We start from the raw sequence: 144,179 nt of genomic DNA, 5'->3' as shown, positions 1-144,179 counted from the left end.
AGACGTCTAAAGCAAGATGAGAAGAAGACACAGAAGAGGAAAGGACTGATGGAGGAGATAACACAGATACAAGCCAAAAAGGAGAGAATGGAGGAAGACATAAGGGTCCTCATGAAGTCTGCTGATCATAACGCAGCAAAAGCTGAGTCACAAGGAAAACTAAGCTTCATCTCCAAGTCCAATGGCCTTCGTAGAGCTGCTGAGGAAAAGGAAAGACATCTGGAGACTTTAGAGAGACAGCTAACTGATAAACTCAAGGAACTGAAAGACATTCCCTAATAGGCCGTATGCTGTTTAGCCTTACCTTGAATGATTCAGTGCAGGTTTTCTTTTGTTTGCTTTTTCAACTCAAGGAGCTAAAAGACTGATTGAAAGTTGATTTGATTTGCACAATTTCTGATTGCTGATTCAATGTGAAGGAAAATTCACATTTGAGTTGATACAGTATATGTGTGCATATAATGCACCCTTTGGCCTAACCTGGGAGAGCCTTATGTTTACTGCCAACCTAAAAGTACCTAAAAAATGTTAATAAAGAATTTATTGAAAAGTTGTAGAATGCTATCACGAAACACACATGTGGTTGATTATAGCATAAAGAGCATCTGATTGAATGTGAGGTAGGGAAATAATCATTTGAGTTTAAGTATGTGTATATAAATATTTAATTTACAACAGTTGTAAGATACTTGAAAAGCTTGAAAATGCACCTTGAAAATGCTTGAAAAGTGCTTAAAATGTGACTTTGGAAAAGGTGTAAGAACCCTGACAAGCACCGTCAGTGCTAGCTGGGTCCAAGCACTGTTGGCAATAGCCGCGTTCACACCGGAGTACTTTTCACCGTACTTTTCGCGTTTAGTTCCGTTAGTACCCCTTATGTCGCGTTCACACCAAAAAGAGAACTTAATCTCTGGAATTTTTACCCCCATTTTTAGTGCCTGCTGAGAGATGGTACTTTCCTGGGGGAAAAAAGTGCCCCAGTTCTGGTTGGCTGGGCGAATTGCAAACCACGCCCCGTACAACTCTGAAATGTTTTGTAGAGCTGCCATTTTATTATCCTGACATTAGCATTATTAGCATTAGCATTAGCCCCGTGCACCAACGGAGAGAGACTAACTTATGGCAACACAAAAGAAAACATGGGAGCGGTGGAGATGAGGAGGTGTCGGCGTTCTGGAGATTTACTCGGAAGGCTTCAGTAGAAGCTGCTGGGAGTCCCAGCAGCTTCTACTGAAGCCTGTCCCAACTCCGGGGACTTCCAGCCGGGGACTCCGGGTGGCAGTATACGCCTGGGGATGTGAGAGGAGAAGCACTAATGTGTCCTGTGATGCTCTTGTTGTGATGAGCATGTTGTGTTTGTGTGAAGGTGGAGGCTCTGCTATGGATCAGTGAGGACAGAGAGGAGGGAGCCCCCCCCCCCCCCCCTGGAGTAGTTTTATTTTAAATAAACAAGTAGTAGTGTTGCTGAAAAACTAACAAAGTCGTTTTTTGCATGAACCCAAGAAGAGCTCTCTTTAAATAATTGTTTTACATTTAAATTGTAAAAATACACAATTTGAATTCACGATTATATAATATTTTCTGTTGGTATCTTTTGGATCTCTGCAGGGAGAAAATATGGCGTCACTGAAAAAGATCCTCTTCAGAACTTTAGAACAATTGGGGAAAGAGGACTTTGAAGAATTCAAGTGGCACCTGCAGGGGGAGGTCCTAGGATTTGAAGGAATCCCAAAGAGTCGACTAGAGGGTGCAGATCGGACCCAAACTGTGGACCAGATGTTTCTGAACTACGGCATTAACAGTATTAAAGTGACCAGAAACGTTTTGAAGGAGATGAATCAGAATCTTCTGGAGGAGAACTTATCTAAAATCCCATCAGAACCGACAGGTAGGTCATTAGTTAAAAAATAGTGTTACAAACAGGGAACCTGAGGTCAGGTGAATCACAATGATAACATGGATTGGATGTGTCCTCCTGATATACCACACAGAGAAACACCACCTGTACATGGTGTCAGGGTTTAGGTACCCCCATGGCCCTGAAAGCTCAGTGGTCAGGGTCAATAGTTTCAGGCAGGGTCACTTTTTAGATCAGCTACTTAGAAAAAAAGCAACCCTATTAGGCAGACCAGGTCCTCATCCTGCAGCCAGGCACCGGGGTCTACACACCACTGGGTCTAAGGGTCCAATCAATGCCAGTTGGGTTGTAGGTGAAGGAGAGGGACATGGTATACAAACTTCAAACAACCGTCACCTCTCTGCTGGGGATGGATCCGGTGTTGGTGTCTCTGCTTTTCCAGAGTTACCCAGGTCACCTTTGAGGTTCATTGCAACACACTCTCACTCCCTAAGCGTCCAGGAGCGACGCTTGGTCAGGGTCCCGTGGCGTCCAGTTGTGACGCGCCACGGCTCCTTCAGCTTCATAAACAGACGCAAAGAGCTTTCAACTGATTGCAATGTATTCCCATCGGTGGCGGGATTTGACGCTCATGGAAGCACGGCATTCGTTTGTGTCAGAGGCTGTTAAAGGCAATGTGAGCGTCCATTCCCATTGGATAACGGAGAATTGTACACCCGGAAGTAAGTATTCTCCTTACTGTCGATTGATTTGACAGAGATATCTCCACTACTCATCAACTCAAAAACACCAGATTATCCTTGTTAATTAAACGACATTGATAGGTTTTAGTGTGTGTTCAATGCTTTTGTCACGTTTTCCCCTTCAATTCTGAGAAACAAGTCATTTTCTATGAGTTTTGGATGGCCGAAGACATTACATTACCCACAATCCTCTGTAGCAACCATAGACTGTATAAAACAATTAAATAATACATTATTCCGAGTGTGCTTGCTTTTCTCTTTGAAAGTCATCACATAACGGCATTGTAATACACGTTTCGGCTGCATTAAATATGACATATCTGCCGTAGTTAACTCTATGTATAGAGCCCTGATGAGAACACTTCTAGACAAACAGGAACTGCCGCCAAAACTGAAAACTTGACGTGGATCTTAAATATATAAGCAATTAAACAACATCTTACATTTCTTTTCACACAATACGTCTCCTTGCAGTATCAATACTAATTCGACTGACTTTTATATTTGATCCAATTGGTAGATAGGCTGTATTTACGCCATAACGGTGCACAGCTGATAGAAAGGGACACCTACTGGTTAAAGCACATTATTGCATTTTATAATTTTATTATTAGAGATTAATAGGATCCCTTTCAAGATTTCAAGATTTTTGAAGGTTTATTGACATATCATATTATACACAACTACGGTGTAGTTATGCAATGAATGAAAAACTTGGGTCGCAGGTTCCTCAACAGTGCATTACAAGACATCTATCAATATGTGTGTACCTCCACCATTACATTGTCATATTCTGCACATTTCTTATACTATCTACATACATCTTATGAGAGTATAATACATATGTATAATATAAGTTAAAATAAGTGCTTAAACATAGTTAACATTGCAGGAAAGCAATATATTAGACGTTAAGTACTTTGTCAGGCTTAATATTTATCTGTAGATACAAATGTCACTGTGTGTGCTTGTGTGCTCTGCATGTGTGACCATCAAAGAGGGTTTCATCCCTCCATATTCATCTTCTATACCCCCAAAGCTTTTTTCTTATTCAAAAGAAGACCTTAACCTAAAGTATTCTTTAATGTTTAAATAAAGCCTTATTAGTTTGTCTGTTTTGCACATCCTCCTATTAATATCTAATAATAAAATTATAAAATGCAATAACGTGCTTTAACCAGTAGGTGTCCCTTTCTATCAGCTGTGCACCGTTATGGCGTAAATACAGCCTATCTACCAATTGGATCAAATATAGAAGTCAGCCGAATTAGTGTTGATACTGCAAGGAGACGTATTGTGTGAAAAGAAATGTAAGATGTTGTTTAATTGCTGATATATTTAAGATCCACGTCACGTTTTCAGTTTTGGCGGCAGTTCCTGTTTGTCTAGAAGTCTTGTCATCAGGGCTCTATAAATACAGAACTACGGCAGATATGTCATATTTAATGCAGCCGAAACGTGTATTACAATGCCGTTATGTGATGACTTTCAAAGAGAAAAGCAAGCACACTCGGAATAATGTATTATTTAATTGTTTTATACAGTCTATGGTTGCTACAGAGGATTGTGGGTAATGTAATGTCTTCAGCCATCCAAAACTCATAGAAAACGACTTGTTTCTCAGAATTGAAGGGGAAAACGTGACAAAAGCATTGAACACACACTCATACCTATCAATGTCGTTTAATTAACAAGGATAATCTGGTGTTTTTGAGTTGATGAGTAGTGGAGATATCTCTGTCAAATCAATCGACAGTAAGGGGAATACTTACTTCCGGGTGTACAATTCTCCGTTATCCAATGGGAATGGACGCTCACATTGCCTTTAACAGCCTCCGACACAAACGAATGCGGTGCTTCCCTAAGCGTCAAATAGCGCCGCGGTTGGGAATACATTGCAATCAGTTGAAAGCTCTTTGCGTCCGTTTATGAAGCTGAAGGAGCCTCGGCGCGTCACAACTGGACGCCACGGGACCCTGACCAAGCGTCGCTCCTGGACGCTTAGGGAGTGAGAGTGTGTTGTTCATTGAGATGAAAGCTGTCCCTGTTCTCTCTGCTGACGCACCGACCAACAGTTCAGAGTAACTTGTCTCTGGGTCAGGGCACCAGCTGGGGATACGTTCAGTAGTTAGGCTGGGGCTCCACATTTGCAAGGAGGGGTCAATAGAGTTTTCCATCCACCCTGTCTTATGGACGAAGGGAAAGATCATTACTGTGACCCCCAGGGCGTCTTGTTGATAGTAGGCTATTTCAGGACTACGCAGTATTGGGACAATTACTAAGAGCAATCCACTTCCTGTATAAGTGGAGTGAGAGCTGTGTCCACATCCTCAGAGGTCGATCTGCCAGGGTCGAGCCTCGTCTTCCAGCAGCAGGAATAAGAGTCAGTCAGGTTTAAGGTCATGGTTCTCTGGGGACCACAGATTGTTCACCAGAGTGGGAAATAATAGAAAGAAAGAACAATATTTTTAGATAGCTACAGATGATTGAGATACAGCTTCGATCCAACCTAAATATCCTACTATCCTTTCAGAAATGTGTAAAGTTAGGAACCAAACTTGTGATGGATCTTTTATGTTAATTGTAGTATATACAGAGAGAGTGTTTTTGAAGGTCAAGGACCAAGGTGGAAACGTAGTCTGGAATTGTCCCTTGTCACTGGAAGGTAAAGACTCCATCTGAGCTCAGACCCAGTGATAGACTGATAACTCTAAAGCTCCATCTCATAGCATTCTCTATTAAGGCTCCATGGCAGAGCATCATTACGACATTAAACACACAACCTGTTATATTCTAAAACTATAGTAAAAACTAGTATGGTGGTGGTGTCCGGCAGTGGCTCAGTCAGTAGGGGCTTGGACTGGGAGCCGTAGGGTCGCTGGTTCAAGTCCCCGACCAGACCTAAATATGGAGTGTGGACTTCTACTTGGAGAGGTCCCAGTTCACCTCCTGCCCTGCCGTGGTGCCCTTGAGCAAGGCACCGGACACCCCCCTTCCCCCCCCACTCCCATTGCTCCTCGGGCGCTGTACAATAGCTGCCCACTGCTCCTAGTACTAGCCTCCTTGTACTAGGATGGGTTAAAAGCAGAGGCCAAATTTCACTGTGTGTGCTGTGTGCTGTGTGCTCTGCATGTGTGACCATTAAAGAGGGTTTCATCCCTCCCTATTCTATTCTATTCTTCTATAAACAGCGTGGCATCATGGGAGTTATAGTCTTCAGCTTCTCATGGTTAAGTGGATACGCCGCCATTACAGGAGACCTTGGTGAACGTACTGTTACCTTGATTAAAATGACACGTCTCTTTGAACCATTTGAGATAATGTTTGTACACAACTCAACAGAACATGAATAACATCGGTGTAGGAGTTTTTATACATTTTAATGAGGAAATGTTACAAATTATAACTTCAAGTGAACAGAAATCCACCTCTGGGAATGCTGAGTTACTTACATTTTTAAGAGATCTGATTAATGTGATTGTTGGTTATTCAACAAAAGTATTTTCCCTGTTTATCTACCAGGTCCAAGACATGCATTGTCCCAGAGAAATGTACCAGCAGAGAGCAGAGTCCCAGCAGAGAACAGAGTCCCAGCAGAGAGCAGAGTCCCAGCAGACCAGTGGCTGTTCTCAGTTCGGGCAGAGTTCGTTCAACGAGTGACTCCACCTGTGCTGAATGTCCTTCTGGATAAACTCTTTCAGTCTAAAGTGATCATAAAATCTGAAATGGATTCAGCCAGAAACAAACCCAAAGATGACGGAGCCCGAGAGGTGGTGGACGCGGTGCAAAATAAAGGAGCTGCAGCCAGCAGGGTTCTGATCAATGCTCTCCGTGAGCTGGACCCGTATCTTTATGAAGAGCTCGAGCTTAAGCTGAAGCAAAACCTTGAGGAGTGTGTGTGACAGTTGAAGAACACAGATTCTGAGCGAAGGCTACTTTCCTTCTCCCCTTTCTCCTGGACTCCCTCCTGAGAGCAGCTACCAGGGCTTGTTATTATTTTACCAGTTGGTGCTGACTTCTGGGTCAGATTTGCAGTGGCGTTTTTATATGTACAAAAGTGGTGGGGCACAAACAACTTAGATGTCTATATATAAGCTTCTGCAGTGACGTGCAGTGAGGTTCATGGCTGGTGAGGCACTGGCACTGACTCTTCAGGTTTACAAATATTATATTTTGACCTAAACCAAAATATAATATTATTTTCAAAAGCTTTTTTTTGTCTGATGCTTCGATTAATTTTAAACAGACAGTTCAACAAAAGGATACCCAAAAAATGTAATTTTATCATTTAAATATTGAATTGTTCTCTCTTAGTAAGATCCCATTTTCAATAAAATGGCGGTCTTACCTTGACTTGAAGATGAAGTCCATTTGCCTATCCTTCTGGACAAACATTTCTATTACTTTTTTGTAAAAGTCCTCCTTATCTTCTTGTAGTTTCAAAAGTCTATCATAAATCTAATCGATAGATTTATGATTCAAAAATTATATAAGTAGGGTAGACATGTGGATGTTATCCGGCTAATCAAAACGTGCATTTATCTAACAGGTACGTTTCCCACAGATCTTATTTCCAGCTATTTTCTAAAATCCTCTGGAGAAACCTCATTGCTTTTTTGTCGAGGGAAGCCATGCGCAGCTTACTTCCTGGTTTTAGGACGCGTCACTGCAGCTCTCTCGTCTCCTCTTCACACACCACACTTTTCGCGGCACACGTACTTACAGCCAATCGGCTCTGAATGATTTGAGATGACGTATGGTGGGGATGGCAGCTCCGTGCCCCTATGGTCTTTTTTTTTTTTGCCACACACATTACATTACAAAATACTCTGAGCATGCGCAGTGTAGTTTTTACAGTCACCGTTCACTTTGACAGTGAGAGGGTGGGGCATGATCAGGTTTTGTCCCACATGGCTCAAAACGGCACTGTAGACACTAATTAGAAGAACACAGACTAAAACAGCAATGCACAGACGAATCAGATGATTAAACATGACCTTAAAATATATTTTATATATTTTTGTATTTCTTTTTTTGCATCTCTTTGCATTTTTTGTAATCATTATGTGTAATACTTTCTGCTGACACTAGGTGGGGCTACTACACTGTAGCTGCTGTGCACATGATAATATAACCCTTGAATCTTGAATGATTGCATTGAGTCTGAATGGGGACATCTGCTGGTCTACTCTTGGTATTGCATACACGTAGACGGCATAAAAGAAACGTACAAAGTGAACTTTTCTGTTAACATTTAATCTTCTTGAAATTTAACTTGAGAAGCGGCATTGGATATTTTAGTGCTAACAGTGAGTGGTGCAGGAATATCGTATTTCTGTGTTGGTCCCTGAAGGCAGCATCTCCCTGCTCCAACGTTGACGTAAAACATCTTTCTCAGCTCATGAATCAAATCAATCTTTGTCCTATAAACGTCCCAGGTCCCCTACAGTCTGCACTGCTTCTTCCAATGTAATAATAAATCAATAAACTTCATGTAATTGTATTATTTTATTAAAAAACTAAAAAGGAAACCCTTACAGAGAGACACTACATACTGATATACACCTGAACATCAGCAGGAGAGGACTCTTTAAAGTAGAGACACTACATACTGATATACACCTGAACATCAGCAGGAGAGGACTCTTTAAAGTAGAGACACTACATACTGATATACACCTGAACATCAGCAGGAGAGGACTCTTTAAAGTAGAGACACTACATACTGATATACACCTGAACATCAGCAGGAGAGGACTCTTTAAAGTAGAGACACTACATACTGATATACACCTGAACATCAGCAGGAGAGGACTCTTTAAAGTAGAGACACTACATACTGATATACACCTGAACATCAGCAGGAGAGGACTCTTTAAAGTAGAGACACTACATACTGATATACACCTGAACATCAGCAGGAGAGGACTCTTTAAAGTAGAGACACTACATACTGATATACACCTGAACATCAGCAGGAGAGGACTCTTTAAAGTAGAGACACTACATACTGATATACACCTGAACATCAGCAGGAGAGGACTCTTTAAAGTAGAGACACTACATACTGATATACACCTGAACATCAGCAGGAGAGGACTCTTTAAAGTAGAGACACTACATACTGATATACACCTGAACATCAGCAGGAGAGGACTCTTTAAAGTAGAGACACTACATACTGATATACACCTGAACATCAGCAGGAGAGGACTCTTTAAAGTAGAGACACTACATACTGATATACACCTGAACAGCAGCAGGAGAGGACTCTTTAAAGTAGAGACACTACATACTGATATACACCTGAACATCAGCAGGAGAGGACTCTTTAAAGTAGAGACACTACATACTGATATACACCTGAACATCAGCAGGAGAGGACTCTTTAAAGTAGAGACACTACATACTGATATACACCTGAACATCAGCAGGAGAGGACTCTTTAAAGTAGAGACACTACATACTGATATACACCTGAACAGCAGCAGGAGAGGACTCTTTAAAGTAGAGACACTACATACTGATATACACCTGAACATCAGCAGGAGAGGACTCTTTAAAGTAGAGACACTACATACTGATATACACCTGAACATCAGCAGGAGAGGACTCTTTAAAGTAGAGACACTACATACTGATATACACCTGAACATCAGCAGGAGAGAACTCTTTAAAGTAGAGACACTACATACTGATATACACCTGAACATCAGCAGGAGAGGACTCTTTAAAGTAGAGATACTACATACTGATATACACCTGAACATCAGCAGGAGAGGACTCTTTAAAGTAGAGACACTACATACTGATATACACCTGAACATCAGCAGGAGAGGACTCTTTAAAGTAGAGACACTACATACTGATATACACCTGAACATCAGCAGGAGAGGACTCTTTAAAGTAGAGATACTACATACTGATATACACCTGAACATCAGCAGGAGAGGACTCTTTAAAGTAGAGACTCTACATACTGATATACACCTGAACATCAGCAGGAGAGGACTCTTTAAAGTAGAGACACTACATACTGATATACACCTGAACATCAGCAGGAGAGGACTCTTTAAAGTAGAGATACTACATACTGATATACACCTGAACATCAGCAGGAGAGGACTCTTTAAAGTAGAGACACTACATACTGATATACACCTGAACATCAGCAGGAGAGGACTCTTTAAAGTAGAGACACTACATACTGATATACACCTGAACATCAGCAGGAGAGGACTCTTTAAAGTAGAGACACTACATACTGATATACACCTGAACATCAGCAGGAGAGGACTCTTTAAAGTAGAGACACTACATACTGATATACACCTGAACATCAGCAGGAGAGGACTCTTTAAAGTAGAGACACTACATACTGATATACACCTGAACATCAGCAGGAGAGGACTCTTTAAAGTAGAGACACTACATACTGATATACACCTGAACATCAGCAGGAGAGGACTCTTTAAAGTAGAGACACTACATACTGATATACACCTGAACATCAGCAGGAGAGGACTCTTTAAAGTAGAGACACTACATACTGATATACACTGTAAAAAAACAACACTAGGAACAGAACTTTAGAATAAAACAAAACTTATTTTATCTTTTTTTTTACTCATTTCAAAAACACATACAACAAAATAATAATTAGTGTGTTTCGAACGAGAGAATTTAAACACAGGAATACAAATAAAATACAAAAATAAAAACCTGATGAAATTTGATTTAATTCCCAAACCTAAAAAGTTGTCTTGAGACTTTTTTAACGATAAACTAAAAGATACTGTTCATAATAAATGATCAAATGTCAGAAGATCTTGAACCGTATCCATGTCGTGTTTCAGAGTCCAAAGTGTCTCAGAGTCCAAAGTGTCTCAGAGTCCAGAGTGTCTCAGAGTCCAAAGTGTCTCAGAGTCCAAAGTGTCTCAGAGTCCAGAGTGTCTCAGAGTCCAGAGTGTCTCAGAGTCCAAAGTGTCTCAGAGTCCAGAGTGTCTCAGAGTCCAAAGTGTCTCAGAGTCCAAAGTGTCTCAGAGTCCAGAGTGTCTCAGAGTCCAAAGTGTCTCAGAGTCCAGAGTGTCTCAGAGTCCAAAGTGTCTCAGAGTCCAAAGTGTCTCAGAGTCCAGAGTGTCTCAGAGTCCAGAGTGTCTCAGAGTCCAGAGTGTCTCAGAGTGTCTCAGAGTCCAAAGTGTCTCAGAGTCCAAAGTGTCTCAGAGTCCAAAGTGTCTCAGAGTCCAAGTGTCTCAGAGTCCAAGAGTGTCTCAGAGTCCCAAAGTGTCTCAAGGTCCAGAGTGTCTCAGAGTCCAGAGTGTCTCAGAGTCCAAGTGTCTCAGAGTCCAGAGTGTCTCAGAGTCCAGAGTGTCTCAGAGTCCAGAGTGTCTCAGAGTCCAAAGTGTCTCAGAGTCCAAGTGTCTCAGAGTCCAAGTGTCTCAGAGTCCAAGAGTGTCTCAGAGTCCAGAGTGTCTCAGAGTCCAAAGTGTCTCAGAGTCCAAAGTGTCTCAGAGTCCAAAGTGTCTCAGAGTCCAAAGTGTCTCAGAGTCCAAAGTGTCTCAGAGTCCAAAGTGTCTCAGAGTCCAAGAGTGTCTCAGAGTCCAGAGTGTCTCAGAGTCCAGAAGTGTCTCAGAGTCCAGAAGTGTCTCAGAGTCCAAGAGTGTCTCAGAGTCCAAAGTGTCTCAGAGTCCAAAGTGTCTCAGAGTCCAAAGTGTCTCAGAGTCCAAAGTGTCTCAGAGTCCAAAGTGTCTCAGAGTCCAAAGTGTCTCAGAGTCCAGAGTGTCTCAGAGTCCAGAGTGTCTCAGAGTCCAGAGTGTCTCAGAGTCCAAAGTGTCTCAGAGTCCAAAGTGTCTCAGAGTCCAGAGTGTCTCAGAGTCCAAAGTGTCTCAGAGTCCAAAGTGTCTCAGAGTCCAGAGTGTCTCAGAGTCCAAAGTGTCTCAGAGTCCAGAGTGTCTCAGAGTGTCTCAGAGTCCAGAGTGTCTCAGAGTCCAAAGTGTCTCAGAGTCCAGAGTGTCTCAGAGTCCAAAGTGTCTCAGAGTCCAGAGTGTCTCAGAGTGTCTCAGAGTCCAAAGTGTCTGAGAGTCCAGAGTGTCTCAGAGTCCAGAATGTCTCAGAGTCCAAAGTGTCTCAGAGTCCAAAGTGTCTCAGAGTCCAGAGTGTCTCAGAGTCCAAAGTGTCTCAGAGTCCAGAGTGTCTCAGAGTCCAAAGTGTCTCAGAGTCCAGAGTGTCTCAGAGTCCAGAGTGTCTCAGAGTCCAGAGTGTCTCAGAGTCCAGAGTGTCTCAGAGTCCAGAGTGTCTCAGAGTCCAAAGTGTCTCAGAGTCCAAAGATCTTCACTTATTATGATAGAAAGCGGAGGAAGCAGCAAAGAGAGGCTGGAAGTGAATATAATAATCTGCACGTTTGCACCCGTCGGCCACCTCAGTATTGATTTTTCAAAATAGACTATATATATATATGGAACACAAATCAACACTGATAGGCTTTGGAAACGAACTCCATATTTATCATTTTCTGTCCACCAGTCTGTTAAAGATGAACTCGATCCTTCAGATTCCTCTACGAGCGTCCAGTCTGACGGCCCCTCCCTCCTCCTCCTCTCTCTCCTCCTCCTCTTCCTCCTCCTCCTCCTCTTACCCCTCCTCCTCTCTCTCCTCCTCTCTCTCCCTTCTTCCTCTTGTGTCCCTGCTTCTGTCCGTCCCCCCCCTGGCCCTCAGGAGCCCACAGGGCGTCGTAGCGTCCGGGCGCCTGGTACCCGGGCAGGCTGTGGTCCAGCGGCTCCCTGGAGAGCAGGATCCAGAGGCTGGGCTGCTTCCTGCTGACGGTGAGGGGCTCCAGGCCGGCTGCGGGCTCCAGAGGCTCCCAGACCTCCTCCAGCGAGCCGAACTGCAGCCGGGTCAGCTGGTGCAGCCGGCCCACGCGCCGCTTCAGGATCTCTGCGCATGAGATGGCTTTGGACACGCCCTTTCCACTCGCCGTGAACACGATGTGAGTGCAGAGCGGCTGTCCCGAAGCTTCCTGTCGTCCCGAAGCTTCCTGTTGTACTTCTTTACGTCCTTGAGCTTCCTGTCGTCCTTCCTGACGTCCCGGAGCTTCCTCTCCTCCTTCCTCAGGTCCGGGTCGCTTCTCCTTCTCCGCCGCTCGGGGTCTGGCCTCCATGCGGCTCTGGCAGAAGCGCAGCAGGTTTCGGATCTTGCTGCCGTCTTTGACTCGGACCTCCGGCGTGTCGGGGGGCAGATCGAGGAACGGACAGACGGACGGATGCTCCAGCGTCCGAGCTTTAGCGTAGTTCTCCATCTGCAGAAACACAGGCATTATTAGACTCAACTAAATAAGAGACAGAGAGCTGCTCCCCTTACATACTGGGAGTCTGCTTTGAAATGAAGTAGTAAATATTAAACGTTGTACAATTTACGCTTTTTCTGTGAAATCATTTACAATCTGTTAACAGTACTAGCTTCTTCTATAACTTGATGTGGTCACTTTTTGTGGTCTTTGGTTAATTATCTAATTCAGAGTACTCACATCTTGTACTTTAGTAAAAGTAGAAGTACTCAGATCTTGTACTTTAGTAAAAGTAGAAGTACTCACATCTTGTACTTTAGTAAAAGTAGAAGTACTCAGATCTTGTGCTTTAGTAAAAGTAGAAGTACTCAGATCTTGTGCTTTAGTAAAAGTAGAAGTACTCAGATCTTGTTCTTGAGTAAAAGTAGAAGTACTCAGATCTTGTACTTGAGTAAAAGTAGAAGTACTCAGATCTTGTGCTTTAGTAAAAGTAGAAGTACTCAGATCTTGTGCTTTAGTAAAAGTAGAAGTACTCAGATCTTGTTCTTGAGTAAAAGTAGAAGTACTCAGATCTTGTACTTGAGTAAAAGTAGAAGTACTCAGATCTTGTACTTGAGTAAAAGTAGAAGTACTCAGATCTTGTACTTGAGTAAAAGTAGAAGTACTCAGATCTTGTGCTTTAGTAAAAGTAGACGTACTCAGATCTTGTGCTTTAGTAAAAGTAGAAGTACTCAGATCTTGTGCTTTAGTAAAAGTAGAAGTACTCAGATCTTGTGCTTTAGTAAAAGTAGAAGTACTCAGATCTTGTACTTGAGTAAAAGTAGAAGTACTCAGATCTTGTGCTTTAGTAAAAGTAGAAGTACTCAGATCTTGTGCTTTAGTAAAAGTAGAAGTACTCAGATCTTGTACTTGAGTAAAAGTAGAAGTACTCAGATCTTGTGCTTTAGTAAAAGTAGAAGTACTCAGATCTTGTGCTTTAGTAAAAGTAGAAGTACTCAGATCTTGTTCTTGAGTAAAAGTAGAAGTACTCAGATCTTGTACTTGAGTAAAAGTAGAAGTACTCAGATCTTGTACTTGAGTAAAAGTAGAAGTACTCAGATCTTGTGCTTGAGTGAAAGTAGAAGTACTCAGATATTGTACTTGAGTAAAGTAGAAGTACTCAGATCTTGTGCTTGAGTAAAGTAGAAGTACTCAGATCTTGTACTTGAGTAAAAGTAGAAGTACTCAGATCGTGTACTTGAGTAAAAGTAGAAGTACTCAGATCTTGTACTTGAGTAAAAGTAGAAGTACTCAGATCTTGTTCTTGAGTAAAAGTAGAAGTACTCAGATCTTGTGCTTGAGTAAAAGTAGAAGTACTCAGATCTTGTGCTTGAGTAAAAGTAGAAGTACTCACATCTTGTACTTTAGTAAAAGTAGAAGTACTCAGATCTTGTGCTTTAGTAAAAGTAGAAGTACTCAGATCTTGTGCTTTAGTAAAAGTAGAAGTACTCAGATCTTGTTCTTGAGTAAAAGTAGAAGTACTCAGATCTTGTACTTGAGTAAAAGTAGAAGTACTCAGATCTTGTACTTGAGTAAAAGTAGAAGTACTCAGATATTGTACTTGAGTAAAAGTAGAAGTACTCAGATCTTGTGCTTTAGTAAAAGTAGAAGTACTCAGATCTTGTGCTTTAGTAAAAGTAGAAGTACTCAGATCTTGTGCTTTAGTAAAAGTAGAAGTACTCAGATCTTGTACTTGAGTAAAAGTAGAAGTACTCAGATCTTGTGCTTTAGTAAAAGTAGAAGTACTCAGATCTTGTGCTTTAGTAAAAGTAGAAGTACTCAGATCTTGTACTTGAGTAAAAGTAGAAGTACTCAGATCTTGTGCTTTAGTAAAAGTAGAAGTACTCAGATCTTGTGCTTTAGTAAAAGTAGAAGTACTCAGATCTTGTTCTTGAGTAAAAGTAGAAGTACTCAGATCTTGTACTTGAGTAAAAGTAGAAGTACTCAGATCTTGTACTTGAGTAAAAGTAGAAGTACTCAGATCTTGTGCTTGAGTGAAAGTAGAAGTACTCAGATATTGTACTTGAGTAAAAGTAGAAGTACTCAGATCTTGTGCTTGAGTAAAGTAGAAGTACTCAGATCTTGTACTTGAGTAAAAGTAGAAGTACTCAGATCGTGTACTTGAGTAAAAGTAGAAGTACTCAGATCTTGTACTTGAGTAAAAGTAGAAGTACTCAGATCTTGTTCTTGAGTAAAAGTAGAAGTACTCAGATCTTGTGCTTGAGTAAAAGTAGAAGTACTCAGATCTTGTGCTTGAGTAAAAGTAGAAGTACTCAGATCTTGTGCTTGAGTAAAAGTAGAAGTACTCAGATCTTGTGCTTGAGTAAAAGTAGAAGTACTCAGATCTTGTGCTTGAGTAAAAGTAGAAGTACTCAGATCTTGTGCTTGAGTAAAAGTAGAAGTACCAGAGTGTAGGAATACTCTGTTACAGTGAAAGTACTGCATTCAAAATGTTCCTCAAGTGAAAGTAGAAAAGTATTATCATCAAAATATAGTGAAAGTAGCGACAGTAAAAGTAGTCATTGTGCAGATTGGTCCATTTCAGAATAATATATATGATATGTTTTATAATGATTGATCATGAAAGTGTTCTCAAAGCTGGTAAAGGTGCAGCTAGTTTGAATGACTTTGTATACTGCAGGGTAGCTTGTGGATTTACTCCAGGTGGAACTAAAGTCTGATTTAACACTTGATTTGATTTCACATCATTCATCCACATCTGTAAAGTTACTAAAGGTATTAAATACATGTAGTGGAGTTAGTAGAAGTACCGAGTAGCATAACATGGAAATACTAAAGTAAAGTACAAGTATCCCAGAATAATTAAGTACAGTACTTGAGTAAATGTACTTAGTTACTTTACACCACTGATTACAGGCGTTAGTGTTGAAGCTCTGCACGCGTTACTCTAATAAAGTATCGTATTCTGACACGAGTTGTAATGAAGAACAAACAGCAAACAGCAAACGTGTTATTAGCTTTGTTAGCTGATGCCGCTAAGCTACATGCTAACAGACTCAGTTTCACGGAAATGTGCAGACTGCAAGAACACCAGAGATAAACGGTCTGTTCTCTGATATAAGATCACATTGAATGTATGAGTTATACGTTGATAATATCACCTGGTTGTTGTTGTTTGTCCGCTAAACTTTACCCATGTTTACTGAAACACTTCACCCTGCCGTATGGAAGGATGAGTGTCGTAAAATCACATGCTGTCGTGAAGGCATGGTTGTGGGTTTTTTTTCTTCCCAAAACTTTATTATACAAGAGTCATTTCACAACGCTGTCTTTTCTGTATTTCTTGTTTCCTTTGTGAGGTTTCTAATTTACTTCATAGTATCTTTGTTTGTGGTGTGAATTGTATTTTTGTAAAGCAACTTTGAGTACTTAGAAAAGCGCTAGGGTGAGTTGCCCTAATGTGGGACACTTGTTTGAAGGTTGCTCCACCACACTCGTCATCTGTGATTGGACATTTGAGAAGTCATGTGATTTTGATTAAATGACATAACAGCTTGTGTTAACCCATAGTTTAATGTCATCAGAAATACAAGTTACAGGACCATGCCTCTCCAGATGTGTTGAATTTAGATTTGTCTTCACAATTCTCCTCTCTTTCCAAAATCCATAGCGTTAGGCCAGCACCTTCGTGGTCTGAAAGAAGCGGACAACGAAGGAATCATTTCATTTTTCTCGGCATATTGGCATTGTTCAAACAGCCCTCCCTTTCTCATCTATTTTGCTGATATCTATATGTGGAGTCAATCAAGACATAATGTGTTTCCGCCCGGTCTCGAACCGGGGACCCTTCGCGCGCGCGCGCGTATAGTAAGGTCTAACTCTCTTAACTTTACCATTCATTCTCTATGGTAGTTCTTACACTGTGACTGCAATATATTTCTGGCCACAAGCGAGAAATTGGGGGCGCTGTTGCGCCCTTTTGGTAGAAGTAAGGAGACCCAGTTTCCAGTGACAGAGAGTGAGAAACGGAGCAGCAGCAGCAGCATCTTACAGATAGAGAGACGACATTAGCGACACAATTCGACTTCTAACATCACGTCAAACTTATCAAACGTAAGTGGGGCTTATTTTTCTATGACTGAATTAACACTTATCATATTGTTACACTGTTTTTGCAATAGTTGTTAGTTGTTTGTTTGTTTGTCTTTACTAAGGTACTGTAACTTTTGTTAGCTAACGTTACACTAACGTCATGTATTTACAGTAAATGTCAGCGTTAACAGCAGCTGATTTATTACTCATTACACATGGCAAAAGAGCTGTCAAATGTGTTTTACAGGTGTATCCTGATCCAAAAAACTGCATTATTTGACTCTTTTCATTGCTGCAGTTCTACTTACTACAGTACATTTTAATCGGGTAAATACTACAGTATTCAGTCTTAAAACTCTTTTTTTGCTATCTTCTATTATACTTTTGTTATTATTTTACCCATCTGCTTTTCAGTCTGTCTGTTCATGTAATAGAGAAGTTGTTACCTAGTCATTACAAATCCCAATGAATGTAAACATGAAATAAAGTGAGTTCACTCACATTGACAGGGCAATACATAACACATCTTCCTGCCCACCTGCCCCTCTGTTTGTTTGTTTGTCTGCCTGTCTGATCATGTAATATAAAATGTGTTACCTATACAAATCCTGATTAACTTGAATGAATGAAATGAATAACTCTGCTAATATAACAGTATGATGATTTTTGCACTTCTTAATATATATACTTTGCATTGTGTGTTTCTGTGTGCAGGAGATAATGAAGAAAACCATATTCTTCCCAGGAAAGATGAGAGTGTCTTTCAGGAAGGGTCCATCTGGCCACCTGAGACAGGACCCTTCAGAGGAGGGTATGAGAATACAAAAACATCCTTCCCTTCAGGACAAGTCTGCTGCTCAGAAGCATGAGCATGTGAGGACAAATGCTCTCACTGAGGTCCTTCAGAGGGGAGGGGATGTATCCGACCGACTCGAGGTGATGGGGGAGTACGTGCTACAGTTTGGAAAGTATAAGGGGAAACTGTACTCCATCACCTGTGCTTTATAGGGCCACCAGCAGCAGTCTCCAGAGCCCCGGCTGTGTCTACACCAACAGGTTTCTCTCCAGCAGTGTGGAGGGATAACTTGGCCGTGTTCCGGTCTGTTCTGATGCTTGTGTTATTCTGTTCTCCAACTAACTGAAGGAATTAACATGTCAGCAATGATGGTAAGTGTTTTTCCTTTTTTGCATGCTTTTTTTAGACTGTCATACAAGGATTTGGCATTTTAAATATTGGCTTAGGGAACCTAGCTTCTTACCCTCTAAGATATCATGCCACACCTTTGAATGAAAGATGTGCTTGCTATATATGTATACTGTTTCTCTGCTTTACCTGTTTCCAAACACATAGAGACATTATGTTTTTCTATTTCAAATCATTGGGATTCACAAGTGAATACAACGGGGTATTTTCATTCTGTTAAAGAGACAACAGGTAAAGACAGATTGTGAAGCTTGAAACAACTTAACACTTGAGGAACATGACACAGGATTGTTTCTACAGCCCACAGGACTTATCCAACTGCCACTGTGTCCAGACCCGATGGACCTGCTCCTCTGAAAGGTTATTGGGTTTTTATACTCCTCACTTGGATCCATCATGAATCTTTTTCATACATATTATGTATATATACCCTCATGTTTGCCTTTCATCCTTCAGCCACAGTGAAGGCCCCGCTGCCGGTCCCTCCTCAGCTGCTCGCCATTTAGGTAAAGTTAAGTAATGATATCATCGTCTCTGTTTTCATTTTTCACAACTTCTTAAATGCTGCTTCTTAATTTCGATGTATAATGTGTATACATCACTTGCCTGTTTGTATCTCATCATCCCAGATTCATCACCACATAATATGGCCCCTGTGGAAGCGCAGGGAGACACTGTCCTCGATGAAGGTATGGATATCTGTGACACTGTATTATAGCAGTCATTTATATAGAGCTTTAATCAATTGTATCTGATGTAACTGGTGTTTTGCTGTGTCTTACAGCTCTGACTTGCCCAGGGAAGTATATCTACTGCCCCTCCAGTCTTCTCCTTATATAATGCACAGGGCATGGAGAAGGAGATGACGTGGCCGGAGTTCCAGCAGTCGGACTTCTATGATGCTGAAAGGGACAGATGGATTGCAGACAAAAGGAAGCCCTAACCTACCCTCACATACACACAGGCACGCCACTTCCTGGGTCTACTATGTTGCATACTAACTTAACATACAAACTAAGACGTTTTGCCTGCAAGAAAAGCGAGACCCCTAAACTATCAGCCTTTTCACCAGTCCTGACAATCCTGCCGATAACAAAACAGTTTTGGTTAATGCCCTCAAAAAACTCTATTCATAATAAAGAATAATAATCATTTCAGGGATTTCTATAGGCCCTCCACTCCAATCTTGTCGGTGCTGGGGCCTGCACTAGAATATTATATACTATACTAGAATAAATATAATTATTGCACTAGAATACATTTAAAAAAAAGAGCAAGTAAGAGGGTATAAATCACTAAAATGAGAATAGAATGCAGAATAGAAACCATACAAGAACATGAGGTGAAAAACATTTCAGATAATGGATGGTGGTGAGATCAAATACATCTATAATAACAATACACTATCTTCTGCTAAATTATAATATTATAATAAATATTAAGGTGCAATACAACATATCATTTAGTCCAAAAATACAAAGAATATAATATAGTTCAATCCTTTTTTCAGGATCTGATTGTTCTCTCTGTATTGTGTTTTCAGTGTTTTTTATATATTTGTAGTTCTATTTGTATTATTTCCTATATTTGATGTTTCAGCTGTTTTTGAATAAATGATCTTGAATGCATCACTGTGACTGTCTTTACTTGATAGAGGAAGTAATAGTGATAGAAAGAAGAATGAAGCACACTCATATGCTCAATGTAAACATCTGTACAATAAACATATTTAAAAAATATTAATTATAAGTAAAAATACAAAATAAATATATAAAACATTATTATTACTAATATTAAGATATCATTATTTGTGGTATTATTGTTATGATTGCTATATATTAAGGTTAAAATAACTATTATAGAAGCAGCAAGGAAAGAACAATTAATTTCTAACTCCAAATATCAGTTTCAACTTTAACTTTAAACGATTGAAAAGATAAATGTAGTGTTTGTGTATAATGAGCAACATTTTGAAACTGAATGTGGGGATTTTGTTTGGGTCAGGTGGGATTCGAACCGTCGTTCTTTTGAAAAGGCTTCTGGCCAATAGAAAGTCTTCTATGGGTATACACGGCTTACCCGCGCGTGTTAGGCGAACGTGATAACCACTACACTACGGAAACTGATGAAAGGGATTTCGCCGCCTGTCAAACCGGAGAGCCGGGTTCGATTCCCCGTTGGAGCGAGTTTTTCACCACTTCTTTGAAATATACAATGACACACAAAAGGCCCACCTTTAAAAAAAAATCACACCCTTTCAGTCCTAAAACTGACTTTTAAAGACACTTCCAACGTGTCAGGCCCTGCATTGAGGATGAAACTGATGCTTAAAATCAATGTGTCTATATATTTCTTCCCTAAGGATCTTGCACGGCAATAGTAAGGCTTAAGTCCCTTAACTTTTACCATTCATTCTCTATGGTAGTTCTTATCACTAAGGATGTCATATATTTCTGGCCACAAGCTGTATTTCAGGGGCGCTCTTTCCTTTGTAATGTGACCCAAAGTGATTGATGAGCATGTGTGGGTGAGGGGAAACTGACATTATGCTTAACAAAAGTTTGTTTAGCAAAAATCAGCAATAATAACATTCACAATATTAAACTGGCAGCGCTGCATTTCACAAGCCATAAAATCAACTAAACCATTTTTACTCAACATGCTTTTCATGTGGAAATGAACACCTGGGCTCTAATTAGACAAGTTAGAAAGTGTGGCAGTGGACTGTATACAAATCTTTACAGTTGAAGTTAAGAGGGAGGCATGTATAGGCTATCTTACTTTTATTCTAGAAGAACAAAAACACTACAAATACTCACCATTGTGGAATTAATTGACTCTCATTTGTTTGAGGAAGACCTACACCGTCTGGAGCTTAAAGGTGGGGTAGGTAAGTTTGAGAAACCGGCTCGAGATACACTTTTTGTTATATTCCATGGAATGCTCTTAACATCCCGATAGCAATGAATATCTGAAGTGCTTTGACAAAAAATCCATAAAGAAATGTAATCTGTGGAAGCTGTAGTACTGTAAAAAGCACGACCAATCATCTGAGCCGGCCCGGCTAAAATAACTGGATGGCCTACCTGCCTGTCAGCCTTCCATCTGTGCACAAACTTATCTCGTGCCCTCATTGGTCATGTGCGCGTTCGTGTGTGTTGGAGGAGGGGCTCTGTGAGGAAGTGGCAGATTTCTTCCGGCTGTGTATTTTCAAATGCTAGCGCACTCGAGCTGGTTTCTCCAAAATGACCTACCCCACCTTTAAGTGTCCCACATTAGAGAGTGTCCCAGACTGTCCCACATTAGAGAGTGTCCCAGACTGTCCCACATTAGAGAGTGTCCCAGACTGTCCCACATGCGGTGTGAACAGGAAAACCCGGTGCTTTTCAAGCTCCAGCTCCGAACCGGCCCTGAAACACCGTTGGTGTGAAAAGTGGGAGGTGCTGCTACCTGTCTGTCTGAAGGGACAGTAAGGTGGGAGGTGCTGCTACCTGTCTGTCTGAAGTGACTGTAAGGTGGGAGGTGCTGCTACCTGTCTGTCTGAAGGGACAGTAAGGTGGGAGGTGCTGCTACCTGTCTGTCTGAAGGGACAGTAAGGTGGGAGGTGCTGCTACCTGTCTGTCTGAAGTGACTGTAAGGTGGGAGGTGCTGCTACCTGTCTGTCTGAAGGGACAGTAAAGTGGGAGGTGCTGCTACCTGTCTGTCTGAAGTGACTGTAAGGTGGGAGGTGCTGCTACCTGTCTGTCTGAAGTGACTGTAAGGTGGGAGGTGCTGCTACCTGTCTGTCTGAAGTGACTGTAAAGTGGGAGGTGCTGCTACCTGTCTGTCTGAAGGGACAGTAAAGTGGGAGGTGCTGCTACCTGTCTGTCTGAAGGGACAGTAAAGTGGGAGGTGCTGCTACCTGTCTGTCTGAAGTGACTGTAAGGTGGGAGGTGCTGCTACCTGTCTGTCTGAAGTGACTGTAAGGTGGGAGGTGCTGCTACCTGTCTGTCTGAAGGGACAGTAAGGTGGGAGGTGCTGCTACCTGTCTGTCTGAAGGGACAGTAAGGTGGGAGGTGCTGCTACCTGTCTGTCTGAAGGGACAGTAAAGTGGGAGGTGCTGCTACCTGTCTGTCTGAAGTGACTGTAAAGTGGGAGGTGCTGCTACCTGTCTGTCTGAAGGGACTGTAAAGTGGGAGGTGTTGCTACCTGTCTGTCTGAAGGGACAGTAAAGTGGGAGGTGTTGCTACCTGTCTGTCTGAAGTGACTGTAAAGTGGGAGGTGCTGCTACCTGTCTGTCTGAAGGGACAGTAAGGTGGGAGGTGTTGCTACCTGTCTGTCTGAAGTGACTGTAAAGTGGGAGGTGCTGCTACCTGTCTGTCTGAAGGGACAGTAAGGTGGGAGGTGCTGCTACCTGTCTGTCTGAAGGGACAGTAAAGTGGGAGGTGCTGCTACCTGTCTGTCTGAAGGGACAGTAAGGTGGGAGGTGCTGCTACCTGTCTGTCTGAAGGGACAGTAAAGTGGGAGGTGCTGCTACCTGTCTGTCTGAAGGGACAGTAAAGTGGGAGGTGCTGCTACCTGTCTGTCTGAAGGGACTGCCGATGTCCGCACAGCTGTGCGCGAGACGTGGAGGGAGGGTAGAGAGAGCTATGGAACTTCAGTCTAATCTCCCGACCTGATATTTTTATTTTTGTATTCAATCAATATATTTTTGGAAAGGGAAACTGTGCGCAAACAGCAGTAGATATATATTCATTTATTTAAAAAGAAAAAAAGGGCACTTTCTCTGGAGGAAGAAAAAGGGCAGGGGCTCAAGCCCACAATGATGTCTATGTGTGCACGTGCCTGGGTCTCCAGCACATAGAAACTGCCGGATGCTAACCTGCAGATTTTGGGCAATTTGCACATTTAGCATAAATTGCATAATTAAAATGAATTGCATTATAACCATGTAAACAATAGTGTAAAATGTCTTGGCTGATTTGGACAGTTGATGAGTGGTTTTGGGGGTTATTGAGGACGCTGAATCCATTTCTGACATTTTCAGGATAAAAAGATGTTTAAACCAGAAAGTGGACATAACTGTACTCTGTGGGCTGATTTTGACTAACATGAGTAGTGTTGCGACCATTGGATATAGAGAGCACAAGATGATCATTATTATATCTACTAAGGACAATTATTTTTCAAATAAATAGGTAAATCTGTCCAATCCAAAGGATCCAGAGTCCCCTAAACCTTCACAATCTATCAAAATCAGTCCAAAGAGAGTACACATATAGACAATTTCTGTTTAAAACTGCAATTTTTTATCCTAAAAATGTCAGAAATGAACTCAGCATTCCCTAAACTCACTCCGAAATGGTCCAAATCAGTCAGGCCATTTTTAAACTATTGTCCCCATAGGCTATAATTATATTTAATGCAACATGTGCTCATTGTGCAAATTGCCCAACACATGCAGGTTAGCATCCGGCAGCTTCTATGAGCTGGAGACCCTACTCTACATTTCTATCATAACACTTTGGGATATTCAACATTTCCAGGTTCACTAAGCTGGACTATTAGCCAGAATTGAGATCTGTACAGTTGTTAACAATCAGTTTATATTTTAAACCCAGACTCAGATTGTAATAAAAAAGATATGAGATCATTACTCATGCATTCGTTTTGAAGCAGATGATTGGTGTTGGTTAACGTGAAGCTCATCTGAAACTATAATAAATGAGTATTTTAGTTGTGTAATTAATAAATGATGTTTATGATAGTGTATTTATATTAAGGATTGTATATAGGTGCTAGTGCAAGTAAATGGTCTGCAGAGGCTAAAATCCCTGTGTTAGTTTCCAGGTTTTTAAAACACTCGATGACAGAGTTGAGTGTTTCAGTCACTTTATTGAAGTCGTTGAGGATTCTTCTGTAATGAAATCAGAGCTGGAGATAATATTCTCTAGACTTCGTAAGAAATCTTTATTTGGTGCAGATCCTTATGATAAATAACAAATGAACCACCATGATCATCTTTATACATTGTTTAATGATAAATGAAATAATGTTTCCCTCTAATATTGTGAATCATAGCGCATTGCATCATCAGATCAATTAAACAAATGTTTTCTAAAGCGTTTGAGCATCTTCTGATTTCACAGCGTAGCTCCTTCTCACGGGGAGTTGGTCGACTCGTGCTTCTTCACGTGTTAGCGGAAGATGCGCGCTCCAGGATACTTCGAGAATGAAATTGAACTTTGGTCCGATGGTATGTCGTGTGTCGTTTGACGAGGAGACGCTTGATTTAATCCCCTGAATGATTAATGATCACATGTCAGATGTTTAAGCTGCTCTACGTTCTGATTTGCCAACAGTTCTGCTCTGGATGGATTAAATATCACAGCTGCAACATCTGCATTATACTTTCTGTCTGCCGCTACTTACACTGGCGAGTTTGTCCCCTCGTCTTTATTCATCTTCAGATTGAGTTATGATCAAACGTGCGGACACGGTGCAGAGTTAGCCCCAGAATACTTTGGACATCAAGCTGAATTTCTTTTGTTGCAGTTAGAGATGGAGGCTCTTGAAGAATCAATGAGTGCAGCTCAGATGTGAATATATTCTGGATGTAATGTCACTGTCACATTATCGTCTTTGTCCGTCGCTCCTTATCGAGGCTAGTTTGTCGCCTCGTATTTGTGGAAGAAGCGCGCTCCGCTCAGGTCCTTCTCGCAGATCTGGCAGAAGAGGCTTCGGAGTGCATCTTCATGTGGTAGGTGAGGTCCGGGGTGCGGCTGAAGCTCTTGCTGCAGAACTTACACTGGAATCGAACCCCCGAGTGCTGCCGCTCATGGCGGCGCATCGCGCTGGAGAAGGTGAAGCTCTTGCTGCAGGTGCTGCATGTGTAGGGTCTCTCCCCGCTGTGGGTCCTCTGGTGCTCCTTCATGTGCACCTGCAACAAAACACTTCAGGTTCAATCCTGACAAATGAGAAAGCTTTAAGTCCTAAAACTACCCGTCCCCTGGTCTGGAGGTCAACGGTGTTCTGGATGTGTTTTTGGTTGTTATCCTGAAATAAGTCTGTGGTTAAGGCGAGACACCCCAGGTGAATATGGTAATTTCTTTAACTTAAAGATATCAGCTAGAAATTTCTCCAGTTAATTACTTACAATAAGGCAATTGTTTTTTGTATTACAAGTTTTCTGAAATAGCATGTTTAAATATGCAAATGAGCCATTATCTCATTAAATATGGGCATATTTAACACATTTCAGGAACCGAAATCTGAACTTTGGATAAAGCCAGGATCAAAATTCTTGTTTCATTTTGTAGTCATATTAGAAACTAAGGCTTTTACAGAAGGGATTTTGGATATCTCTTTGTATCACTCCATAAATCAGAAAATACTGTCAACAGCCCTAAAATATCAATTTTCACCATGTTTTTAGGTATAAAATGTTATATAATTCAGGCTATGAATGATATGTGAACAAACCCTTCTGTAAAAGCCTTCATAATATTGATAGGAATATAACTGGAAGGTTTGGTGTATGTAACTGCTACTGAAGTGGACATTTCGAACTCAGAGTAGGAGAAAAAACTCATTTTGAGAAAACGACCTTTAAAGATTTCAGTGTGACGCTAGCTAAACCCTCCTGTTATCTGGATGATAGCTTGCGCATCGACGCACTCCCTGAAGGTATTTCATGTTCGGGGTCATTTGTTTTTTGTATAACCTTGCTTTGTGCAAGTGACAATTGTTGTCGTCTTCTCTGTGAACGTTTTTTTCTCCGTTATTTTGCCATTTTCAGATTTAAGTTTCTAGCGGGAAGCTAACCAGGAAGTGCTTTAGCACACCACGTGACGCATCTGAACGAATCACGTTGTCAGAAATTGACACCAGCCAATGAGATTTCGTTTCTTGGTTTAAGACCCCTTTGCACTTTCACGATTGGTTGCTGATACAAAGGAAATGACCATATTTGGATCCGATGAGATTGTGCAGGAGAGACGGAGCTTTCCAACGATACCTCTGATGACATGGTGCAAACAGCGGTCGCGGTACTTTATGTTACGTTAGAATGCTAACTTTTGGTGAATGTAGGAGAAATCTACAGACGCAAATAGACAAACTATAGTAAAATAAACACTTAAATGTGTATTTTGTACGTTTTCCTTCCAAAAGCCTGAAAGAAAACATGTTATGGAATCAAAATAGCACAAAATCTCAAAATTGACCAGTGCAGGAAAAACGATGTTTTTGCCTGCCGTGTCTCGCCTTAAAACAAGCTGAAGAGATTTTAACGTTTTGTCCGACCACATAAACTACGTCAGTAAATACCCCACTGGTGGATTTAAAAATGGCGGTTGCTAACAAGTGTCTAAATGAGACGACAAAACGTCATCACGCCCAACATTAGCCACCTTTAGCTTAGCGGTGGTGACGTGAAGTCATGTGACCGTGCTGTAGTTCCCTTATAGCCCAACATTAGCCACCTTTAGCTTAGCGGTGGTGACATGAAGTCATGTGACCGTGCTGTAGTTCCTTTATAGCCCAACATTAGCCACCTTTAGCTTAGCGGTGGTGACGTGAAGTCATGTGACCGTGCTGTAGTTCCTTTATAGCCCAACATTAGCCACCTTTAGCTTAGCGGTGGTGAAATGAAGTCATGTGACCGTGCTGTAGTTCCTTTATAGCCCAACATTAGCCACCTTTAGCTTAGCGGTGGTGACGTGAAGTCATGTGACCGTGCTGTAGTTCCTTTATAGCCCAACATTAGCCACCTTTAGCTTAGCGGTGATGACGTGAAGTCATGTGACCGTGCTGTAGTTCCTTTATAGCCCAACATTAGCCGCCTTTAGCTTAGCGGTGGTGACGTGAAGTCATGTGACCGTGCTGTAGTTCCTTTATAGCCCAACATTAGCCACCTTTAGCTTAGCGGTGATGACGTGAAGTCATGTGACCGTGCTGTAGTTCCTCTATTGCCCAACATTAGCTTTTTACCCCAGAAATCACAAAGTGGTGTTAATATGTGGAGATCATCTGCTGAACTAAACGTGTAAGAATCATAAACGAGATTATTTGCTGACATAATCCGAAATCACATGGAGACATCCCATTGGACCAGGGAGATGCTGCCTTCAGGGACCAACACAGAAATACGTCATCACTGTACCACTTCATGGAGTCGTAAAAACAAAGGATTATGGGTATTCCTCAGAGCCACAGTGGATTCTCCATAGGGCAACATGTCTGTGGAATAGACCGTGCACAGATGACCATTCTTCTCTGTTGACGCACCTGCTGTGTGAAGCTCTTCTTGCAGGTGGGGCACTGGAAGGGTTTCTCCCCGGAGTGGATCCTCAGGTGTTTCTGCAGCGCCGACGTCTTGAAGCAGTCCCGACCGCAGACCCGACATCGGTACTTACTCTTCCCGTCTGCCTCCGTCTCTGAGCCGCCATCTTGTTCTGTCAGTGACACATTCAGGGATTATCAGAGAGAGGCGTTGTTTACTTAAAGAGGCCCTATTCTGCTGTCTGTGGTGTTCCCTCTCCTGAAGTCAGTCTACTTTAATGTCAAGAGAGATCGAAATACAGTTTCCCACAATCTCGAATACAAAAACAAATATATATAAAAATATGTATATACCTAAATACACTTCAATTCATAATTTTGAGGAAAGTCATAATTTTGAGAAAGTCATAATTGTAAGATTTTGAGAAAAAGTGCGAATATTAAGATTTTGATAAGTCATAATATTAAGATTTTGAGGAAGAAAATCATAATTTTGAGAAGAAAAAAAAATCATAATGAGGAAAGTCAGAATTTTGAGAAAAAAGTCCGAATTGTAAGATTTTCAGAGAAAGTCAAACATTAATGTTTTGAAAAAAAGTCATAATTCTGAGATCTTGATAAAAAGTCATTTTAAAGGTGGGGTAGGTACATTTGAGAAACCGGCTCGAGATCGCTAGCATTTGAAAATACACAGCGGGAAAGAATCTGCCACTTCCTCACAGAGCCCCTCCTCCAACACACACGAACGCGCACATGACCAATGAGGGCACGAGATAAGTTTGTGCACAGATGGAAGGCTGACAGGCAGGTAGGCCATCCAGTTATTTTAGCCGGGCCGGCTCAGATGATTGGTCGTGCTTTTTACAGTACCACGGCTTCCACAGATGATATTTCTTTATGGATTTTTTGTCAAAGCACTTCAGATATTCATTGCTATCGGGATGTTAAGAGCATTCCATGGAATATAACAACAAGTGTATCTCGAGCCGGTTTCTCAAACTTACCTACCCTACCTTTAAGATTTTGAGGAAGAAAATAATAATTTTGAGAAGAAAAAAAATCATAATTTTGAAGAAAAAGTCAGAATTGTAAGTGAGAAAAATGTGAATATTAAGATTTTGAGAAAAAGTAATAATTCTGACTGAGCGTCTGAGCGTCTGAGCGTCTGAGCGTCTGAGCGACTGAGCGTCTGAGCGTCTGAGCGACTGAGCGTCTGAGCGACTGAGCGTCTGAGCGACTGAGCGTCTGAGCGACTGAGCGTCTGAGCGACTGAGCGTCTGAGCGTCTGAGCGTCTGAGCGTCTGAGCGTCTGAGCGACTGAGCGTCTGAGCGTCTGAGCGTCTGAGCGTCTGAGCGTCTGAGCGTCTGAGCGTCTGAGCGTCTGAGCGTCTGAGCGACTGAGCGTCTGAGCGACTGAGCGTCTGAGGCGACTGAGCGTCTGAGCGACTGAGCGCTGAGCGCTGAGCGTCTGAGCCGAGCGTCTGAGCGTCTGAGCGGACTGAGCGTCTGAGCGACTGAGCGTACTGAGCGACTGAGCGACTGAGCGTCTGAGCGACTGAGCGACTGAGCGACTGAGCGTCTGAGCGACTGAGCGTCTGAGCGTCTGAGCGTCTGAGCGACTGAGCGTCTGAGCGTCTGAGCGTCTGAGCGACTGAGCGACTGAGCGTCTGAGCGTCTGAGCGTCTGAGCGTCTGAGCGTCTGAGCGTCTGAGCGTCTGAGCGACTGAGCGTCTGAGCGTCTGAGCGACTGAGCGTCTGAGCGTCTGAGCGACTGAGCGACTGAGCGTCTGAGCGTCTGAGCGACTGAGCGTCTGAGCGTCTGAGCGACTGAGCGACTGAGCGACTGAGCGACTGAGCGACTGAGCGTCTGAGCGACTGAGCGACTGAGCGACTGAGCGACTGAGCGTCTGAGCGACTGAGCGTCTGAGCGACTGAGCGACTGAGCGTCTGAGCGTCTGAGCGTCTGAGCGTCTGAGCGTCTGAGCGTCTGAGCGACTGAGCGTCTGAGCGTCTGAGCGTCTGAGCGTCTGAGCGACTGAGCGTCTGAGCGACTGAGCGTCTGAGCGTCTGAGCGACTGAGCGTCTGAGCGTCTGAGCGACTGAGCGACTGAGCGTCTGAGCGACTGAGCGACTGACTGAGCGTCTGAGCGTCTGAGCGACTGAGCGTCTGAGGCGTCTGAGCGACTGAGCGATCTGAACTGAGCGACTGAGCGACTGAGCGTCTGAGCGACTGAAGCGACCTGAGCGACTGAGCGACTGAGCGTCTGAGCGACTGAGCGTCTGAGCGACTGAGCGTCTGAGCGTCTGAGCGTCTGAGCGTCTGAGCGTCTGAGCGACTGAGCGACTGAGCGTCTGAGCGTCTGAGCGTCTGAGCGTCTGAGCGACTGAGCGTCTGAGCGACTGAGCGTCTGAGCGTACTGAGCGACTGAGCGCTGAGCGTCTGAGCGACTGAGCGGACTGAGCTCTGACGACTGAGCGTCTGAGCGACTGAGCGTCTGAGCGTCTGAGCGACTGAGCGTCTGAGCGTCTGAGCGACTGAGCGACTGAGCGTCTGAGCGTCTGAGCGACTGAGCGACTGAGCGTCTGAGCGACTGAGCGTCTGAGCGTCTGAGCGACTGAGCGTCTGAGCGACTGAGCGACTGAGCGTCTGAGCGTCTGAGTGTAGTGTTCTATGGGTGTTTCTGAATGTTAACGGTCTGCAAAGGCTCAAATCCCTGAGAGTCAAAATCCAGCAGAATATGCCCTCTTTAATATCTGCAGACGTACCGATTTGAGACGGTCCCAAGGACTCTTCCTCCCCGTCAGAGTTGATTAAACTGCTGATGACTCCTCCCTCCTCTCCCTCCTCTCCCTCCTCTCCCTCCTCTCCCTCCTCTCCCTCCTCCGGTTGCGAGGCGTCTTCATGGACACGCGGTCTGGACTCTGCGGGGGGAGAAAGCTCCTCCGAGTCCTGGGAACAAACAGAAAACAATGTCTTAATAACATAAAACAACAATTTAGTCTAATTTCAGGCAACAAAAAGACACATAAAGAGTGTGTGTGTGTGTGTGTGTGTGTGTGTGTGTGTGTGTGTGTGTGTGTGTGTGTTCTAACGTCTAAAGTATTCCAAGTATTTCTTTACACAGGATGATTGAAAAGGACTCCGTCGTCGAAGCTGAATTCGTTACCTGCTCCTTCAGACCCTCCTCCTCCTCGATCTTCATCATCTGAACTTCCTCCTCCTCTTCCTCTTCAGTCTTTACGTTTAACCAGAACTCCTGAAACGAACCACAGCACCTCATCTTTTATTATTAAATCTGACGTTTGCTGCACAACCACTTGTTTTGTTGCAGCTCAGTTTAAATCCCGTTATACTCGACTATGACTTCACCTGGGTTTAAGAGTGACAAACCAGAGCACGTATAAACGGACATGTTATGTAGCCCCGCCCCCTTCCCCGATTACTGCTCAACCCTCTGTGTGTTAGTTCTGTGAGTGACTGCAGGAAGTCAAGATGCTGAGAAAAGCTCAGAAGTAAAAAATGTTAGGTCTGAATTTTGAGAATTTTGAGAAAAAAATCAGAATTTTGAGAAAAAAGTCAGAATTTTGAGGAAAGAAGCAGGATTGTAAAATGTTGAGAAACAATTCTGATTATTTTGAAAAAAAGTCAGATCTTTTTTTTTTAAAGTCATAATTCTGAGATTTTGATAAAAAGTCAGATTTTTTTGAAAATAAGTCAGAAATTTCAGAAAAAAGTAAAGAATTTGAAAAGAGCTCAAATAAAAAAAATAATCCAAATCTCTAGAAAAAGTCAACATTTTCAGAATTTCAAAAATAAAGTCAGTTGTTAGAATTCGGCAACTTTAAGAATATTTTTTCATTTTACACAAGATTTATAAAACATAAAAAAAAGGAAAATGTTATATAAAATAAAAGATAAGGAATTCACTCATTTTGTGTCAAAAGTCACAAAATGAGTGAACTTTAAATTATTATTACTTTATTAAAGTAGAACAAATATAAAACTGTCGCTCCATGTAAATAAGAAATATGGATTTTAGTGACTAAGAAATAAAGTCCAAGATGTTACACATTTATGTCTACAGTCACTTGATCAAATAATATATCATTTAATAAAAAAGAAGATTTTACTCAGAATGTCTTTAACATTGATTTATAAATGGTTAAAAAAAAAAGAGAGATTTAATCAATAATATAAAATATTTGACAGGTTGATGTTTAAAGCTGTGACTCACGTTGCTGGCTGCAGCTGGGATGACCTCTGCCTCCTGAAGGTCGTGTGTCTGCAGGTCGTGAGTCTGCAGGTCCTGAGTCTGAAGGTCGTGAGTCTGAAGGTCGTGAGTCTGCAGGTCGTGAGTCTGCAGGTCCTGAGTCTGAAGGTCGTGAGTCTGAAGGTCGTGAGTCTGAAGGTTGTGAGTCAGCAGGTGTTTCCTCATCAGGCAGGGTCTGCTGAAGCTGCGGCTGCACAGCGTGCATTGGTGTGTTTTAGTGTAATTGGTGGCGTGCACCCTCAGGTGCTTGCGGAGGGAGCCTGCTGTGGGGAAGTCCTTCCCGCAGACGGAGCAGCTGCTGCCCTCGCTGTGTTGCCACTGGTGCTCTTTGAGCGACGCCCGGGAAGGGTAGGTTTTGGGGCAGAGCGTGCAGCAGAAAGGCCTCTCTCCAGTGTGCGTGCGCTCGTGCTCCAGGAGGTACCGGCGGCGGAAGAAGCCGCGGCCGCAGGTGGAGCAGCGGTGCGGGCGCTCCCCGCTGTGCTGCATCCGGTGGCGCGCCAGGCAGCCGTACAGGCGGAAGCAGGCGTGGCATTCATCGCAGGAGTACGGCTTCTCCCCGGTGTGAACGCGCTTGTGATGAGCCAGGCTGGTCTTATTGGCGAAACTCCTCTCGCACACGGAGCAGCCGTGCGGTTTCTCTCCGGTGTGCAGGGTCATGTGATCCGCCAGCCGAGAGGGCCGGCAGAACATGCGGCTGCATACCAAACATTTGTGCACGAGTTTGGGGGGAGGGCGTCTCTTTTTGGAGGTCTTGGTGTCTGCAGGAAATGACTGACATGAATCACCTGCTGCCCACTCACTCAACATGCATATTCATTTAGAGCAGGGGTTCCCAACCTTTATTGTGCCAAGGACCGGTAGATACATTAAAAAAAAATCGCGGACCGGTTGTCAATTTTAACTGATTTTAATATTTACTCACCACCAGCAGGTAGCAACAGAGTCTAATTGTATGTAACAGCCTGAACAAATACTAGAACAATATGCATCCAAAACATATTAGCAAAGTTTAAAAAAGAACCGGTGTTGTTTTTTGGTTTTTCAGAAAACCAAAAAACCGACGTTATTCAGTTTTCAAACCAAAACGGGAAAACAGATAAATCAACGTTTTGGTTTTGTTTGTATGATTTACGGATAATCCAGTGAATGCTGGGAAAACGAGGAGAAGGCGCATTATGAAGGAGATGTCCGGTCGCCTGTGTGTGTGTGTGTGTGTGTGTGTGTGTGTGTGTGTGTGTGTGTGTGTGTGTGTGAGTGACACTGGCATTTGTTTTCAGAAGATATTATGATAGTGTCGTTCGTTCCGGTGCACTCCCGACAGCATAGCACTACATCGAGATTAAGATTAAACTAATTTATTTTGGGAACAGCCGCATATATGCCGGTGTCGGACACAAACACACCGAACACACAGAGCTGAGCTGAGCAGAGCACATACACACACACATGCGCCTTGGTGACTGACTGGACATCTCCTTCATAAAACTAATAAAAGGGGGAGTAATCGGGCAGTTCGATGTGTGTAGAGGTGTGTGTAGAGATGTGTGTAGATGTGTGTGTGGTTAACACGTAGCAGCCTGCAGTCACTCTTAAACTGTTCTGATGAAGTTAAACACAGCGAATGCGGTGCGTAAAAAGGCACAGCTCTTTACCGAGTATACGTCCCGCTGCCTCCTGATGCTTCAGCCATTTCATGAAGTGAAGGAGGTTTTTCTTCTATAAAGCAGCTGCGGGCAGAAGATACCGTGAGAGTCCCGGACATGAATTCATAGATCAAGGCAGACTGGTTTACTCTCCTGTTTTGCCAATCCGGTGCTTAAACAAATAGCTCTACACTCCTGGCCGACATGTCCTTAAAATGAAGTCCGAGTTTGAAATCTATCTCAAATAATGTATGCACCACCATTTCCCCACATAAACATAACAGTCTGCAATCAAACGGTTGTCTCCTGTGGGCTCCTCTTCCTACTTGGCGCACCGGTAACATTCTCGTGCGCACAAGAGGCTGAGACCTTAGGCTGAGCCGCCGAATCCCTCGGAACATCATAAAAGCCATTTTCAACCGTTTTCTGGTGAAAGATTAACTAGCTACTGGATGAAATAATATGACTGGTGGCATAGGTGCGAAAATTAAACACTTTTTGAAAAAAATATTATGATAAAATATTTTTATATATTTATAATTCTGCAAATATTACGATAAACTCACAGCTATTTCGCGGCCCGGCAGTAACACCTCCGCGGCCCGGTACCGGTCCGCAGACCGGGGGTTGGGAACCCCTGATTTAGAGCACATTTCAGAACGCTTCACCTCCCCAGTGGCTGCAGGGATATTAATTGCACGTTTATACGTCAACTTGTGTTTATATGAGTAGTTATTTATTGTTGCAACTAATTCCAGAGGGATTAATAAAGTATTTTTGATTGGCTGATTAACAAAAACATTTAGAGTGTACAGGCATAGCTCCGCCCCTTTAAAATTGTAATATTCTGCACATATTATATATTTCTAAAGTAACTTTTTTACATTCTATTTTTAACAATTGTTTCCAAAATAATGTCTATAATAGTTCTATATTTGCTCCACTGTTGTTTACAACGTAATAGCTCTCCCTGTGTCCATGTGTGCACCAAAGCCGATGCCTTGCATGTGAAAACCTCAATAAACTGGATTCTGATTCTCATGTCTGTATAAAGCTACAGCCAGCAGCTGCTTAGCTTAGCTTAGCATTCTGACTGATGGGATCAGCTAGCCTGTCCAAACGCAAGAAAATCCACCCGTAAAGCAAACGCCTACAAAAAATAGAGTTTCTAATGTCAACAGCGTTTAAAATATGAACCGGTGTAGCGCTGACCTTCAGCAGGAAGCTCCTCCTCATCGTCCTCTCCTCGTGGTTCTGCTGTCCCCCCATTCATCTCCTCGGGCTCTGCTCCTCCTGAAGCCGGACCTCTCCTCACGCCTGAGACATTCAAATGTAAATCAGATTGAAATATCAAAGTCGTGTCGAATCACGGCTGACTGAATCTGACGGAAACTAGTTTAAAACAGTTGAAGTTTTGTACAATAAATAATGCTTTATTATTGTATAAATCCCTTTAGTTACTTCACAGATGTGGATGAATGATGTGAAATATAATCAAGTGTTAAATCAGACTTTAGTTCCACCTGGAGTAAATCCACAAGCTACCCTGCAGTATACAAAGTCATTCAAACTAGCTGCACCTTTACCAGCTTTGAGAACACTTTCATGATCAATCATTATAAAACATATCATATATATTATTCTGAAATGGACCAATCTGCACAATGACTACTTTTACTGTCGCTACTTTCACTATATTTTGATGAGAATACTTTTATACTTTTACTTGAGGAACATTTTGAATGCAGGACTTTTACTGTAACAGAGTATTCCTACACTCTGGTACTTCTACTTTTACTCAAGTACACGATCTGAGTACTTCTACTTTTACTCAAGTAGTGATCTGAGTACTTCTACTTTTACTCAAGTAGTGATCTGAGTACTTCTACTTTTACTCAAGTACAAGATCTGAGTACTTCTACTTTTACTCAAGTACAAGATCTGAGTACTTCTACTTTTACTCAAGAACAAGACCTGAGTACTTCTACTTTTACTGAAGTAGTGATCTGAGTACTTCTACTTTTACTGAAGTACAGGTTGTGAGTACTTCTACTTTTACTCAAGAACAAGATCTGAGTACTTCTACTTTACTCAAGTACAAGATCTGAGTACTTTACTCAAGATCTGAGTACTTCTACTTTTACTCAAGTACAAGATCTGAGTACTTCTACTTTTACTCAAAAACAAGACCTGTCGTTCGTTGTACATTTAATAGATTTTTCAGAATTAAAGTTGGAAATATTATGCCACTGCAGGAAAGAAACAGTCCTCAACATCCATTCAGGAGTATTCAGGCCAATTTCAGGAGTGTGTAAATGACCGAAAATACACCTAGCTTCGGTAAAAGGCAGGTAAATATGGGTGAAATTAAACAGGCACTCTTAGCTTAGCAGCTGCTGTAGTGGTACATGATAGCGTACATGTTCACGGAAACACACACGTACTGTTACTTCATTGTCAGGAATAGGAATGACACACAACGTGGTTAAAAAAGATCCAAAATGATTGACACCGTTTTAAAACCCTCCAGGAGCAGGAAACGGTTCTATGTTTGCCTTAACGTGACGCTAGCTGTGTTAGCCTGTGTAAGCTAGTGCAGGCGTAATATAACAGAACGCGGTCCTGAACAGCTGCCTCAGCGAAACGCTCATTCCTGTCCTTCAATATTACTTTAATCTATTTTTTGTAATCAAAGTTGTAGAGATTATCCGACTACAGAAAATAAACAGTTCTCAACAACCATTCAGGAGTATTCAGGCTAATTTCAGGAGTGTGTGAATGACCAAAAATACACCTTACTTCGCTAAAAGGCAGGTACATATGGCTGAATTTAAACAGGCACAGGCGGTCCTCTTAGCTTAGCAGCTGCTGTAGTGTTACATTAAAGCGTTAACGGTCACGAAACACTACAACACTTACCGTGTACGTAGTTTTCAGAAAAGGGCCAATGAAACAACTGGTTAAAAGGGTCTGAACGTTTTTGACAGTTTTTAAAACGTCCAGTAGCTTCAGTTAGCTCCACGGGGTTCTTCTTCGGTGCTTTACGGCAGTTTGCATCCACAGGATCATTGCTGCCTCCTTCTGGATGTTACTGTTCCTTTCCTTGAAGTCTGTCCACCAGACCAGTTTCCCTCCCCTGAGTGTTCTCCACAATCCAATATACTTCCAACTCTTCCCACTTTCCTTAGCCTTGTCATCATTTGCTGTCTTTGCTGAGTATTTTCCCTGCAGGAGGACAACATGTTCAACTGTTTCCCGCTCATTGCTCAAATCACAGAACCCTGTTTTCTAAAAGTGTACTATTAGGATTGCTGTGTCCAATTCTTAACATGCTCATTACCACTTGATCTTTCCACACTGTTCCTCTAAAACCCCTACATGGCTTTGTATTGAGCTATTCCAGCATCCCTGCCCCTGCTGGGGGTCCATACATCCCAATACACTGCCATACAAATCTATTTCTGACACATTTAGGATCAAAAAGGCTGTTTTGAGTCCCCTTAAACTCGACCCTAAATTCCTTAAAATCCACTCACCGGGAGTATAAACATGGCCAACTTCTGGTACAAACTGCTATTTTAAAGTATGTGTTCTTCACAAGTCGTATTTATTTGTAAAACAGTTTCCTTTCGGATGCTTCGTTTTATCCTAACCTGACATTTAGACCTGAACCTAAAACATATTTTGATGTTTTAATTAATCTGCAGATTATTTTCTAAATCGACCATTGACGGCATGGTTAATAAAAAGCCAGAATATCGTGAAATGTCCACGATGGTGTGTCCGAATATATTCACTTTAATATGATGGGGTTTTTTTTGTATGTCTTGTAGTTGCACTGTTGAGGAACCTGCAATCTAAGTTTGTGTTCATACATAATTAAACCGTAGTTGTGTTTATGTTAGGACAATAAACCTTGAATATAAAATCTCCACATTTGAAAGGATAAAATCTGCATTGTTGGATGAAGTATTCCTTTAATGATTGCAGATCCAGTTTGACATCTTATCGATTTTTTTCTTACAGGTAAAATCCAGAAAATACGTAAATAATAAAAACATGAAAGTTAGTGTCCACATCAGACCGTTACACACGTGAACTTTGGAAAGAACATTCATCTGTTTGCAACTTACACATTATTTATCTAATATATCAAATTCCATCTACTTGTATATAGACTCTTCTTGCACTATTTGATCTGTGTTGCTCTGTTGGAGGAGCCTAATATGTTCATTGACATAACTACACTGTAGCTACGAACACATGACAATAAAAGCCTTGAAACTTCTGGCCTCGCAGTGAACCCAAAGCAAAGTTCTGACTCGCCCTCATGGTAACTTCATTTATTAACACAACAACATCTTCATCACACACACACACACACACACACACACTCTCTCTCTCTCTCATCAGTGAGTCTTCTTCACCACGTGAGCACAGTCATATTTCCCGCGCACCACCTTCAGTTTGACCCCGGGCAGGTCCTGGGTGCGCCCCCCCTCCACCAGCACCACGTTGTGCTCCTGCAGGTTGTGTCCCTCCCCGGGGATGAACACCACCACCTCCTTCCCGTTGGACAGACGCACGCGAGCGCACTTCCTGTTGGCCGAGTTGGGCTTCTTGGGCTTCCGGATCATGGTCTTCAGAACCACGGCCTTCAGCTGCGGCCGTCCGAACGTGGCGCCCACGGGCTGGGGCGGAGATTTGGGTTTCCCCTGACGGTGCATCTGGTTCAGAGTGGCCATAGTGCGACCCGACCAGAGAGGTGCATGCTGGGAGGCTGCAGGGAGGGGACATTCAGATTATATAGGGAGACACTGCAGCTGAGCAAAACTGTAACTAACAGGTATCACCCCCAACTTCAGTACTGACATTAACACAATTATTCTTTATATTACACATTTTCTGACATGATATGTTTAAATATGCAAATGAGGCGTTGTCTTAATGAATGCGTGCCATTTTGTAAATGATAAATGTTCTGTACTTATATAGTCATATATTAGATATATAATATATCTCTTTATCAGCTCCTCAAAGCTCTACACACACACACACACACACACACACACACACACACACACACACACACACACACACACACACACACACACACACACACACACACACACACACACACACACACACACACACACACACACACACACACACACACACACACACACACACACACACACACACACACACACACACACACACACACACACACACACACACACACACACACACACACACACACACACACACACACACACACACACACACACCATCCCACTCACCGTGAAACAGAGACGTCAGCGCCGGCCTCACGCTCCACAATAAAGACATTTCTAAAAAACAGAGCAGATGATGTAACGTTTTCTAAAAGATGATGTTTCGGAAAAACACGACAAACCCTTTGGTGACTTCTTGTGAAGGATGCTCACTCACGCTAACAAGATTCAAGAGAGGGACAAACATTCTGTCTGAGAAAGAAGAGCGATAACAAAAACATATACGTAGTGTATTTAAGTTAAGATGGGAACGAATAGGATGATAGGAGTACACGACAAACTACACGGAGTTTAAATTCGCCTTTACACACATTGACTTTCTGCTGAGGGGAGAGGAGTACTCACAACCTGTACTTCAGTAACAGTAGAAGTACTCCGGTCTTATACTTGAGTAAAAGTAGAAGTACTCAGGTCTTGTACTTGAGTAAAAGTAGAAGTACTCACAACCTGTACTTCAGTAACAGTAGAAGTACTCACAACCTGTACTTCAGTAACAGTAGAAGTACTCAGGTCTTGTACTTGAGTAAAAGTAGAAGTACTCAGGTCTTGTACTTGAGTAAAAGTAGAAGTACTCAGGTCTTGTACTTGAGTAAAAGTAGAAGTACTCAGGTCTTGTACTTGAGTAAAAGTAGAAGTACTCAGGTCTTGTACTTATACTCATAAATCACCCATCTGTCTACATGCTAACGTTAGCTTCATGCTAACAGAAAACAACACAGAGGTTATTTGTTATTATTTTAGATACATGTTTTTCACATACCGACTCACTGGATGCGGAACAAACTCCCGCCGCGGTCAGAAATCCGGAGGAATACAACAAAACGTATAATAAGTGATATTTATCGCGTTTATTATGAAATATCCACCAAGGACATCAAAACGTGAACATCGTCAACCGGAAGTAGTTCCTTTCTTCTTCTTCTTTAGTTGTTTTTGATGGCGGTTTTAAAGCCAACGTTTGAAGGTGCCGCCCCCTGCTGTACCGGAGTGTGTACTGAAAGACCATTTCTTAAAACAAACAAAAAACAACATTTTAGAAATGAAACCTGTATTGTTTAAATATTTAGTTAAAGGTCACCTATTATGCAAAATCAACTTCCTCATGTCTCTTCTTCATGTCTCTTCTACATCAACATGTGTCCCCTCTTCTTCATGTCTCTTCTACATCAACATGTGTCCCCTCTTCTTCATGTCTCTTCTTCATCAACATGTGTCCCCTCTTCTTCATGTCTCTTCTACATCAACATGTGTCCCCTCTTCTTCATGTCTCTTCTTCATCAACATGTGTCCCCTCTTCTTCATGTCTCTTCTACATCAACATGTGTCCCCTCTTCTTCATGTCTCTTCTACATCAACATGTGTCCCCTCTTCTTCATGTCTCTTCTTCATCAACATGTGTCCCCTCTTCTTCATGTCTCTTCTTCATCAACATGTGTCCCCTCTTCTTCATGTCTCTTCTTCATCAACATGTGTCCCCTCTTCTTCATGTCTCTTCTACATCAACATGTGTCCCCTCTTCTTCATGTCTCTTCTACATCAACATGTGTCCCCTCTTCTTCATGTCTCTTCTACATCAACATGTGTCCCCTCTCCTTCATGTCTCTTCTTCATCAACATGTGTCCCCTCTTCTTCATGTCTCTTCTTCATCAACATGTGTCCCCTCTTCTTCATGTCTCTTCTATATCAACATGTGTCCCCTCTTCTTCATGTCTCTTCTACATCAACATGTGTCCCCTCTTCTTCATGTCTCTTCTATATCAACATGTGTCCCCTCTTCTTCATGTCTCTTCTACATCAACATGTGTCCCCTCTTCTTCATGTCTCTTCTACATCAACATGTGTCCCCTCTTCTTCATGTCTCTTCTTCATCAACATGTGTCCCCTCTTCTTCATGTCTCTTCTACATCAACATGTGTCCCCTCTTCTTCATGTCTCTTCTTCATCAACATGTGTCCCCTCTTCTTCATGTCTCTTCTCTACATCAACATGTGTCCCCTCTTCTTCATGTCTCTTCTACATCAACATGTGTCCCCTCTTCTTCATGTCTCTTCTACATCAACATGTGTCCCCTCTTCTTCATGTCTCTTCTACATCAACATGTGTCCCCTCTTCTTCATGTCTCTTCTTCATCAACATGTGTCCCCTCTTCTTCATGTCTCTTCTTCATCAACATGTGTCCCCTCTTCTTCATGTCTCTTCTACATCAACATGTGTCCCCTCTTCTTCATGTCTCTTCTTCATCAACATGTGTCCCCTCTTCTTCATGTCTCTTCTACATCAACATGTGTCCCCTCTTCTTCATGTCTCTTCTACATCAACATGTGTCCCCTCTTCTTCATGTCTCTTCTTCATCAACATGTGTCCCCTCTTCTTCATGTCTCTTCTACATCAACATGTGTCCCCTCTCCTTCATGTCTCTTCTTCATCAACATGTGTCCCCTCTTCTTCATGTCTCTTCTTCATCAACATGTGTCCCCTCTTCTTCATGTCTCTTCTATATCAACATGTGTCCCCTCTTCTTCATGTCTCTTCTACATCAACATGTGTCCCCTCTTCTTCATGTCTCTTCTACATCAACATGTGTCCCCTCTTCTTCATGTCTCTTCTATATCAACATGTGTCCCCTCTTCTTCATGTCTCTTCTACATCAACATGTGTCCCCTCTTCTTCATGTCTCTTCTATATCAACATGTGTCCCCTCTTCTTCATGTCTCTTCTTCATCAACACGTGTCCCCTCTTCTTCATGTCTCTTCTACATCAACATGTGTCCCCTCTTCTTCATGTCTCTTCTTCATCAACACGTGTCCCCTCTTCTTCATGTCTCTTCTACATCAACACGTGTCCCCCTCTTCTTCATGTCTCTTCTACATCAACATGTGTCCCCTCTTCTTCATGTCTCTTCTTCATCAACATGTGTCCCCTCTTCTTCATGTCTCTTCTTCATCAACACGTGTCCCCTCTTCTTCATGTCTCTTCTACATCAACATGTGTCCCCTCTTCTTCATGTCTCTTCTACATCAACATGTGTCCCCTCTTCTTCATGTCTCTTCTACATCAACATGTGTCCCCTCTTCTTCATGTCTCTTCTACATCAACATGTGTCCCCTCTTCTTCATGTCTCTTCTACATCAACATGTGTCCCCTCTTCTTCATGTCTCTTCTTCATCAACATGTGTCCCCTCTTCTTCATGTCTCTTCTACATCAACATGTGTCCCCTCTTCTTCATGTCTCTTCTTCATCAACATGTGTCCCCTCTTCTTCATGTCTCTTCTACATCAACATGTGTCCCCCTCTTCTTCATGTCTCTTCTTCATCAACATGTGTCCCCTCTTCTTCATGTCTCTTCTTCATCAACATGTGTCCCCTCTTCTTCATGTCTCTTCTACATCAACATGTGTCCCCTCTTCTTCATGTCTCTTCTTCATCAACATGTGTCCCCTCTTCTTCATGTCTCTTCTACATCAACATGTGTCCCCTCTTCTTCATGTCTCTTCTTCATCAACATGTGTCCCCTCTTCTTCATGTCTCTTCTTCATCAACATGTGTCCCCTCTTCTTCATGTCTCTTCTATATCAACATGTGTCCCCTCTTCTTCATGTCTCTTCTACATCAACATGTGTCCCCTCTTCTTCATGTCTCTTCTATATCAACATGTGTCCCCTCTTCTTCATGTCTCTTCTTCATCAACATGTGTCCCCTCTTCTTCATGTCTCTTCTATATCAACATGTGTCCCCTCTTCTTCATGTCTCTTCTACATCAACATGTGTCCCCTCTTCTTCATGTCTCTTCTTCATCAACATGTGTCCCCTCTTCTTCATGTCTCTTCTACATCAACATGTGTCCCCTCTTCTTCATGTCTCTTCTTCATCAACATGTGTCCCCTCTTCTTCATGTCTCTTCTTCATCAACATGTGTCCCCTCTTCTTCATGTCTCTTCTTCATCAACATGTGTCCCCTCTTCTTCATGTCTCTTCTACATCAACATGTGTCCCCTCTTCTTCATGTCTCTTCTTCATCAACATGTGTCCCCTCTTCTTCATGTCTCTTCTACATCAACATGTGTCCCCTCTTCTTCATGTCTCTTCTACATCAACATGTGTCCCCTCTTCTTCATGTCTCTTCTTCATCAACATGTGTCCCCTCTTCTTCATGTCTCTTCTTCATCAACATGTGTCCCCTCTTCTTCATGTCTCTTCTACATCAACATGTGTCCCCTCTTCTTCATGTCTCTTCTATATCAACATGTGTCCCCTCTTCTTCATGTCTCTTCTTCATCAACACGTGTCCCCTCTTCTTCATGTCTCTTCTACATCAACATGTGTCCCCTCTTCTTCATGTCTCTTCTTCATCAACACGTGTCCCCTCTTCTTCATGTCTCTTCTACATCAACACGTGTCCCCTCTTCTTCATGTCTCTTCTACATCAACATGTGTCCCCTCTTCTTCATGTCTCTTCTTCATCAACATGTGTCCCCTCTTCTTCATGTCTCTTCTTCATCAACACGTGTCCCCTCTTCTTCATGTCTCTTCTACATCAACATGTGTCCCCTCTTCTTCATGTCTCTTCTACATCAACATGTGTCCCCTCTTCTTCATGTCTCTTCTACATCAACATGTGTCCCCTCTTCTTCATGTCTCTTCTACATCAACATGTGTCCCCTCTTCTTCATGTCTCTTCTACATCAACATGTGTCCCCTCTTCTTCATGTCTCTTCTTCATCAACATGTGTCCCCTCTTCTTCATGTCTCTTCTACATCAACATGTGTCCCCTCTTCTTCATGTCTCTTCTTCATCAACATGTGTCCCCTCTTCTTCATGTCTCTTCTACATCAACATGTGTCCCCTCTTCTTCATGTCTCTTCTTCATCAACATGTGTCCCCTCTTCTTCATGTCTCTTCTTCATCAACATGTGTCCCCTCTTCTTCATGTCTCTTCTACATCAACATGTGTCCCCTCTTCTTCATGTCTCTTCTTCATCAACATGTGTCCCCTCTTCTTCATGTCTCTTCTACATCAACATGTGTCCCCCTCTTCTTCATGTCTCTTCTTCATCAACATGTGTCCCCTCTTCTTCATGTCTCTTCTTCATCAACATGTGTCCCCTCTTCTTCATGTCTCTTCTATATCAACATGTGTCCCCTCTTCTTCATGTCTCTTCTACATCAACATGTGTCCCCTCTTCTTCATGTCTCTTCTATATCAACATGTGTCCCCCTCTTCTTCATGTCTCTTCTTCATCAACATGTGTCCCCTCTTCTTCATGTCTCTTCTATATCAACATGTGTCCCCTCTTCTTCATGTCTCTTCTACATCAACATGTGTCCCCTCTTCTTCATGTCTCTTCTTCATCAACATGTGTCCCCTCTTCTTCATGTCTCTTCTACATCAACATGTGTCCCCTCTTCTTCATGTCTCTTCTTCATCAACATGTGTCCCCTCTTCTTCATGTCTCTTCTACATCAACATGTGTCCCCTCTTCTTCATGTCTCTTCTTCATCAACATGTGTCCCCTCTTCTTCATGTCTCTTCTTCATCAACATGTGTCCCCTCTTCTTCATGTCTCTTCTTCATCAACATGTGTCCCCTCTTCTTCATGTCTCTTCTACATCAACATGTGTCCCCTCTTCTTCATGTCTCCTCTACATCAACATGTGTCCCCTCTCCTTCATGTCTCTTCTTCATCAACATGTGTCCCCTCTTCTTCATGTCTCTTCTACATCAACATGTGTCCCCTCTTCTTCATGTCTCTTCTTCATCAACATGTGTCCCCTCTTCTTCATGTCTCTTCTTCATCAACATGTGTCCCCTCTTCTTCATGTCTCTTCTTCATCAACATGTGTCCCCTCTTCTTCATGTCTCTTCTTCATCAACATGTGTCCCCTCTTCTTCATGTCTCTTCTTCATCAACATGTGTCCCCTCTTCTTCATGTCTCTTCTTCATCAACATGTGTCCCCTCTTCTTCATGTCTCTTCTTCATCAACATGTGTCCCCTCTTCTTCATGTCTCTTCTACATCAACATGTGTCCCCTCTTCTTCATGTCTCTTCTTCATCAACATGTGTCCCCTCTTCTTCATGTCTCTTCTACATCAACATGTGTCCCCTCTTCTTCATGTCTCTTCTACATCAACATGTGTCCCCTCTTCTTCATGTCTCTTCTTCATCAACATGTGTCCCCTCTTCTTCATGTCTCTTCTTCATCAACATGTGTCCCCTCTTCTTCATGTCTCTTCTTCATCAACATGTGTCCCCTCTTCTTCATGTCTCTTCTTCATCAACATGTGTCCCCTCTTCTTCATGTCTCTTCTTCATCAACATGTGTCCCCTCTTCTTCATGTCTCTTCTTCATCACCATGTGTCCCCTCTTCTTCATGTCTCTTCTTCATCACTATGTGTCCCCTCTGTGTAAAGAGACTCTGAAACTTTCAGGAACAAAGATTCTCTCTCTTTTTGATCCATTTCTATAAAAACCTGTCTGAAAATGAGCTGATCAGATTTTGGCCACTTGATGATGTCATAACGATGTGTTGTCTTGTGTAACCATTAGCCAATCAGCAACCAAGGTAACCCCCCCCCCCCCCCCCCCCTTATCACCTGAATCTCCTCCTAGAGCACCATTGAGTTCTTTGTAACCAAATCTCTCTGATGCGGCTTTCACACCGGCGCTTTTCACTTTCTAGCTCCTCGCGAGAGCTTTTCTGGTTCAGCTCCCGTTTCCCTTTTCAGCTCCCGCTCTGTTCACACCGCTCACACCGCTCAAGAGCCGGGATGGTACTGCGTCATTGCCTCATCGTTTGCGTCATGACGTAACCGTTTACGTGCCTGCTTCCTAAAACCCAAACCGCGCGGAAATCACAACAACAATGGCCGATTGTATTGAAGCGCTGTTCGCTGTGGTTATCCTCTTACGAGACGAAATGGAAGGCATTGGACACCTTTTCAAGGGACGACTTTACTTGGAACTTTACAAACATCACATGCGAAATACAAGACTTCTTTGTGGTCTTGAGGATCTACTTCAACAACGATTCCGTAGGAAACGGGAGGTAAATATACGTCCTATTCGATGGCGTTAGAGCTAGTTGTTGTTAGCCTCTGCATGTGCCAAGCTCAAAATACCCAGCTTTGCAGCATTAATTACTATGGTATAACATTAAAACGGATTCTCAATGTTATTTCCACAGATCATGTTGAAATGGCGGAGGTCGCGTGTTATTTGGACACAGCCCAGATCTTCCGATTGGTGGAACACCATTGCTTCCGACTTCTCCCCTCAGCAATTCGTGCAGAATTTCCGAGTGTCCAGGGACTCCTTTGAGTACATCTGCAACCAGCTCGGCGGCGTTTTGGGGAGAAGAAACACAAATTACCGTCGGTGTATAACCACTAAAAAACGGGTTGCAATTGCCCTCTGGAAGCTGGCCACCGGCGGAGAATACAGGACCATCAGCCATCTTTTCGGGGTAGGCCTAAGCACCGTTTGCCTCTGTGTTCAGGATTTCTGCAGGGCAACCATGGAAGTTCTGCTTCCACTCCATATCAAATTCCCATATGTTGAGAAGTTGGTGGAAATGGCCACTTTTTTCAACAGCCGTTGGAGAGCACCACAGTGTGTTGGTGCAATAGATGGAAGCCACATCCCTATTTTAGCACCAGAAAATTATCCCAAGGACTATTATAACAGAAAAGGATGGCATTCTGTTGTTCTACAGGCTGTTGTTGATGGCAGGGGGATGTTCTGGGATGTGTGTGTTGGTGACCCAGGTGGTGTACATGATGCTAGAGTGCTAAAACAATCCAATCTTTGGGAGGCTATCAGTGATGGAGTGTTGCTAGGCCAAAACAAAATAGCCATCTCTGGCTGTGATGTGGGACATTACCTGATTGGTGACCCAGCCTATCCAATGCAAAGATGGCTGATGAAACCATTTTCGGACACCGGGAGACTGACCCCTGAACAGCACACCTACAATTACAGGCTGAGCAGTGCACGGTCGGTTGTTGAGATGGCTTTTGGAAGGCTAAAAGGAAGATGGAGGTGCCTCCTAAAAAGGAACGACTGTGAGCTGGAGCTCACCAAAATAATGACAGTGACTTGCTGTGTACTACACAACATATGTGAGGAACATAGCGACAACTTCACTGAATATTGCCATGAAGTTGTGTACAACCAACCCCCTTTACACCCCTTTCCAGAGAACGGTAGACAAGAAGGAGCTGACGTTAGATCTGCATTGATGGAGTATTTCAACATGGGGGACCACTAATATTACTGCAGTTAAACCTGATCTATTTTTGTATCATGCCTCTTACAATAAAATCACTGGATCAGACTTGAATTGTGTTTTCTTTTGTATACAAATCACAGAATGTAAACAGGTATGAACAATATTCTTATAAAAATAGTGCATACCCAAAAGGTTTAGACCAGGGGTCTCCAACCTTTCTTCACCTGAGAGCTACATTTATTGACATAGTAGTCATAGGTTGAATTAAGCTACTTTTGTAAACATGTGAAATTGCAATCCCCAAAGCTTATCAAAAATCAATACTTCTCATTAAGGTCAAAGACAACGACAATTTCTCACATTATTATGGCCCACATACAGTAAGTACATCACTGAAAATTCACATAAATGTCCAAGAGAAAAATAAAATGTTATAAGACTTGACTTATGTTTATTTTACATACAAATCAAAGAATGTATGAACAATATTCTTATAAAAATAGTGCATACCCAAAAGGTTTAGACCAGGGGTCTCCAACCTTTCTTCACCTGAGAGCTACATTTATTAAGCTACTTTTGTAAACGTGTGAAATTGCAATACCCAAAGCGTATCAAAATAAAATGTGTGTGAGTGTGTGCAGTCACCTGAGCTGCTGTGCTCAACATTCATCAGGGATTGGTCGCTCTCTCTTTGGATCTGTTATGAACAATTTAGTGCTAACCTCAGCTTTATGTCATTACATTTGTGCTGGGTAAGGGCACAGTACATTTGAGTTTGTTTCCTTCACTTAGATTTATGTCAGTATTTTATATCCTAACTTCTTTCTAAAGAGAAATAGGAATAAAATAAATGGTGTGCCTTGCTCCAGCTTGACAATGACACATTTATTTTAGATAACACAGGTAACGATTCCATTTAGCATCATTATGTTTAAAGAATGCATGGCAGAATCAGACTTAGCATACAAGTAGTCATACTTGTCATCTACCACTGTTTTAGTTCAGTGTTTTATAGCTAGTTTGCAGTGGATCACAGAAAAAATTAAATGTAATAAGACATGACTTTTGAGTTATGTTTATTTTACATACTGTAAATACATAAATACACATACAGTATATACTATAACTAACTGTATTTCAAAAAGAATGTATACAAGTATTCACAAACATGTGTGGAGAACATACTGTATATACTATAACTAACTGTATTTCAAAAAGAATGTATACAAGTATTCACAAAAATGTGTGGAGAACATACTGTATATATTATATAACTAAGTGTATTTAAAAATGATGTACACAAAAGGGGCATGAACAATGGAGATACAAAAATAATGTCATTGTTTGCTGTTGGCTTCCATCACCTTCACCATCCTGTCTAACAAGCCAAGCATGTGGCTGTCACGCTCGGCCTTTGCGATTGTGGCGAGTCCGTCGATCCGGCTCTGCTCGATCCGGCTCTGCTCTGTGACGTTGAAGATCCGTAGGAACTCAGCATTGCCGTTCTGCACCTCCTGAAGCATCGCCCGGCTATGCTCCAGTAGCTCTTCGTCACTGGCTTCACTCCTCTCCATTAACGGGACAAGGCCAGATGACGAATCCCGCTTCCTTTTAACTACAAAGGGAAAAATAATAATGAGGTCAACACCGTGTTCATGGCATTCTATGAGGTGTAAATTATATACTGTGTAATGAAATGTTTTATTGTTATTATGGCTGCAGTTGCATAACTTCAACAACTACTACAATGACAATGCCATGATAAATGGCAACAGGGAACAGTATTACCATTATGAACACTGTAAACCTTATCCTGTTTGTTACGGCCCACTGGCTGGGTTAGGGTCACCAGAGATTCCTGGGAAGAGCTGCTTGTTGTGGCAAGAGACCCAAGCATGTGCACGGGCGAGCTAGTCGCCGAAGGTGGTGGTGGTTCCGACTCACTGCACTCCAAACGAGATATGCCTGTAAACACAATATAAACACAATGAACAAAAGTAGCCCTTCAACAAATCATACATCGTTAGTGAGAAGAAAGAAGATACATTGGAGGCGTTCGCTGTCTTTGCCATGGGGATACCTTTGTTTATTATTGTTAGCATTAGCATTAGCATGCTAGCGCATGGGTGCCCACCCGGTAGCTGTAGTAGGTAAACTTTAGCTATTATTGCCAGGTCTGTCTATAGCTACAAACACAATATAACACAAATCAGTAATGCATAACTCACCAGCATTAAATGACTCGTCCTCCAACCCAATTGACGAGAGACAAAGCGAATTCACGGTGGATCCCACACCACTCGTCGGTCTGTCTCCGAGGACCGAGTCTAGCAAGTCAAAATGTGGACTTGTTTTCGTACGACCGCTGCCACTCCGTCCGAGCTCTTTCTTTTGGTCCCGATAATCCTTCTTCAGTTTTTTTAATTTGTTGCTAATTTGTACAATGCTACGATCATAACCAGCGGACGCCATCTCTCGCTTCAATTGCTGCAGAATCGCTTTGGCCCGCGTGCTCCCCTCCAGCTTCCTTTGTACCTCTTCAGAAGACCAGATTGCCACTAGGTAGCTGGTCTCTTCAGTGGACCACTGCTGCTTATTCGTTGTTTTGAGGTCTTCCATCGTTGTGTACAAACTGGAGAAAACGCAGGCATTTTGTTGTTGTTCAGGAGGTTGACCCCGCCCATGCCCCCGCCTCCGCCCCGACGAACGTAAGAGAGACGTAAGCGACGCCGCGTCATAGCTCCAAAGCTCTTGCCTCTGGACCGACAACTTTTTGGAGCTGGAAGTGAACCGCATTCCGGAGCTATGACGCGCCGCCGCTGCGGTGTGAACAGGAAAAACCGGCGCTTTTCAGGCTCTAGCTCCCAGCAGGAGCTGGAAAAGCGCCGGTGTGAAAGGGGCATCAGAGGGGCGTGGGGAGGGGCTCCTTATTTTCATCTAAAGTAACAGACAGAGAATCAGCACTTTGGAAACAGGGCTGAAACAGAGGGGATTATGGGTAATGCTGCAATGATCTGTTTGGTGTTTCAGCCAATCAGAGACAGGCTCTGGATATCTCTGAGACCTGTGATATATTGATGAACAACAGTATAACAGGGGACCTTTAAAGCCATTTCTCTAAGCAGCCTGTTATTCTCCCTTCATATCCAGTCTGTCTTCAGCTCAGAGTCCTGCTGTGAACCTGGGAATGTTGAGGACCCCAAAGTTTTATGATAGAAAAGTATAGTAGGGTCTCCAGCTCATAGAAACTGCCGGATGCTAACCTGCAGATGTTGGAACATTTACACAATTAGCACAAGTTGCTTTAATTAGCGTTATAGCCCATGTGTACAACAGTTAAAAAATGGCTTCTGGAGGGGTTTGGGGGTTATTGAGGAATGCATGTCTGACATTTTCAGGATCAAACATGACCAGAAAGAGGCCATGCTCTCTGTGGGCTCAAAATGTAACTAATACAAAATATAATCTTTACACATTTTTGACTGTACAGTAAGATTTATTACACATTGGTTTTCACGACATGTTTTAGACTTTTTTCTCATATTTAGTTGTATTTTTTTTACATAATTTAAGTATTAGACGTTTTATTAAAACGTGTAAGAACGTCAAGATTTCCATTTATGTCTAAAGTTAGTAAGAACTTTCACATGTGTATTTTACATTTATATCTAATGTAATATACGCTTCAATAGTGCTTTACCTGCCGAGGTGCCCTTGAGCAAGGCACCGAACCCCTACCCGAAAAATACACCTATCTCTGGTCTGATAGTGTTCATTCAAAATAACAGTCTGGGTGTTTCTCAATGTCGAGAAAGGATGCTCCAGAGCAACTTTTTCAAGGATGCTATGTCATCGAGTGGCGCCGAAGGACTGTTCCAATGTCCAGCATACTTGGAATTCTACCGAGGCCGGCGTACTTCGTAGCGGGAAATTTCGAGGCTGCACATGTGTAGGCTCCGCGGTCTTAAAATCCCCACAATGCTTTGCGCACGGACCAATTTCCAAATCTTTGGCGGAAATCGCGCTCCATTTAAGGCGGGGCCCTCGCATATGACGCACACCATTCTTCGTTTTCCGAGGCTTGGAAGGATTCTTGCGTCGCTTCTGAAGCAACTGACTCGGAAGACATGTGCTACCAAGGAAGCGTCCTCGACATTGAGAAACACCCTCTTTGTTTTCTATGTGGAACAAATCTGCTCAGATCATCAGTGTTTTAATCAGGATTTAAAATTAATTCCGTCTTCTATTTTGAGATATTTATGTTGTATAATTGTTCATTTTCGACTCTTTGTTCATTCTAATGATTTGCAATACTGTGTTTTACTAGTTGCTGCTGAAGTATATCTTATCTTATCTTATTTTAAGCCTACTCCATCAAACATTGATTCATGTGATTCACCCCCATCGCCATCAATGGGACTACGGTGGAGAGAGTCAGCAGCTTCAGGTTCCTTGGGGTCCACATCACTGAGGACCTGACATGGACTCATCACTGAGGACCTGACATGGTCTCTTCACACCACCACCATCACCAAGAAAGCTCGACAGCGGCTCTTCTTCCTCCGCAGGCTGAGGAGGTTCAAAATGGATTCCAGGATACTCTGCAACTTCTACAGGTGCACGATAGAGAGGATCCTGACCTTCTACAGGTGCACCATAGAGAGCATCCTGACCTTCTACAGGTGCACCATAGAGAGGATCCTGACCTTCTACAGGTGCACCATGGAGAGCATCCTGACCTTCTACAGGTGCACCATAGAGAGCATCCTGACCTTCTACAGGTGCACCATAGAGAGTATCCTGACCTTCTACAGGTGCACGATAGAGAGGATCCTGACCTTCTACAGGTGCACCAGAGAGAGGATCCTGACCTTCTACAGGTGCACCATAGAGAGCATCCTGACCTTCTACAGGTGCACCATAGAGAGGATCCTGACCTTCTACAGGTGCACCATAGAGAGGATCCTGACCTTCTACAGGTGCACCATAGAGAGGATCCTGACCTTCTACAGGTGCACGATAGAGAGGATCCTGACCTTCTACAGGTGCACCAGAGAGAGGATCCTGACCTTCTACAGGTGCACCATAGAGAGCATCCTGACCTTCTACAGGTGCACCATAGAGAGGATCCTGACCTTCTACAGGTGCACCATAGAGAGGATCCTGACCTTCTACAGGTGCACCATAGAGAGGATCCTGACCTTCTACAGGTGCACCATAGAGAGTATCGTGACCTTCTACAGGTGCACCATAGAGAGGATCCTGACCTTCTACAGGTGCACCATAGAGAGCATCCTGACTGGCAGCATCACGGCCTGGTACGGCAGCTGCACCGACCTCGATCGTAAGGCTTTACAGAGGGTGGTGAAAACTGCACAGCACATCACCAGGACGGAGCTGCCATCCATGGAGGACCTTTACTCCCAGCGGCTCAGGAAGAAATCACTACGGATTATCAAAGACCCCCATCACCCCAGCCACAAACTGTTCTTTCTGTTGCCGTCTGGCAGACGTTACCGCAGCATCCTGGCAAGGACAAGAAGATTCGGAGTCAGTTGCTTCCCGCGGGCAGTGAGACTGTTAAAAAATTGAACTGCTGAAACAACTTCAAAACATTCTTCAGCTACTCAATAATATGTATCTAATACCTAATATATATATATATAATTCCAATAACTTGTATATAGACTCGTACTGCACTATTCCACATCATCACTTTATTTTAGAACTATTTTTCTTTTTGTATTGCTCTTGCTCTTATTGTTATTATGTTATTATGTTGCATTGTTGGAGAAGCCTGTGACATAAGATTTTCAACTACATAATTATTCTGTAGCTATGTCAGATTGACAATAAAGAACCTTGAACCTTGATTCACAATTATCCAAAGCCGATATTTAACATTAACGTGCATTAATAAAACCCTGACTTCTTTCAAAGTGAAACGCCTGTCCTTCAGGTCAGTTTGCTGAGTCATTGAGTTATTATCTGAGTCATCATGTTATTATCAGATAACAGGACCAACACACAGATATGACGTTTGATTTTTTTACATCAAGTGGGAAATACTGAGTCAACACATATTTATTTTTGCATTTTTGTCAAAGTATACGCTTCTGAAAAGGTTGTTGTTACGTGCCGTAGTGTGTGTTGTGTGTGTGTGTGTGTGTGTGTGTGTGTGTGTGTGTGTGTGTGTGTGTGTGTGTGTGTGTGTGTGATTGTCTCCCTCCAGGTGCTCCCAATCCCCAATCAGGGCCTCCATAAAGGACCTGAGGAAGGCTGCAGTCTCTCTCCCTTCTCCTCTGGGCTGCATGTATGGTGTCTCTGTCTCTGTCTCTGTCTCTGTCTCTGTCTCTGTCTCTGTCTCTGTCTCTGTCTCTGTCTCTGTCTCTGTCTCTGTCTCTGTCTCTGTCTCTGTCTCTGTCTCTGTCTCTGTCTCTGTCTCTGTCTCTGTGTGAGTCCTGCTAGTTTCACCTGTGTTTTGTTAATTATTAGGAGATGTACTCTGAATCTCGTTATACACACATTGTACATACAAGACCGCGGAGTCTACTCATGTGAAGCCTCGATATTTCTCCAAACGGAGTACGCCGGGCTCGGTAGATTTCCAAGTATGCTGGAGATTGGAACAGTACTTCGGCGGCACTCGATGACGTAGTATGCTTGAAATAGTGGCTCTGGAGCAGCTTTACTCGACATTGAGAAACACCCTGAGAGTGAATACACATACTATAGAGAGGCGAAGTCCCTCCCTTTCCGGTGGACCTCCATGGGACCTTATTTCAGAAAAATTATGTATTGAAGTCAATGGAGAGAGAAAGATTATCTTTCGATCCCGTTTGAATTGTGCCACGAATTACACCTATGATGTTTGTCAATTTAAAAGATAATTTTGCAAGTCAAAAAAAAATAATGTGTCGTAAAACTGTGAAGTAACACATTTGTTTGTGTGAAACGCTCAATGAACTACGTCTCTGGTCAACAACACACGTCACCAAGATGGCCGTCACTACTGTCAACAAAACGATTGACTTCCCTCACTATCACCACAATGAAACACGTCCTGAAGAATGTCATGCAAAGCTGCCTGCCTGCCTTCCTTTGATTCTCTCTGAACTGCCTGGTCGTTTTAATGTTTAATTTCCACCATTTGTGCAGATAGCATGAAGTAGAAAAGATCGCCGATCGCCGATGCTAGCGTTAGCGTTAGCATTTCTCCCCCGGGATTAAATTGTGTATTATAGAATGATCACACCGGTGACAGTACTATTAAAAGGGTTCACGAAATATGACTACTACTCTTACTGTTTAACATTTTGGGTTACTTAATGTTACTTCATGTTAAGGCTAATACAAATGACAAGGCTGTAATGCTAACTAACGTGCTAGCTACTAGCTAGGTAGCTAACTTGATCAAGCCACTCCTGGTCCTTTCATCAGACGGGAAGCAAAAGAACGAGCAAGACCCATTGCTGGTTTGATAACAACCTGGTACTAAGCACACAGGCATCTTGTTAAAGTTATCTTATCTTAGCCAGCGCCATATAGATAGATTATATCTATATGGCGCTGATCTTAGCTATCTCAATTGTGCTGATCTTAGTGTCTCAATTGTGACATCACTTACGGGACTCTGGGATTTGTAGTCTTTCTAGTTGCGTATTTTTCATAGTCTTATATTTCAACAGTTTTACGACAAACTGTGACTTTTTTTACATGGAAATGATTTTTTAAGATTGACAAACATCATATGTGTAATTCATGGCACAATTCAAACGGGATCGAAAGATACGTTTTCTCTCTCCATTGACTTCAATACATTATTTTTCCGAAATAAGGTCCCATGGGGCGGAAGTAGAAGGGCGTGACTTCGCCTCTCGATACAGAGATGCTGTATGAGAAACCAATGTGAGTTAGGAACATTGAACAGTGTAAATCTATTCTAGTAGACCTCAACTATGGAACTATGATCAGTAGAAATGGCCGTGGGACCTTTAAGGTTACTTTGATTATGGGACTTTGGTGAGCCCTCTTTACTTTTTGCTTATTTAAACATCACCTTGTGGCTTCAGCAATCAGTTTCCTCTCTTTTCTCTCTCTCCCGGTTATTTTATATTGTGTTGCTTCCCTTTGTACCCCTAGTCCAGGAGAGAACGTAACTGTTGTGTTCAGTTGTGTTTTTATCGTGTTTTTAAAACATTGACATACTACATTTCTAACCACCTGTCTCTCTTTATCAGAAAATGAATTGGCTTTATTACCAAGTAGGTTTACACACACGAGGCATTAGCTTTGGTATAAGTGACAGATACACAGAAAGAAGAACAATAATAATAAATAGTACTATTATAAATCGAATAATAATAATGCACAAAATATAATTATTTTGAAAATATAATAAAATATGACTGAGAGTTAATCTGATTTTAAACGTAACGTGTTCAGGATTGAGAATAAAAACAAGGTATTAATGATAATTGTATTATTTAAACATGATTAATTATTATTAAAACCCTTGTGAAGTCCCTCGATAAAAAAGATTTGGAAAATAGCTGGAAATAATGTCTGTGGAAAACTAACCTGTTTGATAAATGCACGTTTTGTTCAGCCGGATCATCTCCACATGTCTACCCTACTTTCATAATGTTCTAATCATAAATCTAATGGCCAGAAGCAAAATGCTAACGTGATGCTATAAAGGAACTACAGGCGAGTCCAGCAGCACGACTTCAACGTCACGCCAACTTAAGATCCATATTCAGACACACAGATTCTAAATGGTACGAGTTGAAGCGTTTGTTTGAACAGTTAGCAGGAGGCAGGTACTTGCTTTCAAGCAGAACAGGGCAAACACACTTAGAGGAGTGTTTACGTGTTCGGCGTAATGACGTACAACGTCCTCAACTTCTGTAGTCCTATTCAGCCACTTGGTAACAACCATCGTTTTTCAGACACGTCAACTCTTCAGAAATCACCAGTGGGGTCACTGCTGATGGATTTAATGTCCTAGAACAAAACGTGATCCGTCTCTTCAATGTGTCTCAACCACAGACCTTATTTCCAGATATTTTCCAAAATCCTATGGAGAGATCCCATTGGCTCTGAGACCAGGGAACAGGAAGTGGTGAAATGCTGACTCACCTCCTGGTTTTAGGACTTGTCACTGCACCGCTCTCTAACTGTCTGTCATGATATAATAATAGCTGTTATCAGCCGGGTCCACAGCGTGCAGATGATCGATAATAAAAACATTTCCTGCTGATAGTGGAAGGTCCCGTCCTTCACCGCTGATCTCTATCACAGCTATAAACACTCTGATCCTGCACTTCAGGGAGAGGACACATACTATGCTCTGGAAATACTGTGCAATTAAAACGCAATATGTTTCTTCAGTAGAAGTCAAGAAGGATTATCAGCTGAAGAAACAAAGTAAAAAAACTGAAGTATTTCCAGATTTTTAAGTAAACATTTCCAGAAAAATAGGAATGATCTTTAAAAGAAAAAAAGGTAAAAATGTGTTTAAATGTTTCAAGATTTCTTTTTAAAGAAATGGGAATATATTGACAAAAAAGTGGTAATAATTCCAGATTTGAAGGAAAATGTGGAATACTTAGTTTTGTACTTCAGTAAATACATAGTTACATTCGAGCACTGCAGGCAGGTGATTCTAGGCGGAGCCACACAGGTGTACAGACAGACAGGTGAGCCTCAAACAGACAGGTGAGCGTCAGACAGGTGTGCAGATAGACAGGTGAGCGTCAGACAGACAGGTGAGAGACAGACAGGTGAGCGTCAGACAGGTGAGCCTCAAACAGACGGGTGAGCTTCAGACAGACAGGTGAGCTTCAGACAGACAGGTGAGCTTCAGACAGACAGGTGAGCTTCAGACAGACAGGTGAGAGACAGACAGGTGAGCGTCAGACAGGTGAGCTTCAGACAGACAGGTGAGCTTCAGACAGACAGGTGAGTGTCAGACAGACAGGTGAGAGACAGACAGGTGAGCGTCAGACAGGTGAGCTTCAGACAGACAGGTGAGCGTCAGACAGACAGGTGTGCAGATAGACAGGTGAGCGTCAGACAGACAGGTGAGCCCAGACAGACAGGTGAGCCTCAGTCAGGTGTACAGACAGACAGGTGAGCGTCAGACAGACAGGTGAGCCTCAGTCAGGTGTGCAGATAGACAGGTGAGCGTCAGACAGACAGGTGAGCCCAGACAGACAGGTGAGTGTCAGACAGACAGGTGAGCTTCAGACAGGTGAGTGTCAGACAGACAGGTGAGCTTCAGACAGGTGTACAGAAAGACAGACAGACAGACAGACAGACATACAGACAGACAGACAGACAGGTGTGTGTGCAGACAGGTCTCCTCCCACAGACAGGTTTCCTCCCACAGACAGGTGAGCCTCAGTGTACAGAGTGACAGGTGAGCTTCAGTCAGTCAGGTGTCCTCTCAGGTGTGCTCTCAGGTGTGCTCCCAGGTGTCCTCCCAGGTGTCCTCCCAGGTGTGCTCCCAGGTGTCCTCCCAGGTGTCCTCTCAGGTGTCCTCTCAGGTGTCCTCTCAGGTGTCCTCCCAGGTGTCCTCATCATGGACTGGATCCTGCCTCTGTTGCTCTCGCTCAGCTGTGCTGCCGGCGTGCCTCTGAGCAGGGCAGCGTCCGGGCAGAGGAACCGGCTGCTGCTGATCTCCTTCGACGGCTTCAGGTGGGACTACGACCGGGACGTGGAGACGCCTCACCTGGACCAGCTGGGACGGGAGGGGGTCCGGGCGAAGTACATCACCCCCCCCATGCTCACCATGACCTCCCCCTCGCACTTCACCACCATCTCCGGTGAGAAGCCGCTCTAACTACTCTGTGTTTATTCCATATACTTTCGGTTCCAAAATGTCAGAAAATGCCATTTCCACTCTCTCCATTGCAGAGATGACCTGCTCTCCTCTGCTTGCTATCGTATTCATCTGAATACATGACAATTAAAAACATCCCCTTGTCCTTTAAGAAGCTTGGATGGTTATGTTTTCACTCCTTTCTGATTATTTGATCATTAAATCTTTGTTATCTACTTACAGCAAAGAGGAAACACAGACATATAGTTTAATATGTTTCCTCAACATACTTCCTCGGCATTGTCTGTGTGTGGCTGTTAGTTAGACTCCTTGGTGGATAATTGATTTCTGTGGTTGTTAAATATTCAAATACATTTGTTTTATTCTAACTTTGTGTTAAAGGTCACGTATTATGCAAAATCCACTTGTTCATGTCTTTTCTACATCAACATGTGAAACAGAGGGGATTATGGGATGCTGCAATAGGCGCTTTCACACCAAGTACTTTGCCGTACTTAGTTCATGAGAACTCTTTAGTTCTGATGAACTAAGTACAGATCGCGTTCACACCGGAATAAGTCCCTGGGGAGGATTAGGCAAATGAAGCCGCTGACGTCACTTCTTCTTCTTCTGCTTTGGGTTTACTGGCAGGCCACAAACCACGTCACGGCGTATACTGCCACCCGGAGTCCCCGGCTGGAAGTCCCCGGAGTTGGGGAAGGCTTCAGTAGAAGCTGCTGGGACTCCCAGCAGCTTCTACTGAAGCCTTCCGAGTAAATCGCCAGAACGCCGACACCTCCTCATCTCCACCGCTCCCATGTTTTCTTTTGTGTTGCCATAAGTTAGTCTCTCTGCGTTTGTGCGCGGGGCTAATGCTAATGCTAATAATGCTAATGCAAGCAAATAAAATGGCAGCTTCACAAAACTTTTTGGGAGTTTTACGGGGCGTGGTTTGCAATCCGCCCAGCCAATCAGACATAGGAACCTTTTTCTCCCATGAAAGTGCCTGCTCTCTAGCAGGGACTGAAAAGGGGGTGAAAAGGTTCATGAACTAAGTCCTAGTTCGGGATTTATTTGGTGTGAACGCAAATCTTCAAGAACTATCGGAACTAAAGTGGGAAAAGTACTGCGGTGTGAAAGCGCCTCATGATCTGTTTGGTGTTTCAGCCAATCAGAGACAGGCTCTGGATATATCTGAGACCTGTGATATATTGATGAAAAACAGAATAATAGGGGACCTTTAAAATAGATTTCTATTTTGTGTTAATAATAATGAAAATGTGCATCTACAAATATATGTCATATTTATACATGATTTATTCCATACATTTAATCCATAAACTTGTACACATTTTTCTATCTATTTTTACATATTTACAGTTTTAGAATAATCATTTGCACTTTCCATTTTAATTTGTTCCGTTTAATTTTAACTTTGTTTTAATTTACACATTTTTTAATGTAATTATTTTAAATGTATTTTTTCTATTTCTAATTTTAATGTAAATATTTTATGTATTATTTGTTGTTTTACTTATATTTAAAAAATAAATGTTCTTATGCATTTTTTTAATACAATTATTTAAAAATATATATATTTTACAAATCATTAAATAATCTTTTATACTTTTAGTTTTTAGCACTTTCATGTATTTTTGTGAAAATAGATTGTTACTTTTATTTAGCATTTTCTTATGTTTGAAATGCTATTAAATGTGTTTTATTTAAACTAAGTCTTTACATATTCACACTGTGCTTGTTATAGTATCAACATCTTTAAATAAAATAATTGTTTGTGTTTTAAATCCATTTTAAGTTTTTATTTTACATTATTAAAGTGTTTGGTTTTAGCACAAATATTTTCTCTTTCATATAATGTGCACTTTTAATACGTTTTAAATTCAATGTTTTGTGTGTTTTATTGTCTTTAACACATTGATCTTTCACAGTGGACACTTTGCATTACTTTGCGTAGTTAACTATCAGTAGTAATTGTCCTGACGTCAGCGTGTGGAAGATAAAGGCTGCTTCCTGGAAACCCTTTCAGAATAAAAGCCCCTCTATAAATATGTTGTTTTCTGTTTTTCAGGCAGATGGGTGGAGGACCACGAGGTCGTCCACAACATGATGTACGACGCCAAGACGAACCTGAAGGTCCCTCACCGGGAGGCGCTGACCCGGTCCGAGTGGTGGGATAACGGAGTTCTGCCGTTATGGATCACAGCCCAGAACCAGGTGAGACCTCCAGCTGCTCAGAGGTGGGAAGTAGTGGAGTACAAATACTTCATTACTGTACTTAAGTACATGCTTCTGGTATCAGTACTTTACTCCACTACTTATTTTTCTGACGACTTTTTACTTTGACTTCTTACATTTTGAACCCAAATACCTGAACTTTCTACTTCTTACATGTTGAACACAAATACCTGTACTTTCTACTTCTTACATGTTGAACACAAATACCTGTACTTTCTACTTCTTACATGTTGAACCCAAATACCTGTACTTTCTACTTCTTACATGTTGAACACAAATACCTGTACTTTCTACTTCTTACATGTTGAACACAAATACCTGTACTTTCTACTTCTTACATGTTGAACACAAATACCTGTACTTTCTACTTCTTACATGTTGAACACAAATACCTGTACTTTCTACTTCTTACATGTTGAACACAAATACCTGTACTTTCTACTTCTTACATGTTGAACACAAATACCTGTACTTTCTACTTCTTACATGTTGAACCCAAATACCTGTACTTTCTACTTCTTACATGTTGAACACAAATACCTGTACTTTCTACTTCTTACATTTTGAACACAAATACCTGTACTTTCTACTTCTTACATGTTGAACACAAATACCTGTACTTTCTACTTCTTACATGTTGAACCCAAATACCTGTACTTTCTACTTCTTACATGTTGAACACAAAGACCTGTACTTTCTACTTCTTACATGTTGAACACAAAGACCTGTACTTTCTACTTCTTACATGTTGAACACAAATACCTGTACTTTCTACTTCTTACATGTTGAACCCAAATACCTGTACTTTCTACTTCTCACATTTTGAACCCAAATACCTGTACTTTCTACTTCTTACATGTTGAACCCAAATACCTGTACTTTCTACTTCTTACATTTTCCAAACAGGCTGGTTCCTTTAGTTTGAATGTGTGTTTGGTGGCGTGATCATTATTATTTAGAGTCATTGCGTGCCTATTGATTTGAACACGATCCGTGTATCCATCATTTCCTGGTCTTCTCTAAAGAAGAGGTGTGGGGGAAACTTCTGTGTAGTAATGCATGGAGTCACCGACTCAGGAAGGAGACACGGTGAGAGTTGGAGCTTTGATGTCAAACACTGATGGGTTTATTCAGAGTATTCGGCCGGAGGATTCACATCACAAATCAAAGAGTCAGAGGTTCTGACTACACGGTAGAGTTGCCACGTCAATTCTGAAGAACCTCTCTCTATGCTAGACCTTTTAACTGGTTCACAGAGAGAAATCAACATCTCTGAAGGAGTAGACTAAACAGCTGGGAACACTGAACCACCTGCGTCCGACACTCATGGCCTCAAAGATTTCACATCTTAGAGTCCACAAACACCGATAAAGAAGTGCCTCAGTGTTCTCACAACAATTACCCTTCGTGCCAGACAAGTTGACCGGTCACAAACTGGTAACAACAACACATATGGCACCAAGGCCTTTCCTTAAAGGAGATAACAGACGTCAGAGTAGATCATAAAACGTCACAGAGCAAAAGGTTAGATATCTAGAAGAATTATTCCTTAACAAGAGGGACCAATGAAAACGTTGTCATGTTGCCGTTGTTCAGCATGGAAACATTCATTAGCTAACAATGACATTATTGTTCTATTAATATAAAGGGAGGTCAGGTACTCTTTAAAACAGCTGCTAGTTATGGGTACTTTTTACTGAAGTACATTTCAAAGCCTCTTTACTTTTACTTGAGTTAAGAAGTTTAGTCAGTACTTCTACTTTTACCAGAGTATGTTTAAACACGAGTATCTGTACTTCTACTTGAGTGAAGGATGTGTGTACTTTTGCCATATCTGGTCATGATTTTTTATCCTAAAGCAAATAATCCATCAGTGTTTGCCATCAAAGCTCCAGCTCTCCTCGTGTCTCTCCGAGTCTCCATTGCTCCAGAAGTTTCCATCACAGTAAAGGTTTCTGGATGTAAATGTTCCTGTAGTAACCACGCCCTGGCTGCACCTGTCTTGGTTGAAATGCCTAGTCAGTCCGTTTTCTTCCTCTGTGTTTCAGGGTCTGAAGACCGGCTCCTTCTACTTCCCGGGCGGCGCGGTTAACTACAGCGGGCAGGCGGTGAACCGGGTGCTGGTCGAGGACCCGCGGCCCGCCAACGAGACAGAGTGGAAGCAGAACATCGACACGGTGCTGAGCTGGTTCTCCGAGGAGGACTTCCACCTGGTGACGCTGTACTACGGAGAGCCAGACAGAGTGGGACACGACAAAGGTGTTAGGATCTGTTTGTTTTCTGTTTGAATTAGAATGATCGCAGTCTGTCATGTCTGTAATTGTCTCCTGTCTCTGTGTTCCCTCCTGTTTGATTGCCTGATTGTGTTCCCCTGGTGTTTTATCCTCCTCAGCTGTGTCTTGTCGTCTTGATTGGTCATATTTGTATTTAAGTTCTGGTTTTCTGTCTGGGTTTTGTGGGTTCTCTTTGTGATTAGAGGGAAAGACAGTTCTTGTCTGTTTGCATTGAATAAGGTTATTTTCAGTTAAACATTCGTCTGTCTGCACTTGGGTCAACAAAAGGACCCGACCACCCTGACAGGAAGACCATGATCCGGCTGATCGACCGCACCATCGGATACCTGCGGGAATCCATCGCCCGCCTCCACCTGAGCGACAGCCTGAACGTCATCCTCACCTCCGACCACGGCATGACCACGGTGAAGAAGCGTCCGGAGGTGGAGGAGCTCGTCCTCAACAAGTACCTGAACCTGGTCCAGCTCAACAGCTTCGAGATCCTGGACTACGGAGGGTTCGGTATTCTGACTCCGCGGCCCGGGAGGGAGCAGGACGTGTTTGACGCTCTGTCCAAGGCGCCCAATCTGACGGTTTACAAGAAGAACGAGTTCCCAGAGAGCTTCCACCTCGCCAAGAGCAAGCGGCTGCCTGCCATCGTGGTGGTCGCTGATCTGGGATTCAACCTGAACTCCGTGAGTCCATTTACCGTCAATCTGATCCGTTCTGTCTCCTGTTGCCTTTAGTGTTCAAGTTCAACAACTCCTCATCATTTCCTGTCCCCTGGTCTGGAGGTCAATGGTTTTCTGAATGTGTTTTTGGTAATTAGCCTGGATAAAGGTCTGTGGTTAACACAAGCTGAAGAGATGAATTCTACAACATAATATACATCAGTAAATACCCTACTGGGGAATTAAAAAACGGCGGTTGCTAACAAGTGTCTAAATGAGACGACGTCATCACGCCCAACATTAGCCACCTTTAGCTTAGCGGTGGTGACGTGAAGTCATGTGACCGTGCTGTAGTTCCTTTATAGCCCAACATTACCCTCCTTTAGCTTAGCGGTGGTGACGTGAAGTCATGTGACCGTGCTGTAGTTCCTTTATAGCCCAACATTAGACACCTTTAGCTTAGCGGTGGTGACGTGAAGTCATGTGACCGTGCTGTAGTTCCTTTATAGCCCAACATTAGCCACCTTTAGCTTAGCGGTGGTGACGTGAAGTCATGTGATCGTGCTGTAGTTCCTTTATAGCCCAACATTAGCCACCTTTAGCTTAGCGGTGGTGACGTGAAGTCATGTGACCCGTGCTGTAGTTCCTTTATAGCCCAACATTAGCCACCTTTAGCTTAGCGGTGGTGACGTGAAGTCATGTGATCGTGCTGTAGTTCCTTTATAGCCCAACATTAGCCACCTTTAGCTTAGCGGTGGTGACGTGAAGTCATGTGACCGTGCTGTAGTTCCTTATAGCCCAACATTAGCCACCTTTAGCTTAGCGGTGTGACGTGAAGTCATGTGACCGTGCTGTAGTTCCTTTATAGCCCAACATTAGCCACCTTTAGCTTAGGCGGTGGGGACGTGAAGTCATGTGACCGTGCTGTAGTTCCTTTATAGCCCAACATTAGCCACCTTTAGCTTAGCGGTGGTGACGTGAAGTCATGTGACCGTGCTGTAGTTCCTTTATAGCCCAACATTAGCCACCTTTAGCTTAGCGGTGGTGACGTGAAGTCATGTGATCCGTGCTGTAGTTCCTTTATAGCCCAACATTAGCCACCTTTAGCTTAGCGGTGGTGACGTGAAGTCATGTGACCGTGCTGTAGTTCCTTTATAGCCCAACATTAGCCACCTTTAGCTTAGCGGTGGTGACGATGAAGTCATGTGACCGTGCTGTAGTTCCTTTATAGCCCAACATTAGCCACCTTTAGCTTAGCGGTGGTGACGTGAAGTCATGTGACCGTGCTGTAGTTCCTTATAGCCCAACATTAGCCACCTTTAGCTTAGCGGTGGGTGACGTGAAGTCATGTGACCGTGCTGTAGTTCCTTTATAGCCCAACATTAGCCACCTTTAGCTTAGCGGTGGTGACGTGAAGTCATGTGATCGTGCTGTAGTTCCTTTATAGCCCAACATTAGCCACCTTTAGCTTAGCGGTGGTGACGTGAAGTCATGTGACCGTGCTGTAGTTCCTTTATAGCCCAACATTAGCCACCTTTAGCTTAGCGGTGGTGACGTGAAGTCATGTGATCGTGCTGTAGTTCCTTTATAGCCCAACATTAGCCACCTTTAGCTTAGCGGTGGTGACGTGAAGTCATGTGATCGTGCTGTAGTTCCTTTATAGCCCAACATTAGCCGCCTTTAGCTTAGCGATGGTGACGTGAAGTCATGTGACCGTGCTCTAGTTCCTTTATAGCCTAACGTTAGATTTTACTTCAGAAATCATAAAGTGGTTTTAATATGTAGAGATTATCCTGCTAATTAAACATGTAAATATCATTAACATTTGTTTGACACAGAGATTATATTTAAGCAATAGCTCACGACAGGCCGTGGTATATGCTCAGTATATCACAGCTAAGGGGCGTGGTTCGGCCCGACCGTTGCGTAAAAAGGAGGGTTTCTGCCCCGTTACTTCTCCGCTGTTTTCTTGTCCCAGTTTGCTTTTCAGCCCAACTGTATACAGTTTTTCTCAGACGCGGAGGGATACTGACTTGTTGTAAAAAGTAACTACAATTCTACCCGTGGTATACGCTGATTATATCACGGCTAAGAACCAATCAGATTGCTTGATTTGACTTGTCCGTTTTATAATCTGCAATAATCCGAAATCCCATTGGTCCAGGGAGATGCTGCCTTCAGGGTCCAACACAGAAATACCACATCCCTGCAGCTCTCTAGGGAAATAAATGTGTATCAAAGTCAGGATGTGATGATCTCAATATTTCTTTAATCCTTCATCTGTTTGTTTCCCGCAGAGATTCATCGTGTACGTGAACAAAGGCGACCACGGCTTCCATAACGGCGAGATGGACATGAAGACGATCTTCTGGGCTGTCGGACCCGACTTCAAGAAGAACTTCCTGTCGGAGCCATTCGACAGCATCCACATCTACCCTCTGATGTGCAAAGTGCTTCAGATCGATCCGGCACCGCACAACGGCTCTCTGAGCGTCACGGAGAAGCTGCTGCTGCACGGAGGTCCGTCACGTTTTAGATTTTATTCAATTTATTGAACATGTTAGAAACCAAACAAACAATGATAATAATAATAATTATAATAAAGAGAAGCAAAATAAAAAAATAAAAAGAGTTCAAGGTATAAAAATGCAGTGTTACTCCCAACACTGGTCTTGATGATGGAGTGGAGTGCAGTGTTACTCCCAACACTGGTCTTGATGGAGTGGAGTGCAGTGTTACTCCCAACACTGGTCTTGATGATGGAGTGGAGTGCACCAGCTGGGCGTAAAAAAGTAGGTCTTAACTCTAGCGTCGGGCTTAGCTACATCCGACTTGGTGATTCGAATTCACACCGAGTGAACCAGGCCTGACTCGTCACGGTCGTAGCTCCGCCTCGTCTTAAGATGCGCGTCCACGTCAATACACGCAAAACAGTAATTGTTGCCAAGCAACACACGTCTACATAATTTAACACACAAACTTCTCCATTCAAAGTAGGGCTGAACGATGAATCGATTTTAAATAGAAATCGCGATTTTAAATGATGCGATTATCAAATTGCAAAGCCTGCGATTTTTTTAAACATTTTTCTAACATTATTTTCTTTTTTTACATTATTTTTTTTTTTTTCCACACCAATCAGAAGTGCTGTGCTCCTCATGTACCAGCCATTGTTAACAAATCAGAAGTGGCCCATGATAGAAGGTGATAGAAGCCCTAATTCAAAGCAGCCCGTTAGCGTGAAATCTGAGCGCAATCAGCGCCTGCAAGGTTGGGGCGAGCGCTGCGTTTCTGTCTGACCCGTGCTGGAGTTGAGGGGAGATCTCCTCGATTAATTCATAAAGGGCTTGTCTGCCGAAACGAAACCTCTATCAGCTCACTGAGTAGATGTCCAGTGGGTTTGTTCCATCACAGACGACTCTTTCTCTTCTGAATGCCCTTTCGTTGTTAAACCTGTAAACAAGACGCACTGCCATCGTTATTTTCCTTCTTGCCTGTTTTACATTACCATGGATACGATTTACACCTGCACCATACTAGGCATAAAAGTTACACCCAGGCGCAACGCTTAGAGGGCTTCAGTCTAAGTGGTGCGCTAGTCATAACTTTAGTTTGGTCTTAACCTTCGGTTCTGCGTCGGACGTAGAGTTACGCCCAGCTGGTGCACTCCACTCCAGGTGTGCATGTCTGTTACTACCATTATGAGCCAGTATAACTCCTTTGTGTTTCTGTTTCAGGGTCCCAGAGATATCATGTGTCCGTCGCTCTGCTGCTGACGCTGCTCTGCTCGCTCTCTCTGATCTAACACTTTCATATTCATATTTATGCACAATAACCACGTTTGCTTTTTTATTGTATTGTCCTGCTCGTAATGTTCTGCAGTTAGTTAGTCACTGTCAGTGTTAATGTCAGCGCTATGCATATTCAAATAAATGTTAAGACTTATTGATTTTCATGACTTTTCATTTTGTGAATAAATACCATTAAAGAATAATGTTTACCAAGGGTCAAAGTAACAAAGTGACATCACAATGAAACACGCTCTTATTGGCTAGCTCTCCAACACATTGTACGTGGCAGGCCGTAAAAATAAAGAGCTTTTTGAACCTTAAAGCATGGAGACATGTCCCAGTAGAGACACTACATACTGATATACACCTGAACATCAGCAGGAGAGGACTCTTTAAAGTAGAGACACTACATACTGATATACACCTGAACATCAGCAGGAGAGGACTCTTTAAAGTAGAGACACTACATACTGATATACACCTGAACATCAGCAAGAGAGGACTCTTTAAAGTAGAGACACTACATACTGATATACACCTGAACATCAGCAGGAGAGGACTCTTTAAAGTAGAGACACTACATACTGATATACACCTGAACATCAGCAAGAGAGGACTCTTTAAAGTAGAGACACTACATACTGATATACACCTGAACATCAGCAGGAGAGGACTCTTTAAAGTAGAGACACTACATACTGATATACACCTGAACATCAGCAGGAGAGGACTCTTTAAAGTAGAGACACTACATACTGATATACACCTGAACATCAGCAGGAGAGGACTCTTTAAAGTAGAGACACTACATACTGATATACACCTGAACATCAGCAGGAGAGGACTCTTTAAAGTAGAGACACTACATACTGATATACACCTGAACATCAGCAAGAGAGGACTCTTTAAAGTAGAGACACTACATACTGATATACACCTGAACATCAGCAAGAGAGGACTCTTTAAAGTAGAGACACTACATACTGATATACACCTGAACATCAGCAGGAGAGGACTCTTTAAAGTAGAGACACTACACACTGATATACACCTGAACATCAGCAGGAGAGGACTCTTTAAAGTAGAGACACTACATACTGATATACACCTGAACATCAGCAGGAGAGGACTCTTTAAAGTAGAGACACTACATACTGATTTTCACCTGAACATCAGCAGGAGAGGACTCTTTAAAGTAGAGACACTTCATACTGATATACACCTGAACATCATCAGGAGAGGACTCTTTAAAGTAGAGACACTGCATACTGATATACACCTGAACATCAGCAGGAGAGGACTCTTTAAAGTAGAGACACTACATACTGATATACACCTGAACATCAGCAGGAGAGGACTCTTTAAAGTAGAGACACTACATACTGATATACACCTGAACATCAGCAGGAGAGGACTCTTTAAAGAAGAGACTCTACATACTGATATACACCTGAACACCAGCAGGAGAGGACTCTTTAAAGTAGAGAAACTACATACTGATATACACCTGAACATCAGCAGGAGAGGACTCTTTAAAGTAGAGACACTACATACTGATATACACCTGAACATCAACAGGAGAGGACTCTTTAAAGTAGAGACACTACATACTGATATACACCTGAACATCAGCAGGAGAGGACTCTTTAAAGTAGAGACACTACATACTGATATACACCTGAACATCAGCAGGAGAGGACTCTTTAAAGTAGAGACACCACATACTGATATACACCTGAACATCAGCAGGAGAGGACTCTTTAAAGTAGAGACACTACATACTGATATACACCTGAACATCAGCAGGAGAGGACTCTTTAAAGTAGAGACACTACATACTGATATACACCTGAACATCAGCAGGAGAGGACTCTTTAAAGTAGAGACACTACATACTGATATACACCTGAACATCATCAGGAGAGGACTCTTTAAAGTAGAGACACTACATACATCCTTCATGTTTTCCTCATGCCCGGACCTCTGATCAGTTTGGATATTTCAAACAGAGTTTTTATCAGATGAGATAACGTGTCATTGATGACCTGCGAATGTGTCGTTGGTGTTTTTACTTCAGGAAGCATTTTGTTGGATTTGAAATTGATATGTTAATTTAGTTTCTATCTTTACATAAGGATTTCTTCCGTCGTCCACTTGTCGTTAGTATTTCCAAGCAGACAAGTGTTAGTGGACTCCGTTAAGGAAAATGAGCCCATAGCGAACAACCTTGAAGGCAGATTTGAAAAGATAGTAGAGCTCAATGATTCCAAAGCATCATAAATGCACAGCTGAGTTCAAGGTGCATTCACTGAGTTCACGTGACAGCCTTTTTTAATTACTGCACGTATTTTATTCCATTCTATTTCAATGTAAATACAGCTATATGTTTTATTATTTTTTAATGTTATTATAGTTTTCTTAAAATAGTGTTCTATCTGTGTTTTTAATTTTAGTTTTCACCATGACAGCAAGTCAAATTGCTCGTATGTGTCAACCTACCTGGTGATAAACCTGATTCTGAAAAGAGGCGTCATGCTTACCTCTGGTGAGTTTAGAGGAAATTACTAGAATACTTTTTTTGTCAGAAATTGATTTTTTTATTCGAAATTTGACTTTTTTTCTTAAAATTTGACTTTTTTTATCCGAAATTTGACTTTTTTTCTTAAAATTTGACTTTTTTTATTCGAAATTTGACTTTTTTTCCTCAGAATTAGATTTTTTTCTTAAAATTAGTTTTTTTGTCAGAATTAGTATTTTTTACTCGATATTTGACTTTTATGTCCGAATTGTTTTTTCTTCCTCAGAATTAGATTTTCGTACTCGAAATTTCGCTTATTACTCAGAATTAGATGTTTTTAAGAATTTGACTTTTTCTCAGAATTTGACTTTTTGCTATATATGTTTTAATGTTATTATACTTTTCTTAAAATAGTTCTCTATCTGTGTTTTACATTTTTGTTTTACTTTAATTTATGCACCACGACATCAAGTCAAATTCCTCGTACGTGTTAAACTAACTGGTGATAAACCTGATTCTGATTCTGAGGACAGCAACGTGCTCCAATAAGTGACCGAATGCTGCCTTCAGGTGGTTTTTCTGAGTAAATGAATCGCTATTCACAAAGTTTTCAAAGCCACCGGACACCATTGAGAGGGAGTGCGTCGTCTTTCAACCAGAAGGTTGTTGGTTCGATCCCAGCCCGTACAGCCAACATGTTGATGTGTCTTTGGGCCTGATACTGAACCCTGAGGTGCTCCTGATGGCAAACTGTGTGTGTGTGTGTGTGTCTGTGTGTGTGTGTGGCCTAGCATTACCATCCTCATGGGGACCTAATGGAGGTCCCCATGAGGGGAATCATTCATTTTAGGGTGAAGACTTGACTAGGGTAAGGGTTAGGGTTAGGGTTAGGCACGTGTTGGTTATGGTTCAGGTTAGGATAAGTCTCCAGGAAATGCATGTAAGTCAATGTAATGTCCCCTGAAGTGATGTATACATGGTATGTGTGTGTGTGTGTGTTTGAGTGTCTCATTAACCTGAAATGTGATGTATTTTAATAAATAATGGGTCAGATCTGTTGGTCGTCACCAAACCGAATTTATTAAAATGTCAATACGCAGTGACGTCATTCAGGCACAACGGTGAACAAACACACACATGCACAGACACACAGACACACAATCAGCATGATGGATTAAATTAAATAGGTCTGAGGTGAAGAGCCTTGTCAAAACAATTAAAAAACGATTACAATTATAATTCAGTTGTTTTTTTAAATCTGACCAAAGAAACTGAGGAAGCTGTTTCTTAAGTCGGCGGCCATTTTGGCTCCTGGGGTCTCATCTTAAAACGATGACAATATAAAAAATTCACCTCGTTAGAGAAAACGCACGGTGAGGTGAGGTGAAGCATGATTGGCTGTTCCCCCCAGACTTTTGACCTCAGTGATTGGTGCCCCCGTCCTCCTGCGTCATAACGAGACGCTGCGTCATAACGAGGCGCTGCGTCATAACGAGGCGCTGCGTCATAACGAGGCGCTGCGTCATAACGAGGTGCGTCATAACGAGGCGTAATAACGAGGTGCGTCATAACGAGGCGCTGCGTCATAACGAGGCATCATAAGGAGGCGCTGCATCATAACGGGGTCTCAGCGTCCATGACTCTGCGCCCGTCCTCGTTCTCCACGCTGATCTGGACGCTCGGCAGCTTCTCCTGACTGCAACACAACAGCAACTTTTGTTAATTTATGTTAAATGTCGAAATAATTCAGTTTGATCTCATATATACTAGCTGATCATAATATTTCTTTAAGACATCTTTTGAGGGCTTCAAACGTCTGTTGTCAAATTTAGAAAATGTTTTAAATCCTCAATCAAAATTCTGAATTGTAGTGTTTCATGTGATGACATTTTATTATTAAATCTACTTTACATGCTTCCAAACTGTCAGTTCTTATAAATGTGTATACAGCCGGTGATGTAAGGGCTTGGATTTGATCTTTTATTATTATTCAATATTCTTACATTTCTTACGTTTAGATTATTATTTTTACATCTTTTCTTTTCTTTCATAACAAAATTAAGCAACATTCATGAAACCAGTTCTTAATTTAAATGTTTCGGGGCTAAAACAGCTGCTTTGGAGGATAATGAAACGATGGGGAATAAACGAGCATTAATAAGTGAGTGAAGAACTTTAAAATAATAATGTGTTTTTATGACATTTCTCTCACCTGCTGCAGCGTTTCAGAGCTCTGCCGCTGTCAGAGTTCATCGACCTCCAGATCCCACTCTTAGACATTTCATCTGAGATGTTCACCTCCGAGGGGTCCGCACTGCACACACACACACACACACACACATATATATATACACACACAATATATGATCTGTGCTGCAGTGTATTTACACGGATCATAGTGATGTTAGACTCACCGTCCCTTCAGGGCTTGAATCGGGAAGCTGATGTCGTACGGAGCATCGTCATCCACCTCCTCCATCATCCTCCTCTCAGCGTCCTGCAGAGAGAAACACACACACACACACACACACACACACACACACACACACACACACACACACACACACACACACACACACACACACACACACACACACAACACACACACACACACACACACAACACACACACACACACCACACACACACACACAACACACACACACACACACACACACACACACAACACACACACACACACACACACACACACACACACACACACACACACACACACACACACACACACACACACACACACACACACACACACACACACACACACACCCACACACACATCACAATCACACACACACACACACACACACACACAAAATGTGGTATTTTTTCTTCAATTCTGACTTTGAGAATCTCAAAATTCTGACTTTGTTTTTTTTGAAACCTTTTTTCAATACGTTTTCCTGAAAATTGGGATTTTCTGAAAATCACAAAATTCTGACCTATTTTCAAAATTCATACTTTATTTTGAAATCCTCAAAATTCATACTTTATTTTTATAATCTCAAAATTCAGACTTCTGAAAATGTTCCCTTTTTTTCTCAAGATAATTTTTTTTAAGTTTACCTTAAAACTTGAATATTCTGAAAATCGCAAAATTCTTACTTATTTTTCAAAATTCAAACTTTATTTCAAAATTTTCAAAATTCATACTTTATTTTGAAATTCTTAAAATTAATAATTTTCCTGAAAATCTCAAAATTCTGAATTCTTCAGAAAATCTCCCCTTCTGTCCGTGAGTTATTATAAACTGAGCCTTGTAAATATCTAAACATATAACCTAGGTAGACAGACAGGGTATCCTTTCTGATTTGTAATGGTGTGGATTTATTGTATTTCTCACCTCCTTCTCCCTCTTCTTCTTGTCGTCCTCCTTCTTCTTCTTGCTCTCCGGGATCAGGTCGTCCAGCCAGCTCAGCTCTCTCTTTGTGAAGCAGAAGTCCAGAAGCTTCCGGATAAACACCAGAGCCAGGACCTGCAGAAGAAGAGGCAGAAGAAGTACTCAGATAATGTACTTAGGTGAAAGCTTTAGATTTACGGCAGTGTATAAATACTCTGTTACCAGTAAAGGTCCTGCATTCAAAATCCCCCAAAACTTTATAGGGATACTGTTTTTATGACAGTTGCTGCATTTGAAAATAAAATAGAAAAATAATGTAAAAATGTGGACAAAAAATACTCTTTATTTGAGGATTCTTTTCATTTTGGGTGTGTGAAAGTGTGACAAAAGGCTTCCTCTCACCATCATGGGGAAGACGACGGCGGCGGCCGAGGCTTTGATGGTCCAGAGGACGATGAGGCAGGTGAGCTGCACACAGGTGAACACGTGCACCTTCCACAGAGGCACGTAGCGCAGGTAGATCAGGTCCGACTGGTGTTTGGCCGGCATGCAGAACAGCTTGATGCGGTCAAACAGCTGCAGGATGCACACACACGTATTTATTTATATTTGAGACGTTTACATTTTGGATTGTTTATTTCTAGTCTTTTAATTTCTCCAACGTCCTATTGATCGCTAATGCACCTGCAGGACTCTTGCTCTTCAGTTTGTTTTTGGTGGTTGAAAGCCTGCTGACTAAATGCTAAGTTATGTAATGATGCAGCAGGACGGACAGACCTGGATGCCTTTGAGCGAGGACACGCCCATGTAGAGGAAGACTCCGTACAGGACCGGCATCGGGATCAGCTGTAGACAGAGGACAGGGAACATACTGTAAACACATGCTGACACTACAGGGAACTAGACTGTAAACACATGCTGACACTATAGGGAACTAGACTGTAAACACACGCTGACACTACAGGGAACTAGACTGTAAACACATGCTGACACTACAGGGAACTAGACTGTAAACACATGCTGACACTACAGGGAACTAGACTGTAAACACATGCTGACACAACAGGGAACTAGACTGTAAACACATGCTGACACTACAGGGAACTAGACTGTAAACACACGCTGATACTACAGGGAACTAGACTGTAAACACACGCTGACACTACAGGGAACTAGACTGTAAACACATGCTGACACTACAGGGAACTAGACTGTAAACACATGCTGACACTACAGGGAACTAGACTGTAAACACATGCTGACACTACAGGGAACTAGACTGTAAACACATGCTGACACTACAGGGAACTAGACTGTAAACACACGCTGACACTACAGGGAACTAGACTGTAAACACATGCTGACACTATAGGGAACTAGACTGTAAACACATGCTGACACTACAGGGAACTATACTGTAAACACATGCTGACACTACAGGGAACTAGACTGTAAACACACGCTGACACTACAGGGAACTAGACTGTAAACACATGCTGACACTATAGGGAACTAGACTGTAAACACATGCTGACACTATAGGGAACTAGACTGTAAACACATGCTGACACTACAGGGAACTAGACTGTAAACACATGCTGACACTATAGGGAACTAGACTGTAAACACATGCTGACACTAAAGGAAACAAACTGTAAACACATGCTGACACTAAAGGGAACTAGACTGTAAACACACGCTGACACTACAGGGAACTAGACTGTAAACACACGCTGACACTATAGGGAACTAGACTGTAAACACACGCTGACACTACAGGGAACTAGACTGTAAACACATGCTGACACTACAGGGAACTAGACTGTAAACACATGCTGACACTAAAGGAAACAAACTGTAAACACACGCTGACACTACAGGGAACTAGACTGTAAACACACGCTGACACTACAGGGAACTAGACTGTAAACACATGCTGACACTACAGGGAACTAGACTGTAAACACATGCTGATACTACAGGGAACTAGACTGTAAACACACGCTGACACTACAGGGAACTAGACTGTAAACACATGCTGACACTACAGGGAACTAGACTGTAAACACATGCTGACACTACAGGGAACTAGACTGTAAACACACGCTGATACTACAGGGAACTAGACTGTAAACACTAACTGATACTACAGGGAACTAGACTGTAAACACACGCTGACACTACAGGGAACTAGACTGTAAACACATGCTGACACTACAGGGAACTAGACTGTAAACACATGCTGACACTACAGGGAACTAGACTGTAAACACACGCTGATACTACAGGGAACTAGACTGTAAACACATGCTGACACTATAGGGAACTAGACTGTAAACACATGCTGACACTACAGGGAACTAGACTGTAAACACACGCTGACACTACAGGGAACTAGACTGTAAACACATGCTGACACTACAGGGAACTAGACTGTAAACACATGCTGACACTACAGGGAACTAGACTGTAAACACACGCTGATACTACAGGGAACTAGACTGTAAACACATGCTGACACTACAGGGAACTAGACTGTAAACACACGCTGATACTACAGGGAACTAGACTGTAAACACACGCTGATACTACAGGGAACTAGACTGTAAACACTAACTGATACTACAGGGAACTAGACTGTAAAAGTATGCTGAAGTATTTAAGGGCCGTATTCTGCTTCCCTGTAGCGTGTTCTATAGATGTTAGTGCATGTAAATGGTCTGCAAAGGCTTAAATCCCTGTGTTTCCTCCAGAGGGAGTTTCTCTCCCACACACTCCAATGGCAACATTCGGAAAAAGGAAAGCACACACTCCACCTGAGGCCGACAGGTGTTACCTCACCTTGAGGGCGGAGGTCATGAAGACGGAGCAGCCCATCAGGAAGAAGATCATGAACCCGGTGACGCGCTGCTCTTTGATGCCCAGGAACTTGGGCTGCTCTCCGGGCGCCGCGCAGCACGACTCCAGCTTCAGACTGTTGACGTGCGAGATGGAGAGCACGGTCGCCGCCACGAACCACGGCAGGCCCATGATGGAGCAGACGCCTAGCATCACCGCCACGATGAGCAGGTCCAGGTGATAGCCACAGCCCTTCTGCAGCCCACACACAGGAACCACATCATTACTCAATATGAATTTAAGAAGTTTAAGTAAAATTAAACAAAAAAACTATCAAATAAAATGAACGGTGGCCGAAAGGTGCCAACACGATACAACCGTCCTAAACTCTTTCATTAGGACAAGCGAGCTGCAGATTCAGAAAGGATGCAGATCAGTGACGTGCGGTGAGGTTCATGGCTGGTGAGGCAGTGCCTCTTCCAGAGTCAGATTTACAAATATTATGTTATTTTCAAAAGCTGTTTTTGTCTGATGTTTCGATTCATTTTAAACAGACCGTTCAACAAAAGGATACCCAAAAAATGTAGTTTCATTTAAATATTGGATTGTTCTTTCTTAGTAAGATCCCATTTTCATTACAAATGTGGTCTTACCTTGACTTGAAGATGAAGTCCATGCTATCCTTCTGGACAACAATAGCTATTACTTTTTTGTAAAAGTCCTCCTTATCTTCCTGTAGTTTCAAAAGTCTAGTTTGTTGTTTGCGTCTACCGTCTCTGCGTAGAATAACAGTAGCAACAAGAACCTGTGGGCTCACGTGCGCCCCCTTCAGTGCGGCAGAGGTTATGGCTGCCTCTCCTGGTGCTTTCTCATTGCCGTCGTATGATGAGACCAGCGAGCCTAAATATCATATATACGTGAAATAAGTTATTTAGAGACTATGGATGGCGAGGATAAATGTAATAAAGGGATCTACAAACATTACATTGGTGACCTACAGTGAGATGGGAACAGGCATGCGCTTAGGGCCCGCTTTCCAGCCAGTTTCTGTGGGGTGACGCATCTGAGGTGAGGCAGAGCTCATCTGTGCCTCCATCAGTGGAGACATTTTATTATTATTTTTCTTTTCTTTTGTTTTTTTTCCGTTACATTGGAGTATGACAGGTGAGGCTCTGCATCCCCTGCCTGCACATCGCTGATCCAGATATAAAAACCCAAATGTTCCTGTACACATGAAGAAACATCTTCATCAACTTGACAACACATGCAGCATTTAGAAAACATTCAGCAACTTGAGGAGACATGCGCAGCGTTTACTAAAAGCTGCAGAAACCAAACGCTGCACTGTTACGTGCCGTAGTGTGTGTGTGTGTGTGTGTGTGTGTGTGTGTGTGTGTGTGTGTGTGTGTGTGTGTGTGTGTGTGTGTGCTTTTGTGTGTGTGTGTCTCTCTCTCCCTGATTGTCTCCAGGTGCAGCCTCTCCCCCAGGTGCTCCCAATCCCCAATCAGGGCCTCCTTAAAGGACCTGAGGAAGGCTGCAGTGGCCTCTCTTTCTCCTCTGGCTGCATGTGTGCTGCATGGTGTCTCTGTCTCTGTGTTTCGTTAATTATTATTAGATGTGCTCCAGTGTATATTTGTGTCCTAGCTTATCTTAGTTTACTTTGCAAGTTGGCTGGTGAGCCCTTTTTCTTTTGTCCATTAAAAGACCATCTTGTGGCTTCACAGATCAGCTTCCTCTCCCTTTTCTCTCGCCTGGTCATTTTATATTGTGTTACTTCCCTCTGGTCCCCTAGCCCAGTAGGGAACGTAACAAATGGGGGTTCGTCCGAGATCTTTGAGACAAGGAGTGAGTATCTGATTGTTTGTTGTGTAGTGTTGAGATTGTGTTTGGTGGTAGCAGTAGTGTATAGAAGTGTAGCATTGGCTGAAGTCTCTACTGTTGAACAGCTTCCTCAGTTTAGACAGCGGAGCGTCTAGCTGGGCTGAATCAGTCCTTCCTTCAGGCACTCATTTATTATTTTGCCTTTTTTATTTTCGGGGTAACCCTGGGTGGGGCTTTAGTCCCTGTTGGGGGCAGCAGGCGCTTCAGGGTTTCGGCCGCTGATGTTTGCCTTTAAAGTCGCCTCGAGCCCGGCACGCTCCAGAAGAGAGGTAGGTACGTTGTGGTAGGCAGGATCTGGGGAAGTTCGTTATTTGGAAGACTGACGTCAGTGTTTGAGGCTTTAGTGGCAGGTTGTTGTGTCACAGCATTTCAATAAATAAATCTTGTAGTTGGTCGTGGTTGAGTATGGTTTTTGTTTTGGAGCAGTTTGTGGCCAATCCTACCGTGTGTCAGCTAGCCTGGTGTATGGAGGTTGACTTGCGGTTAATTGCTGGCCACTATAATGCTTTTGTCTCCACTGCTCTCGCTAAAAGTGATCTCAAGGCTACTTTGCTAACTGGGCTAGTTGAGCAGGGGGTTTTGAGTCTGCCTGATTCAGTGGAATCTCCTGGCACGGTGGCCGGGGCTGTTGCAGTAGTATCTCCTAGTGAAGGCCACGTTGGTGTTACGCCTGGTGTTCAGAGCGCTAGTGCACAGGCAAAGCCTTTCACCATGCCTCACTTTGACCCGTTGTCTGCCCAGTCCTCTCCTACAGGCTCTAGGTTAGATGCCAGAATAAAAGTGGCTCGTCTCCAGTGGGAGAAGGAGGAGCGTGATAGGGATTTTCAGCTCAGGAGGGAGCTGGAGGCAGACACTGCTGGAGCTCCAGGCAGCTGTGGTGGGTGACTCTGCTGTTACACAGTCTGGTCCTGCTGCCTCCTTCGACGTGAGTAGACACATTTCTTTGGTCCCTGTTTTTCGTGAGTCAGAAGTGGAGACCTACTTCGGTGCATTTGAGCGCATTGCTGCTGCTCTGCGCTGGCCAGAAGATGTGTGGGCCATGCTTGTACAGTGCAAGCTAGTCGGCAAGGCTCAGGAGGCCTGCTCCTCTCTTTCTGTCGAGGATAGTCTGGTGTATGACAAAGTGAAAGGTGCTGTTCTCAGGGCGTATGAGCTTGTGCCTGAGGCCTACAGGCAGCGTTTCCGCGGCCTGAAGAAAACTCCTGGCCAGACGTATGTGGACTTCGCGAGGGAGAAGAAAGTCCTCTTTGACAGGTGGTGTAGAGCTGGTAAAGCGGATGACATTACCTCAATGTGTGAACTAATGATGTTGGAGGAGTTTAAAAACTGTGTACCCGAGCGTACTGTAGTCTATTTGAATGAGCAAAAAGTAACTACCCTTCAGCAGGCTGCCACTCTAGCAGATGAGTTTGCACTGATACACAAAAGCGTTTTTTTTCAGTGTGATTCCCCCCAGCGAGACCCTCATAGAGCTCCTGACACATACGTCCCCTGTGCCAGTTTTCCAGTGTCAGATCCCAAGCTAGAAAAGTCTTGTTTTTTTTGTCATGACCCTGGTCATTTCATAGCAGACTGTGCAGCTTGGAAGAGGAAGCAGGCAGCAGGTGGCAAGCACCCAAGAGGGGTGGGATTGGTTACAGCAGTGTGTCCTAGTGGACGGGCCACTGTTAACCAAGGGCCTGATGAGTTTTTAAACCTTTCATCTCCACTGCCTTTGTCTCTCTGTCAGGGAAGGTGGAGGACCAGCGGCAGGTCACGGTGTTACGAGACAGTGGTTCACAGTCGTTCATCCTTGCCAGTGTTCTGCCCTTGAGTGCTGAGTCTGCCTGTGATGCAAGTGCCATGGTAAGAGGTATTGAAATGCGTTTTGTGCCCGCACCTCTCCACAAGATCCAGGTCCAGTCTAAACTGGCTACTGGTTTCTTTCCAGTTGCTGTGCTGCCCAAGTTTCCTGTCGAGTGGATTTCATAATGGGTAAGGATATAGCCGGGGGTAAAGTGTATCCTACTGCTGAGGTTGTAGACGTTTCAATCCCTGGTGCTGCAGGTGGTGACCTAGCTCAGACTCAGACGGAGGTGTTTGCAGGTTGTGTTTTGACCAGAGCTCGAGGTCCCAAGAGATTATGTTTCTTTTGTCTTGACCCTGGTCATCTAGTGGCAGGGTGTGTAGCTTGGAAGCAGCAGGTGGCAGCTTCCAAGCAGTCTACGGAAAAGCCAAAAGACCAGCACCCGGACTACAATATCGTCATCAAGGACAAGAGGGGAGCGGATAATGTGGTGGCCGATGTTCTGTCCCGTGTTTCCTTCATTTCATACCCAATAATGTGTGTGTTTTGGTAACTGTGGCCAAACACATGTTTGGTTTTATGGAGGGGGGGTGTTACGTGCCGTAGTGGGTGTGTGTGTGTGTCTCTCTCTCTCGCTTCCTTAAAGGACCTGAAGAAGGCTGCAGTGGCCTCTCCTTCTCCTCTGGCTGCATGTGTGCAGCATGGTGTCTCGGGGTGTTTCTCAATCTTGAGTACGCTTGCTTGGTAGCACATGTCTGCCGAGCATCTTGCTTCAGAAGCGAGTCAAGAATACTTCCTGGCATTCGGAAAACAAAGAGTGGAACACGCTAGCAAGTGTGCAGGTGTGCGTCATATGAGAGGCCCCGCCTCTTACATCTTCCACCACAGATTTGGGGAAATTGGTCCGTGCGCAAAGCATTGTGGGGATTTTAAGACCGCGGAGTCTACTCATGTGCAGCCTCGATATTTCTCCAAACGGAGTACGCCGGGCTCGGTAGATTTCCAAGTATGCTGGAGATTGGAACAGTACTTCGGCGGCACTCGATGACGTAGTATGCTTGAAATAGTGGCTCTGAAGCAGCTTTACTCGCGATTGAGAAACACCCTCTGTCTCTGTGTGGGACCTGTGTTTCGTTAATTATTATTAGATGTGCTCCAGTGTATATTTGTGTCCTAGCTTATCTTAGTTTACTTTGCAAGTTGGCTGGTGAGCCCTTTTTCTTTTGTCCATTAAGAGAGAGATCAGCTTCCTCTCCTTTTTCTCTGGCCTGGTCATTTTATATTGTGTTACTTCCCTCTGGTTCCCCTAGCCCAGTAACACACACGTTTTAATATCTCCCAGCTGTGTGCGTCACTTTTTATTAATATTAATAAAAATGTTATGCAAATCTAAGAAGTTACAGAGAAACACTACACAGCATCATCAGTGTTGTTTCATATATTGTGGTTCTGAGTGCCTGACCTTCAGCTTGTTCTCCTTCCTGTTGACGATGACGGCGGTGATCTGCTGGTCCATGAAGATGAGGATCGTGCAGAGCAGCGCGGGAACCGCCGCCGCCAGCAGCGTCCACCACGGGTTGGTCCCCAGAGGAGAGATCAGCCAGCCGCGGGAGCTCGACGTGGGCTTAGAAAAGAAGGAGAACAGGCGTTTAAACAAAAATAAAAACTCTTTATTATGACATTCTTCCACATGACAGGTAGACCTCCTGTTGTGACTCTTTTCAAACCCGAATATGTAGTTTAATGTTCGAAAAAGCCTCAGTAACTTTCTAAAACCTTTCGAAGTGAGGCTTTTTATCAAGAAATGGTGCATTTGTGAGGGACTATTTTCAGCGGCGGATTAATCCACATTGGGTGCTCTACATCCTCGGTCCCCAACCTTTACCCTCAAAATGTGACCATATTAAAAATGAAATATAACTGAAGTAAAAAGACTGAAAGTGTAATGTAAGAGTGGATTTATTTGGGACTATTTTCAGCGGCGGATTAATCCACATTTGGTAACTGTAATCAGTGTTCCCTTCCCTTAAAGGAATCATTTGATATCCTTCAGTAAACAAATAGTTTGTGTACCAACATCAAGTTACATAAAAAAAAAGTAATAGTTGTTCCTGACGTTTTATATATTACATTTTAAATATTCATATTCATGTTTCAGCGTCTAATCTCTCTTTGAAAACATTTCCCATCCTGCAGCTGGAGGTCGATGCTCTACTTTGTTGAACTCTGTAGGAACACAAGACCCCAAAAAACACACATAACACGCTGTGCACATAACACCCGTACACAGCGTGCTGTACTCTGACAGGGAACACACTCCTGACCTCTGACCTGTTTCCACACTGAGCCAACAGCTGCTTTATCCAGGAAAAACTATGTAATCTCTAGAAATAAATGTGATTTCTTTGATCCTATATTTCAGTCCTTTAAATGTAGATCCTGGGATAGAGTGCTGTCTATTTTTAATACATTTAAAGCTTTTATTGAGGTCTTAATTCAGAGATCCCTATTCTTATGGGTTTACTTCAAAAACATAGTGACTATTGGCTAGCGCTCCATCTGGCTGTACGTGATAGGCTAAGGGGCGGGACATCTCTAAGCGGTTTACCAATCACAACAGAGCCGGCCTGCTAACCAATCAGAGCAAAATATAATTGTTTGTCTTGCATCAAAACAATAAAGAAATATGATTTAATTCAAATCAAATACAAATCTTGTGACTGTTAACAATAAAAAACAATTGAAAAAATTACAACAATTAATAATAAATAAATTAAAGATAAGAAATACAAGAAATATATTTATTTTTGTATTAAATAAAAAGGGGAAATGTATCACTAAAAACAAAATGAAATATGAAGCATGCACTGGAAAGAAATTCTACCAATATTTAAATGATTGGTGTAGCCCCCTTTCTCTTCTGTCGCTGTCCGTAAACACGTGCATCTCCATGAAGGGAAAAGGCGGAGCGGCATCCACGCGCTCCTTTCAGAGATGAGATCAGAGCCCTTTGTTTTAGCGCTCAGGTGAGTCCCTGCTTACCTGGAAGCGGTCGGGAACGTGCAGCTTTGGAGAAGGAACCCCCACCAGGTAGTCCAGCAGCACCATGATGGTGATGGTGAGGAACACGGCGAAGTCACTGATGGTGGAGCGCACCTGAACACAACATATCGGCTCAGATTATAATTGATACGTTGAAGAAATTATTTCCAACCAAACTCTCAAAATGTACCCTTTTTTGCACCATTTTTAAAAATCTTAAATTATATGTTTAGTGCAGAGATAACTGAAGAATTAATTTACAAATGTTATGTTTTTTTAAATGTAAATATATTAAGAAAAACAGCTGGGAGACCAGGGGACACTAAAAAGTGACGCACGCAGCTGGGAGAACAGGGGACACTAAAAAGTGACGCACGCAGCTGGGAGAACAGGGGACACTAAAAAGTGACGCACGCAGCTGGGAGACCAGGGGACACTAAAGAGTGACGCACGCAGCTGGGAGACCAGGGGACACTAAAGAGTGACGCACGCAGCTGGGAGACCAGGGGACACTAAAGAGTGACGCACGCAGCTGGGAGACCAGGGGACACTAAAGAGTGACGCACGCAGCTGGGAGACCAGGGGACACTAAAGAGTGACGCACGCAGCTGGGAGACCAGGGGACACTAAAGAGTGACGCACGCAGCTGGGAGACCAAGGGACACTAAAGAGTGATGCACGCAGCTGGGAGACCAGGGGACACTAAAGAGTGACGCACACAGCTGGGAGACCAGGGGACACTAAAGAGTGACGCACGCAGCTGGGAGACCAGGGGACACTAAAGAGTGACGCACGCAGCTGGGAGACCAAGGGACACTAAAGAGTGATGCACGCAGCTGGGAGACCAGGGGACACTAAAGAGTGACGCACGCAGCTGGGAGACCAGGGGACACTAAAGAGTGACGCACGCAGCTGGGAGACCAGGGGACACTAAAGAGTGACGCACGCAGCTGGGAGACCAGGGGACACTAAAGAGTGACGCACGCAGCTGGGAGACCAAGGGACACTAAAGAGTGACGCACGCAGCTGGGAGACCAGGGGACACTAAAGAGTGACGCACGCAGCTGGGAGACCAGGGGACACTAAAGAGTGACGCACACAGATGGGAGACCAGGGGACACTAAAGAGTGACGCACGCAGCTGGGAGACCAGGGGACACTAAAGAGTGACGCACACAGCTGGGAGACCAGGGGACACTAAAGAGTGACGCACACAGCTGGGAGACCAGGGGACACTAAAGAGTGATGCACACAGCTGGGAGACCAGGGGACACTAAAGAGTGACACACGCAGCTGGGAGACCAGGGGACACTAAAGAGTGACGCACACAGATGGGAGACCAGGGGACACTAAAGAGTGACGCACACAGCTGGGAGACCAGGGGACACTAAAGAGTGATGCACACAGCTGGGAGACCAGGGGACACTAAAGAGTGACGCACACAGCTGGGAGACCAGGGGACACTAAAGAGTGACGCACACAGCTGGGAGACCAGGGGACACTAAAGAGTGACGCAAGTGTGTTTTTATATCTGCGTTGTGAAACGTCAGAAACTCCTCCATGTTTTCGTACCTTGGTGGGGAAGTACCGTTTGGTCTTGAACTGTTTGAGGAAGGAGGAGAGGAAGAAGGTGGTGAAGAAGAGGATGACGGACCAGAAGAGGACGTCGGGGACGTAGGGGCCGAGGGGGCCACAAGCCGAGCCCTCAAACACCCCCCCGAACTCCTTACAGTCCTGCAGAGGGATAAACACATGCACTGTAACAAGTATTCATGTTGTACACACTGCAGGAGAATAAGGGTGCAAATGAGGCTTTATGTGATTGGGTGAATTTAGGAGAGATCAGAGACAGACTCCTGGACGTGGATTTATTTGAGTTTTCACCAGCCTGAAAGAAGATAATCTATATGTTATATATAATATAAATATTTGATGTCCTACCTTCACTGTCAGCTCGTCCCAGCGGATGTTTTCTGAGGTAGCGTTTGAGTTGCTCCACTGATGCAGGGTGTCTGTGGAGGCGTTGGCAGGAGGAGAGCAGCGGCACCTGCAACAGGACCAGGTTCACATTAAGCATACTGGATTCTGATAGAGAAACAAGCTGCCACTCCACGCTATGTTCACCAAATAGCATCGTGAAGACACAGATTTCTAACATCAAACTGCTTTATTCTGTGTTGTGAACGCTTTTAAAGGACACCTATCATGCTATATTTAAATGATATATTGTAGGGCCATAGCAGCGGGAGCAAACGCTTGCCTCGGGGAGGGAGAAAGAAAGCCACAGCGGAGAATAAACAGAAGGGTAACCATGGCAACTATGGGCGGGAAGTCTTCTTCGCTGCTTTTGTGGCAGACTACAGCGCCACTTACAGGCCTGGCATATGTACTACAGCGTCTCCAGCGCTTTCGAGCGGCAATGGCCGGCCGTGGCCCAACCCCACATTCCCCTGATAGGTGGAGAGTTGGCCCAATAGCCGTAGCGCCACCGTCCTGACGTCAGGACAGTGTCCTCTCTCTCTCTCTCTCCCCTGACAGCCTGTCAGGGGAGAGAGATCAGTTTTTATCAGATCCGTTGCAGCCCCTTTTTTAGAGATTTGGGTATGGAGGAAAATAGAGAGGGTTGTGTTTTCTGACACTTGGTGAGTTCCCTGGAACACCAGGGACACATATTCATGTATAAAAGACGTACAAAAGTGCATTTTGCATGATAGGTCCCCTTTAATCAAAGTGTCCATTTGCTTTTTAGTTGAGGAGATTTATGAGGATCTTTGGCTCATGGGAAAAAACATCTGGATCCTAAATGATCAGAGAAACAAGCTGAGCAAACGTTAACCCTAACCTAACCCTAGCTTCAAGTTAAACCCCCTCGAACATCCTGATCTTAAGTTATCAGACAAGCAAGTAGCTGTAGGTTTGCAGACAATCAGTCCTATGCACAACCAAGTTGCAAAAACAGAGATTTTCTACTTGAAACGGCTTCATTCCGTGTTTTGTACTGGTTGTAATCACCATGTCTGCTTCACAGAGGAAAAGACCTCTGCGGGTAATTCAGCTTTGATTGTGAGACCCCTAGAGGCAGAAACAAGTCATATTATGAATGTTAGTCCGTCCTCACGTGTATAAGGTGAGGTTGTCCAGCTGGTTGTGCATGTTGATGGGAAACTGCTTCCCGAGGTGCACCAGCTTCTGCAGAGCCTCGTAGATGAAGATGATGCAGATGAGGGAAGCGAAGGCCTCCTCGGTGAAGCGGGTGATGTAGCAGACCATGGAGCTGGCGTCGGTGGCGACCAGCAGCAAGCAGAGGAAGGCCGTCCAGAGCCCGATGCTGGTGCGCAGAGACAGGTAGCACAGGCCGTAATCACTGCGGAAACACAGGAGGGGGCCGTACGCGTTTTAATGATTCAAACGCTTCAAGCTCTTTATCGGCATACGCACAGTAGCTGCAGAGTAGATGTGGCAATGGAGATCTGAAGTACCAGGCTCGTCAAACAATGCAACATCAATATATAATACAACACATTTTAAAAACAAGAAAATAGTGCAAGAGAATGTTGCAAGACCAAAGTGCAAGTAAGTACAAAATAAAGGCCTAAAGGAACTACAGCACGGTCACATGACTTCACGTCACCACCGCTAAGCTAAAGGTGGCTAATGTTGGGCTATAAAGGAACTACAGCACGGTCACATGACTTCACGTCACCACCGCTAAGCTAAAGGAGGCTAATGTTGGGCTATAAAGGAACTACAGCACGGTCACATGACTTCACGTCACCACCGCTAAGCTAAAGGAAGCTAATGTTGGGCTATAAAGGAAATACAGCACGGTCACATGACTTCACGTCACCACCGCTAAGCTAAAGGTGGCTAATGTTGGGCTATAAAGGAACTACAGCACGGTCACATGACTTCACGTCACCACCGCTAAGCTAAAGGTGGCTAATGTTGGGCTATAAAGGAACTACAGCACGGTCACATGACTTCACGTCACCACCGCTAAGCTAAAGGAGGCTAATGTTGGGCTATAAAGGAACTACAGCACGGTCACATGACTTCACGTCACCACCGCTAAGCTAAAGGAAGCTAATGTTGGGCTATAAAGGAAATACAGCACGGTCACATGACTTCACGTCACCACCGCTAAGCTAAAGGTGGCTAATGTTGGGCTATAAAGGAACTACAGCACGGTCACATGACTTCACATCACCACCGCTAAGCTAAAGGAGGCTAATGTTGGGCTATAAAGGAACTACAGCACGGTCACATGACTTCACGTCACCACCGCTAAGCTAAAGGAGGCTAATGTTGGGCTATAAAGGAACTACAGCACGGTCACATGACTTCATGCAACATGCAACATAATTAAATAACATTAAGGTTAAAAACTGAATTAATGTTTTAAAGGTTAATATTCAACTTCAGTTGAAAGTATTGTGCAGCACATTTAAAGTTAAACTCTGGTCTAATCCGGTTTAAACAGGAATCCTTTGTGATTGATTAAACAGAGAGCACTGCTGGTCCATCAGACTCCTGACCTCTGAACGGCCAATCAGAGAGCAGGGATCAATTACCAGATCAATAATCCACCAATCAGTAACCAGAGGTCTGAAACTGCTGAATGTAAGAAGGTGAAGAACCACCAAAAGAATCAAATAACATATTTAAAAAAGGTCAAATGTCCTACAATGCTCAAACCAATAGAAATAATGGAATCCCTTTAAGAACATTTTAACAAATTATTATGATTATCATAAAACCGGCTTTTCAAGTTGAAACTGCATTAAAAACGTCCGTCTTTCTTTTCAAGGTTTGCAATTTGGACTGAAAAGTGGGACTGCAAACGACTTCAGTGTATTATATATATATATTGCTTTCAACTAACCTAATACAGTTATGGGAAACATGTTGATATAATACATTTAATTCAAGTCAATGTTTCAGGTTTTTTAACGTTCCTTTATCCATTACACAGTACTACGGATATATTTCATTTCTACTGTTAAACCAGGCTCTCATTGTTTAGCTGGCATTGTTTTTTGTGTTTATTAGACATGCCATATCTCTTCAAAATAAAGAAAACCCTTTGTATTTGTTTCCCTCAGCCCAGAATAACAATCAATAACTAGAGAATGCAATACCTGAAGACATGAAGACGTGTGAATGCTGAGAAACTGCAATTTGTGTGGGAGTCAATTAAACCAACGCTCACCTGATCTGAGGATGAAGCACAGCTGCTAAAATATAAATGTGAGGAATTCTGTAGTGAAATTTGAATGAAATATTGTTAATAAGTCTGTAATCATTAAACGTTATGAATGCCAGGAGACACTGGCGGTTCTAGACCAATTTACTGGGGGGGCCAGGCTGGGGCCGCTCATTTCATGGTCATAAGGTAATTGTGTAAAATAAACATGAAATACAGTAATTGGTATTTGTTTTTGTAAAGGAATTTTTTTAATTTAATTTAAAGGGGACCTATCATGCAAAATGCACTTTTGTACGTCTTTTATACATGAATATGTGTCCCCGGTGTTCCAGGGAACTCACCAAGTGTCAGAAAACACAACCCTCTCTATTTTCCTCCATACCCAAATCTCTAAAAAAAGGGGCTGCAACGGATCTGATAAAAACTGATCCAGATTTGAACACTGTCCTGACGTCAGGACGGTGGCGCTACGGCTATTGGGCCAACTCCACCAATCAGGAGGAGACAGCCACGGCCATTGCCGTTCGAAAGCGCTGGAGACGCTGTAGTACATATGCCAGGCCTGTAGGTGGTGCTGTTCTTACTGAATCAGCCCTTGCAAATCCAGAGCTAAAACTTTTCAAATTAAGCGAAATGAGGCAGGGCTAAAATGCATGATCTGTTTGGTATAAGTATAAATATGCCTTATATAGGTATGGTCCTACACTATATTATTCAAATATAGCATGATAGGTCCTCTTTAAAATACAGTTCTTTGTTTCAGTAGTTTTTTTTTTTTTCATTTGGAGCATTTGTTTTTTCTGTTTAATCTCCACTGTACATCCGGGTCTCTGATTGGATTTAGTTCCAATGAATCGTAATATTGTAAACTTTATTTGGAGGGGGGCCACAGGGGGGGGGGGGTCCCTGGTCAGTGTTAGGGATCACTGGCCCCTGTTGGCTCCCCTTTAGAACCGCCCCTGTTGGGAACACTCACTCAGCATTCCCAACAAATAACCAATGAGACTTCAGTCAGCAGGAGACCGTCGCTCACAGACAGCGAGTCTATAAAGGGCAGCGCCTCCTCTCTCCCCCTGTATCTCCTCCTGTCTCTCATCATGGCTCCGGTTCTCCTGCTGGTTCTGCTCGGCCTGGTTCGGCTCGGCTCGGCTCAGCCGGTGGATCTGAAGAAGCTTCAAACCGCTCTGCAGGATCTGCAAGTCGAGAGGCGAGGTGAGGCCGCCAGGGTTTGACTTTAAAACTGTAATCCCTTAGACCAGCGGTTCCAAACCTGAGCAAGTGGGCCGCCAAATAATTTGCAAAACATTATAATTTGAGTGGAAACATTTTCATTATTAAGATTTTTTTTTATTGGAACCTCCTTTCCTTTCTCTTTCTTGATCCTCCTTAGCAACGGTCATTACAGTCCTTAGCAACGGTCATCACAGTCCATGACAGCGGTCTGTTCTGCTGGATTAACAACGTGTCACATGTTCTGAATCGACCAATCAGAACTTTATTTAGCCTCTGTATTGTTTATGGTTGAATGTGGGCCTGAGTAGAGAAAGGTTGGGACCCGTTGCCTTACAGTAACTAGTCACATGTCAAAAAGTGTAATCAGTGACCTAATCTGAGTATAACGAAGGAGAGCACATTAGTTCGTGTGAGCTGCATTGGCTCCCAGTGTCCTTTAGAAACATATTGTAACGGTTTACAAAGCTCTTAATGCTTTGGACCTCACATATCTCACCGGGTCGTTTTATGTCCCTGAGATCCAGCTGGCTTTTAAAAACAAGAGAAAATAAATAACAATGATATGTTTTTTACTGAAGTGTATGTAGAAATGTGACCGTAGAAAAGGCGAAACCAAGATATTTGTATATAAAAAAATGTAGGAGCAGTAATGGTTTACAAATGCTGTTTAAGCTTTAATTAAAACACAGAATGTATTTTTGTTAAATTAAGAAATGTAGTATGTCTACCTATAATATATCCATCTGTATGTCAAGATGTAACCCTGTGATCCTGTAATCTCTTATTCCTTCAATCTAATCAGATAAAGTTCCCTCCTGATTACGTTATCATGTAATCCGTTATTCCTAAAACCTGTAAACCGTATTTATTAATATATATAACAAATCTTTAAAAAGTTTGAAAGCATGTGTATTGTAATGAAGGATTACTATCGTCTTTCATGAGGAATAAATATGGCTTTTCGGTCATAAATACCGCCTGAAATAACATTTTTAAATTGTTTGCAGAGATGAGCTTGCGTCTGGACATGGCTGAGAGGGAACTGAAGAGAGTGAAAGGTGAGAAATCTTTAAGAGATGTCTCGCAAAAGGATAAGAGTGAAATGATCTTTAGATTTTTATAGATTTGGTGAACAAATATGTGTATAAAAGTCTTGTATGGCAGATTAGAGGAATGTCTTCTGTGCAGAAACCCCTAAAGTTGCGTTCGCCGCCTCGCTGGGAGGAAACGGCCTGGTGAAGGCGACCAGCGGAAACAAAAACCTCGTCTACACGGACCTGCTGACCAACGTCGGGGGGGCTTACAACGCCAACACAGGTGAGACACAATCAACAAGCTGCCATTGAGAGGACGTGGAAACCTAAAGTGAATTTGCATCAAAGCTTCAACAAAGAACTTGATTAAGGTTCGAACGTTCAAAGGGCTTTATTGTCATATCTATGAGGCTGTATATCTGTACAATGCAACATGAATATATATAAGCCATAAAACAAATGTTGACAGACTAATGTGCAGGTATGTGAAGTTACCTATACAATGAAATGCTGTACTGCTGTTGTGTTACTATATAAATGTGAGATTGGTATGAGGTTGTGAAGGCACAGGAATTCAGCAGTCTGAATGTTTCTGTGAATATTGTTTCATTGGTTGATTGTCAGTGTCGTTATAGGAATTCTTCCAACCCAAAATGATCATACAAGTTTCCAACCACATGTTAGGTCTAAATCCTCCCCCTAACTCCCTTCTGCAGGTTATATACAGATATATATTTTTAGTTACGTATTTAAAACCAACTCGAAGGACGAGCCGCACAATATTAAGTATTGTATTTAATTATTATATTAATACAAGCAGAATTTACAGGATATTTTGTTTTATTAACACATGCCTTTCAGACACTGAGTTCTGAAATATTTAACAAGCTATTAAAAACTGATCAATTCATGTTTAATTTCCAGCAAATCAAACACAGAGTGAGTTCAATAATGTGTTTTAATTAGATAACCAATAATTAGTGTAACGCACAAGGTCCATTTTGTATAGTAAAAACATCAACAACATTACTATACATTTTTTAAAATCTATATGTTAGATATTTTACCCAGCCTTTCGCAAAATATTCTTCCTTCAGTTTGAACTTCTATGTGTGAAGTTTTACAAACCAAAGACAGCCGGACGTGCTCTCAGGTAATGAAGCTGCCTCCCATGTGCTCGGTTTAAATCCTCTCCCTAACTTCCTCCTGCAGGTGAGTTCACGGCCCCGATTCGTGGAGTTTACTACATCCGCTTCACCGCCAACGCCCCCTCCAACTTCCCCATGAGCGCCGTGCTTTACAAGAACAACAACCGCATCGAGCTGATCGCCCACGAGCAGCCGGGGGGCGAGGGCAGCGACACGGCGTCCAACGGCGCCGCCCTGATGCTGGAGGAGGGCGACAAACTGAAGATGATGCTGTGGACCAACACTCAGATCTGGGACAACAGCAACCACCACAGCACCTTCAGCGGCTTCCTGCTGTTCTCAATGTGAGCACCACGCCAGTGTTTCTACACTCTCTGCTTCACCCCTTTCCACTGAAAACCAGTTGGTGCTTGTTTGGTTCTTAGTAGTTAGCTCTAGAGACCTTGTTTCGCTTTCCACCAAGTGGTGCCACGTCATGACATCACCATTTACGTCGCTGATTTTTCTCTGCACCACTGCTCAGAAAAACAGTAAAGGCGGACTGCGTCGACTGCTGTATTAAAGTGGGGACTACCTTCTAAAGGCATACACTTGTTTTTGCCTCTTTGTTAAAGTGGGGAATACCTGTTAATATGGACACTTGTTGTCTTTGTGTTAAAGTGGGGACTGCCTTCTAAGAGTGGACACTTGTCTTTGTGCTAAAGTGGGGACTACCTTCTAAAGGCAGACACTTGTTGTCTTTGTGTTAAAGTGGGGACTGCCTTCTAAAGGCAGACACTTGTTGTCTTTGTGCTAAAGTGGGGACTGCCTTCTAAATATGGACACTTGTTGTTGTCTTTGTGTTAAAGTGGGGACTACCTTCTAAAGGCAGACACTTGTTTTTGTATTTGTGTTAAAGTGGGGACTACCTTCTAAAGGCAGACACTTGTTTTTGTATTTGTGCTAAAGTGGGGACTACCTTCTAAAGGCAGACACTTGTTGTTGTCTTTGTGTTAAAGTGGGGACTACCTTCTAAAGGCAGACACTTGTTTTTGTATTTGTGTTAAAGTGGGGACTACCTTCTAAAGGCAGACACTTGTTGTCTTTGTGTTAAAGTGGGGACTACCTTCTAAAGGCAGACACTTGTTGTTGTCTTTGTGCTAAAGTGGGGACTACCTTCTAAAGGCAAACACTTGTTTTTGTATTTGTGCTAAAGTGGGGACTACCTTTTAAAAGCAGACACTTGTTGTTGTCTTTGTGTTAAAGTGGGGACTACCTTCTAAAGGCAAACACTTGTTTTTGTATTTGTGTTAAAGTGGGGACTACCTTCTAAAGGCAGACACTTGTTTTTGTATTTGTGCTAAAGTGGGGACTACCTTCTAAAGGCAAACACTTGTTTTTGTATTTGTGTTAAAGTGGGGACTACCTTCTAAAGGCAAACACTTGTTTTTGTATTTGTGTTAAAGTGGGGACTACCTTCTAAAGGCAGACACTTGTTTTTGTATTTGTGCTAAAGTGGGGACTACCTTCTAAAGGCAGACACTTGTTGTTGTATTTGTGTTAAAGTGGGGACTACCTTCTAAAGGCAAACACTTGTTTTTGTATTTGTGCTAAAGTGGGGACTACCTTCTAAAGGCAGACACTTGTTTGTGTCTTTGTGTTAAAGTGGGGACTACCTTCTAAATATGGACACTTGTTGTTGTCTTTGTGTTAAAGTGGGGACTACCTTCTAAATATGGACACTTGTTGTTGTCTTTGTGTTAAAGGGTGGACGACCCTCCAAAAGAGTTTGACGCTGAAGCCGAGATGAAGACCCTTGAGGTTTCTCTGATGCAGCTTCAGGCAGAAAACAGAGGTACAACTCAACTCACAATGTGTTTGCTTTCACACGACCCTCATTTTGTACGTTGGATACTAAGAATGAATTGTTGTTTTTGCATTTGTAGGCATCCTAGAGAGACTGAACAGCACAGAGAGCGAGCTGAAGACCATGAGAGGTCAGTAACTCCTTAAAGTAATTATGTTAATGTCATTTAAAAAAAAGTTGTTGACAGAAAACTAAATGACTGCTATAATTGTTAGGGTTTAATAGCAGCAAGAAATGATAGTGGACTGATGCACAAAACAAGCGCCCCTCCTTGGCACTGGGTGGTAACTTTTATGGAGGATCGCCCTCTTGTGGATATTATGAGCTATTACACAATGATGAAACTACTTTTTAAATCTTTGTAAGTATCATCATTTAAATGGGCGATATATCAACCCAACTCCAAAACTCATACAAAAGAATGTTTTTTTAATTAGTTTTAGTGTTTTTTGTCCATATTTTATTATATCTAACATTTAAATAGGTGTTTTAATGTAATCTTTGCATCTCAAAGTTTACATTTAAAAAGTCAACATCAACGTATTTGTTACTTTGAAAAAGCCACAAAATATTCTGCACTTTCTGTGGAGATTGAAACTATGAAAATATCATGAAATGTGAGAAATACTACAAATATTTCCCTGGATAGTAAGTTATTTTTATTATACGAGTATTATCGTTGTTCTTACTATAAAAATAAATGCTTTTGAATGTAGGGGAATAAACAAGAAGATACTGTAGTTGGTCACAGTTTTAAATAAAAAATAAACGTACATTTGAAACTCATGTGATTACATTGTTTTAAACGTATACATAACATATTATATTGAAACTGCTGCTTACTTTAAAAGTGTGTGTACAGAACATTTGCAATTATTTGATATCTTTATTTTGTTTGTGTATTTATTGTGGTTTTTCTCCAGATGTACCGAAGGTGGCGTTTGCCGTCTCTCTCGGAGGTAACGGCCTCGTGAAGGCGACGTCAGGAAGCAAAACTCTCATCTACAAAGACGTCATGACAAACATCGGACAGGCGTACAACTCTGAGACCGGTCAGTGATGAGAACATACATCACGCCTGTTCACGTGCATCGAAATTAAACTACATGCTTATAATCACAGAGAGAGCAACAACACTCTCAACATTCAAATATGTGAAACGCCTCTATTGGACTCATTTGTTTACTTCCGGAACATAGTGACATCACTATGGAACACTCACCCTCCTATTGGCAAGCGCTCAAAACCAGGCCAGCTAACCAATCAGAGCAGAACCTGAGAGAACTCTTTAAAGTAGAGACACTACATACTGATATACACCTAAACGTCAGCAGGAGAGGACTCTTTAAAGTAGAGACACTACATACTGATATACACCTGAACATCAGCAGGAGAGGACTCTTTAAAGTAGAGACACTACATACTGATATACACCTGAACGTCAGCAGGAGAGGACTCTTTAAAGTAGAGACACTACATACTGATATACACCTGAACATCAGCAGGAGAGGACTCTTTAAAGTAGAGACACTACATACTGATATACACCTGAACATCAGCAGGAGAGGACTCTTTAAAGTAGAGACACTACATACTGATATACACCTGAACATCAGCAGAAGAGGACTCTTTAAAGTAGAGACACTACATACTGATATACACCTGAACATCAGCAGGAGAGAACTCTTTAAAGTAGAGACACTACATACTGATATACACCTGAACATCAGCAGGAGAGGACTCTTTAAAGTAGAGACACTACATACTGATATACACCTGAACATCAGCAGGAGAGGACTCTTTAAAGTAGAGACACTACATACTGATATACACCTGAACATCAGCAGGAGAGGACTCTTTAAAGTAGAGACACCACATACTGATATACACCTGAACATCAGCAGGAGAGGACTCTTTAAAGTAGAGACACTACATACTGATATACACCTGAACATCAGCAGGAGAGGACTTTTTAAAGTAGAGACACTACATACTGATATACACCTGAACATCAGCAGGAGAGGACTCTTTAAAGTAGAGACACTACATACTGATATACACCTGAACATCAGCAGGAGAGGACTCTTTAAAGTAGAGACACTACATACTGATATACACCTGAACATCAGCAGGAGAGGACTCTTTAAAGTAGAGACACTACATACTGATATACACCTGAACATCAGCAGGAGAGGACTCTTTAAAGTAGAGACACTACATACTGATATACACCTGAACATCAGCAGGAGAGGACTCTTTAAAGTAGAGACACTACATACTGATATACACCTGAACATCAGCAGGAGAGGACTCTTTAAAGTAGAGACACTACATACTGATATACACCTGAACATCAGCAGGAGAGGACTCTTTAAAGTAGAGACACTACATACTGATATACACCTGAACATCAGCAGGAGAGGACTCTTTAAAGTAGAGACACTACATACTGATATACACCTGAACATCAGCAGGAGAGGACTCTTTAAAGTAGAGACACTACATACTGATATACACCTGAACATCAGCAGGAGAGAACTCTTTAAAGAAGAGACACTACATACTGATATACACCTGAACATCAGCAGGAGAGGACTCTTTAAAGTAGAGACTCTACATACTGATATACACCTGAACATCAGCAGGAGAGGACTCTTTAAAGTAGAGACACTACATACTGATATACACCTGAACATCAGCAGGAGAGAACTCTTTAAAGAAGAGACACTACATACTGATATACACCTGAACATCAGCAGGAGAGGACTCTTTAAAGTAGAGACACTACATACTGATATACACCTGAACATCAGCAGGAGAGAACTCTTTAAAGAAGAGACACTACATACTGATATACACCTGAACATCAGCAGGAGAGGACTCTTTAAAGTAGAGACTCTACATACTGATATACACCTGAACATCAGCAGGAGAGGACTCTTTAAAGTAGAGACACTACATACTGATATACACCTGAACATCAGCAGGAGAGAACTCTTTAAAGAAGAGACACTACATACTGATATACACCTGAACATCAGCAGGAGAGGACTCTTTAAAGTAGAGACACTACATACTGATTTACACCTGAACATCAGCAGGAGAGGACTCTTTAAAGAAGAGACACTACATACTGATATACACCTGAACATCAGCAGGAGAGGACTCTTTAAAGTATATACACTACATACTGATATACACCTGAACATCAGCAGGAGAGAACTCTTTAAAGTAAAGACACTACATACTGATATACACCTGAACATCAGCAGGAGAGGACTCTTTAAAGTAGAGACACTACATACTGATATACACCTGAACATCAGCAGGAGAGGACTCTTTAAAGTAGAGACACTACATACTGATATACACCTGAACATCAGCAGGAGAGGACTCTTTAAAGTAGAGACACTACATACTGATATACACCTGAACATCAGCAGGAGAGGACTCTTTAAAGTAGAGACACTACATACTGATATACACCTGAACATCAGCAGGAGAGGACTCTTTAAAGTAGAGACACTACATACTGATATACACCTGAACATCAGCAGGAGAGGACTCTTTAAAGTAGAGACACTACATACTGATATACACCTGAACATCAGCAGGAGAGGACTCTTTAAAGTAGAGACACTACATACTGATATACACCTGAACATCAGCAGGAGAGGACTCTTTAACTTTGATATATGAAACTATTGATAATATTGTAAAAGTAAAATGAAGGATCCTGAACTCGGGAATGTTTGTGCTTCAGTTATTTTGTCTCGTGTTCATTAACCTGTCCTTCCTGCAGGTGAGTTCACGGCCCCGATTCGTGGAGTTTACTACATCCGCTTCACCGCCAACGCCCCCTCCAACTTCCCCATGAGCGCCGTGCTTTACAAGAACAACAACCTCATCGAGCTGATCGCCCACGAGCAGCCGGGGGGCGAGGGCAGCGACACGGCGTCCAACGGCGCCGCCCTGATGCTGGAGGAGGGCGACAAACTGAAGATGGTGCTGTGGACCAACACTCAGATCTGGGACAACAGCAACCACCACAGCACCTTCAGCGGCTTCCTGCTGTTCCCCCAGTGAGCGCCGACTGGGAGGAACCTTTAAGACGACTTGATTCATTCACATCTAATGTACAAATGAATCAAATAAAAAGCAGCTCGTCTAAATCATTACAACTCAAGGACTCAGTGTTTTTGTGGCTCCGTCTTAAATATTACAGTCTCGTAGCGGTGGGAATCTTTCCATGATGTTGTTGGAAAGATGTTCACAAAGTCTATTTTAGTCACACTATTAATGATCAGTTTGTTTACAACCAAAGTCCCTTTGCTCCTCTCCCACCGATCTTATTAACAACTTCATTTTTCTCTGGGATGTTGTGAGTGAATTCATCCAGTCATTTTAAATGTATGATCCTGAAGTGGTCCATTATTTTAGGAGGACTATCTATGTGCAGGTGTATGTACAGGTGTTCCCTCCTCACCTGCAGAAAGTGAAGAGGATCTTCTCAAAGACCAGAACTGGGCCGGTGCTGCCCAGGATGGTGAGCGGCTGCCCGGCGAACAGAGAGTACGCCACGCCGGTCATCGAGGCGCCGAACAGAGACTCTATGGCACTCTACCAGAGACAGAGAGAGAGACTAATGTTGGACTGCTCCATTAAAACACTTCATCCTCCATAACATGTCTTCTTTCACACGAGTGGAAAGGAAACAACTCAATCCACATCCAGGAGTTTATCTCACCAACTGTGTCAGTTTGTGTCTGCAGATTTCTCCTAAATTCACCAACAGTTAGCATGACATAACGCCTCATTTGCATATGTAAACATGACATGTCAGAAAACTTGTAATATAAAAAAGAACTGTGTTAATGTCAGTAATGAAGTGGGAGAGTTTCACGGTGATATCTGTTAGTTACAGTTTTTACTCGGGTTGCCCTTCGATTTCTCTAGGCGAGTGGACTACACATCGAACGTTTACGATTATTAATGTTATTTATTTAGTTTGGCTTCAAAAAATGGTTTCCGTTTTAAGACTGAGCGCTCCGAGTAACATCACAGTACCTTGAGCGTTATTTAAAATATAGTATTAAACTGCTATAAAGAGCCTTTCAGATATAAATGAACCTACCTTGGTTGCTGATTGGCTAATGGTTACCAAGCCAACAAACGTTATGACATCATAAAGTGGCCAAAATCTGATCAGCTCATTTTCAGACAGGTTTTTATAAAAATGGATCAAAAAGAGAGAGAATCTTTGTTCCTGAAACTTTCAGAGTCTCTTTCCACAGAGGGGACACATGTTGATGAAGAAGAGACATGAAGAAGAGGGGACACATGTTGATGAAGAAGAGACATGAAGAAGAGGGGACACATGTTGATGTAGAAGAGACATGAAGAAGAGGGGACACATGTTGATGAAGAAGAGACATGAAGAAGAGGGGACACATGTTGATGAAGAAGAGACATGAAGAAGAGGGGACACATGTTGATGAAGAAGAGACATGAAGAAGAGGGGACACATGTTGATGAAGAAGAGACATGAAGAAGAGGGGACACATGTTGATGTAGAAGAGACATGAAGAAGAGGGGACACATGTTGATGTAGAAGAGACATGAAGAAGAGGGGACACATGTTGATGTAGAAGAGACATGAAGAAGAGGGGACACATGTTGATGTAGAAGAGACATGAAGAAGAGGGGACACATGTTGATGAAGAAGAGACATGAAGAAGAGGGGACACATGTTGATGAAGAAGAGACATGAAGAAGAGGGGACACATGTTGATGAAGAAGAGACATGAAGAAGAGGGGACACATGTTGATGAAGAAGAGACATGAAGAAGAGGGGACACATGTTGATGTAGAAGAGACATGAAGAAGAGGGGACACATGTTGATGTAGAAGAGACATGAAGAAGAGGGGACACATGTTGATGTAGAAGAGACATGAAGAAGAGGGGACACATGTTGATGTAGAAGAGACATGAAGAAGAGGGGACACATGTTGATGAAGAAGAGACATGAAGAAGAGGGGACACATGTTGATGTAGAAGAGACATGAAGAAGAGGGGACACATGTTGATGAAGAAGAGACATGAAGAAGAGGGGACACATGTTCTTACGATGTCCCCCTTGGTGGCCTCCCCCAGCAGCCCCCCGAAGGCGATGACGGGCGACATGCAGGCGCAGTAGAGGAAGAGGACGGAGGCGACGCACTGCAGGCTGACGGCGTCCCGCACGTCGCTCCACAGGAACGGGATCTTCCTGCGGACGTCGTTCACCAAACCCCCGAAGACCCTGCAGACGAGGAGAGGAAGGCTTTAAAAAAAACCTCTGTTACTGTGGGATAACTGAAGTGTAAAAAGGCTAATAGCAGAGGAACTAAGGACCCTAAAAGTTGAGGTACCCCTACTCGAGGTAGAACAAACCACTACCATGTTTTTTCATTGTTATAAAAATATAAAAAAGAGGAGGGGGAGCTAATGCCTGCTCAGAACTCTCCCAGCAGAAACTCAGCTAAATGCTGCCGTGACTAAACTCCATATCATGTTCCAAACCACATGAAGGATTCTCTCTGAAACAGTATGGAGCTCAAACTCTTTCTCTCTCTCAGGTTTACCACAAGGTGACTTCCTTTTGATTTCCTGCTTCTTCACACATGCTCTCTCCAGTACAGGTTAGCTCTGAGTGTTAGCATGCTAATGTAAACACAGACCATATTACTTCCAGAACACGTCTCATTGTTTCTGACAGCAACGTTTCTGATTGGCCCGTGGGTTTAAAGCCCGCCCACATTTCAGATATTACGTCATATCAGACGCAAATCTGGATCAGCTCCGTTGTTCCCCCGTTTTTAGAGATGTGGGTACGGAGGAAAAGAGAGAGGGTTTTATTTTCTGACACTTTGAGAGTTCCCCGACACACGGGGGACACACGGGGGACACACGGGGGACACACGGGGGACACACCGGGGACACACCGGGGACACATAGATGTATAAAAGACATCAAAAAGTGCATTTTGCATGATAGGAGACCTTAACATGTCTAGTATATGAAACAGATGGTTGTATACAAATATTTTACTGCAAAATAAAAAATGTTGCTTAAAGGTAGGGTAGGTAAGTTTGAGAAACCGGCTCGAGATACACTTGTTGTTATATTCCATGGAATGCTCTTAACATCCCGATAGCAATGAATATCTGAAGTGCTTTGACAAAAAATCCATAAAAAATATCATCTGTGGAAGCTGTAGTACTGTAAAAAGCACGACCAATCATCTGAGCCGGCCCGGCTAAAATGACTGGATGGCCTACCTGCCTGTCAGCCTTCCATCGGGGCACAAACTTATCTCGTGCCCTCATTGGTCATGTGCGCGTTCGTGTGTGTTGGAGGAGGGGCTCTGTGAGGAAGTGGCAGATTTTTTCCGGCTGTGTATTTTCAAATTCTAGCGATCTCAAGCTGGTTTCTCAAACTTACCTACCCCACCTTTAATATTTGGAACTTTCCCATAACAGAAAATAGTGAAGGAGGCCGTGTTGGCTTTATCCCATGTATCTCTGGAAATAGTGAAGAGTACAGAGGCTATCGACATGTTAAAAGGTATTAGTTGCACACCGGCCCGTCCTCTGCAGCTCTGGCCCCGCCTGATGCTCCGACTCCTTGATGATGTCACAGCTGTGGGCGGAGCCATTCTGCGCCGACGGCAATTTCCTCTTCTCCTGCAGGGAGAGATTTCAAGTTGATATTGAATATGCTCAGCTTTCTGTCATTTACAAGAAGAAACCATTTGATGCATCACTGAGAGTATTCTAATGTTCTGGTCTGATGTTTTATTTTATATGGAGCTAAATCTGTGCCAAAAGTTTGGAAAATGCAATGATGAATTCAAACTAAAAACAAGTATTTGAAACATTTTTTCAGGTTAAACATTAAAAAAAAAAAATCCGTTTAGCAATTTCTTTGATTAAATCATATTTGTTCACATTTCACTTCTAGTTATATGTTGATACTTAGAGTCATGCTTTTTTTCATATGCAGATTTTATGCTTTCAGATTCATATTTTTCTCGCTTTTAGACTTTTGGCCGTGATGTTGCGCGGAGGGCGGGGCTTAGCGGAGAGGGGCTTGGAATCATGAGTGACAGGCCTTCCGTAGTCATGCCTTCAGGAATTGCAGGTATCCATGGAAGATTTCTACACTCCCGTGATTGGCAGTAAATTAGACACTGATGGGAGACACAGGGCGGCTGTGGCGCAGTGGGCTAGTGCATTGGTGTTGGGATCAGGGGGACACCGGTTCAAACCCCACTGCAGTCAGCATGTCATTGTGTCCCTGAGACACTTCACCCCAAAGTGCTCCTGTGGGGATTGACCACAGTATTGAGTATGTAAGTCGCTTTGGATAAAAGCGTCTAACAAGTGACATGTCATGTAAAAAATGTAATGATGGCATGGACAGGGTTTATTTATAGAGCTGTATTTGATCGTACTTGGAACCATCACGGTATATAAGAGCAAATAAATGCCATAATTAGTTTCCAGCTTTGGCAAATATCCCACCGGGAAAAAGTTTCTTCCCTCTATGTCTTTATCCGTTAAAGAACTACCCATGATTTTTGATAACTTAAGAAATGTTAATATCAATTAAGGCCTTACTTGTTCGAGTAATGAATGTCAGATCAAGTCTGATTGTACTTGCATCACAGCAGCTCCATTTGCAACATCAAACAAGGACAGATATTAAAACACAGTTCAAGGGAAACGGATATTTGAGATAACATTACGATCACTGAAGAGAGACATGTTCAAGACCCTCTAACATACATTAGATCTGGGATTGAACTCTGTATTTAACGTGAGGATTGACCGGTGCACACGGGAGAGCTTCAGTCTGACTTTGTGGGACCCTGTATCTCCGATTCGACACCAATGGTACCAATGAATATTCTCTGTTCAGAACATGGTGGGGTTTAGAGATGAGTTTGAATTGAATGCGGTCTCACCGGTTTATTCCCATTTTGCCCCTTCCCATGCAGCCCCCTGTCCCATGCAGCCCCCTGTCCCATGCAGCCCCCTGTCCCATGCAGCCCCCTGTCCCATGCAGCCCCCTGTCCCATGCAGCCCCCTGTCCCATGCAGCCCCCTGTCCCATGCAGCCCCCTTCCCATGCAGCCCTCTGTCCCATGCAGCCCCCTTCCCATGCAGCCCCCTGTCCCATGCAGCCCCCTGTCCCATGCAGCCCCCTGTCCCATGCAGCCCCCTGTCCCATGCAGCCCCAACAACAGCCTCTGATTCGTCAACAGACTTCATGCAATGCTTCATGGGATGCATCATTAGATCTATAAACTCTAATCCTAACCCTAAGACCCACGACCAAGCAGACAAGTATAATTTCTTATGTGGCCTAATGTAAAAAAGGGGTGAAATGGGAAAGGGGCAAAGTGGCAATGGGGCGAATTGGGAAGGGGTGAAATGGGAAGACACCGGTCTCACCTGGGAGGGGACGCTCTTCGGGGGTTCGATGCGGATGCTGGGGTCCCATTCCCCCGGCGGGAGAACGGTCACCTGATCCAGGAACTCATCGATCCCCGACAGCAGGTCCGTCCGGTCCTTCGCCTTGTAGGCAACGTCGTGGAAGATCTAGCAGAGACACAGAGAGACGTGAACGGGTGCTACATCCTGCATGTGGTGGAAATCACACACTTGATTATTCTTATTCTTTATTAGGATCCTGTTGGGAAAACACTGAGCGTCCTCTTCCAACATGAGAGTAACATGCTAACAAAGGTATCCCAACTGTAGCTGTGAACATGACAGGATGTATGATTACCTAGAAGAGCATCAGGACTGTTTGAGGCATATGATAGCTATGTGATTAACATGATGATTCAGCCTCTATGGAGAGAGACATATGACAAGCATGCTCATTTCTGACGTGGAGCTAATCTGAAGTAAACATTGAATACTGCTTTCTATTCCTCCATCTTGTGACTGTGTAACTCCCTCTCTTGGATATCAGCATGTGAAGGACACTGTTCAGGAACTAGTTGATGCTCTGTATGTGATGACTACTTCCATTCTGGAGAGGATCACAAATACATGGATCCTGAGATTGAAGATCAAGACGGGGACGAGATCCCCATTAGCACTAGCATGATCATTGGCTATTCTTCCCGGGGTCCTCACACACACAACACATACATAAAACAAAACAAAACAGCTCATACAAGTTTAAACCAAAGTTGTGTTATTTAATAAAAAGCTATAGCATTTAACAGAATCTATTTCCAGCTGGAAGGCCAGATAACCTGCACCACTGATGTAGCTCAAAGATCTGAGTCTGTTTCAACAGAAAAACAAACACTTCATCTGGAAAGACACAGAAGGGGGGGGGGTCTCAGCTAGAATTTACATTAGGGGCCATTGAAATATTGGAGGATCGAGGAGAGCCTGGTTTAAGCGGCAGCTGACTGCCCAACGCCCAATACACACACACACACACACACACACACACACACACACACACACACACACACACACACACACACACACACACACACACACACACACACACACACACACACACACACACACACACACACACACACACACACACACACACACACACACACACACACACACACACACACACCACACACACACACACACACACACACACACACACACACACACACACACACACACACACCACACACACACACACACACACACACACACACACACACACACACACACACACACACACACACACACACACACACACACACACACACACACACACACACACACACACACACACACACACACACGAAGTAAAAACAATAAGTGTGTCTTGATATTGAGTAAGAGGTTTCTAACGCTGTGAGAATGGGTCTGCAGAGAGCATTTCTCCACCATCCCAACTCGTCTATTACCAACCAGGGAGCTCTATGCAAGTCAATGGGACTCCCTGTTAGTTAGCCAAGGGACCCTGGTGTGTGAGGGGCTCCAAGGATTGGTCCATTTGGGCCAATCCGGTCATTTGTTGTTGATCCTGGTGTTCACACGTCACTGAACCCAGAAAGGAAACAATGGAACATGAGAAATGTCCAACGAGGCGTTCTGGGGCAGCATAGACAGGTCTGCTCTGTGTTAGAGTTTTACTCTCTACAGGGTGCACTTTGAGGGTTTGGACTCTGCAGACCGTTCACATGCAGAAGCTTCAGAACACAAGGGGACGGGTAAGAACCAGAAGAGCATGACATGGGACCTTTAAGATTTTTGCCAACTGTGAAGCGAGAGAAAAGCTTTGTGCCGTTTGTTCAAGTGTTATCTGCCAAATGATGTTGGTGGTTTTAAAGAAAAATAAGAAGCCAATCAGAGAAGGTGTTTTGCTTTACAGGGTTGTCAAGTGCTTTTATTTGTTTATAATATTGTAATGAGTGTATTATTTTTAACAAGATGCATTGAGTGATTGATGTACATTTTATCCGTTGATCTAATTTGACTCAATTCCATGTGAGCTGTGACAGCAATGGAATGATCTGTTTGCAGTACATTATACTGTAAAAACGTGCATTACCTGAATAAACATGTAGACATGTAGAAAAAAGGAAATGTTGGCCAGACGGGCGAAACTTGCAAACATGGTGATTTCAAACCTAAGATCAATATGATGATCGCCTGAAAATGGTCAACCCTTCTGTCTGAGAACATTTAGGAGCTAGGCGTGAATTTAAAGTGTTAGAAAATAAAGTGACATTATATATAATTAATATATAAAGCATGTCATTTACATTGCACCCACTCAGGTGGAACCTTTTTCGTACAGATATAGGATCTACTTTTTGTCCTTGCATTATCGAGATTAAGAACAACCCCTTATTTAAACTTCCTAGACAATTTAAGGCTAAGCTTTGTTCAAATGTTCTTAGATTGTTTTAATTTAATGACCCTGTATTCTTCTTTGTTATATTTGATTGCGTGTGCATTTATTTCCGTCTGTTTTCAGAAGTCTTAAATGAAAATCCATTCTATCCATACTGAGCCGAGAGCAGGAGATCGGGGGCGGGGCTTAATGTCAGGAGGAGGGGCTTAAGGGAAGCTTTTTTTTTTTTACTATATTTCTGTTTCTTTACTTTGTTTGAATTTGTATATATTGGTTTGCTTTATGTTGTAACTGAGCACTTTACTACCCTTTGTCCTGGATCTAAAGGAGACTCAGGCTGATTCAGTGATCTCAAATGTACTTCTATCAGAGTCTATCTTTCCTGATTTGACTTGTTTTAATTCCCTTTAATAATGTTTTACTTATCCAAAAGCCATTTGATGATTGTTACGGCCGCCGCCTCCTCTCTGCCCATTAGCCTGTCTCTAAGTGTTTGCAGCTGTGTGTTATATGTATATGAGCTGTGCCGTTGCCCTGACGCCATTGGATGCCGGCTTCCTGTCCCTCCCCCGGTAGGCGTGACCGAAGATCTGGATTGGAGCACGCCGGGCCCGACTCTCCAATCCCCGCACACACCTTCCGGGGACAGATACAAGACTGTGTGCACCTCAGTTAGTCGAGAGAGGTCTGCATCTGTGGCAGACGTCTCTCGGTACTCGCTCAGTACATTCTGTGATAGCCCGTTAGCAGCGGTTAGCAAGTTGTTTGTCTTATTTAAAGAGTCTCCCTAAGTTCCTTTTGTTTACTTATTTATACCGGTGCCTTTGTGACCTTTTGTTTTGATTGTGGTTTGTTGCCAACTTTATTGTGTGCATTCATTAAATAACTTCCAATTTACCAATTTCAACTGGTTATATGTTACCTTCCACTTTCCACGAGCCGGGAAAATACTTTTACCGAGAAACGCAATGCCGAAGTAGGAAGGTGTGACAGGAAATTGCTGTATATTCAGACGGGTTACAGGTGCTTTATATTAGTATTTAAAGTATAAAATGATACTATAAAACATCTCACCTCGTCTGTCATCAGCGTGGCGATGGAGCGCCCGATCTCGTGGTACTGCGGACCTTTTCCAAACGGGCCGAGCAGCAGGAAGAGGAACCTGCGGGGACAAGAAGTCACTTGAGCAAAGCATAGCTGTTTGATTATGGAGAAAATCAAATATCTCAACAGTTCTGAACTAAAATCTCGATATTAAAATGCTACGATATTGCAGAGTTCATTGCTTTCAGAAAGTATTTACAGAATGAGATTGTTGATAAATAATCAGCATTAATGTGGATAGAGTGGTGCGGAAACAAGTCTTAAACCCTGACATGAATTTTTAAGCTTTTTACTTCAGAAATCCTGAAGTGGTGTTAATTAATATGTGGAGATTATCCCGCTGAACTAAACGTTTGTTTGACACAGAGTTTATTTTCTGACATAATCCAAAGCACATGGAGAAATCCCTTTGGACCAGGGAGATGCTGCCTTCAGGGTCCAACACAGAAATAACACATCACTGCACCACTCCATAAAGGAAAGATATACATATTTTAGTTTTCTTGTGTTTTATCCAAAGTGGAGAATCACCGCCTGCAGGACTCGGACCGTCCTGTAGGGGGCAGCGTCGAGCTCCAGCTGGTTTACTCTACTCTGAACGACGCCTCTTCATGTGAGTCTAACGGAAGTTATTAAAGTGACTCTTTAACCTGTGGATCTAAGAGATATTGACATTATGTTGATTTGTATTCCGTCTGCACAAACCAAATCCGAGGATGGGGACCTTATACTTTGGGTCTTTTCTTGTGAACGAGATTCAGCATTAACGTCCACTTGTGGCGCATTTCCACTGCAGGGCCTCGTACGGCTTAGTACAGTATAGTTAGGCCTTGGTAGGCCAGGCTCACTTTATGCTGCGTTTCCATTACAGTTTAGTAGCTGGGGCAGTAACTATAGTAACGCAGTGTAGGCGGAGCCGTGACGTCATCTTCAATGCGAACCACAAAACCAACATCAGCCGTTAGCTGTTAGCACTCAGAGCTCACAGCTCCTCATATATGTTCAGAAACTAGACAAAAGTTAAACAAGTACAAACCACAGACTGCCTGTGTCATGGAGAATACAGTCGCTGCTTTATTTATGTCTGTAGGCCGTTGTTGTGAGTGTGGACGGTCGGAGCATATACTGCGTTAGCTTAGCCAATCTCCATTCAGAAAACAAGCATTTTAAAAGGTTTTTCCCCTGCCGTCTGTCTGCAGACTTGACAAAGCATTAATTCATGGTTTTTACTAACCGGTATCAGTATGTTGTTACTTCGGCATCATTTAGAAACCTGTATTACAATTAAATCACGGTCAAATATGTTCATTTTGTTGTAGCCACTCACGTCACTAGTTTAGCATATTCAGCCCGGTAGTTGACCCGGTAAGAACCTCGATTTTGGAGAGCCAGAAAACTGTGAAAAGGTACGCGCTAGCCTGGTGGAAACGCAACCAAAAACGGGCCGGGCACGGCACGGCACGCTTAAACCGCGCTGTAGTGGAAATGCGCCATTGCACTCACCTTTTTATAATAAATTAAAGCAGGGGTGTCCAAACCTTTTTCACCGAGGGCCACATGCAGAAAGACATTCAAAGGGCTGGGCCACTCACTAGAGGTGAGTTATACTGCCTCATAAGTTCAGTTATACGTTAGCAAAATCAATCAAAAGTAGGTAAATTATTCTTGATACTTGAATGTGCTTTAAGAAAAATAAACAGCTCACAGCTCTCCAGAGGGTTTCATTTAATTTGTTGGCAGCTCATCCACTGGAGCCCCAGATTGATTATCATTAGAGGAAATATGAAGGGTATATTTCAAGCTTGTTATGTAAATAAGTAATTGGGCTTTTTTCTTATCGACATATATTTAATAAGTACAACACAAGACAAGCTCAAGTTTCAGCTGTGGGCCGTATTCCATTATACTTTTAGAATTTGCTGAGGGCCAATTCAAAATGCCTTAGTTCAGACAACCATGAATTAGAGTGTGTGTGTGTGTGTGTGTGTGTGTGTATATCTGACCTGGTGGGCACCGGCACCTCCGTGAGGCCGCTGAGCAGCATGGCGGGGGCGAGCCGGATGAAGGCGATGATGGGTCTCTGCAGGAAGTCCACCTCCCCCACCAGCACGTTGGAGGCCTCTGCACCGGGGGGGATCTTCTTCATGAAGTTCATGTCCACCTGAAACACACGTCGCTGTTAAACTCCTTCTCGCTTGATCTTCCTCAGCCACGGCGATGTAATGGTTAACAGTGGTGTGGTTTTTTTGAGAATGAACAACCTCCAAATCGAGAATCGAGTATTCAACTAAGCTGTGTAATAAATGGAGATGTTCCTCTGGTGTGTGTTATGGGATGATGTGCAGCGACTTGGTCGTTATGAAGAACACCCGACAGGCAGATCAGGAGCCCGACGCGAAGCCGCCTGCCGGGTGTTCTTCATAACGACCAAGTCGCTGCACATTATCCCGCTTATTACACGGCCACATTCTCAACAAAGTAACAATATGACTAGTCCCAATATTAATTGAAATGTTTTTATTGATTTAAAATGACATGCATCCGCTAAGAAAAATGGTTCGTTGTTACCGTTTGAACTACGTAGCAACGGCAGGAAGTGCTTCGATAGCTTTTTGATTACAGATTTGAAAACATCGTTGCTTGCTTTAAAAGTAGCACGATGCATGATGTCAGACCTTGGGAAGTATCTAGATATCCCTGCCCTAATGCCAAAGGAACTGCACACTGAATATGTGTCGCTGTTTGATGTCTATGTCTGGACCGTTGAGTAAAAAGGAGGGTTTCTGCCCGTTACTTCTCCGCTGCTTTCTTGTCCCTTGTCTTTTTCTTTTCTTCGCTGGGGACTCATCAGCCACTAACCACTCTTCCTGTGCTCTCCAAATATATTCAAATGAATATTAAAATCCTCCATGTTGCTCTCAGGCGGGAGACAACGGAAAACTAAAGACAAGCAAACGGTTTGAAAAGCAAACTTTATACAGTTCAATCGACCGGACTCCTTTGTGCAGATGTGAGCGTCCTTAACAACGGTCTGTGCTACTGGATTAACAACATGTCACGTGTTCTGAATTGACCAATCAGAATCGAGTATTCAACTAAGCCATGTGATAATGGACAATAATAAGGACATCTTGGTTCAACATTTGATTAAAATCATCCACAGATTGGAGTTTGATTCTTCACCACAAAACATATGTTAACACACACACACACACACACACACACACACACACACACACACACACACACACACACACACACACACACACACACACACACACACACACACACACACACACACACACACACACACACACACACACACACACACACACACACACACACACACACACACACACACACACCACACACACACACACACACACACCACACCACACACACACACACACACACACACACACACACACACACACACACACACACACACACACACACACACACACACACACACACACACACACACACACACACACACACACACACACACACACACACACACACACACACTTGGTGGACTTACGGCTGGCTTCCTGGCAGCACACACACACAGTCCTGCTGAGAGTCCTTCTGATTGGCTGCTTAATGCACCATTTGTTTAAATCATACTTTAATATACAAACATAATCCCGGTCCTTCATCAGCGACTTCTTCACCGTGCAGCTTTCACATCTCTGCACATACTGCAGCTGTAAACCTGCAATCTGTGTACTAACTGTAGGAGGTTTTAAAGGTAGTTTGTCATAATCTTATATTCTGTATATTTTAATATTTGGTGTCTTTATTGTACACATTTGTTTTGTTATTTATTTTTTATTCATCATTTGTAAATCCTTCTTACTTGGTTTATTTCTGCATCTTTACACAACACACTTGGTAATAATTTCAACCTTACTCCTTATTTATTTAACCTGTTGAGCACTGAGCCTGTTTTTCAGGTCTCAGGCTCGAAAATGACATTCCCAGAACAAATGACCATATCTTCCCTTCTAAAAGGGTTAAATTAATAATCTTTTTTCTCAAAGTAATGATAAACCTGTGAGTTGGATGTAGAAAAGTCAGAATCAATATAGATGTTTTTTATTTTAAAGAAAATTCAGATTTTACATAGTAAAAAACTGTAAATTATAGTGTCCGTCCAAAGATTATTTTTTACTTATAGTGAAAACTACCCTTGGATGATGGGTTAGTAGACTAAAAGCTTTAGGAATCCAAAGTAGAACATATAATAAGTACCCTGTATCAAGATTGATGCAAAACAAGTGACATTTGACCTTTTTAGAGAGATTTAGCAAAAAGAAACCACTTCTGGGGTCATTTGGGTGGATGTTCCATATCTCTGGAACCCATTGGTCAATTTTGATGGTTGACACCTCTTTCTGACCGTTAGAGCCAATAGAATCGAACGGGGATTCCCCCACACACACTCATTGTGAAGAGAAGAGGTGGGGGCTTCGCGCATGTAATTTTGCATCAGAGTGGACCTATCTCTAGCTTTGACATCTGGAAACGGAAAAGCAGTTTTAATGCTTATGGATTATCAGAAATAATTTCAAAGGGACACAGACACATTGGATTAACCTATGGATTAACTTCAGCAGCGTTTTTATCGTTTTAATGCCATTGAAGACCACTTTGGAGAGACTACAGAGCCAAGGTAAAAATGTTAGCATTTTTGGCTACCTAGCGTCACCTGTTTTGATGTCCGTTTTTGCTTGTAACGTCGCAAATACGTATATTTCAGTGATAATGTCGGTGTCCTTCGATTCTGTGTCACCTCACGATGTGAAACAATGTCATGGATGTAGAGAAGAGATAAATAATAAGGTTTTGTGAGTGATTTTCGGTGCAGTAAGGTGTTAGCATTTTTCGCTCGTTGCTAATTCAGAGGCTCAGTGTTAGCATTGTGGGTTTTCTTTTGAAAAAAAAAATAAAAAAGATCAGTTAGATGAGTTTCTTCCCGTTACATGGATATAAAACATTCATAGTTTATTAAATGAACATGCCCTCAGACACTGTTTCCTGCAAGATGTTGCGGCAGTGGCCCGGTACCGGGGTCTCTCGGGCTTAACAGGTTAATGGATTTCTAAAGAAGAATAAGAGTAAGAGGAGGAGGAGGAGGAGGAGGAAGAAGAGGAGTGTCACCCTGCTGAAGTCGGTGCTGTTCTCCCGGCTGTTTCCTCCGTTGAGGCGACTCTCTCTCTCGCTGTTCTTGCTGTCGAGGTTTCCTGGAGCCGAGTGAGGAGACGCCAGCAGGCCTGAGGAGGAGGAGGAGGAGGAAGAGGAGAGTTCATCACTCAGGACACGAAACACTTTTTAAATCCATCCTGAGAGTCATCAGGTGCCACACACACACACACACACACACACACACACACACACACACACACACACACACACACACACACACACACACACACACACACACACACACACACACACACACACACACACACACACACACACACACACACACACACACACACACACACACACACACACACACACACACACACACACACACACACACACACACACACACACACACACACACACACACACACACACACACCACACACACACACACACACACACACACACACACACACACACACACACACACACACACACACACACACACACACACACACACACACACACACACACACACACACACACACACACACACACAGAGTTCAAAGGAGAAGCTGATGATGAAGAGCAGAGACACTCATATCAGCAACTTAAAGAGGCCCTTTTCTTCTTCTGTGGTGGTCTATAGGTGTTAGTGCATGTTCATCAGGGGTCTCGTTTTAGTTCAGGGGCCACATTGGATCTCAAGTGCAACAACTCATTTGTTTTAGTGCAAAAAAAAGTACATTCTGAAAATGATGAATTCTCTTTTTGACCAACCGGACCTTTCTTAAGAATAATATGTGAAATGTCAACAATGCTCTGCCTCAGTTAATCATCATGTGCATCACAACGTACAGATCACACTGTATCTACAACAGGGGGGTCAAACTCAATTTCCTCTCGGGCCACATCAGCATTATGGTTGCACTCAAAGGGCCGGTTGTAACTTTAAAGGTCCCATGTCATGCTCTTCTGGTTCTTACCCGTCCCCTTGTGTTCTGAAGCTTCTGCATGTGAACGGTCTGCAGAGTCTCAAACCCTCAAAGTGCACCCTGTAGAGAGTAAAACTCTAACACAGAGCAGACCTGTCTCTGCTGCCCCAGAACGCCTCGTTGGGGATTTCTCATGTTCCATAGTTTACTTCCTGGGTTCTGTGACGTGTGAACACCAGGATCAACAACAAATGACCGGATTGGCCCAAATGGACCAATCAGTGGAGCACCTCACACACCAGGATCCCTTGGCTAACTAACAGGGAGTCCCCATTGACTTGCATAGAGCTCCCTGAACGCTGGTAATAGACGAGTTGGGATGGTGGAGAAATGCTCTCTGCAGACCCATTCTCACAGCGTTAGAAACCTCTTACTCAATATCAAGCCACACTTATTGTTTTTACTTCGGCTGTGAGTGTTTGTGTGTGCTCAGGATGAGTTTCGCTTGTTCTCGCTGTATCGCAGACCCGGAAACCTGTCCGCTCCTCGCAGCAACGAGCCTCGCAACGTCCCGACCAATCAGAGCACACTGGGCTCACAGGGAGGGGGGGGGGGGCAGGAGCTCCAACAAGCCGTGTAGGACAGAGAGTGAATACACATACTCTACAGAGATGCTGTATGAGAAACCAATCTATTCTAGTAGACCTCAACAATGGAACTATGATCAGTAGAAATTGCCATGACACGGGACCTTTAAGACTCTATAAAAATACATTTATAAATATTTAATATATATTGAATAATGTATTATATTACATTATTGCCTCTGCAATGGATTATTATGGGATAGGGTAATAACTTCATAATGAACTACGTCTGAAAGCAGAAGTCTGGGGCAAATCATTGCAAGTCTCTTCAGTGAGAATATCACAAAATGATTGAAAAGAAAAGCCAAATTCTGGACATGTAGTTTTTGTACGGTTACACGTGCTTCTGTAAATCGGCCTGTAACCGTATAATAAACATATTACATTCTTTACAAGCTCTTGAGGGGCCACCTGAAGTGAAGGGCCTCGAGTTCAACACCCCTGATCAGGGTCTCAACACATGCAGTCCCCCGTGGAACTGAACAATATAGTATTTCACTTAACGATCAAAACTACTTGCCGACATCTAGAGATTATTGTTCATTCATTTCCACATCAGGTCTGATCCGCCTGAACTCACCAAACAAACTGCAGTGGGCACCGTTCATATCCCGCCTTGTAAACAAACATTACATCAAGGTTGTGAAACTCTCAGATGATGTCAGCGTCACGTCACTTCCTTTTTCTCAGTGAGGACACAATGACTCTGATATGCCTGAGAAACTGACAGGAAACAGCTGCTCCTCTTCATCATCATCATCACCATCATCATCTTCCTCTGTGGGGGTGAGAGGAGGTGAGAGGAGGAGTAGGTGAGAGGAGGAGGAAGAGGAGCCGGAGTGAACGATGCTAAAGTGAGAAGATGCTGGTCCTCGGGACGCTTTCCTTTGTCAATAAATCAAGACCCAACATTTTGAACCAGTCAAATCTATTCAACAAAAAGTCGTGCTGTAATATATATATATATATATATATATATACGCTTTTCAGCATACAATATTAATGGAAGTGAAGTACAGTGCACATATCCCTCATATCCCTTCACAGAACTAAAGAACGCTTTAAAGGTTTAATGAGAGGAATCAAAGCTGAACTGACATAAAAAGGCAGACCTGCTGAAAACCCCAGCAGGGGGTCTGAGGGGATTCTATACCAACATATGAACTACGCATCCTGGTACACTCTGAGAAGAAAATAAATACATCTATTAATACCCGACATATTCATAATATTTTCTGCCATTGTTTGTTTTTCACGGTCCTTCAAAATAAAAGTTTGAAAAACTTTTATTTGTTCACTCACACATCCGCGACCCACTCGAAACGGATCCGCGACCCACTCGAAACGGATCCGCGACCCACTCGAAACGGGTCCGCGACCCCGCGACCCACTCGAAACGGGTCCGCGACCCACTCGAAACGGGCCCGCGACCCACTCGAAACGGGTCCGCGACCCACTCGAAACGGGTCAGCGACCCCGCAACCCACTCGAAACGGGCCCGCGACCCACTCGAAACGGGTCCGCGACCCACTCGAAACGGGTCCGCGACCCCGCGACCCACTCGAAACGGGCCCGCGACCCACTCTAAACGGGTCCGCGACCCACTCGAAAAGCCCACTTTTCAAATAGATTCTTTCAAATGAAGTTGAAAACATTTTCAAACAAATCTTAGTTGATAAAAAAAGCACAATAACTGATTTCCTTAACAAGCTTGAAATATGCCCTTCATATTTCATCTGCTTCTGTTTTAATGAGCTGCCAACTAAATGCAGGTTTATTCTTAAAGCATGTTCGAGCATCACTGACCCACATTTGACTGATGTTGCTAACTTATAACTTCACTTATGAGGCGATGCACCTCTAGTGAGCGGCCCAGCCCTTTGTATGTTTTTCTGTATGTGGCCCTCGGTGAAAACAGTTTGGACCCCCCTGGAGTCTCTACGACACGATGCACCAATCAGAGACCCCGCCTTCTGGTCACACCGTTACCTCGACCAATCAGCAAACCAAAAAACACTGAAGGAGTTCTTAGAAACAAAAAACCACGAGAGGCAGAGCAACTGGATTATGAAGAGAAGTAGAAAATATGTCAACATCTGATTCTACGTTTCATTGAACACGACCTGATAATTATATTCTGACATTTGTCCAGAATCGGTTAGAACACATCTCTATTACTCCCATTGTATGTGTATTGTTTGGTTTATGAATCAATAGGGAATGGGAACAGCGGTATAGAAACAGCAACGACGGCCGTCAATATATCTCAGAGTTTTCCCGGTCATCAGTCAGCTGTTTGCGTCCGAAAGGAATAAAGGGAAGCAGGAAATATAAACTCTCTTCCAAAGAGAAGCTCTGGGCAGAATGAATGACATCTGTCCGTATGAATTAAGAGAAGAACGATCACTGTGAATGCTGTCTGTCCTCTCTGCTGTTAGTTAGTCTCTACACCTGCCGGCAATTTAAACATATTATAAATATCTGGAGGCTAACGTCAGGACCTCAGAGTTACAGGTTTAATGACTATAGAGTCATCCGGACCGAGGTAAGACAGCTAATGCTATGCTAACTGAGAGCTAACAAAACGTTGGTTCATCATGCGTAACTAATCTCCCAGTATCTGTACGGATACTGAAATATGAACTGTTCAAAATCCTATTCCCAGTGTAGTGGTTCCTGTATTTCATCCAATCAATGATTCCTCTACTCAGTGGTTCCCAACCGGGGGTACGGGGACCCCTGGGGGAACTTGAAGAGTTTGCAGGGGGTACGTAGAAAGATTAGGGAGGGTATCAATTTTCATAAGCCTGGTGTCCCGCCCCCAGAACTATCAAAGCTTATGAAAGACCAGCTCAAAGGTGTCATTAAAAGCTCTAGTCTTAACAACAGATGTTGAAACTGCTAGAAGTGAGTCTTAATATTATTATTTTCACTGACAATGAGTATAAATGTCAAGTTTAAATGCATTTGTATTAAGGGTGAGTTATGCAAGTGATTTTCATCCAAGGAGCAGTTGGGTTGAAAATGATTACGAAGGGTTTAATACAGGAACAAATGTTGGCAAACCCTCACAGACGAGTGAGGGGGTTCTTATAGAATGGAGACCAGCTCAAGGGGTACACGAGACCAAGAAGGTAGGGAACCGCTGCTCTACATCAACGAAGCAGGACTCCTGACTGACTCCACGCCCCACTGTACGTCTTCAGACCTGCAGAGGAACAGAAGCCCTCACCGTTTCGCTCCAGCAGATGTACGTATCCTGCCATATTACCCGTTTCAAATCAACAGGTGAGGTTTCTAGTATCCTCCAAAGATGGACGACTTGGAACTTCTCCAATCAATGCTCACCGTTTCGCTCCAGCAGATGAGTGTCGGAGTGTTTCTTTCCGATGTCGGCGAAGGAGCGGACCAGCGGGATGCGGTTGCTCAGCTTCTTCTCGCTCTGATGGTGGTGGCGCCGCATCATGGTCTCCTTCACCTTCTCCCTGACCGCCTCCTCCAGCTGACCCGACGCCAGCATGCTGTCAATCACCCTGTCTGTAGAGAGGAGACGCGTTCAAATCTGCTTTAACACCAAGAGATACTCAGAGAGACTGGTCCAGATCTCTGGCCTTAGTCATCACTTAAAGAGGCCCTGCTTTCGGTGTCTGTGCTGTTCCCTCTCCTGTAGTGTTCTAGAGGTTTTAGTGCATGTCAATGGTCTGCAGACACTAAAATCCCTGTGTTTTGACTTGGAACTATTTTAAGAAAACTATAATAACACAAAAAAGAAATACAAAATATAGTAAAATGTATGCATATTTAACCTGAGTGTTTTATGAATGCAGGCGGCAGGGTTTGGGCTCTGGATGTCTGCAAATACAATTCTGAGAAAATATCAAATTCTGAGAAAATAACAAATTATGAGAAAATAACAAATTCTGAGAAAATATCAAATTCTGAGAAAATAACAAATTCTGAAAAAAGTGAAAATTAGAGTAAAAGAGTGACATTTTGAAAGAAAGTCCAAATCTGAGTAAAAAGTGAAATTTCGAGTAAAAAAACCAAACTGACAAAAAACCAAACTGACAAAAAATCAAACTGACAAAAAATCAAACTGACAAAAAAACAAACTGACAAAAAATGTAAAACACAGACAGAGAACTATTTTAAGAAAACTATAATAACATTAAAAAGTAATAAAATATATAGTCAAATGTATGCATATTTAACCCGAGTGTTTTATGAATGCAGGCGGCAGGGTTTGGGCTCTGGATGTCTGCAAATACAATTCTGAGAAAATATCAAATTCTGAAAAGAAAGTGACATTTCGAGTAAAAGTAAACATTTAAAAAAAAAGTCTAATTCTAAGAAAGAAAAATCAAATTCTGAAATAAAAAGTGAAATTTCGAGTAAATAAAACAAACTCTGAGAACTATGTGCAGGGTGTGTTTGAGAGACCTGCGATCTCCTCGATGCCGCTCGCCCTCATGTCCAGCAGCACGGTGCCGTGCAGGATGCAGGAGCGCAGCTCGAACAGGCTGTGGAGAGACAGCGTCGCCACGTAGGGTTTACTCCAGCGCTCGCCCCCGTCCTCCACGTCCTCCTCGAACTTCAGCCACCTGGAAACACCGCACAGATTTACCTTCACATGACATCTTTAAAGGTCCCCTATCATGCTGTTTTTAGGCATATACTATGGCTTTCAGATATATACAAATATATAAAAAAACATGTCTATGATGTCCTCATATCCCTCTATTCCAGCCCTGTTACTAAAGTGCTGATTCTGGGTCAGTAGATTGAAAATAGAGGAGGCGGAGCTAATGCCTGCTCAGAATTCTACCGGAGATAAAGTTAAATGCTGCCGTGATGAAACTCCATATCATGTTCCAAACCACATGAAGGATTCTCTCTGAAACAGTATGGAGCTCAAACTCTTTCTCTCTCTCAGGTTTACCACAAGGTGACTTCCTTTTGATTTCCTGCTTCTTCACACATGCTCTCTCCAGTACAGGTTAGCTCTGAGTGTTAGCATGCTAATGTAAACACAGACCATATTACTTCCAGAACACGTCTCGTTGTTTCTGACAGCAACCTTTCTGATAGGCCCGTGGGTTTAAAGCCCGCCCACATTTTAGTAATGTGGTCATGACGCAGCAAATCTGGATCAGCTCCGTTGTTCCCCCGTTTTTAGAGATGTGGGTACGGAGGAAAAGAGAGAGGGGTTTATTTCCTGACACACCGGGGACACATAGTGATGTAGAGAAGACATCACTTTGTGAGTCTCCTGACACACCGGGGACACATGGTGATGTAGAGAAGACATCACTTAGTGAGTCTCCTGACACACCGGGGACACATGGTGATGAAGAGAAGACATCACTTAGTGAGTCTCCTGACACACCGGGGACACATGGTGATGTAGAGAAGACATCAAAAAGTATATATATATATGTAACATATGTAACATTAAGCTGTCTTTGGCTCTTTTTCTGCTGTAACAACATACATTTCCCCTCTGTGGGACTAATACAGGTTTTCTGATTCTGAATCCAGATCAGATCACGCTGAAGGCTCTTTGAGCAGCTCTCACTGATCCTGCTGTTATGTTCCATGTTTGTTGTTTGTTGTTCATGTGTCTGTTGATGTTACACGCGGAGCTGCTGTGATGTTACACGCGGAGCTGCTGGGATGTTACACGCGGAGCTGCTGTGATGTTACACGCGGAGCTGCTGTGATGTTACACGCGGAGCTGCTGTGATGTTACACGCGGAGCTGCTGTGATGTTACACGCGCAGCTGCTGGGATGTTACACGCGGAGCTGCTGTGATGTTACACGCGGAGCTGCTGTGATGTTACACGCGGAGCTGCTGGGATGTTACACGCGGAGCTGCTGTGATGTTACACGCAGAGCTGCTGGGATGTTACACGCGGAGCTGCTGGGATGTTACACGCGGAGCGCTGGGAGTTACACGCGGAGCTGCTGGGATGTTACACGCGGAGCTGCTGGGATGTTACACGCGCAGCTGCTGGATGTTACACGCGCAGCTGCTGTGATGTTACACCGCGGAGCTGCTGGGATGTTACACGCGGAGCTGCTGGGATGTTACACGCGGAGCTGCTGGGATGTTCACACGCGGAGCTGCTGGGATGTTACACGCGGAGCTGCCGGGATGTTACACGCGGAGCTGCTGGGATGTTACACGCGGAGCTGCTGGGATGTTACACGCGCAGCTGCTGGGATGTTACACGCGGAGCTGCTGGGATGTTACACGCGCAGCTGCTGGGATGTTACACGCGGAGCTGCTGGGATGTTACACGCGGAGCTGCTGGGATGTTACACGCGGAGCTGCTGGGATGTTACACGCGGAGCTGCTGGGATGTTACACGCGGAGCTGCTGTGATGTTACACGCGGAGCTGCTGTGATGTTACACGCGGAGCTGCTGGGATGTTACACGCGGAGCTGCTGTGATGTTACACGCGGAGCTGCTGGGATGTTACACGCGGAGCTGCTGTGATGTTACACGCGGAGCTGCTGTGATGTTACACGCGGAGCTGCTGGGATGTTACACACGCAGCTGCTGTGATGTTACACACGGAGCTGCTGTGATGTTACACACGGAGCTGCTGTGATGTTACACACGGAGCTGCTGGGATGTTACACACGGAGCTGCTGTGATGTTACACACGGAGCTGCTGGGATGCAAGGAGCATTTCAGACTTGATCTGAAATGCTTTATCGTATCGTATGACGCAGCACAGGTGAAATGCAACTCTTAGTATTTATTTTCTTATCCAGGCTGAATATTCTTATTTCTCCCTCTGTAGTAAACTGACTGGGCTCTGCAGGGTTTAAGGACATTTATGTTTTATTACTGCACATATTTTATTCCATTCTATTTCTATGTAAATACTGCTATATTTTACTATATTTTACTATATTCTTTATTATTTTTTTATGTTTTTATAGTGTTCTTAAAATAGTTCTCTATCTGTGTTTTTAATTTTTGTTTTACTTTCACGACACCAAGTCAAATTCCTCGTACGTGTAAACCTACCTGGAGATAAACCTGATTCTGAAAAGAGGCGTTTTGGTGATTTTAGAGGAAATTACTACTTTTTTTGTCAGAATTGATTTTCTTACTCGAAATTTTTCTCCGATTTTGAGTTTTATAAGAATTTGAGTTTTTTAAGATTTCACTTTTTTCTCCGATTTTCACTTTTTGGTCATAATTAGATTTTTTTCTTATAATTAGTTTTTTGGTCAGAATTAGATTTTTTTCTTATAATTAGTTTTTTTGTCAGATTTAGATTTTTTTACTCAATATTTGACTTTTTTGTCAGAATCTTTTTTTTGTCCAAATTTTATTTTCTTACTCTAAATTTCGCTTATTACTCAGAATTACACTTTCTCAGAACTTAACTTTTTTTCTATTTCAATATAAATACTGCTATATTTTACTATATTTTTTAATGTTATTATAGTTTTCTTAATAATAGTTATCTATCATTTTTAAATCAATAAAATCCTTTTCAATTAACATTATCTAACATTGATTTATTTAGTATGTGGCTGTGTAATAAGCATGGGGATCCTGCTCATGAGAAAAAAACACCCAGCGTGGGTTTTCATTAATGACCGCCTCGCTGCACATTATCCCTCACTTACACATCAAAGCAAACTTTAATGTCTACTTGGCAATGAACCTGATTCCAATTCTGATTTCAATCATGAAATAAATCAGATATTATAGGAGTTAATCCATGACACTGCAGTGTACATGTGAATAAAGTCGTGTAAATGAAAGAGTGTGTCCTCGCCTGGCCGTCTCCTTCCACTCCTGGAAGTCTCCGTCTCTGAAGGTGATCTCGTCCAGTTCGGTGAACAGGTCGTGGGGAATGTGCTCCTCGTCTCCGTCCTCCGTCCCCAGGATGAACTGCACCCTCTGGGACGGCGTGTCTGCAGGAAATATGTGAAAAAAGTCTGAATAATGTCAGAAAATATACTATATTTCGTCAACTAAATGAGCGAGCAATGTCAGGAAATATGTGAAAATTGTGTCAAGGAAAGATGTGTCAAAATAGTCAGATAATACATTTAAATAACAATGAGCATGTCTAACTGCAGCCTCTGGGACGGCGTGTCTGCAGGAACATAATGTCACAGTATTTCAGAGGAAATATGTGAAAAGAGTTTTTATTTTAAATGTCAAATAGATGTGTGAACAATGTAAGAAAAAATATGTGGAAAATGTCTGAGAATATGTTAAGAAAAACAACCAAATAAATCCAGGAAAGAAGTCCAAAAATATGTGAATATTGTTGAATAAATATCAGAGAAAATAAGTTAAAAAACACTCAGTTGAGTTGAAGAAGTCAAGAGAAAGTCTGAAATAATATTAAAAAATAATAATAATTTAATTAAATACAAATCAGACAATAATATTTGTGTAAATAAATGCAGAGAAAATATGTGTGTGTGTGTGTTTGTTTAAATACTGGACGCACCGTTTGACGGCGACTCTCGCCCGTCCTCCCGGTCGGAGCGGCCCCTGCGTTTCCTGTGATGTCGGTGTCCTCGGTGACGGTGCCGCCGGCGAGTCTCTCGACCCAGAGGAACATGGACGCCCACGTACACGGCTCTGTGACCTGCAGGGGGAAGACAGAGGGGCGGGAATGAGTCCCAAACCCTGACATGACTCAGCATTTTCGCACTTCTGGTTAACTCATCTGGAGGTCAACGGTTTTCTGAATGTGTTTTTGGTTGTTATCCTGAAATGAAGTTTCACGCTTTGTTCTACGATATCAAATACTTCAGTAAATATCCCACTGGTGGATTTAAAAACAGAGGTTGCTAACAGTTCCTTTAGAGCCCAACATTAGCCGCCTTTAGCTTAGCGGTGGTGACGTGAAGTCATGTGACCGTGCTGTAGTTAGTTTATAGCCCAACATTAGCCTCCTTTAGCTTAGCGGTGGTGAAGTGAAGACATGTGACCGTGCTGTAGTTCCTCTATAGTCCAACATTAGCCGCCTTTAGCTTAGCGGTGGTGACGTGAAGTCATGTGACCGTGCTGTAGTTCCTTTATAGCCCAACATTAGCCACCTTTAGCTTAGCGGTGGTGACGTGAAGTCATGTGACCGTGCTGTAGTTAGTTTATAGCCCAACATTAGCCTCCTTTAGCTTAGCGGTGGTGACGTGAAGACATGTGACCGTGCTGTAGTTCCTCTATAGTCCAACATTAGCCGCCTTTAGCTTAGCGGTGGTGACGTGAAGTCATGTGACCGTGCTGTAGTTCCTTTATAGCCCAACATTAGCCACCTTTAGCTTAGCGGTGGAGACGTGAAGTCATGTGACCGTGCTGTAGTTCCTTTATAGCCCAACGTTTTAAATGTTTACTTCAGAAATCCTAAAGTGGTGTTAATATGTGGAGATTATCCTGCTGAACTAAACGTGTAAGAATCATAAACGTTTGTTTGAACCAGAGATTATTTTCGGACATAATCCAAAATCAGACGGAGAAATCCCATTGGACCAGGGAGATGCTGCCTTCAGGGTCCTACACAGAAATATGACATGCCTGCACCACTGTATTTAGTGTATCAGAGTGTGTGTGTGTGTGTGTGTGTGTGTGTGTGTGTGTGTGTGTGTGTGTGTGTCTCACTCTCCAGTTCTTCCTTCTCAAAGTTGGTGTAGAGGGTGGAGCTGGTATTCCCCTGGTCCAGCACCGCCTCCTCATCGTTTCCCTGCACACACACACAGACGGACACACGGAAAATTAAACTTGGAATAATTATTTTTGAACGAAAAAGCTGGACAGGCGTTTTCTAAACCTACATTCTTAAAAAGTAATGGCAGATTGTAAAAAAAAAAAAGCTAAATAAATCCAAGAAAGATGGGGAAATTGTCAAATAAATATAAGAAAAAATATGTGAAAAAAATCATTGAGATATTCAAGAAAGATCTGTTCAAAATGTCCAAAGATATGTGAAGAATAACTTGATGATAAGTGCTACAAACAAAAAGTGTGAGAATAAATATAAGACAAACGGTTTTACAAATCCCATCTGATAGTCAATGGTTTAGAAGCTTTCTGAAACCCGAGTAAGACGTGCAGCGGAGAAAATATAGAACATAAAACAAAGAAGGTATTGACTGCAGAAGGAAATGCCTCGGGGAGATAATGTGGTCGATAATGTGGTCGATACGCTCAGTTTGAAAAGAGGCTAAAAATAAAAAGTGTCCCAGAGGAATCTGATCAAATCTGGCTCTAAATCCTCACCAGCAGCGATTAACCTCAGTCCATTCAAATACACTGCCTTTGACTTCCTGAACATCAGCAGGAGAGGACTCTTTAAAGTAGAGACACTACATACTGATATACACCTGAACATCAGCAAGAGAGGACTCTTTAAAGTAGAGACACTACATACTGATATACACCTGAACATCAGCAGGAGAGGACTCTTTAAAGTAGAGACACTACATACTGATATACACCTGAACATCAGCAGGAGAGGACTCTTTAAAGTAGAGACACTACATACTGATATACACCTGAACATCAGCAGGAGATGACTCTTTAAAGTAGAGACACTACATACTGATATACACCTGAACATCAGCAGGAGAGGACTCTTTAAAGTAGAGACACTACATACTGATATACACCTGAACATCAGCAGGAGAGGACTCTTTAAAGTAGAGACACTACATACTGATATACACCTGAACATCAGCAGGAGAGGACTCTTTAAAGTAGAGACACTACATACTGATATATACCTGAACATCAGCAGGAGAGGACTCTTTAAAGTAGAGACACTACATACTGATATACACCTGAACATCAGTAGGAGAGGACTCTTTAAAGTAGAGACACTACATACTGATATACACCTGAACATCAGCAGGAGAGGACTCTTTAAAGTAGAGACACTACATACTGATATACACCTGAACATCAGCAGGAGATGACTCTTTAAAGTAGAGACACTACATACTGATATACACCTGAACATCAGCAGGAGAGGACTCTTTAAAGTAGAGACACTACATACTGATATACACCTGAACATCAGTAGGAGAGGACTCTTTAAAGTAGAGACACTACATACTGATATACACCTGAACATCAGCAGGAGAGGACTCTTTAAAGTAGAGACACTACATACTGATATACACCTGAACATCAGCAGGAGAGGACTCTTTAAAGTAGAGACACTACATACTGATATACACCTGAACATCAGCAGGAGAGGACTCTTTAAAGTAGAGACACTACATACTGATATACACCTGCACATCAGCAGGAGAGGACTCTTTAAAGTAGAGACACTACATACTGATATACACCTGAACATCAGTAGGAGAGGACTCTTTAAAGTAGAGACACTACATACTGATATACACCTGAACATCAGCAGGGAGAGGACTCTTTAAAGTAGAGACACTACATACTGATATACACCTGAACATCAGCAGGAGTGGACTCTTTAAAGTAGAGACACTACATACTGATATACACCTGAACATCAGCAGGAGAGGACTCTTTAAAGTAGAGACACTACATACTGATATACACCTGAACATCAGTAGGAGAGGACTCTTTAAAGTAGAGACACTACATACTGATATACACCTGAACATCAGCAGGAGAGGACTCTTTAAAGTAGAGACACTACATACTGATATACACCTGAACATCAGTAGGAGAGGACTCTTTAAAGTAGAGACACTACATACTGATATACACCTGAACATCAGCAGGAGAGGACTCTTAAAGTAGAGACACTACATACTGATATACACCTGAACATCAGCAGGAGAGGACTCTTTAAAGTAGAGACACTACATACTGATATACACCTGAACATCAGCAGGAGAGGACTCTTTAAAGTAGAGACACTACATACTGATATACACCTGCACATCAGCAGGAGAGGACTCTTTAAAGTAGAGACACTACATACTGATATACACCTGAACATCAGTAGGAGAGGACTCTTTAAAGTAGAGACACTACATACTGATATACACCTGAACATCAGTAGGAGAGGACTCTTTAAAGTAGAGACACTACATACTGATATACACCTGAACATCAGCAGGAGTGGACTCTTTAAAGTAGAGACACTACATACTGATATACACCTGAACATCAGTAGGAGAGGACTCTTTAAAGTAGAGACACTACATACTGATATACACCTGAACATCAGCAGGAGAGGACTCTTTAAAGTAGAGACACTACATACTGATGTACACCTGAACATCAGCAGGAGAGGACTCTTTAAAGTAGAGACACTACATACTGATGTACACCTGAACATCAGCAGGAGAGGACTCTTTAAAGTAGAGACTCTACATACTGATATACACCTGAACATCAGCTGGAGAGGACTCTTTAAAGTAGAGACACTACATACTGATGTACACCTGAACATCAGCTGGAGAGGACTCTTTAAAGTAGAGACACTACATACTGATATACACCTGAACATCAGCAGGAGAGGACTCTTTAAAGTAGAGACACTACATACTGATATACACCTGAACATCAGCAGGAGAGGACTCTTTAAAGTAGAGACACTACATACTGATATACACCTGAACATCAGCAGGAGAGGACTCTTTAAAGTAGAGACACTACATACTGATATACACCTGAACATCAGCAGGAGAGGACTCTTTAAAGTAGAGACACTACATACTGATATACACCTGAACATCAGCAGGAGAGGACTCTTTAAAGTAGAGACACTACATACTGATATACACCTGAACATCAGCAGGATACGTTTTCTATTATATATTTTTTTATATTGAATATGTCCTCTTTATGTTTTTTTATATAATTATACAAATGATTACAAAAGGTTAATAATAGTCTCTTAGGAGTAATGTTGATCTCTTTAATCACAGTAAAGCAAGTTTAAATTAAACTAAAAAAGTATCTTAAATAAATGAAATGTCTATATTAGCTGCCTTTTCTATTTGTCCAAAAACCAATCGATTAAAAAAATGTTAACCCTGTATTCCGTTATTTCACCAAAAGACTCTATAATTGGACCTGGTGTGTAGGGGTCTGGTGTGTAGGGGTCTGGTGTGTAGGGGTCTGGTGTGTAGGGGTCTGGTGTGTCGGGGTCTGGTGTGTAGGGGTCTGGTGTGTAGGGGTCTGGTGTGTAGGGGTCTGGTGTGTCGGGGTCTGGTGTGTAGGGACCTGGTGTGTAGGGTAGGAGCCGCCTTTGGAGAAAATACAAGCTTATTTCTTTGGTATGTTGTGCTACAGAAAAGACATGATATCTGCCTGCGAGTTCAGAGGCAGCGTGTTTGCAGATCTCCTTTTCCTGTTTAACCGCCTCATTTCCTCAAATGTTTACGAGCCAGATGAATTACAACATGACAGTCATTACCACAACACCGTCTGTCTCTCACTTCATCACCACACACTTTCCCTCCTGCTACCACACTCTGTTCTTCTTAACACTGTAAATCCTGCACAACTATTTTACTGTACTCACTTTCTCACATATGTATATGTTGCATCTTTATTGCTAAAAACAACAACAACATATTCTGCTTTCTGTGTCTTTGTTCGCACCATTTACACAAAACTTGGTAATAAAACTGATTCTGATTTACTGCTAACATGTGACAGAAAGTGTTGTTTCTTTCAAAGCAGATACATACCAGGGACATGGCTCGGGACACCCTCTCACTGGCTATTTCGCCCCAATAGTCTCCCATAGCTTCTCCGTCCAAAACACAGCGCACCGGGGTCAAATCAGACGTTCAAAAAACCCTCGTCCAGAAGGAGAGTTTGAAAAGCCGTGCAGGAAATGAATCCAGTGGATCTGAGGGTCCTCCAGGTTCAGTGTGTGAATACAGACGGCAGCAGATACGAGACGGGTATTTATAGCAGAGTGTGTTGCTTCACTGAGCGCCTGATAGAGAGAGCAACAGGCTGCAGAAACGGGAGGAGAGGAGGAGAAACGGGAAAAGAAAAAGAAGGAACGGGAGGCGGAGTCTGAATGAATGCTTCTCATATCTGAACAAAAACACAAAATGTGAATCTAAAAGTTAAATGGAACAACATAAAGTACTTTAACTGCTCGTACTGCACTACAAACTATTATATTGTAGAGCTGTGGAGGAAAAGAGTCTGAGTCAATACTAACAAGTCCCACGTGAAGCACAAGCTCTAAATCGATACCAAACTTGAGATCATGAAGTTTTCAGTCAAGAAAAGTCCAAGTCAACACTAAAAAGTGCCAATTTAGGTCAAACAAGTAACAATATAAGACACAAGTCAAGACCAACAACACATAGTCAAGTCCCAAGTCATGACCAAAAAGTTCCAAGTAAAGGCCAACAAGTTTTAGTCAAGTCCCAACAGAGAACCAAAACGTTTCAAGTAAAGACTAATAAAGTGTCAATTCCAGTTCAAGTCAAAAGGCAAGAACAACAAGTCCTAAGTCAAGTCCACCAATGCCCAATTCAAAATCAATAAGTCATAGTCAAGTCCCAATAGAGAACCAAAAATGTTCAAGTCGGGACTAAAAAAGTGCCAAGTCCCGAGACAGAAGTGAAAAGTTTCAAGTCCAGAACAATAAATGCCAAATCAAGGCCAACATGTCCTAGTCAAGTCCCCAAAAAAAACAAAGCTTTCGAGTCGGGACAAAAAAAACTGCCAATTCCAGTTCAAGTCAAAAGCCAAGACCAACAAGTCAGAAGCCAAGACCAACAAGTCAGAAGCCAAGACCAACAAGTCAGAAGCCAAGACCAACAAGTCAGAAGCCAAGATCAACAAGTCAAAAGCCAAGACCAACAAGTCAGAAGCCAAGACCAACAAGTCAGAAGCCAAGACCAACAAGTCAGAAGCCAAGACCAACAAGTCAGAAGCCAAGACCAACAAGTCAGAAGCCAAGATCAACAAGTCAAAAGCCAAGACCAACAAGTCAAAAGCCAAGACCAACAAGTCAGAAGCCAAGACCAACAAGTCAGAAGCCAAGACCAACAAGTCAGAAGCCAAGACCAACAAGTCAGAAGCCAAGACCAACAAGTCAGAAGCCAAGATCAACAAGTCAAAAGCCAAGACCAACAAGTCAGAAGCCAAGATCAACAAGTCAGAAGCCAAGACCAACAAGTCAGAAGCCAAGATCAACAAGTCAAAAGCCAAGACCAACAAGTCAAAAGCCAAGACCAACAAGTCAAAAGCCAAGACCAACAAGTCAGAAGCCAAGACCAACAAGTCAGAAGCCAAGACCAACAAGTTGAAAGCCAAGATCAACAAGTCAGAAGTGAAGATCAACAAGTCAGAAGCCAAGACCAACAAGTCAGAAGCCAAGACCAACAAGTCAGAAGCCAAGACCAACAAGTCAGAAGCCAAGACCAACAAGTCAGAAGCCAAGACCAACAAGTTGAAAGCCAAGATCAACAAGTCAGAAGTGAAGATCAACAAGTCAGAAGCCAAGACCAACAAGTCAGAAGCCAAGACCAACAAGTCAGAAGCCAAGACCAACAAGTCAGAAGCCAAGATCAACAAGTCAGAAGCCAAGATCAACAAGTTAGAAGCCAAGACCAACAAGTCAGAAGCCAAGATCAACAAGTCAGAAGCCAAGATCAACAAGTCAGAAGCCAAGACCAACAAGTTGAAAGCCAAGATCAACAAGTCAGAAGTGAAGATCAACAAGTCAGAAGCCAAGATTAACAAGTCAGAAGCCAAGATCAACAAGTCAGAAGCCAAGACCAACAAGTCAGAAGCCAAGATCAACAAGTCAGAAGCCAAGACCAACAAGTCAGAAGCCAAGATCAACAAGTCAGAAGCCAAGACCAACAAGTCAGAAGCCAAGACCAACAAGTCAGAAGCCAAGACCAACAAGTCAGAAGCCAAGATCAACAAGTCAAAAGCCAAGACCAACAAGTCAGAAGCCAAGACCAACAAGTCAGAAGCCAAGACCAACAAGTCAGAAGCCAAGACCAACAAGTCAAAAGTCAAGTCCCTAGTCAAATTCCACGTAATGACCAACCAACCGGATATGGTAGTTTCTGCTAGTTGTTTATCTTTCCAGCCAACAAAGCAATATGCTATTTCTACAGAAAGACTGGGTGGAAATCAGCTGTGTCATGATTGCAGTGTCATTTTTAGCCGCCCTTATGCTACGAATGACTGATGATAACAAGTCTGCACATCGAGGTTTACTGAAACTGCCGGACCCTTCTCACACCTGTCCTCTTGATGTCACATGGTACACAATACTGTAGATGTTCAGGATAAAATGTCAAACAATCAGTGGTGGTTTCACTGATGTTGATTGTTCAGTACATTGTCATAAAGAAGGAGGTCAACACCGCCAAAGCCTGATGTGAGCTAAGAAATGTTAACACACACTTCCTCTAAAATATGACACTGCTGAGATACAGCTATTTGTTGACACCTGAACAGATCAATTCAATCGAGAGCAAAGAGGTGTCTTCTGGTTGTGCCCTCGCTCCATCACACACACACACACACACACACACACACACACACACACACACACACACACACACACACCACACACACACACACACACACATCACCACACACACACACACCACACACACACACACACACACACACACACACACACACACACACACACACACACACACACACACACACACACACACACACACACACACACACACACACACACACACACACACACACACACACACACACACACACACACACACACACACACACACACACACACACACACACACACACACACACACACACACACACACACACACACACACACACACACACACACACACACACACACACATTGTTTAGTACTTTAGTTACTTTTGTAGGATCAAGAAATGCTGCAACAACCAGCGGGTGCAGAGGTACTCTCACCTGGAGAAAAGCAGGAAGGATAGCCTCTTCAGATGCTCATTTTATAGTTCCAGTTAAGTATGTTTTAGAGAAAGAAAGTACAAAAATAGACAAACGAAAACGGCTAACTATACCCAGAATGCAATGACGTATTTCAGTAAAATACGTTCAGCAACTTGAATGAATCGAGTTGTTTGTCGGAGATGTTTTCACAGCAATATAAAAGGTGTTGTTTTCAAATGCCAAACAGTTACAGTGTCATTGTGGCAATGATAATCTGAAGACCCAGTGTCCTCCAGCAATGCAACATACAGTATACTAAACGTAAAGGAAATACAATTGTGCAAAAGAGAAGATGGGGCAAGAAAGATATATTCATAAATATAGAATATGACAGAGAAAGTAGGATTAAATCCTGTATGGTAGAATAAAGACTGCAATAATATGTAACTATGTAAATATGCTGAATGAAAAATATATATTAAAGAGATATTATGGCCTGTTTAACTTCCTATCAAAAACCAGTATGCTTACAGTATACTGTTCGTTCAAGTACATGGGATTGTTTGTATGCACCATGGTATCAGTACATATCAGTATGGAGGAATTGTATTGGTATCAACTACTACATTTCTGGTATTGTGACATCCGTACTACATCTTTTACAAATAATTATCCCTTTAATTCTGCAGCTGCTGCTACGGGCGTTATTTAGACTCCGCTTCCTGTTAGCTCGGATGTAATTCAGAGCCTGAGTCCATCATTGTGTTTCTGGTGTCATGGAGACAGCGGGAGGATGAAAAGGCTGGTGTCGGATCATGAGATACAGCAGGCCGGCTGCAGGCAAATCACACACACACACACACACACACACACACACACACACACACACACACACACACACACACACACACACACACACACACACACACACACACACACACCACACACACACACACACACACACACACACACACACACACACACACACACACACACACACACACACACACACACACACACACACACACACACACACACACACACACACACACACACACACACACACACACACACACACACACACACACACACACACACACACACACACACACACTTACTTTCAGGCCTGTTTTACCAGCCCTCTGTAACAACGCCCACATCTGCAGTTGTGTCAGTAATCAGTGATTTAAGCTACAGGAACAACTCAAGTTCAGACATTATCAAGATGTGTCCGTCACATTACAGTGTGCAGTATTTGGGCTCCTACCCCTCTAACATCCTCTGCACGTGCCTGGTTGTTAGCATGAAATGAGGTCTGTGGTTAACCCAAGCTGAAGATCTTTTTGTAGTACAACGTCAAATACTTACCCACTGGTGGATTTAAAAAGGAGGTTGCTAACAAGTGTCTAAATGAGATGACTAATGGCGCATTTCCACTACACGGTCGGCCTCGGCCACACTCGGTACGGCTCGGTACGGCTTGGCCGCGTTGGGCCTTAACAGGGCCGACTCACTTCATGCTGCGCTTCCATTACAGTTTAGGAACTGGGGTAGTTACTATAGTAACGCAGTGTAGGCGGAGCCGTGACGTCATCTTCAATGAGAAATCCAGAAACACAACACAGCCGTTAGCTGTGAGCACTCAGAGCTCACAGCTCCTTATATATGTTCAGAAACTCGACAAAAGTTAAACAAGTACACACCACAGACTGCCTGTGTCATGGTGAATACAGTCGCTGCTTTATTTATGTCTGTATAGGCCGTTGTTGTGAGTGTGGACTGTCGGGGCATATACTGCGTTAGCTTAGCCAATCTCCATCTAGAAAAACACGAATTTTAAAAGGTTTTTCGCCTGCCGTCTGTCTGCAGACTTGACAAAGCATTAATTCATGGTTTTTACTAACCGGTATCAGTATGTTGTTACTTCGGCATCATTTTGAAACGTGTATTACAATTAAATCACGGTCAAATATGTCCATCTTGTTGTAGTTCTAGCCCTCTTGCCAGCGCTCCTCTCTCTAGTTTAGCATACTCAGCCCGACTCAGCCCTGTTTGTTGGCCCCGATAGAACCACAATTTTCTAGGGCCAGAAAAGAGGGGAAAAAGTGGCCCCGCGCCGTGCCGCGCCGGTACGAGGCCTAGTGGAAGCACAACCAAAAAAGGGGACGGCACGACACGGCACGCTTAAAGCGAGCTACGCGCTGCAATGGAAATGCGCCATAAACGGCATCACGCCCAACATTAGCCACCTTTAGCTTAGCGGTGGTGACGTGAAGTTATTTGACCGTGCTGTAGTTCCTTTATAGCCCAACATTAGCCACCTTTAGCTTAGCGGTGGTGACGTGAAGTCATGTGACCGTGCTGTAGTTCCTTTATAGCCCAACATTAGCCACCTTTAGCTTAGCGGTGGTGACGTGAAGTCATGTGACCGTGCTGTAGTTCCTTTATAGCCCAACATTAGCCTCCTTTAGCTTAGCAGAGGTGACCTGAAGTCATGTGACCGTGCTGTAGTTCCTTTATAGCCCAACATTAGCCACCTTTAGCTTAGCGGTGGTGACGTGAAGTCACGTGACCGTGCTGTAGTTCCTTTATAGCCCAACATTAGCCAACTTTAGCTTAGCGGTGGTGACGTGAAGTCACGTGACCGTGCTGTAGTTCCTTTATAGCCCAACATTAGCAACCTTTAGCTTAGCGGTGGTGACGTGAAGTCACGTGACCGTGCTGTAGTTCCTTTATAGCCCAACATTAGCAACCTTTAGCTTAGCGGTGGTGACGTGAAGTCACGTGACCCTGCTGTAGTTCCTTTATAGCCCAACATTAGCCTCCTTTAGCTTAGCGGTGGTGACGTGAAGTCATGTGACCGTGCTGTAGTTCCTTTATAGCCCAACATTAGCCACCTTTAGCTTAGCGGTGGTGACGTGAAGTCATGTGACCGTGCTGTAGTTCCTTTATAGCCCAACATTAGCCTCCTTTAGCTTAGCAGAGGTGACCTGAAGTCACGTGACCGTGCTGTAGTTCCTTTATAGCCCAACATTAGCCACCTTTAGCTTAGCGGTGGTGACGTGAAGTCATGAGACCGTGCTGTAGTTCCTTTATAGCCCAACATTAGCCTCCTTTAGCTTAGCGGTGGTGACGTGAAGTCACGTGACCGTGCTGTAGTTCCTTTATAGCCCAACATTAGCCACCTTTAGCTTAGCGGAGGTGACGTGAAGTCACGTGACCGTGCTGTAGTTCCTTTATAGCCCAACATTAGCCACCTTTAGCTTAGCGGTGGTGACGTGAAGTCACGTGACCGTGCTGTAGTTCCTTTATAGCCCAACATTAGCCACCTTTAGCTTAGCGGTGGTGACGTGAAGTCATGTGACCGTGCTGTAGTTCCTTTATAGCCCAACATTAGCCTCCTTTAGCTTAGTGGAGGTGACCTGAAGTCACGTGACCGTGCTGTAGTTCCTTTATAGCCCAACATTAGCCTCCTTTAGCTTAGCGGTGGTGACGTGAAGTCACGTGACCGTGCTGTAGTTCCTTTATAGCCCAACATTAGCAACCTTTAGCTTAGCGGTGGTGACGTGAAGTCACGTGACCGTGCTGTAGTTCCTTTATAGCCCAACATTAGCCTCCTTTAGCTTAGCGGAGGTGACCTGAAGTCACGTGACCGTGCTGTAGTTCCTTTATAGCCCAACATTAGCCACCTTTAGCTTAGCGGAGGTGACCTGAAGTCACGTGACCGTGCTGTAGTTCCTTTATAGCCCAACATTAGCAACCTTTAGCTTAGCGGTGGTGACATGAAGTCACGTGACCGTGCTGTAGTTCCTTTATAGCTCAACATTAGCCACCTTTAGCTTAGCGGAGGTGACCTGAAGTCATGTGACCGTGCTGTAGTTCCTTTATAGCCCAACATTAGCCTCCTTTAGCTTAGCGGAGGTGATCTGAAGTCACGTGACCGTGCTGTAGTTCCTTTATAGCCCAACATTAGCCACCTTTAGCTTAGCGGAGGTGACCTGAAGTCACGTGACCGTGCTGTAGTTCCTTTATAGCCCAACATTAGCAACCTTTAGCTTAGCGGTGGTGACGTGAAGTCATGTGACCGTGCTGTAGTTCCTTTATAGCCCAACATTAGCCTCCTTTAGCTTAGCGGAGGTGACCTGAAGTCACGTGACCGTGCTGTAGTTCCTTTATAGCCCAACATTAGCCACCTTTAGCTTAGCGGAGGTGATCTGAAGTCATGTGACCGTGCTGTAGTTCCTTTATAGCCCAACATTAGCCACCTTTAGCTTAGCGGAGGTGACCTGAAGTCATGTGACCGTGCTGTAGTTCCTTTATAGCCCAACATTAGCAACCTTTAGCTTAGCGGTGGTGACATGAAGTCATGTGACCGTGCTGTAGTTCCTTTATAGCCCAACATTAGCCTCCTTTAGGTTAGCGGAGGTGACCTGAAGTCACGTGACCGTGCTGTAGTTCCTTTATAGCCCGACATTAGCCACCTTTAGCTTAGCGGAGGTGACCTGAAGTCACGTGACCGTGCTGTAGTTCCTTTATAGCCCAAAATTAGCCACCTTTAGCTTAGCGGAGGTGACCTGAAGTCACGTGACCGTGCTGTAGTTCCTTTATAGCCCAACATTAGCCACCTTTAGCTTAGCGGAGGTGACCTGAAGTCACGTGACCGTGCTGTAGTTCCTTTATAGCCCAACATTAGCAACCTTTAGCTTAGCGGTGGTGACATGAAGTCATGTGACCGTGCTGTAGTTCCTTTATAGCCCAACATTAGCCTCCTTTAGGTTAGCGGAGGTGACCTGAAGTCACGTGACCGTGCTGTAGTTCCTTTATAGCCCGACATTAGCCACCTTTAGCTTAGCGGAGGTGACCTGAAGTCACGTGACCGTGCTGTAGTTCCTTTATAGCCCAACATTAGCCACCTTTAGCTTAGCGGAGGTGACCTGAAGTCACGTGACCGTGCTGTAGTTCCTTTATAGCCCAACATTAGCCTCCTTTAGCGTAGCGGTGGGATCGTGAAGTCACGTGACCGTGTGGTAGTTCCTTTATAGCCCAACATTAGCCGCCTTTAGCGTAGCGGTGGGATTGTGAAGTCATGTGACCGTGCTGTAGTTCCTTTATAGCCCAACATTAGCCACCTTTAGCTTAGCGGTGGTGACGTGAAGTCATGTGACCGTGCTGTAATTCCTTTATAGCCCAACATTAGCCACCTTTAGCTTAGCGGAGGTGACCTGAAGTCACGTGACCGTGCTGTAGTTCCTTTATAGCCCAACATTAGCCACCTTTAGCTTAGCGGTGGTGACGTGAAGTCACGTGACCGTGCTGTAGTTCCTTTATAGCCCAACATTAGCCTCCTTTAGCTTAGCGGTGGTGACGTGAAGTCATGTGACCGTGCTGTAGTTCCTTTATAGCCCAACATTAGCCTCCTTTAGCTTAGCGGAGGTGACGTGAAGTCACGTGACCGTGCTGCAGTTCCTTTATAGCCCAACATTAGCCACCTTTAGCTCAGCGGAGGTGACCTGAAGTCACGTGACCATGCTGTAGTTCCTTTATAGCCCAACATTAGCAACCTTTAGCTTACCGGTGGTGACGTGAAGTCATGTGACCGTGCTGTAGTTCCTTTATAGCCCAACATTAGCCTCCTTTAGCTTAGCGGAGGTGACCTGAAGTCACGTGACCGTGCTGTAGTTCCTTTATAGCCCAACATTAGCAACCTTTAGCTTAGCGGTGGTGACGTGAAGTCACGTGACCGTGCTGTAGTTCCTTTATAGCCCAACATTAGCAACCTTTAGCTTAGCGGTGGTGACATGAAGTCATGTGACCGTGCTGTAGTTCCTTTATACCCCAACATTAGCCACCTTTAGCTTAGCGGAGGTGACCTGAAGTCACGTGACCGTGCTGTAGTTCCTTTATAGCCCAACATTAGCCACTTTTAGCTTAGCGGAGGTGACCTGAAGTCACGTGACCGTGCTGTAGTTCCTTTATAGCCCAACATTAGCCGCCTTTAGCGTAGCTGTGGGATCGTGAAGTCACGTGACCGTGCTGTAGTTCCTTTATAGCCCAACATTAGCCTCCTTTAGCTTAGCGGTGGGATCGTGAAGTCACGTGACCGTGCTGTAGTTCCTTTATAGCCCGACATTAGCCTCCTTTAGCTTAGCGGTGGTGACGTGAAGTCACGTGACCGCGCTGTAGTTCCTTTATAGCCCAACATTAGCCTCCTTTAGCTTAGCGGTGGTGACGTGAAGTCATGTGACCGTGCTGTAGTTCCTTTATAGCCCAACATTAGCCTCCTTTAGCTTAGCGGTGGTGACGTGAAGTCATGTGACCGTGCTGTAGTTCCTTTATAGCCCAACATTAGCCTCCTTTAGCTTAGCGGTGGTGACGTGAAGTCATGTGACCGTGCTGTAGTTCCTTTAGAGCCCAACATAAAGAAATCCTAAAGTGGTGTTAATGTGTGGAGATTATCCTGCTGAACTAAACGTGTAAGAATCAGGAACGTTTGTTTCACACAGATTATTTTCTGCAATAATGCCAAATCACATGGAGGACTCCCACTGTTTTACATGCAACAGAAGAAGAGTCTAAAGTAAAGCCAGCACATAATATACTTCTCCTACAGTACAGTTTACATTTCCTCTGTTTCCCAGCTGACAGTGTTTCCACTGTGTGTGTCCCCCCCCCCCCCCCGAGGACAGGGTTACTGAAGTTACCGAGTCACCTGGGCGCCTCCACAGCCCCCACCTGTACACACAGGTGCTGCGTCTCAAGCTGTGCACTTCTGTTGTGCGGAGATTCACTGTTTGAAGTGCCCCTAGACATTTTTCTCTATATGACATTTGATTTGGAGATAACTGTCAGATTACTCAATAATAAATACAATTGTTAGCTGCAGCTCTAACTGTTTAAATCAGCTGGAAGATATCAGAGTAGACCCTTCATTTGATCAGTCTTCTGTAGTTCGTTTTAGGACAGAATAATGTCTCTTCCTGAAACCGACCCTGACCTCATGCTGCTGCTTTGCATCAAAGAGCCTCATTAACGTAGTGTTACTGTCGAGGTGAAACCGTTCACAGAGCTTGCACTTCCCCTTCGAACAATGAGCTCCACATCGCTCACAGCTTCAATGCACGCAGAGAAAAGCTTCACCTCACACAGGAAGTCAGCGGCAGATTGAACGCTGTGATAAAAACACCAACAAACAAGAAGCTGGAGGTACACAAATCAGAGTTCAACGAAGTATCACTCCTGCTTTAAAATGTCTAAAAACTGCTGAATTGTTGTTATATATTTAGTTGAGTTGTGTCCTGCTTATCCCAGATGTTTTATGAGAGATGTTTAATTATAATAAAAGGTAATGATGCCTTTCATAGGACGGCGTATTGAGACCATAGCGGGGGAATAAAGAAACTACAGAGCCAAGTGAGGGGGAATATTACATGAAAAAACTCTAAATTTGAGAGAGAGACAAACTCGGAGATTTAACAGAAATCAAATGTTATATTTAAAACAAAACAAACATACACATTTATAATTAAAAACGTATTAATGTACAACAAAAAAAGGTGCACATTTACGAGAAAACACCCTGAATTTTGCTGAAATGATACAAAAATAAAATGTGTGTATTTTGTCAAAGAACAACAATTTCATGCAATTTAATTAGTCCAAATGTTACCCTCTCCATCATTTGGGAAACACTGATTGTTATCATCAACCTGCTTTAGTTTGTAATCGGAGCAGAGGAAACACACATTCTGCAAACTCACTTTATCCCTGTTTTAATAAGAGACCCCTGGTGTGCCTTTAAGCTGCTCTGAAAGGAAATTAAAACAAGGCCCACGTACTTCCCTACATCACCATCACGCAGCAGAAGAAACAGGTTCAACATACATGGACGGGGATGTGTACATACACATTTAAAGAAGATCAATTGTAAGAAAAAGCAGAGGTGGGAAGTAACTAAGTACATTTACTCGAGTACAGTACTTTAGGACAATTTAGAGGTACTTGAGTACTTCCATGTTATGCTACTTTGTACTTCTTCTCCTCTACAGTTCAGAGGTACATCATGGTGTACTTTTCCTCCACTACATGTATTTAATACCTTTAATTACTTCACAGATGTGGATGAATGATGTGAAATATAACCAAGTGTTAAATCAGACTTTAGTTCCACCTGGAGTAAATCCACAAGCTACCCTGCAGTATACAAAGTCATTCAAACTAGCTGCACCTTTACCAGCTTTGAGAACACTTTCATGATCAATCATTATAAAACATATCATATATATTATTCTGAAATGACCAATCTGCACAATGACTACTTTTACTGTCGCTACTTTCACTATATTTTGATGAGAATACTTTTCTACTTTCACTTGAGGAACATTTTGAATGCAGGACTTTTACTTGGAGTATTCCTACACTCTGGTACTTCTACTGTTACTCAAGTACAAGATCTGAGTACTTCTACTTTTACTCAAGTACAAGATCTGAGTACTTCTACTTTTACTCAAGTACAAGATCTGAATACTTCTACTTTTACTCAAGTACAAGATCTGAGTACTTCTACTTTTACTCAAGTACAAGATCTGAGTACTTCTACTTTTACTCAAGAACAAGATCTGAGTACTTCTACTTTTACTCAAGTACACGATCTGAGTACTTTGACTTTTACTCAAGTACAATATCTGAGTACTTCTACTTTTACTCAAGTACAAGATCTGAGTACTTTGACTTTTACTCAAGTACAATATCTGAGTACTTCTACTTTTACTCAAATACAAGATCTGAGTACTTCTACTTTTACTCAAGGAGAAGATATGAGTACTTCTACTTTTACTCAAGTACAAGATATGACTACTTCTACTTTTACTCAAGTACAAGATCTGAGTACTTCTACTTTTACTCAAGTACAAGATATGAGTACTTCTACCTTTACTCAAGGAGAAGATATGAGTACTTCTACTTTTACTCAAGTACAAGATCTGAGTACTTCTACTTTTACTCAAGTACAAGATCTGAGTACTTCTACTTTTAATCAAGTACAAGATCTGAGTACTTCTACTTTTACTCAAGTACAAGATCTGAGTACTTCTACTTTTACTCAAGTACAAGATCTGACTACTTCTACTTTTACTCAAGTACAAGATCTGAGTACTTCTACTTTTACTCAAGGAGAAGATATGAGTACTTCTACTCTTACTGAAGTACAAGATCTGAGTACTTCTACTTAGTACTTCTACTTTTACTCAAGTACAAGAACTGAATATTTCTACTTGTACTCAAGTACAAGATCGGAGTACTTCTACCACATCTGCATATGACAATAAAACCTTTACATCTTGAATCTTTGGACAGAACCTTTAAATTGTACTTGAGTGAATAGTTACCGCTGGTCACTATAGTGTCATCCTCTAGCATGTGTCTGATTGGAGGATTAGGACTTGTTGAAACCATCCTGTCTCTCCTTCTGCTGAATGGATGTGAAGCATGCCTAATACAAACATAGACGCTAACTCACTCAGATTAGAGTCACATTAAGAATTCAAAACAACTTCTCTCTAATGAGCCCAACCCCAGGAATCAGCTGTTTCTAGATGTGTATCGCACAGTTGACTCCTGATGGGGAAACGCATCGTTACTTCACTTCCTGGCAGAAGCGTGGTCCCTCAACAACAGAAGCACTCGGTGTAAAAACAGCTGATCTAAAGCTACACCTAAACCAACAAACCAGACGATTCAAACTGGAGCTTTTTCTGACTCCATGTTAGGATAAAAGCCTCCTCTGTCTCCACTTTCTGAGATCATTTAAAGCCCTTTAAGGGGGGGACTTACAGATGTGAGGAGGGGTCTCATCTGCTCGCTGTTATCTGCCTCCATGTCCAGAAATACAGATGTTAAAAGTCCCTCTCCTATGGGAGGAGATGAATAATCCGAGTTGGCCGTTACCTTCCTCTCTAAACGTTTCTACACAACACTTTGAGAACGCCTGCAATATATCAACTCCAGCTGTAGAGCCCGCCCCCTTTTTCTGATTGACAGCTTACTCCTCCGCTGAGGTGGCAGCGCTCTTTCCGCGTCCACCAATCAGAGAGGGAGAAAGTGTAATGGGCGGAGCTAAACCGGGAACGATGCTTCAGAGATTTTCTGTTTGTTTTGATAAATAACTTTATTATTTAGTAAGTATTTATGAGCTGTTGTTTTTTAGGTAAAGTTGTTTATTTAGATTTGTAGGATTTATATTTCTGTGTTGCAACTCTGTTTGTGTATCCTATTGTATGTGACAAACGAATTTAAATGTAAGTTACAAATACAATGACACTAAATAAATATGATATATTATATAATCAATAGAGAAACTAATGAATGAAGAAATGCATGAATAAATAAGAAAAGAAAATTATGAAGAAATAACTAAAAATAATGAATAAATACATATATTGAATATATTCTTCTTTACAACTCCTTATAATCATTAGAAACAAAATTGCAATTATTATTTTACAATTTATTTTCTGATGATATTTATTATATTAGCCTACGATCACATAATACAGTATTTATTATTGAAGTAAAGCGTGTGTAAGCTGATGTTATGAACAGGTTTTCATTAAGTGAGCGGATTCAACTTTTCATTAAGTTTTGCAAAAACCTTTGACCTCCTGCTGGTTACATAATGAGATCATTGTTCGGCCGCTTATTAAAACAACAGGGGGCCTGAAAAAACGGACAAATATATGCTGTCAAAAAAATTATTACCTTCTCCTTAAATATATTTTGTATTAGATTAAATTATGAGAGAGGAAAGGAACATTGCAGAAACATGTTTCACATTGTTCATTAAAGTGGTTCATTTTCAGGTTGATATTAGTATTTATTTAGTGCCTCTACAGCAGTGCTTCTCAAAGTGTGGTCCACGGACCACTGGTGGTCCGTGAGCGCCCCCTAGTGGTCCGTGAGTATATTGGTAAAATGTCACATTTGAAATAAATGAATTAAGGTTTCCGCACTCTCGCGGGAATATCTCCGCAATGGAGCGAGCTTAAGTTTAACTTTCGATTGCAGGATATAGCCCAGCGCAACACCTTCGTCACACATGTTGCCACTTGTTTGTACCATTTTCAGCCGATTTGTAATCTGTTCTAGAAAAACGATATGAGTTAGGTGGTCCGCGAGTGTTTTTTTATTGGTTAAGTGGTCCTTGGTATGAAAAAGTTTGAGAAACACTGCTCTACAGTGACATGTTTCCATGCTTTAATGTTCAAAAAGGTCTGTGCTGTAGTTCCTTCATAGCCCAACGTTAGCCACCTTTAGCTTAGCGGTGGAGACGTGAAGTCATGTGACCGTGCTGTAGTTCCTTTATAGCCCAACATTAGCCACCTTTAGCTTAGCGGTGGTGACGTGAAGTCATGTGACCGTGCTGTAGTTCCTTTATAACCCAACATTAGCCGCCTTTAGCTTAGCGGTGGTGACGTGAAGTCATGTGACAGTGCTGTAGTTCCTTTATAGCCCAACTTTAGCCGCCTTTAGCTTAGCGGTGGTGACGTGAAGTCATGTGACAGTGCTGTAGTTCCTTTAAAGCCCAATGTTAGCTTCTTACTTGAGAAATCCTAAAGTGGTGTTAATATGTGGAGATTATCCTGCTGATCAAACGTGTAAGTATTATAATTGTTTGTTTGACAGAGATTATTTGATGCAGTAATATCATTCTGTCATAACTAAAGCCTTGGAGTTTATCGTGTACATTTAACATTCTCACTTCTTCCCAACTAGGATAAACACTAAACACAAAAATCAGATCACTCTCAGAGTTTCATGGATTTTTCAAGAAGTTTTATTATTTTTTTGGGACATAGAAAACAACATGGAAACATTTATTACAGTGATCTTAATCATCTCTATTATTTTCTGAAGTTGTGTTCATGTTTAATTCAGATTATTTACGTCAGCATATTCTTTTGAATCCGAAATTATTTTTTATTATTTATAAAAGAATTAAGCAAAAGTTGTGATGCTAAATTCTACTAAAAATCATTCTGATCTGAGGAAAATCTTAAGACGTGATAAACACAGCTGTAGCTTCCCTGGTGGGCGGGCTCTGCAGCCGGGAACAGGAAGTGGGCAGAGTGATTGACAGCTGGCTCTGAGTTGGAGTTGTTTGCTGAGTTGATGGAGGTGAAGTTGAGCTGGAAGGAGCCTCCTGGGTACTGAGGCTGGATGGAGCAGCTGATGGTGAAGGAGGAGCCTCTGAACACCTGGAACCCCTGCTGCTGGGCCCCGGAGACCCCGTACATGGAGGAGGACACAGAGATGTTGGGCTGAAGCAGCTTCTCTGTCAACACAGAGAGAGAGAGAGAGAGAGAGAGAGAGAGAGAGAGAGAGAGAGAGAGAGAGAGAGAGAGAGAGAGAGAGAGAGAGAGAGAGAGAGAGAGAGAGAGAGAGAGAGAGCTGCCCAGCAGCAACAATAACAACAGTCTCTGTGAAAACCTCCTCTCAGTCTGAAGACACCGCTTTGAAGACATTACAAAGAGCTTTCAGTCTGTGACAGTCCAGGTAGCAGAGAGGGATTGTCTCTTTGTCAGAGAGAGAGAGAGAGAGACTAACAAAGAGACAGAGGACATGATGTCATAAACAATGTCCCTGATGGGCTTACCTGAGCAGGTGAGAGTCTGGGAGGAGAAAGAGGACTCTGATGCTGCACACTCCCTCAGAGCAGATCCAGACTCAACACAGTCAGAGCTGATCTCCCACACAGATCTCTCTGAGGACTCATATCTCCGTACCAGAGAAACAGCAGAGCCACAGTCGAGCTCTCTGCAGGCGACAGCTGCTGCCTTCAGGGTCCAGGGAGAGAGATACTCCACTGGTCTCCATTCTCCCTCATGTTCCACCTCCAGGTCTCCTGCACAGCGACTCTCTCCTCCCACCAGTCTGACCGGCTCTGGAGAGAAACAAGAGAGTGATCAGAGAGAGAATAAAGTGAGTTTGATGAGAACAGAATGAACCAATCACAGCTCCTCTCTACCTGAGCAGGTGAGGCTAACAGCTGTGCCAGGTGAGCAGGTGTTTCTCTCTGGCCGTTTCTCAATCGCGAGGATATTGGCTTCCAAGCCAATATTTCAAGGATGCTACGTCATCGAGTGCCGCCGAAGGACTGTTCCAATCTCCAGCATACTTGGAATTCCACCGAGGCCGCGTCCTTGGTTTGGGGGAAATTTCGAGGCTGCACATGGGTAGACTTCGCATCCTTAAAATCCCCACAATGCTTTGCGCATGGACCAATTTCCCCAAATCTGTGGCGGAAGATGTAAGGCGGGCCTCTCATATGACGCACACCTGCACACTTGCTAGCCTGTTCCACTCTTTGTTTTCCGAATGCCAGGAAGGATTCTTGCCTCGCTTCTGAAGCAAGATGCTCGGCTCGGCTGTGCTACCAAGCCAGCATCCTCGCGATTGAGAAACGGCCTCTGAGGCTGAGCTACAGTCCAGGAGAGCAGACTCATGGCCTCCACAGCCCAGCTGCCGGCAGACCACCTGAGCATCCTGCTGGTCAAAGTCAGCCTCACACACTGAGGACCAGGACGGGTTAGACGGGTTAGACGGGTCAGAGTTCACCTCCAGTCTGCCTGAGCACAGACCAGTCCCCCCCAGCAGCCTGACAGAGTCTGCAGAGGACAGAAGATCAAACAGAGGTCAAAGACACACCATCAAAGAGATGAAACTATATTTCAGAGATTCAAACTGGACTCAGTTCCAACATGAGTTGATGATGAACAACAGAACACATGTTGATAAGAACACAGACTGCAGGTACCCTCACATCTACATCTGATACCCTCTAGCAAGTGGTCTCCATTAGTGAACCCTTCCCCTGTGTCTTCAACAAAGCATCCTCCTCTGCAGACCCTCTGCTCCTTCTGCTCAGGGACTTAACATCATGTTTTAAAAAAAGGTTTTATTATTTCTCACCTCTCTAATAGAATCTGATCCTAGAACAAAAATCCCATTAGAAAATGAATTCTAAAAGATGAAAGCCAAAGGAGCCGGACTCTGCTCTGAAGGAGCTTCTCGGGGTGAAGGACGCCTCGAGGAGCCCCGGCTGAGCTGATCAGAGCTGTGTCCAGGAGGTCTTGGTGCTGTTATGGTGGAACCCAAAGAACCTGCTGCTGGAAACCAGAGGCTCAGAGAGAGGTGGAGCTGAAGCAGGAGTCCTTTCAGACTGGTTGTCCCAGGGGACTCCTGAGGCAGCAGACACACATGTCTCCATCCACACAGATATGTTTCAATGCAAACACAAATACTTAGCGTTTTGTATAAATGTAAAAAAGTTTCACAAATATATTTCTGATCCACACACAAAGAGTTATTGTTTTAATAAATGCAATATAAATCCACAAATATATGACTTTAAAAGTGTTAAATGTTGTGCATCAATAACAGATTTGATGTTGTTACATTTCTATAAAAAATGCTGTGGATTTCTGAGACACCCTGACGCCGCTAGATTCACACATGCATGTTTTCAAGATGGGAGTTTCTGTAGCCAATCAGATGTCTGCACCATTTAAGCCAATCACATGAGTGCGTCCCCTCCGGGCAAAATGACTGCCCTGCCCACTTCCCGGTAAAACTAAGGCATCAGAACGAAGCGGAAAACAATGTTAATATCACTTCTACTCTAGCTTGGAAGAACACGATATGAGGTCCATCCTAAGTCTCTGAACTTGAGTCCATGCTTCCCTCACTTGCTTCCTTTCCTCCACACGAAGAGGGAGGGAGTAAGGAAATGTGTTTTCAGAGCAATGAGACGTCCTTTCCTTGGCCGCTCATAGGCGGCCTGCCATGCGCACCTTGAGTCCCCGGGCCCCCTGACTCAAGCACACTGCCTTGGACAAAACCCCCATGTGCATACAGTAACTGCCAGACAAGCGTGCCCCTGGTAACCTAAAACTGTGAAAAGTGTCTGAGTGTCAGGAGTCCGCAGTTGGATGCTTAAGGGCG

General features: G+C 43.0%; 7 protein-coding genes across 12 annotated transcripts in view; 3 read left to right on the top strand and 4 right to left on the bottom strand.

Annotated features, from left to right (window-relative positions):
• The window catches only part of LOC117497566, a 19,018-nt gene extending 12,312 nt beyond the window's left edge, over window positions 1-6,706 (top strand). Inside the window, exons 2-3 of the mRNA XM_034149535.1 lie at window positions 1,609-1,888; window positions 6,124-6,706. Coding sequence (XP_034005426.1) covers window positions 1,618-1,888; window positions 6,124-6,503 — 651 coding nt within the window. The 5' untranslated portion in view covers window positions 1,609-1,617 and the 3' untranslated portion in view covers window positions 6,504-6,706. The remainder of the gene's footprint in view (window positions 1-1,608; window positions 1,889-6,123) is intronic.
• Window positions 6,707-11,707: 5,001 nt separating this feature from the next.
• rpp25l (ribonuclease P/MRP 25 subunit-like) lies at window positions 11,708-16,116 on the bottom strand. Of its 2 annotated transcripts, XM_034149555.1 has the most exons (3): window positions 16,045-16,116; window positions 12,695-12,895; window positions 11,708-12,634 (listed from the first exon to the last, which is right to left on the bottom strand). In XM_034149555.1, the coding sequence occupies exons 2-3, from the start codon at window positions 12,893-12,895 to the stop codon at window positions 12,158-12,160; spliced, it is 678 nt and encodes a 225-aa protein (XP_034005446.1). In that variant the 5' UTR covers window positions 16,045-16,116; the 3' UTR covers window positions 11,708-12,157. The 2 variants fall into 2 exon arrangements, with proteins under 2 accessions (XP_034005446.1, XP_034005445.1); XM_034149554.1 differs by having other exon boundaries at window positions 11,708-12,895.
• Window positions 16,117-24,033: 7,917 nt separating this feature from the next.
• On the bottom strand, window positions 24,034-36,398 carry LOC117497524 (zinc finger protein 436-like). Its single transcript, XM_034149487.1, has 7 exons — window positions 36,274-36,398; window positions 34,567-34,671; window positions 31,676-32,469; window positions 30,608-30,697; window positions 30,207-30,390; window positions 27,447-27,613; window positions 24,034-25,098 (listed from the first exon to the last, which is right to left on the bottom strand). Exons 2-7 carry the CDS (start codon window positions 34,625-34,627, stop codon window positions 24,865-24,867), a joined length of 1,530 nt encoding a protein of 509 aa, XP_034005378.1. The 5' UTR covers window positions 34,628-34,671; window positions 36,274-36,398; the 3' UTR covers window positions 24,034-24,864.
• Window positions 36,399-37,311: 913 nt separating this feature from the next.
• On the bottom strand, window positions 37,312-39,551 carry mrps12 (mitochondrial ribosomal protein S12). Its single transcript, XM_034149492.1, has 3 exons — window positions 39,409-39,551; window positions 38,655-38,705; window positions 37,312-38,134 (listed from the first exon to the last, which is right to left on the bottom strand). The coding sequence occupies exons 2-3, from the start codon at window positions 38,701-38,703 to the stop codon at window positions 37,764-37,766; spliced, it is 420 nt and encodes a 139-aa protein (XP_034005383.1). The 5' UTR covers window positions 38,704-38,705; window positions 39,409-39,551; the 3' UTR covers window positions 37,312-37,763.
• A 17,796-nt stretch (window positions 39,552-57,347) lies between these two features.
• Window positions 57,348-66,882, top strand: zgc:153896 (uncharacterized protein LOC569930 homolog). Its single transcript, XM_034149504.1, has 6 exons — window positions 57,348-57,709; window positions 59,795-59,940; window positions 62,010-62,220; window positions 62,523-62,929; window positions 65,203-65,425; window positions 66,643-66,882. The coding sequence occupies exons 1-6, from the start codon at window positions 57,466-57,468 to the stop codon at window positions 66,708-66,710; spliced, it is 1,299 nt and encodes a 432-aa protein (XP_034005395.1). The 5' UTR covers window positions 57,348-57,465; the 3' UTR covers window positions 66,711-66,882.
• Window positions 66,883-70,269: 3,387 nt separating this feature from the next.
• Window positions 70,270-139,182, bottom strand: LOC117497540 (sodium bicarbonate cotransporter 3-like). 2 transcript variants are annotated; one of them, XM_034149507.1, is made up of 25 exons: window positions 139,014-139,182; window positions 121,959-122,040; window positions 120,805-120,945; window positions 120,118-120,256; window positions 116,754-116,914; window positions 115,662-115,850; window positions 110,744-110,856; window positions 107,584-107,741; window positions 105,551-105,638; window positions 102,082-102,228; window positions 100,206-100,309; window positions 98,712-98,886; window positions 97,071-97,204; window positions 85,236-85,481; window positions 84,059-84,164; window positions 83,690-83,851; window positions 82,119-82,232; window positions 80,539-80,700; window positions 75,413-75,664; window positions 73,349-73,417; window positions 72,974-73,147; window positions 72,575-72,706; window positions 71,629-71,711; window positions 71,427-71,528; window positions 70,270-70,910 (listed from the first exon to the last, which is right to left on the bottom strand). In XM_034149507.1, exons 1-25 carry the CDS (start codon window positions 139,056-139,058, stop codon window positions 70,829-70,831), a joined length of 3,360 nt encoding a protein of 1,119 aa, XP_034005398.1. In that variant the 5' UTR covers window positions 139,059-139,182; the 3' UTR covers window positions 70,270-70,828. The 2 variants fall into 2 exon arrangements, with proteins under 2 accessions (XP_034005398.1, XP_034005397.1); XM_034149506.1 differs by lacking the exon at window positions 139,014-139,182 and adding an exon at window positions 125,987-126,231.
• Window positions 77,928-96,961, top strand: LOC117497541. Of its 4 annotated transcripts, XM_034149508.1 has the most exons (11): window positions 77,928-78,215; window positions 79,025-79,135; window positions 79,221-79,264; window positions 88,335-88,535; window positions 89,564-89,614; window positions 89,745-89,873; window positions 90,803-91,082; window positions 92,484-92,572; window positions 92,664-92,714; window positions 93,508-93,636; window positions 96,387-96,961. In XM_034149508.1, exons 2-11 carry the CDS (start codon window positions 79,122-79,124, stop codon window positions 96,668-96,670), a joined length of 1,272 nt encoding a protein of 423 aa, XP_034005399.1. In that variant the 5' UTR covers window positions 77,928-78,215; window positions 79,025-79,121; the 3' UTR covers window positions 96,671-96,961. The 4 variants fall into 4 exon arrangements, with proteins under 4 accessions (XP_034005399.1, XP_034005400.1, XP_034005402.1 ...); XM_034149509.1 differs by lacking the exons at window positions 79,025-79,135; window positions 79,221-79,264 and adding an exon at window positions 87,220-87,364 and having other exon boundaries at window positions 77,948-78,215; XM_034149510.1 differs by lacking the exons at window positions 77,928-78,215; window positions 79,221-79,264 and adding an exon at window positions 87,220-87,364 and having other exon boundaries at window positions 79,040-79,135.
• Window positions 139,183-144,179: the final 4,997 nt, after the last annotated feature.

This window comes from Trematomus bernacchii, unplaced genomic scaffold (genome assembly GCF_902827165.1).
Source record: "Trematomus bernacchii unplaced genomic scaffold, fTreBer1.1, whole genome shotgun sequence".
In the NCBI taxonomy this organism is placed as follows: Eukaryota; Metazoa; Chordata; class Actinopteri; order Perciformes; family Nototheniidae; genus Trematomus; species Trematomus bernacchii.
Note: the sequence above shows the minus strand (reverse complement) of the source record. Positions and strands in the feature narration are given on the sequence as shown.

What these genes read in the sequence shown, in the direction of transcription:
- rpp25l (XM_034149554.1), bottom strand. Translation starts at nt 12,895, where the DNA reads ATGGAGAACTACGCTAAAGCTCGGACGCTGGAGCATCCGTCCGTCTGT.
- LOC117497524 (XM_034149487.1), bottom strand. Translation starts at nt 34,627, where the DNA reads ATGAATGGGGGGACAGCAGAACCACGAGGAGAGGACGATGAGGAGGAG. An exon ending in TCCCAGCTGCAGCCAGCAAC is followed by an intron (nt 30,698 to 31,675) that starts GTGAGTCACAGC and finishes GGTTCGTTTCAG; the next exon opens with GAGTTCTGGTTAAACGTAAA. An exon ending in CTTGGGACCGTCTCAAATCG is followed by an intron (nt 27,614 to 30,206) that starts GTACGTCTGCAG and finishes TGTCACTGACAG; the next exon opens with AACAAGATGGCGGCTCAGAG.
- mrps12 (XM_034149492.1), bottom strand. Translation starts at nt 38,703, where the DNA reads ATGTCTTTATTGTGGAGCGTGAGGCCGGCGCTGACGTCTCTGTTTCAC. An exon ending in GCTGACGTCTCTGTTTCACG is followed by an intron (nt 38,135 to 38,654) that starts GTGAGTGGGATG and finishes CCCTCCCTGCAG; the next exon opens with CCTCCCAGCATGCACCTCTC.
- zgc:153896 (XM_034149504.1), top strand. Translation starts at nt 57,466, where the DNA reads ATGGACTGGATCCTGCCTCTGTTGCTCTCGCTCAGCTGTGCTGCCGGC. An exon ending in CAGAGTGGGACACGACAAAG is followed by an intron (nt 62,221 to 62,522) that starts GTGTTAGGATCT and finishes GGTCAACAAAAG; the next exon opens with GACCCGACCACCCTGACAGG. An exon ending in TGGGATTCAACCTGAACTCC is followed by an intron (nt 62,930 to 65,202) that starts GTGAGTCCATTT and finishes TGTTTCCCGCAG; the next exon opens with AGATTCATCGTGTACGTGAA.
- LOC117497541 (XM_034149508.1), top strand. An exon ending in TCGAGTGGATTTCATAATGG is followed by an intron (nt 79,265 to 88,334) that starts GTAAGGATATAG and finishes ATGAGACTTCAG; the next exon opens with TCAGCAGGAGACCGTCGCTC. An exon ending in CGAGCTGAAGACCATGAGAG is followed by an intron (nt 92,715 to 93,507) that starts GTCAGTAACTCC and finishes GTTTTTCTCCAG; the next exon opens with ATGTACCGAAGGTGGCGTTT.
- LOC117497540 (XM_034149506.1), bottom strand. Translation starts at nt 126,043, where the DNA reads ATGGGAGACTATTGGGGCGAAATAGCCAGTGAGAGGGTGTCCCGAGCC. An exon ending in ATCCTCTTCACTTTCTGCAG is followed by an intron (nt 85,482 to 97,070) that starts GTGAGGAGGGAA and finishes GTGTTTCCGCAG; the next exon opens with TGATTACGGCCTGTGCTACC. An exon ending in AGAAGAAGAGGGAGAAGGAG is followed by an intron (nt 71,712 to 72,574) that starts GTGAGAAATACA and finishes TTCTCTCTGCAG; the next exon opens with GACGCTGAGAGGAGGATGAT.